The following is a 141977-nucleotide window of genomic DNA, read 5'->3' on the forward strand; positions in this document are numbered from 1 at the left end:
GGCTGGAGCATTCGGTAGGGTGCTCCAATGTGCTTAAGAAGTAGTACTTTCTTTACGCCGCATTATCAATGTTTAGCTATGAAGAATTTGTTCTTTATGTTGGTGCTAGTGAATTGCATTAGCAGCAACTATATTTTAAGTATTTGCTGCTGAGCAAAGGCAGTGTGCTATACTCTTTACTGCTTGAAAAGTTAACTGATGTGATAGATTTGGTATGGCATGTAAGGCTTAATATCCTGAGGTGACACATGGACTATAAGGAATGCTATAGTGGAGAGCCCCAGATTAATTTAGACCACCTGGGGTACTTTAAAGAACATTCCTACTCTGGGCAACACTGGCATTTTTTTTTACCCCCAAGGAGTTTACTTAAACTTTCACTGTAAGTTCTCCACAGTCTTCTGTTCTTTTCTGCTAAATATCATTGCCAGGGGGCATTTTGTTTCCACGTAAATTAATTTAAAATTTTGCCATTTTGTGGCCTCAGTTGGGGAATTTTCTACATGTAATCTTGCATGTGTGATGTCACCGCTGCATACCTCTCGATATTTGGTCTCTGTTTGCTGAAGGGCAAATTTTCAAGCTTGTTTTTGGTCATTTTAGACAAATAATGATCTAAGCTGTCACTTACAGTTGCTGGTTTAGCCAGTCAATGCATACACGATAGGTTTCGTGAAAGTATCTGTGATGTCATAGTTTGGTTTTTCGAGACATCATACTTTGGTTGAAACCCTTTCAGTTTCCTGGTTTTTGCTGTTTTAAAACATTTCTGCTGAGTGTTTTGAACGTTTTTTTTTGCACCAGGAGGAGTGAACTGATGAGGGAAGGAAGGTGATGTGGTTGTCAGCTCAGTATGTTAAAAAAAAAGCCCTGGAGCTGCCCTCTAATGTGAACTAACATCACATAGCAAAACAAGGGTTTTTACTTTTCACATCTATCGAAATGTGGCCACTGCGGCTAGGATTTGCTCCCATGACCTTGGGATCAGTAGCCAAGTGCCACAGCCACTGAGCCATCATGGTGGGTGATGGGAAAGATGTGATGGCATGGAGCATGAATTTAACTTTTGATTGGCACTTTCTGAAAACTCAGATCTCGGGTTCAGATACCCATAACAAATGCGGTTCACTGTGGCCATATTATGTTGCACTTGTTCAGTGTGGTAGTCGCACAGTCTCATCCACTCACATGGAAGACAAAAAAACGTGTGGCTGTGTGTTCCTACACTGACTGCAGCATTGCCTCATAAACAACATGAACTTCTGTGCAGGAGTTGCATTTTTTGCTTGGAGAGTCCATGATAGTAAGAAAAACTGTGAATGTTTTCCAGAAACTGCCATTGGTTCTCTCAATAATGGCATCCTTCTCATTTTATGCTATTTGAAAATACAATTTGGTGAATGTTTTCTGCTTTCAAATCTACTAGCAGCACTACTTTAGCTGCTACTAATACACAGTTTTTATGCACAGCCTTCATAGCTAGGTTATGAAAAAACATTTGACTCATTTGAAAATTATCAGTCACGCAGGCTTTTTACTGGAGCATGGAGGAAGTCTATGTAAATATTCAAAATAATATCTACAGGATCTGCACAGTGACCATGGTCCTCCACAGGAAGGCTGAGAGCAAACCAGTCAGAAACTGTGTCAGGTGAGGTGACACAATCTATTGGGCCCTATTCACTGCATAGTTATGAGGGGTATTCAGACGGTTGGACTTGGGAGCTGGGAGAACTTGGTACCAAGAACACTTAAGTAACTGTTCATTTGCTGACGATACTGCCCTGCTAGGTAACTGGAGGGAGGAACTGCAGCAAATGCTTGAACCCCTAAATGGGCAATGCTAGCTTACGAAAGTCAGCTTGAAATGGGTACACTTAAAAATTAATATGAAAAGGAATAAAGTGGTTTTTTAATGGTTTGGGAAATGTAAATGAAAATGTTTCATGAAGAAAGGAAAGGTACAATAACTGTTGCTGTCTGAATTGCACTGCAGGGAAATGGGTGATGGAGGGAGTGAAAGAAGGCAGAGAATAAAGAGAGGCTTTAGTAAAGGGACCGGATTGTTAGTAAAACTTGAGATAGTTGGTTCATTTTCGATGCATTGTTTCTGCTGCACAAAAGGAATGTGGATGTAGAAGGAACACTGCGCTTGTATGTGTCATAAGTGTTCCTTCTCTCTCCTTGCTCCTTCCACGCAGCAGAAGCATTGCCCTGATTAGCTTTGATCTCCTGAGGTTCGAGAACATGTCTCAGATAGTGAGGTATCGCAGGCATTGGAGGTATTTGTGATAGTTAGCGAAGTATTGTTAGTAGGAAGGGAGTACGCCAATTAAGGCCTTGTGATACTAATTCTAACCGTGGCAAACAGGTTGCCGGGCCAAAAAGAAAAACAAGAATGGGTTGGAGGGCGTTTGGCTGGTACTCCTGAGTCATGAACGGCAGCTTACTGATATCCCTCAAAAGAAAAGCATATAGCAGTTGTATCCTGTGAGTACTCAGCTGTTAAGCTGAAACTTGGAAGGTAAAAAAAGGTTTGAAATTAGATTGTGGGCAGAGAGCAACCTGTGGAAAGAAAACAATATGGATACCATTAAGAAACAGAGATAACAGCATAGATTAGAGTAGAGAACATTATATCCTAGCGGCAGTCAAGCGGAGAAAATAGACCTAGGAGAAACACGTAATGCGGAGGACAGATCACTGGTGGGCTGTTGAATAAACAGAATGGATTCCAAGAGAATAAAAATGTATGCGGGGTAGGCAGAGTGTCATGTAAGAGATGTGACTGGTTAATTTTCTGTGTGCTAGGCTGGCAGCAGCTGGTGCAGGAAAGGGCTAATTGGAGGTGAGAGGCCTTTGTCCTGCTGTTAACGTGACCTGGCTAATGATGATGCTAACTGTTTCGGTTTTTGCCATTGTTGAACGCTTTTAATGCGAAAGCATGACTTAACGCAGTCCCAACCAAGAATTTTGTGTGAAGACTCGGAGTGACTTGGGTAAGTTTGGGTTTGTTCGAAGGAGCGCCACGCAAGCTGCAGCCAGTGGGAGGGTGACCTTTGGGGTGACCTTGGCCAAACCTAGCATAGAAACTGCCCATGCAGAAAAAAAATAAATGTTGCCCCGACTGGGTTTGAAACCTGCAGCAGTGTGAACAGATTAGCTTTGCTGGCCCCTGCATGAGAGCACTATGCTATTGCGGCAGCCAATCATACCTCGTGTTAAACTGCAACACACTCTCATGCTGTGCATTGCACATCGTCTTCTTCACCAGCTTCCACCTACGGCACGGAACAGATCAGATTAGCTTAACCTTAGTCAGAGCTTAACCCGAGTCTGATATCGTCTGCAGGTGTGCCGACGACCCATCAAAGCAAAATCATGAGCCAACCAGGCTAAACTCATGCTTTCACACATCCGCTCAGTTTGACTACGTTAAAACCCTACCACTTTTTTACAGCCTGATTGGCAGTACTACATGAGATAGGCATAATTGGCATTCACGATCATTTTGAAAATGCCTTGTTCTGAAAGTGTGCACAATGTCAGCGCCATCACATTGGCAGTATGTGTATGTCTGATGTTAATATAACATAAGCATTTGACTTGCATGCAATTTGTATATGTGACATTCTTATAATATGCGCTTATGTGCCCTGGCCAAAAATTAGTGACATTTGTCATACTTTGGAAACACTCCGACAATGTTATGTGTTACTTGGACAGTTTGTGAGCTAAATGAGCATAAAAAAAGAAAGAGTTGTTCCTTTTATTCTGGCATGCTTCCTTCTTTTTTAGTGCGAAAGCACTTCGAGCTGCACTCCCCAGGTTTTAGCTGTGTGTTTCTGTGTGAAGCCTCTGAGTAGCAGGTGTAACTGGCTCACTGTGTCAGTTGACACCTCAATCGCACTGCGAGTAGGCGGTGGCATCCATCTATAAATTGAGGCAGTTATGCGCCTTTTCTTTTCTCAAAACTAGCGGAAGGTTTAGACTGTTGATTTTGAGCAAAGGAAAGGCACGTAACTGGCTCCCTCGGTCAGTGGGCACCTCAGTCGTGCTTTGAGGTATGTGGTGTTGGTGTTCACTGGCAAAAAGCCATGCTTTCACGCAATATTTCGTCCTTAGCAGTGCTAAACCACCAGCCATTTTTTTTTACTGTTTCTAATGTTCCAGTAAATAAAAGGCCTTGGTACTATACAATTTATAGGTCTTGGACTCCAACCTTCTGTCATTAAAAACGAGTGGAAAAGGAACTTTTTGCAAACGATGTTGCACATTCCAAGAAAATAACGGTTTTGTCATCACCAAAATGCTTTAAAGCAGTATCTTGCTTTAGACATATTGTCAACTCACAGATTCATGTCTAAGCATTCGGACATGACAAGCAGTGTTTGCAGTAGAGCACTGCACGGGCCTCAATCTGAGGCCCGAGCCCGGCCCGAGACCAGAAGCCCGAGCCCGGCCCAGGCCCGCGGCTTCAAGCCCGGGCCCGGCCCAGCCCCGCTAAATTATCGCTCTAGCAAGCCCGGCCCGGCCCGTGAAACCTTGAGTGAAGCCCAGCCCGGGCCCGGCCCGGCCCGCGTCACAGTTACGCTTGAGATATACTGCTCACTCTGAGCAAGTAGACTGCTACTAGACCGATAAGAAACTGGCCAACAAAGGTTCTGAAAACAGTTTAGCTTGCAGAAAGTTGGTTCTTTTTAACCCAGAAGGAAGTGATTAAGAGTGGTGCTCGCCATGCCCGTCTTTTGGACAGTGATCTCGTGTTGGTGCGCTAAGATAAACTAGGAAGTTCCGAGAGCCAAATAAAAAGGGCCGCATACGCGCGTAATAGACTACTTTGCATTCCCCCATGATTTTAATCAGTTATATTTTGCCGCCCGGAAGTATAAACATTAAAGCTGCCTAGCAAGCAGTGGGATGACAATTTTAGTGAACGCGATCTCACAGGTTGAACTCATAGCCGAACTGGTCGCCTTCCAGCACAAACGAAATGCTAAAAGGCTTGAGTATTTCACGGTGTGTATTTTGAAGACTATAAGCGTCGTAAACTAATATGTTCTTCCCGAATGCATTTCTAATAGTGTATAGGTATGTTTTGGGGTGACGAACGATCATTGTGTAATTAAGACCGGTTGAATTTTACTCTTACTGGTGGAGCAGAAGATAGCGCACGAACCACGTGATAACTTACAGGGCAAAACACTAGTCATGACAACCAGGCTGAAGAAGCGAGGAGGGATAGATGTGGTTATGAGATGAGATTTACAAACTGTCGCGAGCTTTTGTGGCTATTTCATTTACGAGACGTTCCGGTCAGCTGATCAAAATGAAAACCAAATGCGCTTTACTTTGTGAATTTTCTCACACGAGAAAAATATAGCTATAACATAAACGCTATGTCTTTGGGGCTTAAGGGCCCAACGTGAGTCAGGCTGTGAGAGAAACCGAAGCAGAGGGCTCCGGATCATTTCAACCACATGGGTTTTTTCAACGAGTAGTGATACTGCAAAGTATGGGCTGTCATGCTGGCTGCCTAGACAGAAAGACGGCCGCCGAGGCTAGGAGCAAACCCTGGTTCCCCGGCTCACTAATCAAGCGCCTTGACCACTAAGCCACCACGGCGTTGAAATAAGGAAATAAATAAGTCAAGTAGTAAAGCTTAGTTTTTTTTTCTCTCAGCGCGTACTATAACCCATAGCTCATCCGTGTCGCTGCTCCAATGCCGCAGTTGTGTACTTCGCTCTGCAATAGTGAATTAATAGTCGGACACCAGCCGTTTCTGTACGGACCCAAGCCCTACTCGGGTCCGCCGCTTAAAGCCCGAGCCCGGCCCGGGCCCGCAACTTCAGGCCCGGGCCCGGCCCAGGCCCGGCAAAACAAATCATATCCTGGCCCGGCCCAGCCCACGGGCCGGGCCGGGCCCGGGCTTTCGGGCCGGCCCGAGCCCGTGCAGTGCACTAGTTTGCAGGTACTTCACAGGATCTACCTGCACGTGCTTTACAGTTTACAGGGTGCACGTTCTCTGAAAAATTATTGTAGCACTGTCTCCCGACCCAGCCACCTGGTAATGTTACCAGCTGATGAAGCATGCATGTTCTCGCACACCTTCAGATATTTCAGGCAATTGGCATGCAAGACTGCGTTTTAATAAAAATTGCCTGCACACCTGCAGCCCACAAATTTTTGTGTCCAATAGTAGTACCTACTCAAAATTTGGCATGGTCCTCTCTTATTTGCACATACATCAAACTTGTTTGTTAATGCAGAGGTGCAGTCATAAGTGCTTGTGGGCCACACGTTCATCATGAAAGAAAAACTAGACAGATGCCATTTCTCTTCTGTGCTCCACGATCTGCCTGGTATAGTTGTTGCTGTTGAAGGACGGAGAAGAGGTTGTGCTAGAGAAGCTATCCACCCTGTACACGCAATGCCTTATGACCTTGAGCACACCAGAAACTTGGAGGAATGCTAACATTATCTTAATCCATAAGAAAAAAATACATTAAGGACTTAAAAATTTAGACCGAGCAGCTTACTGTCTGTTGCCTATAAGGTATTTACTAAGGTAATCGCTAATAGAGTCAGGACAACCTTAGACTTTTATCAACCAAATGATCAGGCAGGCTTTTATAAAGGGTTCTCAGCAATAGACCATATTCACACTATCAGTCAGGTGATAAAGAAATGTGCAGAGCATAACTAACCCCTATATATAGCCTTTATAGATTGAGAAATCTTTTGACTCAGTCGAAACTTCAGCAGTCATGCAGGCATTCCGGAATCGGGGTGTAGAAGATCCTTATGTAAAAATACTTGAAGATATAGCAGGTGCACAACTACCATCTAGTCCTCCATGAAGTCTGCAATGAAATTCCAAAGAGAAAGGGTGTCAGCCAGGGAGACACGATCTCGCCAATGCTATTCACCGCCTGTTTGCAGGGGGTATTCAGAGGCCTGAAGTGGGAACAGTTGGAGATAATTAAAAGTTTATGAGAATATCTTCGTCATCTGGTATTCGCTGATGACACTGCCTTGCAGAGTCACTTAGAAGATGAACTGCAATGCATGATCAATGAGTTAGAAAGGCAGAGCAGTACTGTGGGTCTAAACATTAGTACACAGAAATCCAAAGTAATATTCACACTCTCTGGAGTTAACCGCAGTTGATATTAGGTAGTGAGGTAATGGAAGTGGTAAGGGATTATGTCTACTTAGGGCAGGTAGTGACCACAGATCTGGGTCACGAGAGTGAAAGAACAAGAATAAGGATGGAGTGGGGCGCATTTGGCAGGTTGACTCGGATGAAAAATGGCAGTTGACTAATATCCCTCAAGAGAAAAGTATATATCAGGTGTATTTTAGCGGTGCTCACCTATGGGGCAGAAACGTGGAGGCTAACATAAAAGGTTCAGCTTAAGTTAAGGACAGTGCAGTGAGTATTGAAAGAGAGATGATAAATGTAACATTTAGAGACAGGAAAAGGGCAGAGTAGGTCAGCGATCAGTCGTGCGTTAATGACGTCCTAGTCAAAATCAAGAGTAAGAAATGAGCTTGGGCAGGGCATGTAATACGAAGGCAAGATAACCGATGGTCCTTAAAGGTAGCAGACTGGATTTCAGAGGAAGGAAAGCGTAGCAGGGGGCGACAGAAAGTTAGGTTGGCGTTTGTGGGGATGGGGTTAATTGGAGAGATATGGGTGAGGCCTTTGTGGTGTAGTGGGTGTAGTCAGGCTAATGATGATGCTGTCAAGTAGCAACTCCAAGTACTCACAACACTTTTACGTTCTAGTTTTTTCAAATGATTTGCTTTTAACATCGCCTTAATTAACTAGTCGGTAGCAGTAAAAAGTAAAAAGCACTGTTGCAATTGCTGTCATGAGGTGGGGTGATGGCTTGACTGTCAGCTGCAGACAAGTGGACAGTACTTATATCTCCCCCAATTCAAACCCCCTCATTTGGCGTCTGTGGGGCCTGGAGCATTGGACGACTCTGGACATGACAAGTGTTAGGCCTAGCGGGAACACTGATCGTTAGGACCGGCGTCATGCTTTCTTGAGTGCGAGGGAAATTTCGCTGTAGCATGTTTGAAGTCTTTGACGTGCTGAGCACATTTTCTTTTTAAGCATTGTGGGGAGAGATTCTTCTGCTAGAGAACTATGTGGTCCGATTCGGGAACGAGAATCTAAGTGCCGGAGGACTTGCCAAGCCCGAAGCGAGTGAGTATGGAAGCCACCTGGGCAGTCTGAGTTTTTCTGCACATATTATCTGTCTCTTTGACTCTGGGAATCGCGGCTCAGGGACTGGGTGGCCACGGTCCTCGGATGCCACAACGAGCTCACTGGTAGGGCAGCTCTGCGCTGAGCGCTTGACACCGTCTGCTACGGTGGACGCCGACCGCTTGGAAGCTGCTCATTGCAGTGAACGGAGTAAGACCATTGTACGGAAATGATGTCTCCTCACAGCTGCATGTATATGCTCCTTCAGAGCTTTTTTTCTTCATCAGGCGTTGTGAATGCGTCTGTGAGGTCTAAGTATTTTCGGAGCTGCCTGTTCAAACTCAGAAAATCGAGACACGACCAGCAGGACCGTGGCGTAGAGGGGGCGTACATTGCTATGCGAGAGCATAATAGGAAGGCCATGAAGACATTAACTGTCCGGCGGTGTCGGCGTCTGTGTGAAGCCTCCATCTGCTAGTTGACGTTTGGGGTATTTGCCTTTCTCTAGCTGCGCCACCTGTCAACCATCCCCTCCTACCATCCCCCTCTTCACTTCGCCGGACGAAGAATGACTCAACGAAAGCGAAAATGACTAAGGAAAGTGATTTGGACAACAGCAGGCCTACGGGCAAAATATACAGCCTCCCGAAGAACTATGTGCGCAAAAAGGAGGCTTGCGGAAGCCATTCCTTCTCACATTGCTTGGCAAGAACAACCTGGGTCTCACAATTAAGCACCACCCAATGGCTGTGTGACTGTGTTTGAAACAGGCGCCACCTGCCAGTGCAGTGGCGCAACGGTGAACAACTGCGTCACTGCGCCGGTAGTACGTGGTGTGAGGACTCGCCGCGATCTAACAATGTGACACATTTTGCGTAGTTAAAATCGGAATATGATCAGCATTATTGGAGTAGACTGGGGAGTGAAAGGACTCGGAGTAGATTGGCGAGTGAAAGCAAAATGCTTTCGCGTTTAATCCGTATCAATCCATTTAATCGCCCCTAACTTTTTTTGTAACGTCACACGAACTGAGCAGTCTTTTTCAGCACAAGACGGAGCAGTCTTCACGCGAACATGGAATCTGCACAGCCGCCCGACACTTATTTGCTGGGGAGTTCGGCGTTTCCCCATGCGGCTGATGATGGCTATAGGTACAGTCTTTGTCAAAAGTTTAGAGCCCAGGGGGTTTGCTTCTAAGCCTCGCAGTGGGACTCCTGTAACATTCGTGGCAGCCCTACCCATTGGAGGAGGCAGGACCAGAAATCTTTTTACCTTCAGGAAATTTGGAGCGCTGGAGATGCATTACGAACCACACAGTGTGGCTCAGAAGCAAACCGCCTGGGCTCCAAACTTTTGACAAAGGCTGTACCTGTCCCATGGCCTACATTAAAGGCACGCAGAGAGCGATCAGCAGTTATAAAGATTCATTGAAGTCACCAGCCTTGCTGATACGTGCACCTCGTCTTGTTGCTGCATGCTGCGGCGGAGCTGCTTGTCAGACGCATCCATTCGGGGCAGCCGTCGCCAGACTAGCAGTGGTCACCTCCGGCTGCTGCTATCTTGGCGGTAAAGCGCAATGGTTGCGGCTATACTTACGCGCAGCTGCCGCGCAGAGTCCTGCCCTGCTTCTTTCAACCGGGCCTCTCATCGTTGGGCCTGCGAGCACTCCCAGGTGGAAATTTTGCAAGTGGGACCACTTGAGTGGGTTATTGGACAGGGACTTGGAAAAGTGGGACCACTGAGCAAGTGGGACGACTTTACAAATGGGACCATTTGGAACTTCCCGGTTAAAAAAAAAAAAAATTGGGACATCGCAATTAGGACCATGGAATTGGATATTTCAGATGGTTCCAAGTGGGTTTTGAAATTTATTCCATTTGTGTCTTTAATCAACTTACATATTGCTGAGGTGCAAAAGGAAAACTGATTAGTGCTCATTAGCTGAGCCTGGTGCCAACATTTTCACAGGAGAATTGAAACTGTGAGAATTGCATATGCTGTCATGGAAATCAAGACGCACACACATACAAGCATACATCACACACATGAAACACGTGTGTGATGTGTGAAACAAACTTCTGATACCAGAATCCAGAGCCGCTCCTGGGCGCGGCCATTTTCCGCCGACTGGTGCGCCGCGGTGCGGGCGTTTCTTTGGGGACTGCGGCAGCTCCGCGGCCGCGCCTGCATATAGCCGCGCTCCGGGCGCTAAAGAAACATTGCCGAGCATACTTCCACAGCGTGGCTGTGTTGCAGGAAGTATTCACGTTATCAAAGGGAGCACATTGATGCGTTTTAATGACATTTAGTTTGACATTCACGTGAATAGGGGACCGCAGCTTCGCAGGGGGGCGCTGCGGACGCCAGTGAAAAGCGCCCTCTCCGACCGACTCCGTATTTTTGTCCGGGCAAACCGGTCACCCCTCCCATTGAGTAGCTGCGCGAGGAGCGCGCTTTCCCCTTAAAAAAAGCCAGTTCTGCACGTACTTTGCACGTGTTGGCCAGCGTGCAAATCTCTTTGTGCAGTCCCGAGCTTTTTCCCTCGTGCTTGAACGCTGGCGAGCTTCAGAGGATTAGCAAAATGTACAGGGGCGCTAGAAAAAAATGCGAACAGCACGGCGCCCACGCGCTGCGCAGTCGGAATTTATCTTCAATGCGTTTTTATCTCGGTAGTAACAAAAAGACGCTAGAGTGGTACATTATTGTATCACGGATGTCTCTAGCGTATTTGTGTTGCGAGCCAAGTATAAGCGTGACGAAAATAAATTCCAACAGCGGAGAGCCTAGGCACTCCGCTGTTCGCACTTCTTTCGGTCGCGGCAGTACGCTCTGAGATGTAGGTTAAAAGAAATAGTGGACAGTGATTTTTTTTTTTTTCGCTGCGAACTTGAAAAAAGAACTGCTAGTGGATCAGGCCCACTACGTGAAGCAGATTGTTGACGAAAAAGCCGGTACCGTAACGGCGAAATGTGTATCGCAAGTAAATGACGAGATCATTTAAGACGTGGAATTCGAGGTAAATACCATTTTTTTTTTTTTGGCACGGCCATCTTCGCAAGATGCTTAATTTTGTTGGGTGACTGAGCACTTCGGTGCATGCAGGTTTGTTGGCCAAATAATAATGATTTTGTTACGTGTTTCGATGAATAATGATGGAAATAATTTTTATTTTAACTTAAAATAAAGTGGCCTTAAGGCGACACGCGAGGCTGAGGAGAAAAACGAAAACACGCACGAAATGCGCCTACCAGCTGCTTGCTATATACGGCTAAGAGAAAAAATGCTCTAGTTTGTCAATCGCTACAACGGAGATAAGCGGTTCGTATATTTATTTTAATTCCGATTACAGCGCACGCGCATTCCCAAAACAATAGAGAGTTTTAGTATAGCGTATGAGCGCTTACGTACGCTATACGCAAGCATTTAGCGGGAGGTTACTGTGGAAGTCGCAAGAACACTTTTAGTTTACGGTAGAACCGCACGAACGCAACGATAGCTAAGGCCGCGGTGGCACCATCTGGTGTGATACTGTGAAAACATTTTGTGTCGTATTTTTCGCGGTTAGCCAATGCATTGGCCAAGCTGATCCAAGTCGTATCACGTAGATAGCCGGTTGCATGGCGTCCCCGATGAGTCGCGCACTGCGCAGTCGAGGCAGGGCCTAGCTTTTTTTTAAATTTTTTCGGTAATCGAACCGAGCAAGGTTTTTTTAAGAGCGTCATGGTATGTACTACTATTCTCTCCGACCCCCATTGCCCTACAGCCGAAACGGCCGAAACGGCTACTTTTGGCAAGGCTAAGACTATCTTGGCATAAAAATCCAAATCAAGCCAATCCACAGTCGGCGGTGTTTTGATAGGGTTAGTAACGACGGAATCGTTACACAGAATCCAAAATAGGGCAAGTTTATCACTTATTCGTTCTGCTGTCGGCGAGAGGAGGCAAAGCGAATATCACACGTTCCATTCAACGGCAACGAATGTGCCTAAAAACCCAATAACATGACATCTTCTCTCCGAAGCGGGCGACGTGGGTGCCGCCATGTTGACAACGCTATTTTTCTTAGCGTACGCAAGAGCACGCACGCTAAATTCGAAAAATAGCGTACGTAACGCGAACGTACGTAAGCCATCGGTTTGAAATAGCGTTTGGCGCATGCGCAGTACGACTGACGCTATTTTATAGCGTACGCTATGCCTTTGCGTATGTCTACGTACGCTATACTAAAACTCTCTAATTATTTGCAGAGCCATCGCTCATATGCAAACGCTCATTCATGTGCAAGCAAACATTTTGATTATTTTTATTTTTTGAAATTTTTTACATGTAAAGCAACTTCGAAAATTGAGCCCGGCGTCACAAGTCGGAACATTCAGGCGATCACTGACCTTGCCTCACACGCGTCTGCATAATGCCGCTAGCTGCAGTCAGTCTCCAAAATAAAAAACGGTAAAAAAAAATGAGTTTCGTTAGCGCGAGCTTTACTAAACACTGCATGCTTAGTGAATTACAGCAAAAACTGCGCAGAAATAATATTACGCGTGCGACATACCAAACCTGTTTAGTAACAGGAAAAAGCTTACTTCACCCTGCCCATAGCAGTTATCGAGGCCTGCCGTTTCTCGTTCTGATCCATTTCATACGCAACAATTCCGGACAAAAACATTTTTGAATAGTAAAAAATGTATGACCTCATTTTTTTTTCATATACTGGAAGATTTGACTATAGCAATCTCCCATCTATAGGCTTGCATTTTTTTTTTTCATATTAACGTTTTTCCTATCGTCAACTGCTCGATACGAGCGATGAAAAATATTTAAGATTTTGCTGCATATAGAAAGGGTGGACCATTACCTTCAATATTTCCGTTACTGTACGTTACAATTTTCCAATATTAAATTTTTTTTCCCAAGAATGTAGGACATCACCAGGAAATCTGTAGATTTACACGGGCATTCCTTGGCCGTTGATGTTCAGAGAACTATTGTGACAGCCGCACACACAACCAGTTTCTCCACTCTTAGAACGTCGCGGAATTCACAGCGAGCGGCAACACCACTTTTGTGCGCCCGCGAGCAGGACGGCACGTGCTCACAATGAAAGAGAGAGTGCCAGCTGCGCGAGCAGCACGCGCGTACCAGCCGACAGGCTGCTGGCTCAATGCGCTCCGCCGGCGACGTGCCCGGACAGCAACGCCAAAATGACCGCCAGGGGAGAAGTGGCGCTGGTGCAGTGGAAGCAAACTTCAGGTGCGCTTCCCTATTGTGTTGAAGCTTAGAACGCGCTCGTGCTTATATCGCTACCGTCTTGGTGCTCCGCTGCAAAAAAAAAACAAAAAAAAACTTTGTTCAATATCAGGTATTAGGTGTGCGGCTAGCATGCAGTTCCAATTCCCATGCACTCTTAATTCTTCCGCCATAAAGTACCACCCACAAACAGGGCTTTCTTGTCGCATGCGTGATGCGCCAGTTTATCAACAAATTACCGCTGTGAGCTTAACTGAGTCGCAGCGCCAACAAAAAACAAAATTTGTCATGGTTTATGCAACCTGGTGCATAAAAACGTACTTTTGCTCAAATTATCAAAGCTTGAGTAGATATTAGCAGCGAATCCACTGAGGTCCGAAGTCGCGTTCATTTTATTCTGTACTCTCGCCGCGTGTGACAGCGCTGCGCAGGCGTTTGGCTAAGTGTGAATGAATGTATTAAAATCGCGCATATTTTCCTATGATTAAGGTAGATAGCAAAAGCAGAAAGACACTACGGTAAATCCTTTACCACCCCCCCCCCCCCCCCCTTGATCCCTATGACATGCGTGCGGAAAAAGCAACTGAAATCGGTAGCGGTCGTGCTTACAATCCTATGCATGAAATGTGTTTAATGGAAACTGGAGCAAGCTCAGCGCAAGGAGGTGATCGAAAACACGCGCTTCGTCGGGACAACCTTCAGTCTGCAGCTCGCCTATCCATTTACTACACCACTGATTCAAGTCAATAAATCCACATTCCTGCGCCTAAAATTATCATAGATGATAGCGCACGTAAAAGACGGCAACAAACGACACGCCTGCGCAGAAATCTGCTTAGAAGTGCCAGTTTCCAGTCCGTACGCTACCTGGCCGACTACTCCGCGGGAAAAATCCTTGTCGTTTGCAATAGACGATATGCGAAATGCGCAGCGCCATCTCTCGGCGCTCCGGGAACTAAGTCCTCCATGTTGGCACGGTACAGAAAACGAAACCGCTGCCCAGCGTTGGGTTAAAACGGCTGCGCTTCGTTTGAAAAGTAAAATGCCGATGCAGTGTTGCGCTACCCTCTCCACTGTGAAAAGACACTACGATGCGTGCCAGAACTAGGTGCGTTCAAGCTTTTCGCTTTTCTATTTTTTTACTCCGTCCCAACGTTTTAGTAACACAAAACGCTATGCGAGGTATCATGTGTCAGCACGCGGATCAGTGCTCAGCTTTCGCTTTCTGCGCTGATTTTTGACAAATCTCTCGAGGTGATTTGCGTTTAAATTAAGATAAAGACCACAGCCTTTGTTGTCTCTGATCAAAATTAGAAGCCGATTTCGTGCATTTATCAACTCTCCGGTCGGGCGTGAATATATATAGACGCACACTTGAACAACGTAATAGAGAAGGTAATTTTTTTGAGCGGGCCAATCGCTTGTGCCGTGGCGAAATAAGTTCACTCGAAGAACCATATGCCGATTACTGCTTAGTTTGCTACGTGTTCAGTTAAGTTTTTCCCGTGTTCAATTAGTTTTAGAAGGGCGAGCAAACTCTCTGGACCATATACGCATATGTTATGCGCGTTAAGGAGTCTTTGTGAAGCAATACACCCTACGTATAAAAACTGAGGTGCGAATGGTTTATTTCTTGAGGATTCCTATACCTTCGATATCTGCGGCGACTAAAATCTAAAAAAAAAAAAAAGAAGCCAATAATATAGCTACTTTGTTATGAAGGAGGGACGCATGTCTAAGCTAGAAAGTACGTGCAACAGTGTTCTGAAAACGCTTCAGGCCATCAGATTTTATTATCGTTGTGGCAAGCTCCAACAGCTTGCTTCGCAACAAAGCCATTTGTCCAAGTTTGGGAGTAAGCTAATTAAGTTTCGGAAGCAACCGAACATGCTAATTTCGCCCCTGCACACACAGCTTGACCAGCGTATCGAGTCCGTGCATGCACCTACAGCTGTAACATCTTTCTCTAATCACGCCGCCGCGGTGGCTCAGTGCTTATCTGAAAAAAAAAAAAAAGCTGCGTCTTTGCTTACAATATTTTGAATTATATGTGCATGCCTACTTTCCTCTTGTTAATGTCGACTGACTGCGTCTTAAGCAGGACGCGGTTTCAACGAATTGTGGCGAAAATCAACCGACGCCGAGCTCTGAAACGGTGACGTTGAAAACCGCGGATGCGCATTACACATTACAGTAAAGGAATCGAATTACGCAGCTGGTCGAGGGTCTTGTGTGATTATACTGCAATGCACGAAGCTCCTGGAGTCGGCGCGAACGAAAGTTCGCACTGTCACAGAAGTTTGTCAACACACGTGCGCACTCACCGCAAAATAACCGCTCGCTGCCCTACCAGATGAATTCGCGTCCATCTGGGAATAAATAGCCATGATAATGCGTGATGCTTGAACTGGTGCTTTAATGCGAGCATTAAAACGACAACAGCACACGGTCACGGTTCGACTTGCCAACCCACTTTCGAGGGCGGATTATTGCGATCATCAGCGCCAGACTTCAAGCGAAGCTGAGGACACGGTAGGAGTAAGCTGGCGCTTATTGAAAGCACCTACATTTGGTCGAAGATCAGCTGTGAAAACAACGCAGCAGCTGAAGCTTGCCTGTTGAAATTTCACACGCAAGATTCATGACAGCTATACCGATATCAAGAATGTACGCATAGCAAACGATGCACCAGCTCGACGTGCTCGACCATGGAGGAAGTTTTTCCTTCCTCCATGAGCTCGACCGAGCCAAGATGGAAACCGGAAGTTGTGGGCGCGGTGTTGCCAGACCGCCAAGCAATTTCGCATATCGTCTATACTATTCCAGAATTTCCCTGAGCAGCGCCGCCGCACCAGCAGCTCGGTGGAGCAGCGTCGCCGCTGCGGTGCCAGCGTTTAGAATCCTGAGCCAGCAGAATATCATCATTGAAAAACGTAGCGCGAAAAACGAGACACAGAAAAGGTGAAGACAGGACAAAAGCGCTAATGATCAATATCAATATCATCATGGTGGGCACAAACAACGCGACAGGCGCGCACTGCCTCGCCGCACTTTCTCACATCCAAATGAACGAAAAAAAAAAACTCGGACATGTCACGCTAACGGCTAACTACGCGCAAGATAACCGCAGTACTGTCTGGTAGAGGGAAAATGTGAGTAGTGACGCACAGCACACACCCTCACACGTTATGACGAAGCACTACAACGACAGAAGCGAACACGTAAACATGCATTCTACGCGCGGCGCCGGCGCGACCCGCAGTCCATCGGTCCGCGCGCGCCGATAGATGGCGACTGGTGTCGAGAGTAGGGGCGCGCCAGCAGCCTGCGTGTGAGGATAAAAGACTCATACTGGGGTAAGTGCACTTGCCTATTGGGCACAGTTATTTCCTATAATTTCGACTGCAGTGATTGAGCAAATGATGAATATATTTTAGTAAGTTAAGCTGCTGACAGCTCTTACTTTAAGAATTGTATTATAGTTCTGCCTTGTTTGTTGAATATGCAAATATTCACATGGGTATGGTTCCACTTGATGCCCAGCTGTGGCCACTTGCAGTCTAGTGATCTCACTTTGCAAACCACTTAAAAGCTAGTGGGACCACTTGTGAAAACCGCTCAAAAAGCAAGTGGGACCATTTGTAAAAACCACTTGCTTTTTAAATGGTGCCATATGAAAGCAAGTGGGATTATTCGCAAAACCACCTGCTTCGAAGTGGCAAGTGGGACCATTTGTAAAACCGCTTGCTTTGAAGTGGCACCACTTGAAAACAGGTGGGATCATTTGGAATCCCACTTCATATTTTCACCTGGGCGCCGTTCGCGGATCATGCCCGTGAGGCCTGCGGTGACCAGGACGCCACGGAGGTCGGCTCAGTCAACGCCGGCGCAATGGACCATTTCCGCCGCAAGCCCTGCCCCAAATTCAAGGCGAAGACCTGCAGAACCTCTCTAGCGTGTTCTCAGAGGCCCCGGCCGAAATGATTTGAGGTTGGGTCAATGTGCGGCCTCCTCAAAAAATTTATGGAGGGATCAAACGCAAGAATAATAACTGCATTCCCATTGACAAATGCCATTGTGTGTTAGATAAAGCTACTCACTGTCTTTACAAGTGAAATATGTACTTTTTAAAATAAAAGAATGTATAATCGCATGTTAAAAATCTTGGCAGACTTAACTGCAATGCTTCCATGTTTTTGCGTATTTGCTAAGTAAAGAAAATATCACACGAAGTCTACAACTATATCAGTCCTAAACCAACAAAGCAGTGCATGCCACTGATATGAAAAACGTAAAGGCAATGTAATGAGCAAGTCGTTCAAGAACCTTCACATTTTTGTACATATGCAACCGCCAGGGAAAAATCTCACTGACGCTGTCCTTCGTTCCAGTGTACTGCGCAGCAGCAGCTGTCACCGGTCATGTATTGCGAGTAATTGCACCGAAATTTTATTTGCAACAGTGAGCACATGAACAAACGAGGAGTTCGGCGAAACATGCATTAGAAGTGCGAAGATAAAATTGAGTATTAGAATTGCGAAGATACAACTTGAAAGTTTGAATAAAACCACCTTGGGGCAACTATAATTTCACAAGGTCAAAAAAGGCGAGGAAATTGTGAAGTTATTTGCGCCAAGGTGGTTTTATTCCAAATTTCAAGATGCTAAACCAACTAGCCCGGCAACATGCCTGACTGAACAACTTGACAAAGGACAAAAAAGTGTGGCTGGAAACAAAGTCACTTTATGTGTACACATGCAAAACCTCGCAACAAGATATTTAAATACCCGTATGCCTCCATTACAAACGAGGCAAATAAACATCTTGCGCAATCACAGATTGTAAATTTTATACACGGAAAGACAGACGATCCAGGCAAGAACAAAGCTATGATAGCAGAAGTCGTGTTGTGTACTTGGGCCATGCTGCGGTCGGTGACAGTTCGAAAAAATTTCGGGGGGTGGGGGGGGCTGAAGCCCCATAAGCACCCCCCCACCCCCTGGCTACGCCCCTGCTTCCACGGTTACTTCGAATAAGGCAGAAGTGGTGCACGGACATTCCCGAGCGCAAGCTGCCGAGGTCGATTCCTGGGGCCGCCGAAGCAATACATGTATAAGCTTCTTCGCAGGCTTCACACGGCGGAGACAGCTTCGGGCTGCAAGGCGTTCAGATCGCCACTCATGTCTGTCTTGAGCGCAGTGAAAGTGACGAGTGCTCGGTCGTGCTTCAGTTTTCATTGTTTCCTTCACGTCGTCTTATCTTTGTAATGGCCCATGCTATAGGAAGGAAGAAGGAAGGGCTCCTAAAGCGACTCAGGCTATTAGGGACGCCGTAGTGAAGGGCTCCGGAAATTTCGACCACCTGGGGTTCTTTAACGTCCACAGACATCGCACAGTACACGGACCTTTAGAATTTCGCCTCCATCGAAATTCCACCGCCGCGGCCGGGATCAAACCCGCGTCTTTCAAGTCAGCAGCCGAGCGCCATAACCACTGAGCCACCGCGGCGGCTACGTAATTTAAAAGTAATTCTGTTGATGTTCACACTGTAATGTAATGTTGCTTTTTGTGATCAGTAATTGGTAATGTACTTAGAATATGCTATCGCGCTATTTTTAGAATCGTAATTATTAAAGTAATTTAATTACTTTTGCAAAGTAATCTTTCTATACATGAGTGGGACAGTGTGTATAAGCGCAAAGCGGCTCAGCGAGTTTTAGTGCGAAAAGCACTACTTCTAGCAAAAACCCGGGGTATATGGGTGAAGCATCAACCTCTGGCTTCTGACGGAGCGCCACCGGCGGAGGTCTTGTGAGCGGCTCCATCAATGTGCTTTACGCGCTCGATATTAATAAAAGAAAAAATGACGTAATCCGAGCGGCGATATGGAGCAGTTCTCCGAATCCGCGAAGGAGCTAGATATCTGTCGCGGTCCAGCGCATAACTCAGGGCCTGGATCGAAATCGCCCACTGAAACACGCTGTTCAGTTTCGGGAAACAAGAAAACATGCTCCGAATCCCCGACTGGAATATGCCATAAGTAAGCCAAGGGTAGATTTTTTTTTTTGGCGAACGTCAATAACAAAGGCATAGACAGCGGAGACATCTTTATTTCGCGGTTTTTGGGGCGCTCCTAACGCAACTTTCACCAGATCATGTTTGTGATGACGGCCGGTATTACCGATCGCGCAAACTGGGAGTTGTAAAGACTCGAGAGGGATTGGGGGAAGGAGCAATCAGTCAGCCATTCTTCCTAGGAGGGACGAAATCCAACGGGTTTCGGCGTGGAGGAGCTTGGGAGTGGTGTAGGATAGGAGCAGTACCTCAGAACATAATGTCTGCCGCCGCAGTGGTTCAGTGGTTATGGTGCTCGGTTGCTGACTCGAAAGACGCGGGTTCGGACCCGGCCGTGGCGGTCGGATTTCCATGGAAGCAAAATGCTAGAGGGCCTTGTACTGTGCGATGTCAGTGCAGATTTAAAAAATTGGAGGGGACTCTTCAGCTCCGCCCATATATGCAGAATTTGTTATTCTCTATACTTGACATTCATAGGTATACCTGGGAGTCCTCATACCCCTCCTGGCGCAGTGGTGCAGCGGTTAAGCAATGTGCCACTGCCCTGCGATGGCAGGTGCTGCCACTGGTGGTATTTGTGCGATCCAGGTTGCTCTTCCCCAGCAAGCTCTCGGGACCAATCATTAATTTAACAGCCACCTGCCACGGTACTCAGTTTGCTCACAATCCGGTTTGCTCACAATCCTGTTTGCAACCTGTTCGCTTCCCCGGGGATGTTTCGTGGATTTTTCGCTCCCGGTCAACGACGCAGACGACGGCACCGGATTTTCTGCAACACGAGCTCCTTAGCGCTATCGCGTTAAAACCCTGTGGATGGTCGAAATTATCCGCAGCCCTCCACAACGGCGTCCCTCATAGCCTTCGTCGCTTTGGGAGGTTATACCGCATAAACGCATAAACCAGAACATATGTCTGGGGTCGCAGAGCAGGTACAAGTCAAGTTCGTTCCCCCAGTGCGCGGTGGGAGGCGATAGAAGAGCGTGTCTTCGCCGCTCACAAACCTCAGCTCGAAACCGTTCTATTTCGTGGGAGAGTAGGCTCACTCCACCGCCACAACATATCCACACATTCCATGGTATGCGCGAAGAAGCTGGAGTGATCCGCACATACCATATGGTGTTGGTGTTTTTGTATTTGTAAAAAATAGAACTTCTAATGCTTGTAACAGCTCCTGCCTTGGCGGCCAAAAAGTTGCCGGGAGTATTGAATAAATAAATGATACAAATAAAAAATAAATTAATTAAAAAATATATGGGCGGATCAGAGTTTTATGCAGCAAACTCTTATTAAGCACATTTGAGCTACGTCGGATTTTTAACACTGGACTTCGTGCTATATCTCCGTGCCTTCTTCTTCCTCTCTCTCTGTCTCTCTTGGTGCTACATTACAGACGTTTACTGCAGGTTCATTTCTTGGCGAGTATGGGCGCAGGATTGTGGGAATAGACTAGCATGTAAAGAAAGACAAAGACACGGGGATTTCCGCATTTAAAAAAGATCTTCCAGCAATTTTCATGAATTCAATTCTCTAATCTTCTCTCCCGTTTATTGTTTATTATTATGCAAAACCATTAGCATGGCACCAATTTACCGTCTTCTTTTGCCTCTCCTCGCTGAACCTTGGCCTAACCCCCGTCGTGGGTATACGTGCAATGCCACTGAGGCAACAACAACTGGACGAGCGCTAATTTCGCAGGATGTGTTTGCTATGACGAAGATTTTCTATCGAGCAGGGTTAACGAAAACAGCGGAACTTGTTTTCAAAGGTTAATGCAAGCCTGTGCTACTACGTGTCTAATTCACGCAAGAACAGCAATTATGCTCTAATAGTAGGACGGCTATTTGCCCCCTTGGGCCAATTAGTTCTGTCTTTAGGTATATATATGGCATTGTGCCTTCTTTCAGAGACTGTGTTTCGGTTTTCACTTGAGTGTGATCGGTGTATACTAAGTAAACAGGAAAACGAAAATGGGGCTGAAGCTGGGAAATAAGATGCCTCTGGTAAGGCTGTTAGCGGCACAAGCACAGTAACCCTCTTGCTGCTGGGCTCAACGGACCAAGTCGACCACCTTAGCAAATCGGAGCATTGCTATAGGCTATAGCGCATCGCATCTTTGATTGTTCTAGATGAAGGCGCCTCGCTCAAATCAGCGTACGTGAAGCAGAAGCGTGCAGCCGTCCTGCATCGTGTAGTGCCTAGGAGCTCAGTGCACTTTTTATTGCATCATGCGCAGTGAGCTTCCCGTGAAAACAGTTCCCACAGCGCTATCTGTCAAACCAGCCCGTAACTTCTGCCCCTCTCTCCGTTGTGCACTGGCATACGGGAGCAGGGAAAATGCTGCTTTGTTGCTGTGGCGAGGCCGGAGGACCCCAGGGCATATAGTTTACGCGTTCCTTTCATCGCGCGGCGTGTTTAAATTAAAGAGAGCTTGTACCGTCTATGTAGGGCAAAAATACTCACAAAGGAAAAAGGTGGCGACGGGCGCTACCACTAAGCCGCCCGAACGGCAACGCTGGGTGCGCACGTGCGACTTGAGGGCTACGTGGCTGCGCGGCTGTTCGCATGCCTCCGCTTCGATGATGGGCGCGCGTTAAGGAGCCCGAAAGGCGCAAACACTTGGGCGCCCAGGTCGCGGGAGAGGGGCGCGCACCCGTGGTTTGACTTCCGGGAGCTTCTGTAGCTCCCAGTTGGATGTTTATTTTGAGATCCTTCTGAGAAGCGCCCATTTCTAAACTTGGCTAAAAGGACCCGGCGCGTGTCTGGCGTTCTTCGCTTCGCCGGCGCTTCCGGCTCGGCTGCGACGCCAGCGTTCGTGACGCCGCGTGGCTCTGTCGCCGACCCACAGCTCCTCAGGCTGCCGGTGCCAGTGCTGTCGGTGCTGTCGTGGCCCGCTGTGTCTGACCCTTCCCAACGACTGCGCGGGTGTCGCCCGGCGGTGCGCTGTGCCGTCCGGAGAGCGTCTCAAACTGCTGGACCGGGAATTTCGAATGCAAGAGGCTGTTGTTGCGTCAGGAGGTACCCAGTATAAGAAAAGGGAAGCATGGACAAAGGTCGGCCCGTGGTGACGAGAACCACAACCACCACGAGCTATCGTAGCCCGACGGCAGCAGGCAGAGGCGACAGCGGCGAGCTCTTCTGCGGTTGCCTGAACTTGGCGGTTTTCAACACGAGGACAGGCGTCTACAAGATCCTAGAAACGGTAAGGTACACGTATACCTATAGGTGAGGTGAGTGTCTGTATGATTTGGTTTGGTTTGGTTTATGGGGTTTAACGTCCCAAAGCGACTAAGGCTATGAGAGACGCCGTAGTGGAGGGCTCCGGAAATTTCGACCACCTGGGGTTCTTTAACGTGCACTGACATCGCACAGTACACGGGCCTCGAATTTCTCCTCCAAAGAAATTCAGCCGCCGCGGCCGGGATCGAACCCGCGTCTTTCGGGCCAGCAGCCGAGCACCATAGCCACTGAGCCACCGCGGCGGCGAGTGTCTGTATGAGGACGCGTGGGCGGGGCCCCTGCATCTGGTACATATACGTGGCGAAATTATCTGTTCTTGCGCTGTCCTACAGCCGGCGACAGAAAGAGCTATCGAATTCAAGATGCTGTATTTGGCAGGCACCTCAGAAGGCAAGAGGTAGGGTACCGTAGGGAAGCTAGCTCCCTTTTGGAGAATGGGGACAGGCCGCGTGTTTTAACTCAAATGCAAACAAAACATGCAGACTGGTTAACGTGCCTTGAACATGCAATCATTTCTTGCGATAGCAGCTCGGTTCTGTCGTGTAGGGCTCTCATTTCCGCGCGAATACGTTCTGTAAAAGGGCCTGGCATCAACAAGCCGTGTAACCGTTGCAGAGGCTGAAGGCCTAAAAGCGCTCTGTGCTGAGTTTCAGGCGGAGGATGCGATTCCTGGCCATGGGCGCAAAGGGATTGCCGTACATGCTAAGGTCTGTACGTCACTTCATCGCCTCGAATAAGGGCGAAAACTTTAGGGTTTTTTTCCCGTGAAGTTTACGTTCTGCTATGCATCTGACCCTGAAAACAACTTCGGACTTTCTTGGAAAGATGGTGCAATAACTTACTTTTCTGTGCACATATTGCGCGCTGGCACACTTATTCACATAATTTGTGAGGCATTCCTATACTCACCTGCCTGTCCCCGAACCTGGGACAATATAATTTTTCAATTTTTTTCAATTCAGTTCACTTTTATTTTCATCATTTCACAATGCTGACGGTCTCCCAGGCAAAAAGCTGTAGCAACAGCTTGACGAGGTCTTGACGTAGCGAGATTGCCAAAAAAAAAAAGCCTACAAACCCGCGCTAGTTGAGCCTTTGTAGAGTGCGTCGTTGTTTTTTAAAGCTTCGCACTATTTATTTGAAACAGCCTGTATATTCGCAGAACGGTGCAGCTAAACTAACACAGATGTACGAGGTCTGTTAGAAAAGTATCCGACCTTTGGCCGTAGAAAAAAAACTTGCATAACTGGAGCGTTCCAAACCTAGTCACCTTCAAAGTAGTCTACTTGGGACTCCACACACTTCTCCCAGCGGTGCTGCCATTTTGGGAAGTATTCCGAAAAGGCCCCTTTCGGAATGGAGTTTAGCTCAGCTGTCGTTGCAGCCATAATGTTCTTCCTTGTCTGAAATCGCGCTCCTTTCAATGGCCTTTTCATTTTGGGAACCAGCCAGAAATCGCAGCGGCCATATCAGGAGAGTAAGGAGTGTGTTGAACTACAGGAGTCTGGTTTTTCGCCAAAAAAGTCTGAATCAAGTGCGAGGAATGTGCGGGAGCATTGTCGTGATGGATGCGCCACTTTCCTGTTGACCTCAACTCCGGGTTCTTGGGCCGCACAGCATCACGTAGGCAACAAAGGACATTCCTGTAGCACTCTTTGGTCATTGTTTGACCCTGTGGAGTGCGTACTCGTGGTCTGCCACACAGAGGGTGCCAAAGAAAGCAGTCAGCATCACTTTCACATTGCTGCGCACTTGGCGGGCCTTCTGAAGTCTTGGTGACGTGGAATGCTTCCACTGTGACGACTGGGATCTGGTTTCCGGGTCGTACCTGTACACCCAAGACTCGTCACCAGTTATTATGATGTTGATTAAGTCGGGGTCACTGTTTGCGGAATCCAGCATGTCCTGTGAGACTTCAACACGAAGCTGCTTTTGCTCCACCGTGAGCAGCTTCGGCACGAATTTCGCCGCAACTCTTTCCATGGCCAAATCTTCGATGATAATGGAATGTGCGGAAAAATTGCTCATGTCCACCTCTTCCTCAATTTCTCGGATAGTCACGCGACGGTCCCGCATCACCACAGCGTTCAGTTCGGCAATGACCTGGTCATTTCGGCATGTTGATGGCCGACCGGAGTGTGGCTCGCTCTCCACCGATGTGCGGCCATCTTTAAATAAATTGTACCACTGCTTAATCTGTGTGCTACTCATAGCATCTTCACCGAAAGCCGTCTGAATATTCCGAATCGTTTCCACTTGGCTGTCGCTCAGTTCATGGCAAAATTCGATGGAGTAGTGCTGCTCCTGTCACTCCGCCATTTTCCTTGCAATAAAAAACCGACGAGAGCACTGCGCACCGCCTCACTCAAACGCTGCTTCCCAGCGACTGACGCTATCGGCAGGCGGGAAAAAATTCGTGCATGCGCACGAAGGTTCAAGGTCACGTGATGCAAGCGCGCTTGTTTCATATACATCAGGTGTTCGCAAAAAAAAAAATAAAGTCGGATACTTTTCTCGTATGTGCAGACCTCGTATGTGCAGTAGACACCAAACTTTTCTGCGGATGCGCGGAAAATAAATTATCCAGTTTGTTTTTACCGATTCGATTGATCGCGTCGCGTATGGCAGCATGACCTACTGTTACTTACGGCGAAAAGTGCGGAGCCCACGCGTGCAGCTGCTTCGTCCCATCATTAATTTCACTGGATGACCTAACGAGCGATTTACCGTCATTGCGGAGAGATCGAGGACAAGCGCTATTAACACTTCCGAATGACATCCATTGAAGGAAGCGTCTCGTTCTATTTTTTTTTTTTTTTCATTCGCAAGGCAGTTTGTCCCAGATTAATAAGAGCACGCAGAGAAAGGGCCTGCTTTTACACCCGGAAAATGACGACGATATACGACCCACACCTGACAGCTGTTGACTACGTAGGACTTAACAGCCTGCGCGCCCCTCTCGCAGCGACTACATCGAGCTTGGAATATGTGGTCGGGGATTTCGCGTACGTACTTCTAGAACGGGAAAAGATCAGTAAGCGCTGGAGACTAGCCGGCGACTCTAAATATCGGCGGCTTGAACACATCGTGACGCCCTAGTTTCGTGCTCGATGAAACAAACAAAAAAAATTGAGGGGTTCGTCTATAGCACGGCAGTCTCGAATCGAGCAGTCAATTTTTCAGTTTATTCCGGCATCTGTTTACCGATACTCCGTGGCGGATCAAGGAAATTATTGGCGACTGTTATCATAGCAGCTGAGACTGCCGAAACTTCACCTCCCCTTGCGTCATTCCTAGGGGTATATCATCTTCTTCATTACATGGCCATGTCGCATGCAAGCATGGCGAGCGCTCTCATCTTGAACCGTTTGCATCACGGTTGACTGTACATGCCGGCAACGAAACCAGTGCTGACTTTTTCTTTCTGGTAGTCTTTGGCACGTGAAAGTCCGTTAAAATAACTACTGTAACCCATTGTTTACTATGTGCTACCACCGTGCACGCGCTGTAAAAGCATCATTCAATGTTTTGTGTCGCGTGCATCTCTTCGACAGCGACATAACCATCCACCAAAACTCTCTGGCCAAGCCCTTAGACCAACAATCGAGTATGGATTTTTTAGTGCTGAAAAAAAAAAAGATGGAATAACATACGTCGAGTAAGCTGTCACCAAAAACCACGAAGAAAATGCAGCTGCTGTCCGTTTGCTGCTGACTTTCCCCGATTCCGCGTCAACTTTTTCTGTTCACTAAAAGGGCGCCGTACTGGCAGCTACCTCACACGGAGGTCTGCGTGGTATTTCTTTGGCGGACGCCGCAGGGTGTAGTAATGAACAACGAAAGTTCTTCCGATTGCCATTTCATGTGGTCTGGTCGGGTAGCACGGGGGGTACGAGATTTAAAACAACCGACCCCAGCAAGTTCTCCCTCGAAGCCATACGGCCAACGGAATCGGGGATGCTGTACTGGCGTTTCAGATGCCGTCGAGTCAAATGTCATTCGACTCAACTGCAGGTCTTGTGCTGCTGGACGACATTTATCAACGGCATTCGAAGGCTGTGTACTGCGTTGGTGCTTTCGGCGGTTGCTAAATCCTACAGTTCACGTTTTCCGTCCTGCATTGCACTGCCTTACAGGCGCTGTCCAGCATCTCGCTGTGCCTGATCCTGTGGTACGGGACGCCCGTGTGGCTCCTGCTGGGGCCCGCCTACCCGTTCTACCTGACCGCGGTCACCTGCTCGCTCATGGGCTCGGCCACATTCCTCCTGGCGTACGTCGTCTCCAGGAACACATTCCTCGTCACCAGGGGCACCGTGCTGGTACGGACACGCTTCCCGCATACTTTTTTTTTCTTTCTAAACTGTTCCCGATGAGTCCCGCCCCTAATAAGTGGCTCTGACTCCGCATTAACTACTTTTACTTTGTTCACTATTTTGTTTTATTTTCATTTTCGGCTATGCGATATTTTTTGCTGAGCTACCCCCCTTTTTCTTTCAATTTTTTACCGGCTTAAGCTTGTTATACCTAAGTGAAACGCTGCGGGACGCTCTATTTTTGTATTCTCTTTAATAAGCCCCACCATGCTAAAACAAACAAACATAGTACGTCCTCGGGCCGGGATTCACTGAAGGTGGCCCGTGTGGGACAATTCGTCTCTACCCAACCGCCGCGGTGGCCAAAAAGCTCCGCTGTTTTGATATTGAACAAAAGTTCAGCTGTCACTGTCATCTATTTACGTCGCTGAGGGAGGGGGCAATTTTGGGTGGGTTCTTCTCCTTCTTAAAATATAAATAAGTTAACTTTTTAAAACGTACGTAAAATGCAGTGAGGAAGTATACGGGTATATGAGTCGCTTGTTAAAATGCAGTATTTAAAATTTTATATGAAGGGTCTTTTGCAGCGCCACTCTTCCAACTCATAAGGGCATCTTTGGCTACTTGAAGTCTCGTTTGGCAGCCCTGAGGACGGCACTTGGAAAACTCGTGATGAAGGCGCAGTCCGCTCGCAGAGCTTACACGTTGCTTGATGGCCAATCTAATTAGAGTAGACGCTGGCGGCCGTTCTTGGAACCGGCGTTCTGCTCGGACTCCTTCGGCGTGCACGCGCTCATTGATGTCTCTTGTGCAGAAAACAGCCACCCACTGCCGCCCGCGCGCTGCGGGCTGATTAGGCCCAGTTGAGCGCCTCATTGCTCCCTCGTAGCCAGCTGGTTGGGCGACACGCGCGGCGCAAATCGGTGCTGCGGCGTCCACACGCTCGTTGCATCTGTAATTGTCCATTGCGTGTTTCCGGACTGGCATTGCTCACACGAAAGAATAGATTGGAAACGAAAGAAGGATCGAGGATATACGGCTTGTGAAATGAACAAACTATGTGAGGTCCGGATTGGAGGAGATATTTTCGCGCTTGAACGTTGGCGCTTATGATTGACCCATGTCTTGACTATCGTGATCGTCTAGCCTAAGTACGGCGGACAGTCAAGAACTGATTTCAGGTTTGTTCTAGCATAGTAATCGTGTGTCATTTTTTTTTTCGCGCGCACTCAGTCACCGAGGCACTGCTGAAAAGAGCGGTACATCCACTTCCTGTTGCAATATGATGTATAGAATTTTTCTTTATCGCTTAAATTTCATCACACGAACTTCTCTTCTGTCGTCGTTCTTTGTCCGTCTTTCGCGCTGTTTTTTACGCTGTCTCGATGCTTCATAACTGAAATCCACCGGAAAATACTCTGTAAAGAAATCGTTCGCGAAACACGGCGGTGAATTGCGGGGAAACGCTCGAACAATGGCCGTTTTTCTCCGTTAAGGTTTTCTGAATGAGTGCTAACCTTGCGAAGCAGATTTCTTCAAGGCTGTTTTATCTACTTTAACCTCCTCGTTTGTTTTGTTGCACTCCTAGAACCGTAGGGCAGATCAAGACATTCTTTGTTTTTCGAATTTTTTAATTTTAGATTTCTTGTATTAAATTTTCTTCTTACTCTAGATATGTCGACGGACACTGCATTATCTTACCGTGAGCAGAAGTTCAAAACCAAAATTGGTGTCTAGCGGAAAAAAAAAGCATTCTAAGAATGTCTTAACCTGTAGCACACTAATACTAACACAATGAACGTAGAACCTGCCTTCTGCCACATTTTCTTAACTCTTAAGCTTTCCACATGATTCAAAGGGAAAACATATATTAGGAAACACTTTTCTGGAGATATAACACTGAAATTTTCTAAGAGTAGTCATAAAAAAATATTTCTAATATGCTCAAAGAATTCCACGCAAATACATCAAGAAATAACAACAAAAAAATTGCTGAAAGGCGCGTCCCCCTGAAGTTTCCTCTATCCCTTTTTCGCAAGAAGCCGTCAGCAAGCTGAAACGAAAATGAATAACAATTGATTGAAAAGGTAGAAAGAAAATTAAGGACTTAAGTAAATTAAAAGGGCATTCAAAAGTTATTCGGGCGTACGCAAAAATTTCACATCAAGAAAATGCGCGAATATATATTGTGAATAGTGGGATGTAACATTAAAAGACAGCAGCAATCAGACAGGGGTCTGGTTACTCCACTAGCCAGTAATAACAGTTCAGGAAATCAATATTTTAATTTTTCGCTTTATTAAACTGGTCAAAAAGATACCTAACGATTCTTATGCTTACAATTTCATCATACACTGTATGATTAACTTTTCGTTTAGTAATTTGTTTAGGTAACAAGAAGAGGTTTTCTTGTTGCCTAAACAGAGAGGGAGAGAGAGAACTTCTGTACGGCACTGCATGCACTCAGCTTTGTCAGTAGCTTGTAAATACAAGCCATCCTTTGCGGCTTTAAGCCTTCAACGTTATAGAGGACCACCTCGCGTACCTTAGGAAGAATATCGTGGCTATGACCTCAGTCTTTAGCATATTGCTAAACAGCGCGAATATCGGTCTGATTATGCTTTGTACGGTACAAATATGTAACTTTCGAAATGTTTATTTTAAAATAAGCCTGTATTTGCCAAAGCGCGGGTACTGATTGATACCTCGCAAGCAGCGCGCTTTAATGTGAGAGTTGCGCGCTGCTGACTGTTCTCGTTATACCCCAAAGACAAACACGCATGTAACAAAGTCCGTGTGCTAACTGCATGGTACTGCGTTTGCAGCCGTTTGCGTGCTCATCCGTACGTCGTTAGAGTGGTTTCGAAAGGAGCAAAAGTGTGTGTTTTTGCCTCACAGTGCTTTCTCTCTCATCCACGCTTTATTGGCGTCCAAGAAACGCCACATTAGTAGATTGAGTCATGTTTGCTCAGTAGAAGGTGTGCGTTGGAAGGTCCACTCTTGAAATGATGTGCGTCGTTCTCCTGCTGCACGCCAGGCTTTCGGGGACAGAGAAGCGTACACCCTTGCAGGCATGCAGTTACTTGTGCTTCGCAAGAAAGAGCCAAGACTAGTGCTAGTTAGAGAGTGCAGTGAAGAGAATAAAAAGCGTATAGACGCTATGGTGCTCCTACTCCGTTGGGAACTGAGGCTGCGGGCGCCTATCGGCCGGCGTGACGAGCGCAGGCTCTGGCTACCTTCGCAGGAGACGATCCAGAACGGCGTCTCGTTTCTGCTCCTGGGCGGATCCTCGGCGTTCTTGCTGGCGCAGACGTCCTTCTTCCTGTGGCCCATGTACCTGCTGATCCCCTTCTTCCAGGCCTACCCCGCCATGATGGCGGCCGGGGTGCGTGCGCACTACCTCACTTGCAGGCCGTTTTGCGGCAGCTGCGTGTTGTCGACGCTTCCGCTTTGCCGCTCCCCATTCCAGGCTTTTCCCCCTCCCTTGAGCGAGCGCCGAGGCTCAAAGTGCTTTTACGAAGCGCCCCATAAAAGCGCCGACACACTCGACGCGCGTATAGCTTCGGCTCCCGTCCGCGGCGCAAACGCTGGAAACAAGTGCGGCGGCATCGGCACTGATGATGCCGGTGCAGAAATCAATCGACGGAACAGAAATCAGCCAGAGTGCTTCCTCGACAGCTGCCATCAGCTCCCCTCATACATAGCAACACACCCGCACACTGGCTTTCTGCACGGCATTGTTGTAGGACCGTACATCACGTCTGGACGTGCCCATCGCACGCGACATCCGAACACGTGGGCACTTATATGCCAGCTAACAGCGTGATATTTACGCTTTGTTTTGTCAGCAGAACTCATTATGGCATGTGGTGGCTTCTGCAGAGAAGTTGTGGACGCGCACAAAGAAAATCAGAATGCTTGAATGTCACTGTTGAAGCGATGCATGAATATCTGCAAGTGATTAGGTGGCGTCTCACGCTTCAGTTTTTGATGGCAGCGCATTTACAGGAAAGGAAAATACTAACAACTCAGTTATTTGTGAACATGAGCACCCAGCAGAGATTAACAATTCCGATCCAAACTCTTACCGGTCGGATGAGCAAGCATAAATAACAATGGTGTCCTTATTTAGTCGTTTACTGGAAATCGGATCTCGTTTATTGCACCAGCGTACCGTTTCTTTAGAAAGATCGATCGTCATAGCTGGGTCTGCATTGTAAAAACGGCAAAGACGCCGAGGGTAGGGCCAGTGGAACCTTGGGGTCACTTTGTCTTTTGTCTGTGGAGCTGCAATATGTGTGTTTTAGGGTCATTCAACAGCTAAACAGCTCCGTGTTTCTTGTCGTATAGCGTGACTGACCCCTATAATCGCGAACAGGAAACGAGGGCCGCCGCTGCGGGGGAAATAAAAATGCTTGCTCATTATCGAACGCTGCTACCGAACGCTCAATGCATGGCATTCTGTGCCTGCTTCCTACCACCGTTGCACGAAATAGGTCAGCAGTGATTGCATGCGCACAGCAGAGTGGACCAAGCTTGGTAAAAAAAAAAAAAGAAATCAAGAGCACTCACTTTAGCTTATACTTTTCCCCTTTGCTCTCGTTTATGCAAACAACAACGTAATCATTTCACACATATTGAATCTGTGCAATTTTCCTGTGTTTTTCTAATGTGTCGAGTAGTGGTTTCGGTTCCAAGGTGTACTTACTCGTGGGCGTAAATCCCATCATTTTTTCGTCACCGCGCTTTGCGCTGTTAAGTTCGGCAGAACATTTTCGCGGTTGGCCTGTTATTCATTCGCTGAAAACGCCGCTTAATTCTGCAGTCTTCGTTGTCATGGTAAGTTTGTACGTGCTTGTTCGTGTAATCGTCATGAAACTTGGCTCGATTCCAGTGAACTTCTACAGCCTGATCGACTCAGCGTGTGAGAAAACACGTGCGTGTTGAGTGAAAGAGCATCTGAAACAAGTGGAGTAAGCGTTATAATAGCAATTACCGGCATTCCTCGCGTATCCTCCCAATTATCGTTCTGCTAGATTTGGTAAAATGCAGTGTACGGACATAGCGTGCATGAGGGACGGAGCATCGAAAAGCACCCCTCGCCTATGAAGTAAACCAGCTGGAAAGACTGAAACATACCCTCACGGGCAGGCATGTACGGCAGTAGCTATAGGGTACCCGACCTGCAATCATGGTTCTTGTGAATCTAAAGGCATCGCCCCGGAATTAAAAGTCATCTCCGTCACGCCAATACCGAGAAGCATGCATATCCGGTATTCCACGAGGGAAGACGGAAAGCAAGGACAACATCCTTTCACCATATCTGTGGTAACAGTAGAAACTTTCAGCTTAGCGGAGACGTACTACGTACGCAGACGTATACCAGTTTCCCGGACGCCGGCTGCGAAAGCGCAGTGGCCTCGCCTGGCAGCGCCCCAACCACTGCGCATGCGCAACCGGCGTCCGGGAAACCGGTATATTTCTACGCTAATACGTCTGCGCTACGCTTGAGGGCTCTAATGAAAGAAACTCTATATACGGACGCCGCAAACACACCTTACGGCAATGGTGGCGACGGCGGCGGTGGCTGACTGCAAGGGTGACACGGTCACCACAGCCACAGTGCTCTCCGGAAATAGCACAGAGGCGGAAGAATGTGCCGTAGCCTTGGCAGTACGCACAAGGCCACCGGATCAATCAATAATTATCATCACTGACTCACAAACTGCCTGTCGCAACTAAGCACAGGCACGCATCTCTCCTATCGCGCACAGACAGCATTCTACATCGCACATATCATATCGGGAAAACCGGCCTCGTCTGGACACCTGGACATGTGTCTCTCCCTGGCACTGAGCGCGTTCATGTGGCAGCCCGATAACTTATCCTCCGGGCGCCAGCGGAAGGCCATCCCGATCCAGGGGAGGCAGAGTTTACCCCACATACTCTAACATTGCCGAATCTCCCGCGGGCCGCAGAACATACTCACCGACAAACCCCGCCGCGGTGGCTCAGTGGTTATGGCGCTCGGCTGCTGGTCCGAAAGACGCGGGTTCGATCCCGGCCGCGGCGGCTGAATTTCGATGGAGGCGGAATTCCAGAGTCCCGTGTACTGTGCGATGTCAGTGCACCTTAAAGAACTCCAGGTGGTCGAAATTTCCGGAGCCCTTCACTACGGCGTCCCTCATAGCCTGAGTCGCTTTGGGACGTTAAACTCCCATAAACCAAATAAACCATACTCACCGACAAGAGAAGGCGGCCTCCTGGCGCCAAATCCAGACTTACACTTTCCCCCATCTTGAGCTAAGGCACACATTTTACCTCACATGCTACCCCGCAAATTGCCCTTTTTTGGAGCACATTCAACCACTACCATGCCACATTTACCCCATCCGTCCCTGTCCCAGTGGGAAGCCGTCCTGTCTAGCACAGCCCTGGACGACCAGCGTGATCTGATCGCCCGAGTCACCCTGATAGCTACGGCAAATGAGGCCCTGGACTCAGAGCTCCACCCTCTGGTGGTCTCCTTCCAAACTCTGCTTAAATAAAAGTTTTCTTTCCCTCTGTCTCGTTTTAGGGTAGAAGAGAGACAGAAGCGCTCGCGAGCCACGTAGAAACCTATAAAGGTCGTGTTCCGATGACGTCAGTCGGAGGCACGTGATATCAGTTGTAATCAAAGCGAAGAAATGAGATGCTATGAAACACGAGCACAAAACACACATGACGAGACGGGCTGCGACACCTACTTAAACTGTTACACTCCGACCCGTCTTGTGTGTTTTGTGCTCGTCTTGCATAGCGCCTTCTTTTTTCGCTTTCGAACAGCGGTAAAGCGGCCTGGCAATGTGTGTTTTACAATCAGCTGTAATGCTTGTCTCGCTCTTACGACTTCCCATTCTTTCTTTTTCATCACGGTAACCTACCTTGATTGTCTTGTAAAATTGACGCTTCATCGATGCACATGCCAGGTCTCGTGGATCTCGTAAACACGCTTCAGTTATCTCTGTGTCCCTTGTCCTCTGTGTTTGTTTATCTTTGGCTTCGCCGTCGAAGTATGGTGTTATCACATTTGCTACGGCCTAGAAAGCTTTCGATACAAAGCGTGTATCATTCCCTCGAAGTCTGCAAAATTCGCTCATTGTACTAGGATGTTCGTCCGGCAGTTCTGAACACTGTTATTGATTCTTAAAGACATAAAAAATTGGCTCGCGGTTTAGCTTTGCTAAGCACATAATATTGCACAGTTTTTTTGCAGGTAGACACCACCGCCACGTATCTGAAAGCGCGATTGAGGTGTCCACTGACCCAGGGAGCCAGTTCACTCCACTTCACTTGATTACCTTAAAGACCCTCAATTAGGGGGTATTACATAAGGGGTGGGTACAGATAGAATCCAACTTTATGCACAAAGATGTTATTCGTTAAATATGGCAGTTATACAATTCAAAAATGAGGATGGATAGGTGGTTGCAGCGACGTCATGTGGAAGGCCGTTCCAGTCTTCGGCTGAGCGAGGAAAGAATGATGCAGCAAACGTTGTGGTATGAGTCTGTGGACGGGAAACTTGCATGGTATGGCCAAGGCGAAGTTAAATGCGTGCTGGAGGGCTTATGTAGGGTGGAATCTCTCTCTTTTAAACTCTCTTGCTCATGATGTATACTTGCTTTCTACCAGAAATAAAGTGAATTTGAATTTGAATGCGCAATGAGCTGTAAAAAAACTCATGAAATAATCAGATTTCTTTTATGCGCACAGAAAGATGACACAATAAGACAAGGTAGACAAGGTAGGTTGCGCTCCGTCCTGTCTACCTTGTCTTATTGTGTCGTCTTTCTGTGCGCATAAAAGAAATCTGAGTATGAACAAACTAGCCCCACAACGTATATTACTCATGAAATAAGCACATATTGGCGATACGACGACGACAGGCAAGGTTTGTCAGGCTCAACTCTGCTTTTAAAGATGATATGCTGATATCATATGAATAACATGAATGAATTAATCTAGTGGCTCGGTTCTGTAGTGATTCTAGTGATGTTAACAAACAGATTTCGCGTCTTCAGCTTTTTCATCGTCAGTGCCAACTTACCCAATGTACGCCGGCGGCCTGTGCTCTAGTGCCGCTTCTGCAGCTATTGGTTTATTAGGGTTTAACGTCCCGAAGCAACTCAGGCTGTGAGGGACGCCGTAGTGAAGGGCTCCGGAAATTTCGACCACCTGGGGTTCTTTAACGTGCACTGACATCGCACAGTACACGGGCCTCTAGAATTTCGCCTTCATCGAAATTCCACCGCCGCGGCCGGGATCGAACCCGCGTCTTTCGGGTCAGCAGCCGAGCGCCGTAACCACGGAGCCACCGCGGCGGGACAAAGTAAGAGAGTTTCTGCAGCAATGTTGTGAAGGACAACGCGTATTGCTCTAGTGCCGTCTTTCTGCCAGAGCATTGTCCACGCCAACGCATGCAGTGCACAACTCTCTGTCACTACCGCCACGTAGCTCAAAGCACGAATATTAGTTTGCCAGTAGTATTCGTTGATGAAGAAGACGATGTGCACCCAAGGTCACCCTCAAGGTCAAGCTTCACCCAAACCGGTGAACCGGTTTGACCTCGTGAAGTAGTGCTTTCGAGCTAAAAAAGACACGCATGGAACGAGAACTAGCCACTGACATGCATTACTATTGAAGCTCTTTGTGCTTTAGTAAAATGCATCAACTAGCAACAGTCTTAGTCCAGAGCCTCTTTTGTGGTCTGTAGTAGACAAGTGCCTAGAAAAAAATCGGCAGCGTTAGAACCAGATAAAACAGAACGCGGCTGGTCGTCACGGTGCCCTCTGTTCTCTCTTGATAGCTATCGGTGTTATCATTGAGGTTGTATACGCCTGGCAGGCGTAATGATCCATATGCGCGTCTATCTTTTCCGCTATAATTTGCTAAATCAGAAAGCAAGTAACATCTACAATTTTTTTATTGTTTTTGATTCTGGTTTGCAGTGCATATGCAAACCAAAAAGGAGCAGGCAAAATTCGGGAAAACACCTAAAGGCCTGCCCTCCTATACGAACACACTAAAAAATTTTCAAACCATAAGACAGCTGCCGATTTATAACACAAAATTCAAAATGACAATACGCAAATGACAACAGTATTTACAAAATAGCTAACAATAATTTTAAAAATGTTTTGCTATACATTGCGGTACAATGCAACCACTAGAACATACAAATATCATCGCATGTCAGTAAATAGCATATCACGTACGACTCTTATCTGGTCAGTCCAGCTTTCCATTGCCACGGAGAGTAGCTGGGAGTAAGCACATAGAGCTCACGGTGTCGCACACGTCAACTTCTGGTGGCCATAATTCGTACGGGACTTTTAAACTTGGAAGTTAGCTCTTTGAAAGTTGTAAATTCTAGAGGAGGTAGAGAAATGTGTTTTCAAACATTTGTTTTTTTTTTTTGCATGCTATGTGGTTCAGATTTGTTTCATCATGCATTTTTTATTGTTAGTAACTCTTGTTTTGTAAAAGCTTCTCGTGTGTCTTCTCTGAGTGAAAGGTTGAATATAGCACGAATCGCTCTTTTTTATATACAGAAATTAATTTTGCTGTATTAGTCAGTGTTGTGCTGCACACAAGTAGTTCGTAGTGCACAGTGGAATGGACTGAGTGGACTATAGAGCAGCATGAGCTGCAGTTAGCATCTCACCGGTAAAAATGTTCTAGTCTGTTTAATATGCACACTGACCGCGACACATTACTACTCAAACAGTCTGAATGGTCATTCCACAAAATAGGTGTTACTTGAAAAGTTACTCCCATAAATTTATTGAGTTCGCACGAACTGGGGATGAATTCACAAATCTTTGCTTAAAGTCATAAGCGATGGGCTTGTTTTTAAGAATTTGAAAGAGCGAGTAACGATATGTGTGATATGTGATACAATTCTGACAGAAAAGTTGGAATGTTGGATGGTGTGCGCAAGATTGGCCCCACGAATGCTCACTGCAGACCACCAACGGCAACGCGTTTACTCCTCCTGCGAATTTCTTGGGCGCTACGCAGACGAAAGGGGAAACTGTTTGGATTCACTTGTTACGGGTGACGAAACTAGGGTATCCCACTTCACACCTAAGACCAAACAGGGATGTCCTGAATGACGGCATTCCTCTTCGCCAAAGACGTGAAAATTCAAGCGAGAACAGCCTCCTGCCAAAATCATGGCAGCTGTGTTTTGTATTGTAAGCCGGCTTTATGGCTCCTGGGACCACGATAAGCGCTGACTGGCATTGTGAGACACTTAAACAAGTCAGGCGGGCAATTCAGAATCGGAGAGGAGGGATGTTGCGAGCAAGGACGTAAGTCTTCTTCACGACAACGCTCGCCCCCACGTCGTCCGTCAAACTGTCGCTTTCCTGCAACAGTTTAGATGGGACACCATCTCCCACCCACCCTATAGTCCGGACTTAGCACCTCGTGACTGTCACTAGTTTATAAAATTAAAAGAACACCTGTCTGGAATGCGAATCACCGACGATGACAAAATGAAAGATGGGGTCAAACGCATCCTCAATGGCACTGCGGCGAGCTGCTTTGAAATGAGCATACAAAACCCGCCCCAGCGCCAACAAAAATGCAGTGACCGGATGGCGATTATGTGGAAAAATAGAGAAATGATCAGCCTTTCGAATGATATATCAATTATTGAAAATATCTGTTTCTTTGTATTTCGAAAAAAAAATGAATTCCTGCATTAAACGAATAGAAAGCAGGAAGAAATTGCCGGCCGCCGTAACCACCTCGCTATGGAGCGGCACCTGAACAGCGGCCTGCGTAGAGGACAGTATTAAGTTACAGAGGATAAATGGGAGATGACAGATAGAATGAAGGAGATACGAAAGCAAAGAGGTAGAAAGGAGAAGGTATAAATTTACAACACAGAAAACATGAAAAAGAATTGGTTTACTTGTTTACGACTTATGCACGTGGCTCCAGGCCTCCTGTTGGCTGTTACCACTGCCTGGTTTGAAACTTCTTGGACGCCGGCTACGCGGTGCTGGTCTTGGCTCTACCAGGTGAAACGGTGCGCTGGGACCACGCCGGGGTCGGGTTGAAATAGCTACTGTGGCTCTAGCCGCTCGCAATATCGGTGTCCTTGCATGCTTTAGCTGGTCTACGACCTCGCGACGCCATGGCCAAACATTTTTTGTAAGTGTAAGCGGCAATAGGCGTCATGCGAGCGACGGTGGCCAGTGTGTGTGTCTGAGCAAACTGCCGTCACCCAAAAGCTTTGTGAGGAGGCTCCAGACTTCATTTACCTGAGAAGATATCTGTGTTAGCGCCTTCGGGCTACAGCTGGCACTGTGAAGGCAGCACTGTTGTTGCCTTTGAGGATGCACTCAAGAACAGAAGCTAGCGCTTGCCCGGGTTTGTCGCAATCCTGCTACAGTAGCCGCGTTCTCTCCGGAAACAGCCTAGCGACTTTACGATGGCATGCCATATGCGTACTAGTCTCGGTACAAGGGATGCCAAAATGAGGAAATTGGTCATTCGTGGAGTCATACTTGGATCGACTTAATTGCTGTTGCGTTTGGTACGCTGCGTACGAACCTGCAAGCACTAGTCGCTTGCGCGCATGAAATGTTGCTTCTTCCACAATATCTCGTCGGAGGGCAAGACGGCAAAGTTGAAAGGAAGCCTTAGCATATCGTTACCGCACGCCGCCACTGCCAGTTGCCAACAGTGCATGCGTTGCTGGCGGACGCGGTCGGCGATGACGGTAGGCGGTAGACGCCACGCTAAAACAACTTGTCCAAATCCTTCCCGCTACGTTTGGACAGTGTGTTCTCCTCCTCCTACATTTTAATTAGAGGCAAAGCTTCGAAATATTTTTGAAGAGTGATTAGTATCAGTCAAGGTCTATCTTCAATGTTTCTGCTTATTTTCCAGGTACTGGGAGCAACGGCAGCAGCAGTTCACTTCATGGACTCCGTACTGGCATGCCGAAATCTACGACAGTAACTATATGTGCAGTGAATCCTTGTTTTATTGTAATTAAATTATTCTAACAGTTTTTTTGCCTTTTTTGTTATATAAAAGAAACAAAGTACGAGCATGATGAACACTTGAATACAACACGTTCAACCCAACACGCATCAGGGATGCTTAAGGCCGATTCACACGACGGACCGTTCGCCCGCGGCCCGCGCACTACGTGTGCATACGTCAGCACTTTGAGGGGCGCGCTGTCGGCCGCCATCCATCCATGCATCCAGCGCGCCTCTCAAAGTGCTGACGTATGCACACGTAGTGCGCGGGCCGCGGGCGAACGGTCCGTCGTGTGAATCGGCCTTTATCTGGCGGCTAGGTCTCGTGTCATCTGTTTAAGCTCTAAAATCAACTCGCCATGCGGCCTTTTTCTGAAACTGCGGAATGGTGATCTGTCTCCTCGGCGCACGTACGCCACCGCAGGGCTTAGATTCGTGGAAATGTGCGTGGGAAAGCCAAATATTTTTACAGATCCATCACGTGCGAATCAAAGAACGTCCGAAAAAACAAACATACCCGGCTACCCAGAAAAAAAAAAAAATGGCTGAAACAGTCATCAAATGGGTTGCAACAGTCAGCAAGGCATTGAGCATGTCGAGTGTGTTTCACAGCGCAGTGCTTTCTTGATGTTGCGTCTTTCTTTTGGGAGCATTGTTCATTATATTAGTCACAATGAACAGCATCAATAGCGGCTAAATTGCAGGTGGCCTGAGATGAACGAAAGCAGTGCATTACTGCATTAAAAAAAATGGTAGGGTTTTAACGTAGTTAAACTGAGTAGGGCGTGCGAAAGCACTTGAGTCGACACCGCCTCAAAGACAACCGCAGGAAAGATCAAGGTCAAAGTTAAAGGTCAAGGCCATAGATCGAAGGCTGAGGCTTTGCACATAACCCGGATTTTTCAGCTTTGCTATTGAAGTAGTGCTTTCGCACCAAAAAATCAAAAGGGGGGGGGGGGGGGGGGGGTCGTAAACTAATGCGAAAAGTGCATGGGGAAATACAGAGCGTATATATTTTGTGGGGGGCGTTTGCAGCCAAAAAACAAAAGAGCCGTTTGTCATCACTGCCACCTTAGCATGTCGCTCTTGTTTAGTACTCTTGCCATCCCCAACTTCAGTCCTTTCATAAAAAACGAAAGCTTGGCTGTGCGATCCCATTGCAGTTGGGGCACTGCGATGTAGATAGCGCACGAACTCAGCGTTGAATTTTCGTTTATCACGTGCATGGAATGCGCACAGTAGCTTAAAAACCGCAAATATTTCTAGACAAGTGGCATCGGTTCACACGAACATGGCGCCTCTCTTATCTGCTGCTAACGGAAAACACATTTCTATCGCTAATCTATGCTCCCCTATCGACCTCTAACAATTCTTTAGCTGCCTTTTTCAGCATATGCACTGCCACGTACCCCATACATGATCAATGTATACTACGCAGCAAAAATAGCCGCCTTATTGACTTAACAGCAGCGCGCACCAAACAAAATTCATCGCCGCGCGGGAACACGTTCCAAAAAATAAACGCACATTAAATTATGGTTTCTCAGCGTGGCAGAAGTCTTAGCATCATCCGTCCTCCATGTCTTAGTACTGTCACTTATTAAGGCGGAAACTTGTGCTAGTTGGAAAGCGTTTGGAACCATATTTGCTAGCGCTTAGTGAACACACGGGACAAGAACACAGCGTCTAGCGTCTGTCCTGTGTATTTGTGTTCTTGTCCCGTGTGTTCACTAAGCGCTAGCAAATATGGTTCCAAACGCTTAGTACTGTCGGAGCGCCACCTGTATTGGAACGAGCGAAGGCTTTTGCTTAATAATTTGCCCGCTATTCCGACGAGTTGGATCTAATTACGGTATGACAGTGAAGAATTACGCTGTCAAAGGTTGTGAGGCAAACGGGGCGGGGTAGGAGAAGGTCAGGGCGCCACAGAAACGCCCACGACAGCACCAAATATATGCACGCTGGTCGTGCCGTCCGCCTCTACCCCTCTTACCTTGAACGCCCTTGGTCACTCTTTGCCGTATATACGTACTATCGGGGACAAAAGTGGTAACTCCACGCGGCGGGAGCCGGAGCAACGGAAAACTAAAGTTAATGTATATGCTACCAAATATGCTACCAAAGGTAGCATATACAGTAAGTCTACGAAAAACTGCTTTGCAACGCCATCTACAGGCGGCATCTGGGATCGAGACAGCCAGTGCGTAATTTTTATAAGCAGCAGGCATGTCGCTTGGCTCGTTTCAATGTTTCATGGTTTAGCTCGCCGAAATGCCGCAGTTCAAAAAGTGGTATACTCCACGCGGCGGGAGCCGTAGCAACGGAAAACTGCGGCATTTTGGCGAGCTTAAGTACAAAACATTGAAACGAGCCAAGCGACATGCTTTGGCTGTCGCATTTTGGTCACGCATTGGCTGTCTCGATCCCAGATGCCGCCTGTAGATGGCGTTGCAAAACAGTTTTCCGTAGTGTTCCTGTATATAATAGTGATTATGGAATGCTGCGGAGACGCGCTCCTGTATATGCTCCCGCAGGGAGCAGAGTTGCGCGTCTGTTTTCCCTTGCCGCTCCGAACGCCATTCGCTGAGAGGCGATCACATGATTTTCGTGACGTCAAGTGTTGAACACTCCGCGGAGAAGCTGACTTCACATGCGCAGTGCCGAGCGAATCCTTGTCAGCTCGATGCCTCATGTGAGCCCGCGTTTTCGGCTATATTTCATACATTTTCCGTGCACACCTGTGGCGTCAGGTTTGGTGTTCTGCAGTGGCAGTGACGGACGCAGTCGTCAGCTATGCCTGGGTGCAGCGTGCCAATCTGCAGCAACTGCACTGGAAACGGCAAAGCGTTTTACGCAGTGCCATGTGGAAGGTCGGCGGCTGAAGTGCGTCGGCGACTTGATAGTGAGGATAGGATGGGCAAAAATCGCATGTAAACAAGTTTCGCAAATCTTGATGCCGCGAATAATTTCAGCGAGAAGACAGCGCATCAGCCTATAACTTCTGCTCCAAAAAAGCCAGGAGTCGCGAAATCTTTCGATACTGCGACCTAATTAAGCCGAATCTATGAAGAAGGAGTACAAGAAAGCAAAGTGGAACGTAAAATTATTTTTTTTTTTCGAACAATAAGGATGAAGCAGGCAGGAAAACCTACTACAGTAATCAACAACTATTATAATTTAATAACTAAGGTGGAAAGAGAATGCTTTTTAATAAAAATGAGGAAAGCTAACAATATGAGCGTGTAAGAGTACTTTCAAGGTCCTTTAAAGATTCGTCATTTCACTGCATTTTGCAACGAGGTACATTTTGTGAAATGTTGTTGGGCAAGCAATTGAGTTTTAAATTTTTCCGTTATGTCAGACTCGCCTGTTAATGCATTGGCGTTGCTTTAGTCTGCTTGCCTGCAACAAGCTGCAGAATTGTTTTAATGTGGTTCTAGAGTGATGCGTTTTCGTATTTTCAGCGCATAACTCGCACATAGCACCCGGCGGTGCTAGTTGTTAAAAAAGTAATTCATCGCTATACTCTTTTTGTTCTTAAGACGAGTACGCAGGAAGACAGGACGGGGCAGACGCTGTCTCATCCGGAACGGGTCTGCTTGTTCATATGAAATTACTTCTTCCAGAAAGAAAAAAAAAACACTCGCAAGCCGTTTCCAGTCTTTTTTCGTCAGTTTGTCATGATTACGATTTCCTCTTAACCTTTGGCGATTTTTTTTTTTTTTTCGTGCTGTATGCACACCCTCGGCAAATCACAGATTAGTTTTCAGCGTTACGTTTAGAAACTTAACATCGAGTGCAATTTGCACGCAATTAAACGCAAAAAAAAGCCCAAGCGTTCTACGCAGCGAGCTCATGAACGCAGCCCCTGTACGCACGAGAAGCGGCTTCCCGCACAGCTTGGAACATGATGGCGGACCTTTGCGCAACTAGTTTTTCGTTGCTCCGGCTCCCGCCGCGTGTAGTATACTATTTTTGTCCCCGATAGTACTTACATACTTACTATCGCGTTGAAAAGAAACACGAACAGCGGAAAGCGTGGCTTTCCGCGCAGTCAGCGCAATCTAGCGTCGGCTCGCGAGGATCCGCTTCCATCTCCGATATGCCCTGGCTGTCGCCAGGCGAATCGGCGCTTTCATTCGGCATTGCCGCATAGCGCTAGAATCTCGTTCCGGCCGGCGCTATCTCATCGCGTGTTTGTTCCGCGTGTCGAGCATGACCGGCGGATGATAAGCTCTCCTTGTCGCAATGCACGGCAAGTAAAATACGGCACACTTTCGTGCTGTCGCGATGACTGCGTGCTGAAGAGAACTGAAGCGTGAATGTCTTCCAGACCATAGCAGATTTATTGGTGTAAGAAATGTATGAACAGCAATTCAAACAAAAGTTAAAGCTGGTTTGGTTTGGTTTATGGGGTTTAACGTCCCAAAGAGACTGAGGCTATGAGAGACGCCGTAGTGGAGGGCTCCGGAAATTTCGACCACCTGGGGTTCTTTAACGTGCACTGACATCGCACAGTACACGGGCCTCTAGAATTTCTCCTCCAAATAAATTCTAGCCGCCGCGGCCGGGATCGAACCCGCGTCTTTCGGGTCAGCAGCCGAGCACCATAACCACTGAACCACCGCGGCGGCAAGTTAAAGCTGGCACAAAATTTGAACGTATCACAATGCAGACTGCTCGACAAAAAAATACTTTGCATTAATTAATATTTGGTAAAGTCTCCGTCGGCATGAATCACGGATTCCATGCGCCTTAACATAGAGGCGAACAGTTCTGTGGCTAGCTCAGTGCCGCGAAGCCTGTGCCACTCGGCGTGAACAGCAGCCCAAAGGGAGTCCTTGCTCATTTAATGGAGGTACAGTCGTGACAAGCGTCATTTCATAATTCCCCAAACATTTTCAATTCAATTTATGCCTGCTCCTTTTCCTGGCCTCGAAAGTTTACAGATGGCAAGGCTCTCTAACAAGGCTGCCACGGAAAGTGAAATATGGATTGGAGAAAGATCATGGTGATAATAAAATAGCCCATCCTTTAAGTCAAGTTTATTGAACAACAATAATACAAGCAAAATTATTATTTGAAGTTAGTACTCAATGAGGTCCCAAGGTTGCAAAAACGTCAGGAGGACTCACACAAAATAGGTAGTTTAAACGGTCCATCCAAAGCATAGGGGAGGACAGCCTGTTCGATTACATTACAGTATTCTGCGGCATATAGCCGCTCATATAGCCGTGTAAGGGGACCCAATCCATCAGCTGTGAAGGCTCCCTACACATTCAAGGAGCAGCGCCAGCTGAGGCTTGTTCGCTTGAAGCAGGTGGGATCGAAGCTGCATACGGACAAAAAAAAAAAAAAAAGTCAAGGTTATATTTGTTTACGCGCTTCAAAGTGGTGTAATACGCTTAGCCCAATCGCTGCTGTACCTAAACCCTTTTCTCGCCCCGCCGCGGTGGCCAGTGGTTACGGCGCTCGGCTGCTGACCCGAAAGGCGCGGGTTCGATCCCGGCCGCGGCAGCCGAATTTCGATGAAGGCGAAATTTTAGAGGCCCGTGTACTGTGCGATGTCAGTGCACGTTAAAGAACCCCAGGTGGTCGAAATTTCCGGAGCCCTCCACTACGGCTTCTCTCATAGTCTCAGTTGCTTTGGGACGTTAAACCCCATAAACCAAACCAAACCTAAACCCTTTTCTCGCATATTTTAGCTACGTAGGCACCTGGCACTACATCTGGGACCGCGCTGTTATTGTAGCATGTTTTTTTATTCGTTCGCTTAGAATGAACCTCGACCCATTAGTTCATGTCATCCAGCAAACGAAAACTAGCCAAGCTAACAGGAGAACACGATTTTAAAACCCTGAAATGATCTATTATATCCCATAAACACTCCGAAGTCGCGCTCTCATTTAACAATCGTCGATGGGTTATAAGTTAAAATTTGATATTACTCTTACCACAGTAGCACTAACTGAACGAATTCAGGACCGCACCTTTATGAAGCATCGCAGTTCAAGAACATTACGGTGCAATGGCTTACCGATGATTGTCTTGACGCCACACTTCAAGTTTTTCGTGACCTTTCGTGGTAAATGCGCTCTCATCTGTGAACATGACCTGGCCCCAATCCTCCACAGTCCAGTTCTTACGCCATTGTGAGAATTGTAGACGAGCGGCTTTGTGGTGATCCGAAAGCAAAGGCTTTCTTGCGGCTGTCCTGCTTTGAAAGCCCGCTTCGTGGAGGCGCTGTCGAACCACTTGAACATCAACGTTTAGCCCGAGCTCGTTTTTGATCTGCTCGGCTGTTAAAAAAGGGGCTGTCTACGGCGGCTGCAATAATCAGTAGGTCTTCTTCCGCCGTCGTGAAACGTGCGAAAAGTCCACCGTATTCCGGTAAAACCCGATTTTACCCGATTCTCGCACCCCGCTTTGTGGCAAGCCTGGTGTAGTAGTAGTAGTAAGAGGATGGAAGAAATGGAAAGGAAATTAGCACGGGCCTGTGACTGGCGAGATGTCGCCACCACCACTGCCGGCGTGCCCAACGTTTATAGAGGCGGCCCACCTGCCCACTGGGTTGTGGGCAGCCTGCCAGGTGTGTACAGCTGGCAGGCAATCACGTGGGTGAAGGGTAAGCCTGGGTGAAGGCCATCAAGGTATATGCTTCAGGGTAAAGGCGTTTAGATCAAAGGCATTTAGGGAGAAGGCCTTCATCGGAAATGTCTTCTGGGTGAAGGATTTTAGTTCTAAGGCCTTTGGCTCAAAGACCTTTATGTTAAAGGCCTTTAGTTCAAATGAAGTTAGCACGTAAGGACCTCAAGTACCCACCTTAGCTAGTGCTACCACGTGATATTCCGCGCTCAGCCATGTTGAGCCGTCTCCTATTTTGGTTGTTGTTGAGCTACGGCCAATAAAGATGCTGCCATCTTCAGTCTCCAGTCTAGTGCATCGGGCTCGTATCACGTGACGTTTCCCCATCATCATCACCAGCCTGACTACGTCCAATTCAGGGCAAATGCCTCTTTCATATCTCCCCGATTATCCCTGTCCTGTGCCATTTCCCCTTTACTACACCCCTATTTTAGAGGAAAAAGATTTTATCACCTCAATTCCACAGCGGGATTTGGTTGACAGCTCCACCACATGCGTTGATGGTAAGTGAAATGCGAGCAACAAGATGAACAAGAACATCAATATCAACCAGCCAAGCCCCGTTCTAGAACGGTATAGGGGTTAGTCCTGTGGCTACTGACAGCATTGCCACAGCTATTAGTCCCTCGAAGACCAGCCACCACGTGGTCTTTTATAGACAGGCTAAGCGGAGGTTAATGCGTGAGGCTTTTTATCTCCAGTGAGTGTAACCGTGCCGTTGATATGACACGCGCTAGCAGACAGGCATTTCTTAGGCGTTAAAAACTATAGTAAAATGGCAGTTTGGGCGAGTTGGTTAAGCATCTGTCACGTTTTTTTTTTTTTTTTTTTTTTACAAACGATTAGTAGTACGCTAAAGCCGTTCTTTGGCTCTTAAATGACGCGGACAGGCGAACACAAGGTGAAAGTACAATTGTCGCCACCAACCCTCTAATTAACTGAAGTCAAATAATGAACTTTCAGGCACCAGAGTTAGCGTGTAAGTTTATATTGGAAACTTAGAGGCGAATTCTTACAGTACGCCTGCATTCCGAGATATCCGCCTCCAAATTTCCAACTCGGCCCGCGTAATGACTCATGCGCAAATCCCCCCCCCCCCCCCCCCCCTCTGGTGTGACGCAGCTGCAGCGTATGGACTATAGAATAAGCAGCTACGGAAACAAACTGAAAAGAGGGAAAAAGTGCAGAAGTATGGGAGCAAGCCCGCACGGGCACCGGCTTGCGCAGTTACCGTCAGAACAAAGAACTGGGCTCTTGGCGGTCATCGATAACAACTGTCGGGCTCTAGAAAAGGCGCAGAAACCAAGCATGAATTTTCAAATGCGGAAACCTCGGTCTATTCTCAGCGTCCGCAGGTGAGTACAACGCGAAATTGGATCACATTAGTTTTGTTCCAGAAATATCAACGTGACCGTTACCTTTCTCCAATTGTTTCTTAACTTTCGCACTAGCTTATTACTCGCTGATGAGGGATTTTGTTCGCTGTTAAACTGTATACCGTGTCCTCGTTAGTCAGCGCCATGGTAAATCTCTTACTTCGACTACCCTGTACGTTGATTGTGGCACCAAGCAAGGGTTGAAAAAGAAGTTCCGAAGTCGCGGGACCAACTCGGTGTCTTGGTAATGGGCGACTAAACGGTCAACACGCTACAGTCAGCAGACCACGCTTCGTCCCTGTGCTCACGTGGCGGAGGCCATTCACTTAGGCGGAGGGCAGAGAACCAAGACATATGTTCATGTTTCCTTTTGAGTGCCATGATTAGAGAGGAAGCCTTTTAGGCAGATTAAGCTCTACGCATAGTGCGCTCGCTCGCTCGAAGGCGATTCTGTGGTCGAAATTTTCCCAGTGTTCTGCCAGGGCACTCCGCTCGGTGCCCACCTTCCGGACGTCGTTTCTCTGTTGTTTCCGCCTCTCGCCCAAGTTATCTGCGTCGTCGAAGATCTGTCTGCACGAGCGCGTACTAAAGAAAAGAAAAGAAAAAAAAGCACTTCGCAGTGAGAACGGCTGAAGTGAGAACGAAACCGCTTCACACGCAGCGTAGCAAGAACACACAGCGCGAATGCCGTTGAGAGCTTGCGGTTCTGAACTTGTTGCGTACAACTGATACACGCAGCCTAAGTGCACAGAAAGTTAGACGAAAGATTCAGCGCTCGTGTTTGTGACTAACCTATCCCTCCGTCGTATGTTGTGAGCCGTTTTAATTGCGTCACTCTTCGCATTCTTTGCTGTGCTCACCGCGCTGCTTTCTTCGTAATGTATTCTAATTGCCTGTCGGCGAATTAGCGCTCGTTCATTAATACGCCACTCGTCACCACTGCACGAATCTTCAGGCGGCGGCGCCACGTGTACCTCGCTTTTACTAAATTTTCTGGCTTATAAAAGCGTCGTTTTCGGCAAAAATGGCATACTTGCTACCAGGTGATGCTAATTTAGCAGTGAAAGTCTGATTTTGTACTTCCTTTCTTTTTAGTCGGCAAATAAATCTGCCTAAATGGCATGCACCTTGATGCAAACGTTTCAACCACTGTTCTTCAAGATGATCTACAACTTCCGCTGACGCTTTGTACCTGAATCCAACAATTAAAAAGTTAACTAACTCGTATTTACTACATAATTAAATTTTTAAATCTAAAAATACTGCACACTAGGCCACACACGACTCTTAATAGCCGTCTGTTGGTTTGACTCGGCTGGGACACACCGTATTTTTTTAAAAGCTTCATTACGTTCAGCTGAGACACCTGGTATATGGAAAGTTAGCGTTCTGCCATCGTTGCTCTTCAGCGCCTCCATGGGCGACTTGCTATAAGCATTAAAGGAACTGTGACGTTTAATCAAGTTGTCTGTCTACGCCGACTACATCAGCGCAAGCCTCCTCGGATTTCAACTGAAGCATGCTGAGATGCCGTGGCGTAATGAGTGATTTCGGTCACGCTGCCGCTGTCAGCGAGGCAACTCATCTCGGCGTTTCCTTGAGTGCGGACAGAAGGTGCAGAGTGAGCGTTTCATCACAATCTCTTCCTGACAGGCTACGCTAGTCCAAGACCCCGGGGACAGGTCGCATGACATACGGAAACGAGCTCTGGAAGCAGCAGCCCATATTCGGTACCGAGATATAAAATGTAGCAAATCTTCAAGCTGGGCTTGTTGGTTCATAGTGCTTCGCGGGAGCTTTTGCAGCGCAGCAGGAAGACACACATATAAAAAGCAATGAACAGCGATACTCACACACCGTGCCATAGCTCACCGCAGCGATTACTGCTTCATTTTTGAGCTATATATATACTGGGTGTCAATAGAGAGTGCAAGGTCTCGTGTGCCAAGTTACAACGCCTTGGAATTATTTTCTTATTTTTTTTTATGGGCTAACCTTACGCATTGCTCGTATTTGATGGTAAATTTCATCTAATAGAGTATAATGCACGTAGTTGTGGTGGAACCTGTATATTGAAATTCAACCCCTCCCGCACCTCTGAAAAAAAAAGAACGATATAGTATGTTTATATACCAGCTAAGGCAACAAGCATAGTGAAGCTCTTTACAGATTCAATAATAAGAGATGCGAGACGAAACGGCATACCCCACAGATTGCTCTGCATTTGCGTTGTGGCTAGCTTCAAAGAAATGCGGGCATGTAATAATGGTATCACTACGCATTCTATATAGCTACCGCTTTGGAAACGGGCTAGTTCTCTCTGCCTTCTTAATTACGGTTTCTTACCCAGACAAGAACGTTTCTACGCAGAAACGCCCTAGAAAGATGGAATGTCTCAGGTCCCAATAGGCCAATCATTTTTAGTTCGTAGAGGCAGGTTTACAAACACAAGCAAAAAGGTATTGCTCCCATTAAGACCGACCCAGGAAACGTTCTTTCCGGGGGTGGGGGGGGGGGGGGGGGGAGGGAGGGGGTTGTTTATTAAAACACCAACATAAACGCAACAGCCCATCTTAGCCCCAGAACGGAAACTCTGGAGCCCATTATTTACCGCAAGAAATAGAAGACGAATGCCTGGCGCTGTAGAATCCGTGGGGCGAGAAGGTTTCCATCTCGTGTTCGTCCTTTTGAAGAATGAGGACCTGTTGCTGTAGTTGTCAGCACGCTTAACTTTTAACTAATTGCAGATATGGTTTTATTACGGCTAAAGTAAAAATGAGTTTCATATAACCTGCTGAAAAGCTGCATAATGAGAGCATTGTTTGTATTTAAGGATTTTACGTTCTTATTGCAGGCGATCAAAATCTAAAAACGTTCTATGTGGCCCACGTTAAGTTTGTGGTGTGATATAAAATGACGCCTACTGGAGTTGACGGCCAACAATAATGCGTCAACTGTTAATTTATTTGTGAGCGCGCACGCGTTTTGCGCCTCAGTTCAAGCGCGGTGACCGTTTTTCCTGCCCTCCATTTGAAAGTTTTCGCCCCTGCAAGCGTTTCTTGTAGGCCCTACAAGAAGCACTGCGTTAAATGTTTGCCGAATGATGGCAGTCATTCAACCTGTGGCTCGTGCTGCTCGTCGGTGCCCGAGCGGAACAAAGGAAGCAGATGAATTAGTGTTCCCGAATTACTCTAAAGCCCGTATAAAATGTCAGAAACTGCGTGCGCAATTTATGCAAAGCATCGTTTCCGCATATTTAGTGATTGGATTGTAATGTTTCACTCACCACTTCCATTGGGAATGGCTAGCATGTCATCATGCGCTAAAAACATAGAACGGAAGGATGTGTAGGAGTGAAGTTCGCGGCGCTATGCGTTGTTTGCCGTGTTTGGGTTCCCGAAAGGGGAATGCCCCTTCAGTTTTTTTTTTTTTTAATGCTCTCCGCACAACGGCAGAGATGGGGGCGGACGAGTCACATTCCCTACGGGGCGCGGTAGGGGGAGCCGGACAGCGGATGATTTCGAGAATACAGGAAAGGTCAAACCCCTCCAGGAGTGTGTTCGTCGGGTCGCATCCCATTGTGCACGTTCTTGCGGCGAGGCGGGCGCACGCGGGCGGCGACGAGCCATCGTAATCCCCATCGCGTCGCGTGACTTTTGACCCATGTCGGCGGTGCCACTGCTCAAAGCGTAGCCGGATGGCGGCGCTCGTTGACAGATAGAGGCGTGGTCAACAATACACTGCCCCGCTAGCTGCAGAATGAAAAATGACCGCTCATTACCACGGGTCAATCTCAGCTCACATGCAGAGGGAAGGGACACGCGAGAGACGTGCTTTGTAAGAGAGTTTGTGTCCGTCCGTCTTCTGTGCATGTTTGTGAGGGACGGCACCAAATAGATGGGCCCTGAATATTGCCTTTCTTGGAAGCTGGGTTTGCCAGAGGTGGAAATAACCCGCACCCGTGGGAAAGTGAGAAGGATCGTGAAGCTCGCGGGAGGAAAGGAGAATCCTCCGAAATCTCGACAGTGGAGAGTGTACATACTTGTACAGTGTTGGTTGAGATGACTTGTCTTCTTTCCCCAATCATCGATTTGCTGTGTTTTCCTTTCCCCAATCGTTCATTGGTTATGTTTTCCTTTCCCCAATGATTTATTGGGTGGATGTTTGCGAACCTACCTAATTGGTTTTTGTCCCGTCCGAGGGCTGGGACATGCGGTTTAACACCAGCTGTTTCGGTGGGACCGAGGGCTGGTTTCGTCAAGTAAAACTACGAGTCAGTCAAATGTAAACAAGTTTTCTCCTTGCTTGTATCTTTCTTTGTTTTATTATTGGTCAATAAAAAGTTAACCTCTCCAGAAGTGTCCTCGAGCAACGTGACAGCAATATTGAATCTGCAAGACGTCAAGCATCCTTTTATCCATCGTCATCACCCATATATTTCCCTCTATAAGACTGAGAAGGAAAATCAACTGTAGGGCTCGCAGTTGTTGCGTTTTACGGCATATACTAGCATAAGGAGTGCAATTTTTCTTACCAAAAAATCACTGAAAATGCGCGAGCGCGTTCACTACGCGAGGCAAAATATTTAGAAAAAATTTGAAGCGGTAAAAACGAGACCAAAAGTTGGCTGGTAGAAGAAATACTTTATGCGGTACTATTAATCTGAATAACGCAAAACGCTCACTTCACCTCGGTTTCCGGGCTCGCGAGAGCATAGTTAACGCCTTTTACCTCAAGCCCGTAAACACGTGTAGCCCATAATGCTGTACAAGGAGAGGACAACTAGGGTTCACTCTACAGCACAACTCACAGCATTCAGCGCGTAGTCCAACCGCAACAAATTGCTAAACTCCTGAATATAGCAAATGGAACGGAAAAAAAATCCTTTGTGACCAGGCGTTGTTTCTGTTAGTTCTCGGATTCCTAGCGGAACTTTCTTATTGTTTTTTTTTTCTGAGAGACAAAACCACATTTCTAAGATGCAAAAGCACGAAGCAATCTAATTGCTTTATTGCATAAATAGCATTCTGCACATATGCCTGGTGATTGTTTATTTTTATTGTGCATATCTTGGTTATAATGCACATTAATATTAAAAAATAGGCTTTCTGAGGTAAAAATTACCTTTTCTTCCCGGTCATGAAGGCGCGGCAATGGCGGACGTCATAAATATGACTGCATGCGTTAATTTGTCGGGTGATTCTCTCAAATCGCCCCGGTAACTAATGGGGCTGCTTCTTTGCGCATCGTTATCAAGTTGTAGCGGGACATTGATGCATCCAAAGTCACTTATCAGATGTAGACAAATATAAATGACGTCAGCACAACGGCGCCAGGAATTTTGTCTCTCCGGACTGATGAATGCCCGTGTACACGACCTCGCACTTTCCCCTACCGTGAGCGCCTGTTTCATGCATCCAGAGAGCGCAATTCGAAGGGCCGAGAGCAGCTGCTTTTTTGCTCATCTAATAATTTATATCCAATGAATCAATATCCTCTATCATTGGCTAAATAAATGTCGATTACCTAACCGCTGAGCTAGACATTGCGCAAACTCTAATTATTCACCTACCAGTTCACACAACACATTCGTTATAATGTCTGTTAGTGTCCCCACTAATGCTCGCGAAGAAGCCATAACATAGAATTTTTCTATGTGAATTTTTGTTTTGAAAATTGGTCTTGCCGTCATACCGTGTATTGTGCTCCGCTTGTTGGATGTACAGTTTCCTTTCCCATTATTCAATCCGCCTCATCAGCTTGCTTTTGCTGCCGTTCATTTGTTGAAAAAAAGTTATGAACCAAACCAGCTAAGAGCGAACTGGGAAATTCGGTTAACTCCAACCGTTATATCTGAAAAATATGCCGACTCTGTGTGCATGTACGACTTCAGTGACAAAAATTGTACCATGTCCAACATTCTGGGACAAAAGTTTTTGAATTTGGAAATTGTAAGACACTGTTGGTGAAATATTGAAGATAATGGTCCATTCTTCTGATATGTCGCAAAATCTTTCTTTCAAAGCGTTTCTGTCGATAGCATCGAACAGTTAAGACTGCCGCATAAACCCAATGGGGAACGCGCTTCTGACGATATAAAAAACGTTAATAGAAAAAAAATACAAGACACCCAACGGGTGATCTGCAGATATATTGATTGTTGTAGTTAAATCTTTCAATACATGAAAATATTGCGTTCATAAACGGTTTCCCGCTCAAGAATGCTTCTGTCCAGAATTCTTCGGTATGAGACAAAAAAAAGCTCCTCCTCCTAGCAAACTTCAAAAGCAGTGAAAGAAACGGCCGCATCTCTTCGCATGCATAACGGTGACAAACAGAGCTTACATGAAGCTCTGACCGCTGCACGATGATATTATAAAAAAAACTGTCAAGTGCCACTGTTAGAAAGCTCGCGGGCGAAAGCTGACCCTTTTCATGTTGTATGAACATCGTTGAAGTCACTTCTACCATGTTCAGTCTGTCAAAACTTGATTTTGTTGTCAAGGGCATGATGCAGGTTGATTGCAGTGACTGGTCTAAATGTTTCAAACGCAGGAAAGACGCAGGAGCCAGTCTAAGTGCGTTTTCAGCGAACGAACTACTGAATAAAGCGGTCCCTTATAATTTCACGCTAAAAGCAATGCACCGAATTTTATGAAAGCAGTTATATATCCCTATGTTAAATTGGTGTTGGTAAAAGCACATGCTTGCTTGGCACAAGTGTTGCTTGTGAGGATTCATGGTTGCAAGCAGCCAACTTTCCCTCAGCCATTTTCTCAATTATTAAGTGAATATCACAAAGGTTCGAAGCTGGCGCAGAGAAAGGTGACCTCGTTTCTTTAAGAGGGAGCCTACAAAATAAACACTCAGTGTGTAAGTATGAGGTTTCTGTTGCTTTTCTTGCTGTAGAACCATTGGCCTGTTTCCTCTAATTAATCTTGGAAAGAATGAAGCTCCCACGTGGGACGAATATCGCAATGAGTGGTGTTGGCTTCGTGTCAGGTCCTGGTAAAGAGAAGAGGGAGAAGCTGGCTTGTGCAATAAGACGTGCGAACGTGCCTCTCTGATATGTCTGACTGTCGCGTGATTCTCGAATCGCGCCCCCGCCCGGCACACAAGGGATTATCGAACTGTGCGGCACCAGCGCTAATCCCTTTAGACTCCGGCGACGACTCGCCACTGTGCACATGCTCCGCCACCACGTGCAGATGGCTTGTCACTGCCCCAACTGCCCCGCACGCTGCTGCTGCTGCTTCGCTCGCAAGAGCGCGTCTCGCCGCCCCTCCCTCTGCTGACCGGCCGTTCCTGAGGTTCTTCCATTGTAAGCGGCTCATTTCCGGTCCTCGGGCGACTTTGCGGCAGGCATCAGGCGTAACAGCCTGGATAAAGGAAAAACAAATATTTTGGGATTTAAAACACTTCGCCAAAAATGTTGGCTTCATGGCTCATTTTGGACGGTCATTGTAGCCACACACAAAAACTTCTGATGCAAGAGTGTATATATAACGTAACGGAATAACTATGCTCTCCTGCTCTACCCCCGCACACGGGCGCGCGCGCACGCACACACGCATGCACGTCATAAAATTCAGCCATTCAGACTTTTTATGTCACTTTCATCAGGCCATTAAGATCAGCATAGAACAATGCTTACCGCGAGAGGATGATGGGTCACCCTGAACCACCCACAGATTACAATGCAAATCACGGAAGAACTTGTAAACTAAGCTATCGAGAAGTCCGCTCGCACAGCGAATGTTACTCTCAGATTATGAAAATGTGATGTGAGAGGTAACCAATCAGGTGAGAGGTAACCGATTATCCTGAGTTTGACGACGGTGACGTAGCACACATTATTAGAATAGGAGACGAACAGCAAAAGGAAAACGCACCGCCCTGTTAGAACCAGCTGTCGAAAGCTTGGAGTTACGGCACTGACGTTTTGCGATGTCTACTCTGCACCTGCACTCGAAGCTGCATAACCCAACCCGCTTTTAATTTGTTCTTTTGAGTTTCCGTGAATAAATGGTTGCAATCGCAGACAACGTAGCCTCAAATAAAGCCCACGGAAATAAAAATACGCGTCGACTATTTGCTTTCGCGATACCATTGGCGATACTCAACCTTATCGCTCTTCAATGGCCCGAAATAATTTTTATTACTCTTTTTGGACGCGACGTAAGTTATAGTTTGATAAAACCACTACACACTAGCGTTTTAGAGAACGTATCAACTAAATAACAGCCCCGAAGCAAACGAAATATGGTTTCTCCTCGTTTGCTACCGCACCGTCGGGTGATGCGCCCGACCACCTGCTCCGGCTGTACTAAGAACGAAAACCACGCAAAGGACGATACACAGGGAAGAAGTAGACAGGACGAGCGCGCTCGTCCTGTCTACTTCTTCCATGTGTATCGTCCTTTGCGTGGTTTTCGTTCTTAGTTCATGGATTACCAACTAGCCCCCCATCGTACACTCCTTCAGTCCGGCTGTACATAGTCCGACCAGCATGGAGGAAGGAACTACATGATGACCAGCATCGCGCACATTTTCGAAGATCCTTCCGCGTAATACACAGCCAACGGCAGAGCGGCAAGCCGCCACGCGAAAGGCTGAAAGGCATTCCGCGCGTGCTTTTCTTCATGGCAACTTGTTGGTTGGCTCCTACTCTGTGCGGTCAGTTAAAAAAAAAATGGCGTGAGCTGCGACGTTTAATCCGATTTAATAGTAAAATCGGCCACACCAGATAATAATTTGAACTTTCAAAGAATGCTTGGAGCCTGTGGATAGAGTCCCCGCCGTGTAAAGACGAACTCGGAATCATCTTTAGTGCATCTTTTAGAAAGCGGCAGTGCAGACCTCACCGCTTCAAAAAGCAAGATTGCCACCATCAAAACAGACGCCCTTTGGAGGACCGTCGCTTCTCAAAAAAAAAAAAAGAGAAAATAAACAGGATACAAAAAGCGTGAAAACAACCGAGACGTTTCAGTAGCAAGGCAGGAAAGCCGAAGTGCTAGCGCCAGCAAGCGACATACATGGAAAAGTAACGGCAGTGTTTATTGTGCAACGGATTGCGGAACAAAACGACGCCGCTTTCTTCCTGGGCCGGCCTTGCGGAAACTGGCGGCATGAAGACTGCGCTGACGCTCATGGAGCCAACTTCTTCAGTCCCTGAGGCAAAGATTCAGCAGTTTTTAATTTTACAGGGACATCTAATTTCACAAGGACATCTCGTGGTGCAATACGCTACATTTTCAACTTTTAAATAACGTAATTAGTGCAGGAATGCATTTAATGGCTGGAGTTTACCTCGTTTTGTACGCGGAGTTTTGTCCGTCCGTCCGTCTGTTCACAATACGAGAAAACTCGATAAAGTGAAAAGACGCGGTAGTTACACCGACGCGAGCAGACGGCGCTGCTGCTTTCCCCTGGCATTCAGGTCGTAGAAGCAGTGCACTTGCTGACGTAATATTCAGCTTGCAGTCAGTGCAGCAATAGCACCAACAGCGTTGCTAAAAACTGGCGCTAGCAATTGCCGCGGCCGGCAACACTCTTTTGCTTCACTTTTTATTTATTTATTTATTTATCTTTTTTAAATAAACCACTACCACCACCACCCAAGCGCAGCGATACGGCTACAGAGGAAAGCTTTCTTTGTAGCCGTATGGCTGCGCTGGGGTGGATGCTAATGAGTAATCACTCCCTTATTACAAATCTACTCCACATTGGCGGATTCCATATGAACAACGCTGTTCCCATTTCGAGTTATTGATCAATTCGCTCTCGCCCTACCATAAGCTTGCCGTCCCGGTAAGCTTAGATAGAGCGACTGCTCCGGTGAAGCGGTGGTCCCGGGTTCGAACCCCGCAACAGGGCGAATTTTTCTTCAATTGCAAAGTTTCTGGGAAAGCTGTATAGCTGTCCTTTGCAGCCGTGTGGCGGCGCTTTGGTGGATATGCCAATGAGTAATTACTCCCTTATTACAAATATACTCCATAGTGGAGGACTCCCCTGAAACGTTTGACCAAATTTTATCCGCTTATGAATGCACAGTATCCTCACGAGATGACCTCAAAGGGACTCACTCAAAACGTGGCAGCTTTTTATCCTTTTGGAACATGCAGGCAGACTGTCTTTCTTTGTGACGCGTTCGCTGTTGCTTTCAAGCAAGCGTTCGTAGCCTCCCTCGCACGTGCTCCTGTCCCCGCTCGCACCTGCTTGCAGTGTCCGCGTTTGCTCGCTTCGTGCGTGATACGAGTTGTGCGTCTGGTTGGCTGGCCCAGTTCAGAGAATGTTTATAGACCTCCTTCACCCCGCGACGTCACGGAGATGCGGTGGCGCTGATGTCAGTAGCGACTTTCGCGTGGTAGACAAAACAGGTTCCGCCTGGCCGTGCCTACCGCAGCTGCTGCAGCTACCGGCGGCTGCATATCGTGGCTGCGCACTGCAGAAGCAGCATGTACTGACCAGCTGCGTCGCTGTTGGATCCGCGTAGTATCATAAAACGAAAAATTAGATTAGCTTTAATAGGTTTCTCGGAAATAAATGCCGCATTAGGAAATGAGCCGCGGTAGTAAAAGCGCGAAGTCTGGGTGTAGACCGGCGCTGCCAGTCAACGTACTTCATAGCAGGGAAATTGCCGCGCTCATTCACCTGAACAACCGCATGGTACGCTTAAAATTGCGCAAGGAAAAGAAAAAACATGTATGCAGCTGCGAACGTATTTATCGCCCTGAGCTGGTGTGCACGGGCACCGGCAGGGTCACTCTCCACCGAGGAGTGCGTTATTTTGTTATAGCACAGCATGTTTTAACGTGTGCAGAAGTTATACGAACGTGTAATGACGCATTTTAGGGCATTTAATATATACTTCTTAAATATTTCTTAACATGAACGACATAATTATTTGATTGCAGTAAAAAAGTCTGGTAAGTTGTGACAATCTTGCGCGGTCGCGTTGGCATGCTTCGAACAGCGTACTTTCATTGCATCATGCATGTGTCATAAGCTTCTTCATGAAGTAGTACATGATCGCGAAGGCTGTTTGGAAAGAAGCAACCGCAGGCGGGCTACCAGCAAAGGCACGTAGCGATATTGACAGGGATGAGGCAATGAAAAGTGTTTTCTTTATTGATGCTTGAGATATGTAACCAAATTTGGTGCAAATATGAAATTGCTCTGCTAATTTCAGCAATGCGTTTTATTTTCAGCTATACCTGGTAAAGTTGTTGGATAATTATAGTTAACACCCTCGTCAAGTCACCACGGGTCTTGAATAATTAAGTAGAAAATGCGGAAATTTTTTATGCCAGCACGTTGCCAACGCCCTATCCTCTATGATGGCGGTATTACTTAATTTTTTTTTTATTCGCAGTACCTTTCTTATCAAAAATGACTACCATACTACTGCTCCTGTAGCAAAAAAAAGTCGAGAGATTTATTGCACTCCTCAATGTGATATGTGAATCATTCTATTTACATTCGTTACAAATTTACGAAGGGGTGAGTGATGCCAATCAGAAAATGTGGTAGATCACAAAACAAACCTTTAAGTTTTTTTCCCTCGCTTATGGCCTCTTCGCTTTCGCTTTGGTCAAAGAAATGCCGCACTGAAATCAACGAAACCTCTGATCCCTCTTCTGCGTAGTGATACTACCATTGTGGTGCTCCGTCGTCGGAAACCCGCAGGATTCGCGACGTGCCAGGACCATCAGAAACGCCATTACCTCACAATTTTTGACGACCACAGATCTAAAAACCGTAATTTTATGAATTTCTACTGAATATTTTGCTATAATTTCTAGTAATCAAACAGAAGACCCAGGGCTGGAAGAAATATAATTTCAGGAATCCAAACTTTTCACCAAATCGACCAGTTTAAGAAGGGGAGAAGTCAGCCTGGTGGTGCCTGATCTGACGGCTAAAAAGAGCGGCTACGCGAGACAGATGAGATCGGGACACGATCGACGCTGTCCCCACTTTTCGCACTGTGCGACACGTGTGTCAAGAGACGGTGAGCGCACGTCGGCTCTGCCGAAAAAACGCCAGTGCTTCCCTCAGCACTGTCCCGAGGTAAAATCATTCTTGCTAGTTCAGTGTCAAAAACTTATATCATTTTATTGAATGCCTGGGGTAGAAACCAACTGCAGCGCTTTCTAGCCATAATTCAATACACATCGTGTCGAAATACGCCGTACATGGCCAACGCGAGCCCGTGTACTTCGAGGAATACTAAGTTGAAAGCATCAACCATTGTTATGATTCTCAGAAACTCAAAACGCGCATACAAGCCTTGGAAACCGGCGCTGCACCACCTCAACTCGACGCCACTCCCTGGCCTCTTGCCTACCGCGAGCCCGTTCGCGACTGCAGCGCCACCTCGCTTGTTTGCAAACATGGAGGAGGTCTTATATATGCTTGTGCCAACGCAAGCGTCCTGGTTCCTTGCATCCGCCAGATCGACCCTGACCTGGAACACGTGACACTATTCGAAAGTAAAAGAAATTAAAAACAAATGATCGAGCCGAGACACCGCTAACAGACTCTAAGCAGACGAGTCGTACACGCTACGTCATCGCTGCTGCCACGTGAGTGCTTATCATGTCCAATATTCGTGGAGAAAAAATTTCGAAAATTGAAAACCAGTACGATACTGGTATAGAAATATTGAATATAATGGTTCATTATTTTGACATGTAGCGGAATCTTTCTTTTATAGTTTTTCTATCGCTCGCACCGAGCAGTTAAGATTGCCATAGAAAACCAATGGGGAACACTTTCGGCGATAGCGAAAACGTTAATAGCAAAAAAATGTAAGCCTGCCGACGGGAGACCTGCGGATATGTTGATTGTTATAGTGAAAGGTTGCGCTATATAAAAAAATTGCGCTCATAAACTTTTTCCCGTTCAAAAATGCTTTTGTCCACAGTTTTCGGGTATATGTGGCGCAAAGAAGAGAGTGCATGAAGGTTTCTTAAGTGACAACCTTTCTTGTGTTGTTTCTTGTGTGTGGATGAGATCCAAACACGTGCGTTTTGACAGTGCGGTAATCTATGCGTAGCACGGATTATACCTCGAGTTTTTTTCTCGTCTTTCGGAGATTAAAAAAAAAAAACTCTGATTTCCAAACTTCTGACCCTTTTTGCTGCTCTCTTTTTTTTATAAGCGTTGAATGCCCACATTTCTGCACAGGAAATAATGCACTAAGGTGATGGGGAAAGTAATCTACGGTGATACGTGAGGCTTCATCAACGTTTAGAAACACATTGCCTGGGTGTAAGGGCATATTGTCACGTTGTAGTGACGGCAGTCCAGTGGTCAGGAAGACACCAGCCAGTCTTGGAAATGAAGCTGTTTATTTGGGCTGACTTGCGCCCGCAAAATAACTGAATCACTCGGCGGCGGCGTAAGCAACAAACGTGCTCGTCGGTCGTCGAACTACGAATGTCCGCTGCTCGCGGCATCGCTCAATTTAAAGCCGGCAAGGAAACTTCCAGACAGCAGGACAAGATCATCTACAGTAATCTGGAAAAACCTAGATGCAGCCTCTCATGGCTGCGATCAATCGAGATTAGACTGGTCGCTTCTCGCGTCACGAACAAAAATGATAACAGCCCTTTCCTGCAGCATTGAGCGTGAACGAACAAACACTACAATGATACGTGGCAATATTAGAAGAGACCGGAATGCATAGGACATTAATGTAAGTCATAATAAGTAAAGAGTCGTGTGCAGCACCTTACGGCACACCGGAAACAGCGAGTGTTAGAGAGGAATAGCTTTTTGCATTACGAACTGCTGACAGTTAAGGATCAAAGAATTATCAATTTTATGATTTCAGAGCAGCCGCCGCGGTGGCCCAGTGGTTATGGTGCTTGGCTGCTGACCCAAAAGACGCGGGTTCGATCCTGGCCGCGGCGGTCCAGTTTCGATGGAGGCGAAATTCAAGAGGCCCGTGTCCTGTGCGATGTCACTGCACGTTAAAGAACCCCCGGTGGTCGAAATTTCCGGAGCCCTTCACACGACGTCTCTCATAGCCTGAGTCGCTTCGGGACGTTAAACCCCATAAAACAACCAACCGTGATTTCAGAGCGAACAACATGCTCATGCTCACCAAATAACCTTAACTAAATAAATAACATTTGACGACAAGGGAAGAACTGTTACATGAAGATTGTGAGCATTTTTTATTTTTTTGTTACGGCAGTTGCATTCCCATTTTCCCAGTCCTGCGGCACCGATGATTGTGATTGTTGAAATACAGGTATGTGTGATAGAATTATAGTACCAGATATTTAGATGTCTTCTCCAGCAGTTCGGAATTTGCGCCATCGACGCCAGCTGATGATATATATATATATATATATATATATATATATATATATATATATATATATATATATATATATATATATATATATATATATATATATATATATATATATATAAGATAAAGTCACCACAAATTGAAAAACAACGATTTAATTGACGACGTTTCGGCTGGAGGACCAGCCTTTTTCGAGTGTATTACAGTATTTGAAACAAGCAGCTTTTATAGCATCCGCGAGGTACAGAAGAAAGTGTAAAACACAAATGCAACCAATGGTGAGGAAAGAGTTTAAAAAAAAAAGTTGGTTACAACTTGAAAGGCGGCAGGTGTTCGGAAGGAGGTAACGACAGAGGTATATCATAAAAAGTTTCAAGAAAACACGTTTTATTTCTTCGAAGAGCTGCAGAGGTGTCGCTAACACAGGTGCTGCCTTTCTGTTTAATAAAATATGAGACACCATTCTCCAGTGGTACTTGGTATCAGTCACTGTTGCCATCCTTCAAATATACGTCACAACGAGCGCCTAATTTCCCTTCCTTTGTCTACTCTCTCTCTGTCTATATATAGACAGGTTGGCAGGATGCCGTGCGTTAAAATGAAATGTCATGGTAGACATTATCCGGTAATGTAAAGTATGAAAAAACTGAAAGGTTATCATCAAGTTCATTAGTAAATACGAATGAACATGCGAACAGCAAACTTTAGTGCTAGAAGAGCGCCATGATCAGGAACAGCATTTTTTGTGATCATCGAGCAAAAATGGTTATCATAATGGAAGGGGTTTGTAATTTTCTAATATAGCCTAGGGTTGGGGCGGAGCAGATTAGGGAGTGTTGATGAAAAGAAGGCGCGCGAGACCTTGGTAGTCATTGATGCAAACGTTCTGACTACAGTACCGGCCGTGACAGTGCAGTGCTTTTCCCAAGCATTTAGCCAATCGATACTCTCTACTTCCTTTCGTTTCCTCGTTTTATAAGGAGATGATAATAGCATGGTTAGGATGTTAGTGGAAACGCACGCCAGATAAGTGCGTCCATTTTAAAGGAGTATAGACGCATTACTTTTGGGTGCGTGTTTTCTTCTTTGCAACGATGCGTACGGTATTATTATACACGGATTACCGCTTAGTATTCTCCTAAGACAGCTAAATAATTTATAATCGAATTACCTTCTCGTGCTGTTTCGGTTTCAACAGCCGAACAATGACTGTGACGTCAGAGTGTGGTTATAGGTAACGTGAGGAATGAAAAACTGCAATAGAATCGGTGCTTCTAGTTTCGTTGCCATTCAGGCTCTTGAGGAAGGCTGGCTTCAGCACTGTATTGAATTAAAACGATGAAGCATCGATTATATCGCAGTTTTTCCATGCACGTGACATATAACCACACTTTGCCGTGTCCAGCCATCGTTCGGCTGTTAAAACCACAACCGAAACAGCATGTCAGAAAAATTCGATTATAAATTATTTAGCGGTCGTAGGCAAATACCACGCGGTGATTCATGCATAGCAGTGTCTTCCGCATCATTGTATAGAAGAAAACATATGCCACCAAAATTAGGTGTCTATACTCCTTTAATTTAGAAAATAGACCTGTTAGTGTCAATCAAATGTTTTTTTCGTAATCTGTGGAAGCCATATATTGGTTGTATTCTGCAGATTTCTCTGCAGATCGACTGCCGACACGAATGTGGTCTGTCGCCAAGTGGGCCTACCAGTGAGCTGCATGCTAGCTCTCTGCGCTGGAAGAAGTCTGGCGTTGCATTGATTCTAATAGCAATAACCACGCGAAGTTACTTGTTCACAACAACGCAAAGCACCCATAAGCATTCAGGTCTCTGATATCGAGTTTCTGACGGATGAGTACTTTAGCGTTCCTTCGGGCTGTGGTAAATTTTAGGCTGTTGAGCATTGTCTTTGTAGGGTAGCAAGATTTTCGATTTCCGTACCTCCTCTTCCTTTCAGGAGGTCTACACACTTAATCTTCACCACAGCCACCTTTACCTTATTCATTGATCTTGAGGGCCGCCTTCTTTCTTCGGCCACAATTGAAATTTCTGTATATTCTGCGCTGTTTATAGGAATAGCTCTCTGGTCGGTTTGAATTATGTAAAGTTCAGGAAGGAATTCTTCCTCAATAACTACATTGTCTCTGTTGTTAATGGATATATGTCATATTTATGTTACTTAGAAGGACGTGGTCGGAGGCCAGTTGGTAGGACATCGTGAGGTTTGCTCCTGCGGGTTTTGCTCCTCACGATGTCATAGGCCTTGCGCTGCCTCACCTGGTTTCTGGCAGCTGCTGTGCTGCAAATGTCACTAAGCTAGCGCAGCTGTTGTCGCTAGCAGTTGCGCAGCTGATGGTCATGGGCCGGGGTATTACGACAGAAGTGAATCTGAAGAACGCAAGCAAAGAATAGAAGGTCGCTGGGTCAACGCCTGTCTAAGAGCAGCATGCGCCATCCATTGCCAAGAATTCGGAACAGCGCCGCCAAACCTAGCGGGCTGTCACGTTTTGTTCTGCAGCCGCTCTGTCATTCCCTTTCTTTTCTTACGTCGCGGCCGATGTAAACACCCTATTTTTTAATTATGTAAGCTATGCGCCATGTGGTGGCAGCCAAGGTAACTAGAACCGCTTGTCCCTAATCCTTGATTTTCTACAAAGACACCGAACCAGTGCTTGAAACGTAGCAGGCTCTCTGCATGCGTACTCTTATCAAACCGGCAACGTAAGGCTCTTCTGGCTCGAGAAGGCCTTTTCCACGGGGCCATTTACTTATAACTGCAGGGCAGGTGTCCGAAAGCACGCTGGCTGCGTAGTGAAAGCAGGATTGGCTACTGAGCGAAACGCAAGTAGTGAGAGCTTTGCTTAGCTCGGGCAGCCCTTTCGAGCGCGGCTCTGCATTGTTTAGTGGTGCGGATAAACGAGCAGTCTGCTGATCTTCACACTTCCGCGCTGTCTTTCAATACGTGACAGTGTTTATGCGTGAGCAGCAAATAATTGAATTTCACACAGCTGATAGCGTGGTGAAATGCTCTATTTTGCAGATACGTGTTGTCGTTGCAAGTGATAAACGGATAAGCATTGTGTCGTGTTTTCCCACAGCAGATACATATTTTTTGAACTCAACTCGTTTTGTGTGATGAAGAATCACAATAGCGTTTGTTTTTGTTTTGTTATCGCGGAAGCACTAAAATTTCAGTAACCTTGGCGCCCATATTACAGCGAAGTTTTATTTTTGCAAAAAGAGACGGAGGAAAAAAAGCAAAAAAAAAGGCAAAAAAGCAGGTTTCAGACAATTACAGATAATCTTGCTGCCACTGCTAACCCAATTTGAAATATTTCATCGCGTATACACGGAAGTGGGACCTTCAACCTGCGACGGGAGCAGTGTGGCTTGGGAGAGCACGGGTACAGAATGCTTTGTCGACGATCGCTTGTGATCGACATGTGTACCGGGCTGGTGTAATAGGATAATGGAGAGCCGCTCACGTTTACGTAAGCTCTCGCGACCGTATGCATGCAGCGATCTCCTATCTTTCTTCTGACAGGGACGCGTACGACGCATTTCTTGTCAAGCATTAGACCACCGTTGCCGCTTTACCACTGGGCGTCATTAAAACGATTTGGGCGCGCCATCAGTAGCGAAGAAATGGAGAAGCTGCCACGAAGCATTCGGGAGCTGGTGCCCATACAACAGCGTTGCATATATTTTAACTAGCGTAAAAAATGACACGCACACTAGAGAAGCGACAGTATAAACGCGCTTCTCTACGGTGCGTGTCGTTTTTTTGCGCTAGTTAAAATGTCTGGAACCAGTAACCAACGAGCTCAACTGAGAGTCTTTGCTGCAGCAGCGTCGTGTAACCGCTTTTGAAACACCCCAGATCCAACGGTCGTTCAGATCAGTAAAACGGGATGAAAGGACGCGAAGAAAAACAAGGAGCATTCCATCCCTATCCAGGAAAACTCGAGCTTTCGTGCTTGAGAGCGCAGCTGGTGGGCAGCTGCAATCTGACACGACTCAAATCGATGCAGGCCACTGCCATCGAGGCCTTCATTTTCGCTCCTTGTTTTCTTTCTAAATCTGTCGTGTACGACCCGCCCGCGAGCGCTGACACCCGTGTCTCCCCAGTCGTGTGCCGCGCTTCTGCCGACGTTTTGTAACACACGGGTGCACCGTCGAAAGTGCCAGTCGGTGCGTGCCAACGTTACTAGTCTAGTAACGTTGGTGCGTGCCGCGTTGCTGCGCGGTCGCCGATCGAGCGCTTACGGCTGCGAACTACCCGCGAACTGTGCCGCTCGCGATGCGGGTGCATAGGGGGCGTCCGCGCGTCGCCTCCCGTAAGCCTCCTGTCGATAGGAGGGACGGCTCTTTTAAGGGCGCCCCGGGCCCACGTGACTGCGCTGACCACGCGACGAACCAGCACGAGCAAGCCGTCGCCACCGCGGTCTCCCCGCGCTAGCTCCCTTCCGCCAGTCGGGAAGAATGCTGGCGCCGTCCGCGCATGCATTGTACCCGTCTCGAACTGACCGCAACGATGGATGCGCCCCGCGTAAGCGCAAGCCGACGGCCGAGCGAGAGCTCAGCACACGCCCTGCGAAACATTCGAGAGCAGCATCCTTGGAAACGACGCCCGACCGCTACTGCTTCGTCTCGGTGTACCTCTTCACATCGACTGCCTTGAAATGTGAGTGCCCTTCCTCCCGCGCAGAGTCCGTTCATTGTTTACAAACAGCGTCTGAACGCGGTCACTCCTCGGTTGCGAGGTGATTACGGTGCTGCCTACCACGAGCGCCATTCTTATTGATATTTGCGTGCCTCATGCGGTTATTTAGCCGCGCGAAGTCGTGCTCCAGTTCGAACTGTAGGGTGCGGACAACTGCGTCGTCTGCTAGTGAACGGCTGCTGTAGTCGCTGTCGGGCCTGGACCACGTTGGCCTGGGCCGCGTGCCTGAGTTTCGCCGTGTTGTTTTGTGGGGAAGAGCTGTGTAAAGTTCAGCGTCCGAAAAAAAAAAAACGAAAAGAAAACTCGGAAAAGCAAATCATGCAGGCAAGACATATCTCGTGCGCTGTGCAGCTCCTTGCAATGCTCTCACGTCTGCTTTCTTCGGTGCTTCCATGAGGGCCGAGCTTAACGATGCCCGAATTTAGGATACCATTTTAAAAGAATAGCGATGGGAAAAGCAGCGAGTGATATTCAGATGGCACTTGTGACGTTGTTTTATTTTTGGCGGACAATTTGGGTGCGCACCAACGTAGCGTGGCTCCCTGCCGCTCTCTACTAACGCACTGCTCCAGCCCCATGCTTTGTTGCACCATGGTATGGTTGTAGTTGACTGTAGTCTGTAGCACTCGTGATCGGTCGCGACGACAGAAAGGTATCGCCACCTGTCCTTCATACCTGCAACTACTGCGAGATAGTAACGCGCGCCGCGAGCAGTCTACGCATGAGCATCCGTTTCGTTGTTTCCGCAGCTCACCTGCCGACGCGATTGCTGCTAAAAGCGGCATGCGTGATTTTTCTGTCGAGATTTAATTTCACTTAACTGTGCTGCTTAACTGCACATTTATCTTCCAGTTTATCAAATGGGGCCTTGTAGCTCCTAGGTGTTTTCTGTGACGAAAGCCATGGGGCATAGGGGACTTTTATTTTAAATTGTTGTATTCATCAACGGGAAATGAATGGGATAATTATTTTAAAGATAATTGATTAGAAAGCAGAAGAAAACACAACCACATGCCGCCGGTGGGATCCGTACCACGACCTCCGGATCCCACCGGCGGTGGTTGGATTCGTACCCACGACCTCCGGATCCCACCGGCGGCCTGTGGTGGTTTTTTCTTCTGCTTTCTAATCAGTTATCTTGAAAATAATTACCCCATTAATTTACCGTTGATGAACTCCACAAATTAAATTTAGCAAATCCCCTGTGCTCCTTCATTTCGGTGACTGTTGGCTTCCGTCATTTATCTCATGCCCTCTCTTCCCTTCCCTTCTCTGCTAGGTGTTCTCTATTATTTCGGTGCCGTCAGGAACCCGTTCTATTTTGCGGGGTGGAGTATAGCAAAAGTACTAGCACAGCAGTGGAAGCTCCTCGTGCGCAATTTACCTGCAGCCAGAAAAACTCATTCCCTGCGCTCCCCGTGAAGTTTGGGTGTGACCTACTTGACTGATATCAACTCGGGCTACGTTTGATACCTACTGCGCGTTTGATACCTACGCACGCACGCAAACGCACGCACGCACACACACGCACACACACACACGCACACACACACACACACGCGCGCGCGCGCGCACGCACGCACACACACAAAATCTTTGCGTTGCTTGTACTAGGAACTTTCATGCCTGCCATCAGCTCGAACAAACTGGTCGTTCAGCTGCATGATATATACAGCTTCGTTTCAATGTTTCCTTTACTCGGTTCATAGCTGTCTCTAAAGCGATCGCTAACAAATAAGCACATGACAGCACATATCGCTAACAGGAATTTACTCCTGTCAACGCGTAGTTTTGAGTTTGGGAAGGCTCAATCGGATGCTTTATTTTTTTTTATTCGAGTCAAGGGAACAGTTCGAATAACCAGGTCGCATACGAGCGCACGATACCTGGCAGCCTGTTAACACTCCAAAGTGGCGTTGTCCTCAAAGGACAACCTCCAGTGTTTAATGGACTAGCTGACACCACTGGCGAGCGCGTCTCGTTGAACGGCCATGGGGGGTGTGGTTAAGTGGTCAACGTGAGTTTTGGTGTCGAAGGAAATATGCATCACGCAACGGTACGGTTAACAGGAAGATAATTGATGATGCTGATACAAGCGCTGTCTCTGAAGGCGGACGCATTGGCCCCTGATAGAATGCAGAACTCAGCCACAGAGTGCGCCATCTATCGAGCATCCGTCGCGTTGCGCTTCCGCGCTGCGCGGCGCATTCTTTCCTCGCGGTGCCGCTGCTGACTTGCACCATGAGCACCATGAGAAGGGACAAAGACGGCTGGGAGGGAGAGGGTATTGAGAGAGGCATGCCGTGGCGCTCGCCAGGGGGCGAAGAAAAGTTTTTCTCGGGACAGTAGGATAGCGCTGGCGTGGTATCGTGCAGCTCCGTGCTTCTGTTGCGCGCCGATTCGAGGGCGAGTTGTTCGTCGTCCGCTTCCGAGCCTGGGCTAGTGGTGGAGGGTATGAGGGTCTTCCCTGTCCACTCAACGCCGCGAAAAGTTCGCCGAGACACCGAACCAGCTGGCGCACCGGACGGTTCCTGCTGGCATTTGATGAACGCGGCGGGCCGCTGGCTTCCTCTGCGGGCCGACGGGTAAGTGCGGCTTCTTTCGGCCAGGTGAACGCACTGCTCGACCGCGCGAACTCGCATCAAGCGACCCGGAACGCGCATGCATTCTAGGCGCGCCTGTTCACCATGATGTGACGGCCTGTAAACATTTGGTGGTCTTAATTCCGGTACCCGTGAAGAAGGAAGCGTGAGACTTCTTTTTTGGGCTATCACGTCTGTCAGTCACGCATATTCAATATCTCGCCAGCTGTCAGTTAAAAGTCGCTGAGCAATTTTAGACCTGCCGCAGGCACAAACACGGAATCGCCTGCAGCTGGATTGATTTTTTCTAAACGGAACAGTGTTATTCGTTGCTGAGTTCGATGAAACTCGCCTAATGCCGAGCTAATCGGTGATCTTGACATGGCTGGCGCCGCGCTTCCCCTAGTGCCTGCGTTAAATCGCGCGCTTTTTTATAACGGTTCCTGTACTCCCGCAGGCGGCTGTTTAGGACGGATTGTTTTCACAAGCGCTTCGTCCTGAACCGCGCTCAGCGGTAGCACATCGTCGAGACCATTTTTCGCAGGGAATTGCTGTAGTAAGCAATCAGATGGCCGTGAACGATCATCTAGACTCCATCCAGCCGCACAAACGCCTGTTGTCGCGATCTCGGAAGCTCGGTGCGAAATGGCAGAAGCTGTGCTGCCTCACTCAGCACTGCCAGCACCTTGCTGACGAGTGCGGCGGTGTGGTATACGTTTGTCGACGCAACCTCTGACGCCGTCGTCTGCGGCCGGACTGTGGGTAGATGTAAGCACTCGCTGACGCTGACTCGTGGTCAGTTAGTCGTCACGACCATCTCATCAATGCTCACGGTGTGCTTGCTTGCGGTGTAAATTTCACTCACTAGTACTCCGACAGCTCGAAATTATCCCGAGCCCTCCACTACGGTGTCCTTCATAGCTTGAGTCGCTTTGGGACGTTAAACCCTATAAAACCTCGTAAGGTCACTGAGGATTTTGCTAACAAGGAACACAATGGATCTTGCCTTTCTAAAATTTGTTTTAAAGCCAATTCAAGGAATGCGTCGTATATTATCCCGAGACTAGGCTAAAGAAAATTTGCAGTATACGGGGAAACGAAATGGCAGGTGCGGCAGCCAGCTTGAGTGCCGTAAAGAAACCTTCTCAGATGATAGGGTCTGTGATGTTGGTTTGTTGTTCAGATACTTTTAGGGCCTGTGCACGCATTTGAGCGAAGAGCGAGCTCTAATTTTCCTCTGTCCTTCGGAAATTTCATATTTTTCTCTATATTTGACATTTCCTAGCACACGGCCTAAAGTTCGAAACCCGGCGAAAGATATTTCAATCATGTTCCGGAACCCAGGTGATTACATGGTGGCACAATTTTTCAGTCCGGGTCTCGGGAGTCCGGGTCTTTCGGAGCCCAACCCCACCGAAAGTCGCCATAAACGCGCACCTGCTTGTCCACATCAGTCGAAACCATGGAAGTGGAGGCGAGTGAGTGGGTCGGAATAAAAGGTGATAAAAGTTGCAGATGCATGAGGACCTTACGAAACCAACACCCAGTTGGAAACACGCCGGAGTCCAGACACGCCTGTGCGAGATACGACGTGATTTTCCGCACTGGAATCCCTATCGAGGAAAGCGCTGTGACGCATTTGGTGTTCCCACTCTCGCTCACTCTTGCAGCCACTAGGATTTACTTATCTGCGGCTTGCCTCTGTCGCCGAAGATTTACCGCTGCCTGACGGCCTAACACGCCTGCTGCGCAGCTGTAATCGGCTGCGCGAAAATCGCAGCGCTATATTGCGGTGACATGGTGAAAGTAATGCATACGACAGAGGCAGCGTTTGGGCTAGTCGCCTAGACATGTTTTGATCGCAAAAGCGCTCAAGAAGACAGGGTCACAGAAAGAGACGGACACACAGTGCGCACTGTGTGTCCGTCTCTTTCTGTGTCTCTGGCGTGATCGCTTTTACGATTAAAAAAAAATGTGTACGATCCAGTCCGTATATACTTGCGGAAGCTACTATGTGGGCTGCGGTGCACGCCGTGGCAGAGGATTGTGGGTAAATCCTAGTTACTTGGGTTCTTTGACGTGCACCGAAATCTCAGTACGCGGCTGTTCTTGCGTGGGGCCTCACCGTCGAAATGCGCGCCGTGGCGGATAAGGAAGCGGTGAACTCGTGCTCAGCAGCCGGACACCGTAGCAGATCCACTGAACTTCCGTGGCGGGTAGCAGAGAGGGGTGTAGTATACTAAACATATTTTTTGTTCTGTCCGGAACAGCTTGCAACTGCGTTTAATGCTGGTTTGTAAAGCACCGGTGCATCAAACGCGGCTTGTTTAATACTTGTGCGTAATATACGTCGCGCAGGCGCTTTCGCTGTGGTGACAGCATTCAGCGATCAGAGGCTGCAGCGCGACGCTGCAGTGCTTGTGAAAAGCCTGTTGACTGTGCAGCGTGGTCTCGTGCAACGCGCTGGAACGCGGGTGTAAGACCGTATTGGCATGAGCAAGACAAGTCGGACGAAGCGAGCTTGATGCGTCTTTCTTATTGCGTGTTTCATCTCTGTTTCGCTAGTTTGCTGAATTATGCCGGCTATAGCTACCCAGAGGGGCAGAATTTATCATACCGCATTTCGTGAAATAGTTTGAAAGTTAAACGCAAATAGTGAGAGCAGGACTCAAAACGTTTCGAACAAAGATTTTGAAAAGTCATCCTGTGAAATGTTCGTTTTGGTTCTTCGAACGCCGTTTGACATATTTTGTAGACAAGCCTTAGGCTCGAGCTGCGAAGTTCGGAGCTTTCTGCCCTGCTGTAATTTGCTGCTAATAGGCGGAAAAATGCGTCCAGCAACTCGTTCGCGTGTCGCGGCGGTGAAAATGAGCGAATTCCATGAACGGGTATTTGCACCGCCGCCACACGGCTTATCTAATTGCCCTAGTCATTGACCGTGTCATCTGCCGCACAGAGATGCACGCCTGGGCGAAGCATCGGCATGCGCTGCCTCTGACTCGCGATCGATGATGGCTTGGCCAGGATTACATTTGCCCGAATTAAATAATAATAATCCTACAACGAAACGCGCGGCTCTCAAGACCCAAATGCCAGCTTCGGTAACTTTTCGCAGTTGCTTGCGAGCGCTGTGCGCTGTTTTCAGGGCACTGATGTTTGAACCAGGAACACAACAAGGCACTCACCGCGAAGGAACGCGTGTAAAGCCAATGTTAACAGCGCCAATATGAGTTGGCCTTTCGTGTAAATGAACAAGATTTGAGATACGGATAACCTTCAGCAAATGTCATGGCTCTCTCTCTCTCTGTGTGCGTGTGTGTGCGTGTGTGTGCGTGCGCGCGCGCGCGCGCGCGCGCGTGTGTGTGTGTGTGTGTGTGTGTGTGTGTGTGTGTGTGTGTGTGTGTGTGTGTGTGTGTGTGTGTGTGTGTGTGTGTGTGTGAGAGAGAGAGAGAGATTTTTAGGTTTTGTGGCACGTACGGTCGACTGCCAGCCATTTTCTTTCCCACACCCGAGGTATGTGGGCGCGTGCGCATGATTGTGCATGTGTGCGCGCGCGCGTGTTTCACCTTGCTCTTAGCGTACTAGACATGCCCGCTCGACTATACTGCATCGAGTCACAGGCGTTCTGCATGAGAGCTGCTCTAGCAGTGTTGACCGACACAGCAACCACCGCAGTTATCACCCGAGCTGATAGGCGGACTCATTTTTGGACCCTCGCGGGTGGCATTTACTTGATACGGTCGAAGACAACAAGCTAGCTCACTCTATCACGAAGAGGCTAAAGGGCGTGGGAGTTGAAGAACGCGCAGGAAAAAGAGGTGCAGCCCTTTGCCTTCTTCTAGTCCCACGTGCTTTAGTGTTGCTCCTTTTAAGGTGAACCAGTAACGAAGATCGGGTTTCTGGCGGCAGCTCGTACACAGTAAAAAAAAACCCTTAAGCTTCGCCTTTAAGAGTGGAACGCGACAGTGTGCTGCAGCGCTGACAAGGTATTACTAATGCACGCATCAGTACACAAAGACACTTCATGAAGTGAAAGACCACAACTCATTCACTAGGTCCACTTTTATTCATTTCGAACCAGCCAGAAGCCATTTCAGTCGAATGATGCTTCAACTCAGGGAGGTCTATGATGAAAGAGACTTTCTACTGTACTGGTTTCCGCTGTTGATGCGGTGTGCATATTCAAGAAAACTTTGCGCAGAATGACACAAGACGGAGGGAGAAACACGTACACACACACGAGCGCGGTGTGCATCTTTGCTGCCCTTTTAGTTGGGATGTTTTCTGTCAAGTTAGTGCAGTCACTAGCTGCGTGCTTTGTAAATAATCTGTATATATCCTCTTTCTGTACATGCATAACCTCGTGTAGTTAATACCCTGTTGGGAAAAAAAAAGTTCTTAGCGTGGTCTGCGCATGTTCGCCTCGCAATCTGAGGGACCTGGGTTCGATTCCTCGTGTCTATACAAGTTTCGGTCCAACCGCCTCTTTTCCAAGTGTGTCGCATAACATTTTGTGATTAAGTCGCATAGACAACTAAACAAGCGTACGTGCCGTGGCCCCAGAGCCGAAGAAGCGCCCCCAGTCCCTGCCGAAACCCACGTTCTGCTTAAGCCTGAATGTTTACATTCATACGTGACGTAACTTCAGCCCTCACAATAATAACCCTCAGGTTAGCCAAATGCTTCTAGTTGGTAGCCGCAAGTCACGACATGGCGTTTGCATTGGTGTTTGTTTCTCCCTTTTTGTGCTGGACAGTAATGTTGAACCTCTGCAGGGCGAGCGCCCAGCTTTGTGAGCTTGGCGCTGTGCCGGCTGCTAAGAGTCAGTTGCTTCAGCGGGTTGTCGTTCGTTATGATTCGAACTACTGCGCCAAACAGCAGACCTCAAGCCGACATAATTCCCAAATGATGGCATGCGCCTCCTTTTCTGTAGTCGCCCATCGAGTCGGGGCAGGAATAAGCTTCTTGCTCAAGAACGCGATTGGTTACTATCGCGCTAAGCTAGGCAGGCCCCCACCGCGTAGTCCTAGCCATCGGTTGTGAGCACGAACCCCCGACTTGGGTCAGGTGCCTAAGACGAAGATGCGTTTTGAAAGCAAACTTTGACCTCACAGAACATTTTCTGCGCCTTGTCATCCAGTTGGTGCTGCTCCGGTGTCTGTCCGTCAGTTAGTTAAGCTTGTCACAGTACGGCGTGAGAATAGTCGGGGGTGTATTGCCGGTAATAGTTTGATAAGTCCAGAAAACTTCTGAGCGCTTCCTTCGTCTGGGGTCTTGGCGTCTCATCTGTTGTCCTGACCTTTTCTTGATTAGCTCTGTGCTTCCACGATAACAGCTCGGACGGTAGGCGCGTCGAAAACGCGTCCTGCTCTGTTATCGCGTTCAGCTTCCGATGATCGCAGCACAGGCGCAGCCCTCTATCCTTTTTAGCAACACAAACCACTTGCCGAACCTGTGGGCTCTCAGCGGGGTGTATACACTATAGAAGCTCAGCTATCTGCCTCCCCACATCCTTGCGATACGCTATATTAGAACCTTGTTGGCATGGCTCGCCTGGCTCAGCATCTTCCTTTAGTATGGTTTCGTGCGCTCCCATAGTGCATTTACCGGGCCTATCGCAGAAGTCCGAGGAGTTGTGCTCTATCAGTGCCTCTAGCTACCGGTGCCGTGTTTCGTTCAAATGTTCGGGAGCTTCCGGCGGCAGTGCATCTCCCGGTTCTAAACGCATGGGAAACGGCATGGAATGCTTGTTAGCGTGGACAGTCCGAATGGGCTGCCGTCGAGTTCAGTCACGCTCTACGCACTGCCTTCCGCACTATAATTTCACAGGCCCCATCCATTTTGACATCAGATTTCCTTCTCCTTACTTCTCAAGCAGCACCTGCTGTCCATCTATGAATTGTTTGTCGACAATGCGCGCTTTGTAATGCCCAATGTACCTGCGCTGCGCTACCGGGCTATTGTCACCCGTCATTGCGTTTAACATCATCATCATCAGCCTGACTGCACCCACTGCAGGGCAAAGGCCTCTCCCATGTCTCTCCAATTAACCCTGTCCTTTGTCAGTTGCCGCCACTGTATCCCCGCAAACTTCTTAATCTCATCCGCCCACCTAACTTTCTGCCGTCCCCTGCTACGTTTGCTTTCTCTTGGAATCCACTCCGTTACCCTTAAGGACCAGCGGTTATCTTGCCTTCGCATTACATGCCCTGCCCAAGCCCATTTCTTCCTCTTGATTTCAGCTAAGATGTCATTAACCCGCGTTTGTTCCCTCACCCACTCCGCCCTCTTCCGATCTCTTAACGTTACACCTATCATTTTCCTTTCCATAGCTCGCTGCGTTGTTCTTAACTTAAGCTGAACCCTCTTTGTTAGCCTCCACGTTTCTGCCCCATAGGTGAGTACCGGTAGGATACAGCTGCTCTTCAGCGTTTAACATATCAGCCAGTTTCTCGCGCAAAGCTTGCCAGTACTCTGCCGCCGGTGTTGCCAATGGATCTTGCACCGTCCGGTCCCCGATTCCTCACCCCCCCCCCCCCCCCTCTCCGATCCTTTATTTCCAGTCCCCGATCCTTTATTTTGTAATTATACTAGTAATTTCAGGGACACGGGGGCTATGATGGATGCTGTATTAACGTAACGTAAACCAGCTGGGGTTTTTTCAGCATGCGTTGAAATCGCACAGCACACGCGCGTTTTTGCATTTCGTTGCCATCGAAATGCGGCTCCCGCAGCCGGAATCGAACCCGCGACCTTGGCTCAGCTGTTTTAGAGCGAAAGCTCTACTCCTCCCGTTCAAGGTCATGTCGTTGTGCGAAGCGACCTTTGTTGGAGGCAGCGGTGCGCGAAATAAAAATGAGAAAAATTAAAATATGAAATCATATAATGAAATAAATTAAAAACATAAAAATCACAATAAGTGAGAACAAAAACGAAAATAAAAAAAGCAAGATAACCTAAAAATGAGAAGATAAAAACAAAAATAGTAAAGATTTAACGAAAAAAAAATTAAGACAAATCTAAAGAATTGCAGAAAGCAATGTGTTAAGAATTGCAAAAAAGAATTCCAGAAAGAAATGTGTAAACAGTTGTGGAAAGAGATGCGTAAACAATTGCAGAAAAGCAGATTTCACTCTGCATTAATGTTGGCAGATTTGCGACGAACCTGCGTCAGTTTATTTTCCTCTTTTTTGCGCCGCTCAGCCATCATGAGGGGTTTGTTTAGCACCTGCTGTATGACAACGAATGCCTCCAAAAGTTGTTGCACTACCCGCCGCGGTGGCTCAGTAGTGAGCGCGTACGGCTCCTTGATGGCGTGACCCTTTTTGCTTGCCATCTGCTAGCCATCGATGGGATTTTCTGTACCATCTGCGAGCACACACACACACACACGCGCGCGCACGCACGCACGCACGCCGCCGCCAGCTTTCCTCGCAATGGGACTAGTAATGCTTTCGCATTCAAACTTCAAAAGCAGGTTAATCACCACGCGCCTCTCATTTTGTGGACCCCCGGGGAACAAAACGCGAACGATGGCACAGCCCACCTCCTCAGGCTTCGCGGGAATGTCCAACACTCATCAGAAAACGTGGGCACCTAGGAGAACATGATTTTTTAATGGAAGAATTGCAGGTGCCCTCGTTTCTCGGACGAAGTGTGTAACGTCTTGAGCAAGCACCGTTTTTGCCAAAAGTAACCGAGCAGGCTCGCAGCCGAGTCGAGGCACTGCGGCCTCTGGCTCTGGCCGCTGCACCCCGACTGCGCGTGTGAACTGGCTGACGTAAGCCTGCGCCTTCGCTCATTATGACAGTGCTCAGAAGGCGCGAAATCGCTCGCCGCACAAGCTGCCCGCTTACTTATCCTCCAAGAAAGGAGAGCGAGGGCAAAGGTGTGCGTTTACCCTCGCGGCCGGGGAGCTGGGGCTACAGTGCCGTGGACCGCAGCGCCACTGCTCGGCCGCTCGGTTACTTTTGGCAAAGACGGTACGTTTGAGTCGCCCGGAACCCGCACTTGACTGAAGCGTCTCGCCTGGCCTATGTACGCTGCGATTTCAGAACACTGCGCAACCGTCGGGCGTATCATGCAGGCAGCGCTTTGTCTCACACGCTATCGTTCGCGCCGCTCATTATGGCACGGACAATGCGGTATTTGTGCGGTCGGCTTCGAGCCTCGCCGGCACGGCTGTAGCGTCGTATCGGGGCGCTCCAGAGGAGGTCGGAACGAACGTGGGTGAGTCGATAACGAGGCTTTCGATAATAATCTGCTGCAACTATGAGTTTTCTTTGGTTCTTATTTTTCGCAGCTATAAATTTTCATGTGCCGTTCTGCGTTTTGAGGCAAGGTTCACTCTTCAGGCTGGGCGTTGTGAAAAAAAGTGTATGTGCAGTCGTGATCAGCGTGCCTTGTGAGCCAGCACCATGCACACTGCGGGGGCAGCCCGTTCATACCTGATATCCAGAATGGCACTCGAAATACCGCCGCCGCCGTTCGTAGCGGGGTACGACGACTGTGTAGGTTAGCTAGTCTGTAGAGAACGGCCGTTCGCTTCGAAACGCACATTTGGGGGCGCGAAATAGAGCCTTTGGACTTGCACCGGAGCAGCAATACACTGTACAAATGTGGCTTTTCTGCTTGTTTACCTGATTGGATGCGAAAGCCCTGTATGAGAGTGCTGGGGTATGATTAAGTGGTCAGCGCGCGAGCGCTGCTCATTCACAACGCAGTAAGCGAGGCGAAAGCCAAATCGCGTAAAGCCAATGAGTACGGCGCGGGACAGTTGCGAAACACACGCAAGAGAAGCCGATCGAGTCTAGCCTCCATTGCGCTTACTGATGGCCGCGTCCTCCGGCCGCTGCACCGGTGACGTGTTATCGCTGGCTGACTCGGCTCAATGGATGCTGTCTTAGTTAAGTACCTGGGCAGTCACGAAATAATCTCTCAGCCGTTGCATTTTTCTCACGCAGATAAGTCCGTTCAAAAGCTGATGCAGCTCGGGGCGCATCTCGGGGCATGTATTCCCACTGCATTGTCTGATTAGCGGCGTTCGACGACAGCGTTTGTTCCCCCTGGGTCCAGAGAACGAACTGTCATATATATGAGACGGTACGAAGTGTGCGTGATGTGTGCGGAACCACTGGATAGCCGTACTGTTCCACAGCGTCTGGCCCTATATACTCCACAGTGTGTCTTCATTGTGCGGCTGCCGGGAAAAGTGCGGCTGCCGAAAGCAGGAGTGGAAGAGGTGCCATTGCATGCATGAGCAGGATATTTGACTCCGAGCATCGTGTTTCGAAGTTGGGTTGAACGGTTGAGAAAATGGAAAAAGAAATGTTGGCTGAGTGGGATAGCCGGTAAGACTTTCGCGATTAAGGCCCAAAGGAAAGCGCAGCGAGGTTAATGTATAAGGAAAAAGACGCTGCTGCCCACTGCGCCATCCGCGCTGACACCAAGCCACACCCCGGTTAGCCAAGGAACCGGGGCTGCACTAAACTGGGTTGTCCGTCTGGGCAACACCAGAGCATCGGAGTGGTCTAAACGGTATGCCATTTGAACAAATTGGTACCTGTATATGAGATCAGCTGTTAGCTAAGCACCCGAAGTCTTGCGTATAGCGTCTGTCAGTGCGTGTTCGACGAGTGCTTCATGACTTCTTTGCGCCTCACGCCCCAACCCTCGCCTGCTCTCTCCAGCAACGATATATTGACGTTTCGGATTGTCCGTAGTCCCACCGAGGAGCGCGAGCGACGAGCTTCCCGAACGTTAACGGCGACAGCGACAAGATACGGTGGAACGTGCTGTCGCTGTTTCACGGTTCTGTGAAACGGCGAAGAAGCGTACCGTCGTGTCGTAAGCGACCACGTAGCTTCCCTTCAGCGACCACAAAGCATTGATGGCTGTCACGGAACAGGCGGTGTGAAATAAATATCAGACACGCACGCACACATCCGCATCGTTTCTTCTATACTACGGCAGCGGTCATGCAGCGCGAATATCGTCAGCTGTCAGCTGAGCGTTTCTCCTGTTGGCGACATGCGCTACGCGGCGAGAGGCGCCGCGTGTGCGCTGCCCCAGCCTCATTGGCCACGCTCACTCCAAGATCGCAGCGACGATTGCGTGGTGATATCTACACCTGTCGCTGTCATGCATATTCGCCAGAGCCCAACCAGAGACCTGAGCGGGATTACGTAAAATCTAGCGTTGTTTTTTATTTCTGCTCGTTTCGTACGTGACGTCATGCCCGGAGCTGTTTCAGCGGCATCAGGGAAAACCTTATGCACGTACACCTTCGGTCGATGCGAAATGTCTTTGAAGCAGCAGGGTCTCCTATACAGACTGACAACTATAGATAAAATGTGTTATGAGGCCTGGGTACATAGCGGAAACGATTCTTGCCGTGTATTGTGGCAATCTGGCACTCTGATTGTTTAAACGACGAATTGTAAGTTATGTTTGCACACACACACACAAAAAATGCGTTAAACTCGAAAAATGCAACTTTCTGCGGTTCCACGTTAACAGAGTATCGCTACAACTGTATGCCGGTTACATAACTTAGCTGTTAGGTGCGCAGTCTTTTTCGTTCAGAAAGTATTCGGCGTATCAGATTAGCTGTCGTGCCGGTTTCAGGCCGTTTCCTTGATGTAAGGCAGGTGTGTGCTGAGAAGCAGCACTGCTTCGCATCGATGAACAGAGCGGTGAAATATGGCGGCGCATATTGGTGCTTCAATACGCGTACGTCCACGAAAAGATCACAAGCACGTATACCTATATTAGAACAGAAGAAATGCAGATGTTCTTAACGTTACCCCTATCATTTTTCTCTCCGCCGCCGGATGGCTCAGTGGTTATGGCGCTCGGCTGGTGACCCGAAAGACGTGGGTTCGATCCCGGTCGCGGCGGTCGAATTTCGATTGAGGCGAAATTCTAGAGTTCCGTGTGCTGTGCTAGGTCAGTGCGCGTTAAAGAACCCCAGGTGGTCAAAATTTCCGGAGCCCTTCACTACGGCGTCCCTCATAGCCTGAGTCGCTTTGGGGCGTTAAACCCCCTTAAACCTAAACCATTTTTCTCTCCATAGCTCGCTTCGATTTCCTAACTTAACTTCAATCAATGCATATTTGAGTGCTGGCAAGATTAAAGTATTTCATATTCAAAACAGCAAACCAAGTACCTTTTAAAAACCAATTGTTAGCCTATCTGTGGCACGCTGAAAGCGTCGCTGTTGAGTTTTCCCCAGCTTGCGTCTCCAGCATCGCCGTTAGCGGCCCGCCTCGGACATATCAGAACACTGTCCTTAAAGCGAGTCTACCCTCACATTTTTCTTCATCTGACCTAATGTCGTCACTAAGAGCCGAGGGATTGCGTCGAGGGGAAAGTTTCTCGCCGAGGGGGGCGGAGTCGGAGCAGCGAAGGAGGTCACGTGGTTTAGCGGCGAGCGAGAGGGAACGATTGTGTGACATCTCGCGTGCGGTTTGCAGCACTTGCTGTGTCCGCTTCGTGCCAGGAAGGAGTGTTGCGTTTGCATCCGCTTTACTAAATGAAAAGTTTTCGAAAATGCCACCAGTGCGTGTCCTCACGTGCACCCAAGAAGAATTGGAAGAACGCAGTTGTTCGGGCGCCGAGTGCGATCAAGGTAGCGGTGAAGCGACTTCAAGGTAACGGCACTTCTTAGTTCCACGTGTAGTCGCCACGCTTTGGAGCGCTACGCGCGCGATGAAATCTCCCTTTACCTGTTTCTCCGCCTCTCACAGATCGGCACATGCGAATACAGCGAAGACGAGGGTAAAGACTTGTCATCTGCACCCCTTTAATTATGCGATAGAGAACCGTAAAGACAAGAGAGTATGGTCAAACTATATGGTGTATGCGTACTCTGTTAGTCCTCGCGTGTATGCATATGCATGCAAAGTAAGATTCCCCGGAGCGCACCAGGCTAGGACTGAAGTACACGTTGGAATGCTAGATAATAAGCAGCTTTTGCGCGGTTGTTTTCACGCCACCGCTCGTCATCAAACTTCCGACTGATTTCTGATCTGACGCCGGCCGTTTGTATCCAGACATCTTGTCCACAAGTGCGGAATGCAGCCCTGGCTTATTGCGTATGAATCCTGCCGACATGTTGTGAAGGAGACGTTGGGGGCGTGCAATGACGAGGTCGCTCTGACTTGCAGCGGCGTTATTGCAGCCGTTTTCACGTACGTTGCGGCAATTTTGTGCGATGTTTGGTCGGCAACTCCTGCTCTATAGCTTCATTATCGGGATGTAGTTCACGGCATAAGGCCGACAGAAAGGACGAGCAGTTTTGCTGCTTTATCGCTGCGTAGTTTGCAGTCTGTGTGTTCCCCGACGTTAGCACTCCAATCAACGGCATGTGCATCGACAGCGTATACTCATAAAAACGTTCCCGTAGAAGCGTGTTAAATTTGGGCAATTGGTGTAGCATACTTTACACGATACAGTGCAGAAGACAGTGCGAATGAGGCGAAAGTTCGTTTTTTTTTCTATTCCATTTTGCGCCTTACGTGCTGCCACAAATTTTGATTGGCTTCCTGCTTTATAGACCGGGAAGAGTTTAGCCGTCGCTTCAAAAAAAAAAAAAAAACAGCGTCCAGGCAGTTTGAAAGCTGGCCGAAAGCTTACCCCCTATACCTCCATACTCTAGCGCGAGCATCTGCACTCTGCCGAAGCCACACGTAGCATGCATCTCCGTCTAGCAGTCGTAATGCTGTCTGGGCAGTGCATCAGCTGCTGCAGAAATTGCTGATGGTGACTCGGCTCTCAACTTGGCTGTCCGTTCGCGCACAGGGACTGACTGACTGACTGAAAAACTTTATATTTGAAATATGTACAGGGAGCGAGTGGAGCGGTCCTTAAAGGGCCACTGACCAGGGTCCGGACATTTTTGAAAAACAAGCCCACTGCATAGATGAGGCATCGAAGATAACCTCTGCAAAATACTAGAGCCATGCGCGCCCCGAAAAGCTGCGAAAATTCAAATCAAAGCCCGTTCGTTCTTTCCTTCCTTCAAAAACGGGCCCCGCCCACTACTCTGCACCCCGCTGACGTCAAGGGTGGCTACTTTCGCTAAAGGCACTCCATTGGTGCATCGTTCTGACTGACGGGAGAAGGTTGGGCGTAGCCTTGGCGTCGCGTCGTCTGCACAAGGCTTTCCGCAGCGCCTTCTGTTCTGGCTCATGCCTCCAAACCCGCATGAAGGAAAAAAAAAAAAAAACTGCTGAGGGAGCGTGCGGCGACAGCCTTGAACCCTTGCCATAAAAAGTAAAAAATAGTAAAACTGAGGGAGTTGGTTCGCCCCCCCCCCCTCCCCCCCCGCCGTGATCACGTCACGAGAAGCTCTGCGTGCGCGCTCCCTTCTCAGTTTCTTTTCTTCTATGCGAGCCCCCCAAAACAAGGTTTTAATTAGTAGTGCAGCAGAGCCTTTCCCTCGCTCGTCCACTTGAGCGCTCCGCATAGACACCGCTTATCCTCCATGCATCTTGCGTACGCCCTGACTCCAATGAACGACATGGTATTCGGAGCGGAGAAAAGACACAAACACACAGAACACAAACACACATGAAGAAAAGCAAACGGGCGGTTGCCGGGTCCGCACTTCGCCGTGTGTTTCGAACAGAAACGACTTCCGCCCATCCGCTCGTGAAACGGTGGGGAGGCCTAAAAAAAAAATGAAAAGGTGGCTCGCTAACTGGGAATGACAAACAGATGTATGAAAGGGTGCGCTCGCTAACAAGTCTAGGTGGTCGAGCCGATCGCGCCTCTCGATCGTTCAGTGTGCGGAGAAAATGCGACGACGCTGTTTCAGCCCCAGCAGCAAAAACCAAGAAAAGAATTCTATTGAAGGCGGGGCCATGACGTACCCTGTGACGCACTCCACAGACACCACGCCTCCGGCTTACGTCGGAGAAGGAAGGGGTGATTTTGCCTTGCCGAGCCTACTCGACGAGGAGCGGGAGAGAAGAATTTCGAGGAGGGAATGGAAGGAGAGGAGGCTCGCTGAAAGAGAGGTAGAGAGTGTCTGCTGAGCTGGGGTGGTCCGTGGCCCTTTAAGGGGCCGCCCCTTACAAACTAGGTGGGCTGCTCATTACAGGAGCCCATTGGCTGTAGCTGCTGCTCGGGCGCGCCCGACCAGGGCCTTCTGGAAAAGTCTTCGGACCTTTACCACATGGTGTGGGCATGCCAATCAACTTCGCACCTTCCCCTATCCCCAACCCTACCCGGGAGATCTGGGAGGCGGCCCTGCTCGGCTGCTCTGACCTGGCGCGCACAGGGTGCAACCGTCCTGGGGTTAAGAAGGCGATTATACGTGACGCCGCTTGAGTTTGTGCGCGTGCGTGCGTGCGTGCGTGCGTGCACGCGCGCTGTTGTCTTTACGCTGAGCATGTTCTTTCAGACCGTCATTGCAAAAGGACAAAACGATGCACCCGCCCGATTGTGTTTGTGTTGTTATTCAAGTTGAATGGCTGCTTTCGACAGTGAGACAAGAAGGCTTCTTCCATTTAGCGGGCCTCACGCTTGAGATTATGTAAGAGCTGCTATAGCCAAGGAACAAGGGCTACCGTGGCCCAGGGGTAGTAGTAGTAGAGCATTTTAGCCAGGCGTTTCTTGTACGGCTTCCTCCGGCCAGCAAGAGCATGCACAGGTGGCCGGTCAGCCAGATAATGGTAACGCAATGCTAAAACGTTCTCGCGCTACGCAAACCTCTGTACAGATGTTGGTACATACAGGTGTACCAGCCGTGCGAAAAAAAAAAGTGCATGCGGAAGGGGAATGTTCAACGGTAAGGATGAAATACTGCTACGCTGGGGAACTCCATGACGAAGCTTGTCAACTGAACTTCGACATTCCTGAATGTTGGTCTAGGACGCAAAAATCCCTTAAGGAGACGAAGAAGGGAAGCGACTCGCTGTCGTTGAAGGCAGAGGGAAGCCGATTGTGTGACATGAAGTTATAAAGAGTGGATGTTCCGAGATTATCAGCGAAACTTGATTCTCGATTTTTGAAACATATCTATTACGGGGGTTTTGAATTTTCGATGTAACCCGATAAAATACTGATAAAAAGCCGGTGAATTAATTTCTTGAAATTCGATTTTAACCGAAAAAAGCAGGTATTCCTGACACGCATGTCACAACTAGCTTGCTATTCAGTAGCAGTTTCAGTAGGTTATAGGAGAAAATTCAAGTTCAGGAACCAGGAACGCGGTGGGACAACGGTACCTTTGGAATTGAGTACCGTAGTTGGAAGGTTTGAGGCGTTGAACCGCGAACTCGGACACGCCGTCGCAGATCGAGAGGCTTCATCTCCTCGACAAGCGCTGTCAGCTATAGCGTATCACCGTCTTCTGAAACTTATCACCGGCTTAAGACTGACGCTGAGTTAAGTAGGTTTTTTTCACTGCGCATAAGGATTCTGACAACTTCTGGAACCGTAACAAGCAACCGACAATTCGAAATCGTGCATAAACGGCACGAAATTGTCATGTTCCGGCTTTCGCGACGGCTAAGCGGCAGTTCCATCGCTGCCGTCATCACGCGATCGTGATGCGCTGTCCTCTTGTTCGACGCAGAGCTCAAAATGCTTTTAAAGCTAAATTTTTACTAACGCTGTTGGCTCACGGCCCGGTCCTTGAACTTTAGAATTTTTCTTTCTTTTTGTTATGACTGCAGGAAGGGTAGCGGATCGTGCTAGTTGGTGCAGTTTTGACATTTTTCGAAGCGCTAAAAGAACATGGACGCAGAGGGAACAGACAGGGACGAGCGCTACTTCCAACTGTTTATTTCATAAAACCGCAAGTGCTTTAAACAGTTCTCGAACGCTTTTATGACACGGCAGTAAACTGCACGTGCGCGATTACACAGTATAGCTGCCGAGACTAACAGAACCAAGAAGATAAGTGCACGATTACGTTGATACCCTGAGGAAGGCGAGTTCTTTTTTTGACAATGAAATAGACGGTGAGCTTACACAAGTGCTACCCAAGCACTTGCGGTTTTACGAAATAAACAGTTGGAAGTAGCGCTCGTCCCTGTCTGTTCCCTCTGCGTCCTTGTTGTTTTAGCGCTTAGAAAAATGTCAAGACTGCACGACTTCCGTCTGCAAAAGTTGCTCGTAATACTTCCATTCGTCTCTGATTTTACATGATCTGCTGTTACAAATAAAATGCCAAGAAAAAGTGCTTCACTTTTGACCGCAAAGCCACATCGTATACAGTCGAGCCCACTTATAACGAAACTGACAGTCATGCGGATTGCGTTCGTTGTATCCGAAGTTCGTAGTAAGTGGATTTGCCCTGTTACAGGGCAAATACTAAGTCAGACAAAACCGGCGTTTCTTCCTTTAAAAGGTCATTTGTGGACGTCTGTTTCTCCAAAGCGGACCCTATCAAACCGCTTTCTAAGCTGTCCAGCGCGGTCATGTGCTCCTGGCCGAGACATATGCTACGGACTAGCCGCTTTAATGACGCGATAATACCAATAGCGATCAGGCGTTCACGGCAACTGGTAGCGTAGGCTGGCACCCTCGTCTTCGATACTCGACAAGAATATAACAGCTAAGCTACCGCAACGCATGTGCGTCAAGGACGTATAGTATGCGGCACACTCTTGAAAGGCTCTCAAGTAGCGTATTGGGCTCCAAATAAGGCGACACCTCGCCTCAGCAGCTAAGCTGTGGAAGCAACATTTGCGCGGGAGAAGAACCGCATAGACCTACGGATCAGGTGGGAACTAGTACTCAAACCGAGAACCATTGGATACTCTCAGCTCAATTTTCATTGATTGGGGCGCACTGCTCGCCCGCTCTAAACAAGGGTGACGCAGACTGCTGTCTGCGCGCTGCGTGTACGTACGCGGCAGTTGCTCAGAAGGTGTGGAGATCCGACTGGGCAGGTGGTACACGCCACGTGACCGGGTGGGCCAGCAGTCCTCGCCGCTTGCACCGGTGCCTCTCTCTCGCGCTTACCACGCTTCTGCTTTTACTCAGACGCTTTTGCCCAGCCGCCACGCACACACGCGCACCGTTTGACGTTGTAACTTGCCAGGGCGCACTTGGCCCGCGGTTAACTGCAGTTTCAATGCTACCTTTTCATGCGACGGCATTACTAGCAACTAGCCCCATTACGAAAAATGCCGGCGGCTCTGTGTGTGTGTGTGTGCGTGTGCGTGTGTGTGTGTGTGTGTGTGTGCGTGCGTGCGTGCGTGCGTGCGTGCGGTACTCGCAGATGGTATAGAAAATCCCAGCGATGGCAAGAAAAATTGGGTGATGTCATCAGGCGGCCGTATGACGCACACAGCCAAGCACCGCCACTTCAGACAACCCTCTACAAATCGTTCGTCTGTATACACTCGCCACTGGCCGACCTCCATGTGGCGCCAGTTGTCCCACAACACTCGTACCAAAATTGTGACGCGAACGTTTGCCGTGCAGCGTTCCGGATGGTGTCATACGATTTATCATTGCCTATAGCTTACGTGTGCTACGTTGGAGGCTAGCTTGCGGCAGGGATTCGAACTGACGATATATGCACTCTTATACGGTTTATGGTACTCGCAGACGCTAGCATTTCAAGATGTCGCACTGCGCATTCACGCACCTAGTAGGTATATGCTGAGTTCGCAGCCAGTTTCCCCGTTTTCCGCCTCACTTCAGCACACACGCCGTCGCATCTGGCTGCCTATAGACAAGCAAAATACAAAGAATCATGGTCTGGGTGCGAAAAGAATACAAAGTAGCAGTGGGCGGTCTGCAGTGCCCATTTTCAGCCCCGCTGATTTTATTGGAGAACCACGGGTAGGCAACGATTTTGACTGCCGTAACTCGTGAAGAAATTTAAAATTGTGTAGTTTAATAGTGGTCCTGGTCCTGCAAATGGACCATGAGGTACGCCGTAGTGGAGGGCTCCGGGTTAATTTAGACCGCCTGGGGTTCTTTAACGTGCATTGGCATGCGCGCATCACACGGGCGTCTTCTGCGTTTCACTTCCATCGAAACTCAGGCACAGCGGCCTCATTGAACCCCGGGTACTCCGGCTCACTATCCCGACGGCCTAACCACTTACCACCGTGGCGAGTTTGTGAACAAGCCCTGACGGAATTAGTTTCAGCACCAGTCGCTTGCCAAGCGAGACAGTTCCTGCTTTAAAGAGAAGCTGTAGCTCCTACTTCCTCAGTGTCACAATGTTACTTCCACGTCTTCCTAAAGATTAGTACACACTCCGAAACTAAGTGCACTTCCGGCCTCTAATGGTTGCACGCATTGCATAATTTAATCATGCAGGAAACAGATGTTTTTCATATCTTGCAAAGCACGTGTGCGGTGGTCGCTGCTGAAGAATTTTGCATTGAAGAGTAGTTCACAGTTCACGTCACTAAAGATCACCGCTCACTAGTGGTGCTGTAGAATAAATCGTTAGGGCAGAAATGCGCTCTGAAAACTGTCATATAGTCTTGTCCACAGGCTTCCCGATGCCAACTTTGATAAAGCTGATAATTTAAAGCGGCGCTAAAAACGAGGATGATGGCGAAGCACAGACACAAGGGAAGCTAGAGCATTGTTATTATTTGTTTTTCTTCGTCGTCCCCGTTTTCATACCCAACAATTCCTTACAAAAGCATTTTTGAGCAGGAAACCGTTTAAGAACTCAATTTTTCATTTAATGTAAGATATCACATAACAATCAATATATCCGCAGATCACCCGAGGGCAGACTTCCAATTTTTTTTTTCTATTAACGTTTTTGCTATCAGCAAAACTGTTCCGTGTGGTTTTCTATGACATTCTTAACTTTTCGACGCGATCGAGGGAAACACTTTAAAGGAAAGATTTTGCTACATTTCGGAATAATGAACCACTGCCTTCAGTATTTCGGTAACAATATCTTACAATTTTCTAATTTTCAAATTTTTTGTCCGGAAATGTTGGACATGATCGCGCTGCTTTATATTTTCATGATGCGTAACTGGCTTGTCCTCGCCGAGATCTTGATTAACTTGATTATTCACTCTTTGAGCTTAGAATCAAGAAGAAATGTATGCAGATCCCCTTTGACCGCACAGTTCGAGCCCTGCGGTAGACAGAAAATGTGAGTTCTTTGAAGCTATCTGCCCATATTGTGTGCTTTACTCGTGCACATGAATATTACATTATCATGTAGCTGTACCGTTCTGCGAAGGGCATCGCGAAACGCAAGAATACGCTAACAGCACTGTGCGGCGTAACTAAGAGTACAAACATTTGGCCGGAGACACCGGATTAATCAGGACGCGGACCGCAGGTATCACCGCTAGGGCGGTTCTAGGGCCGACCGCGTGTCAGAGACACCGTACGTGAAAGTTGCGAGTTAATATACTGACTTCGTGTTGCCTACCTCCTAGATGAGCTTTAGCTATATGTTGGACTTTTCGGTTTTTTTTTTTTTAATGTGGCGAACTTTCTTCGGTGCTTACTTCAGAACGCCGTTGGGTTTTTTTTTTTTTTTCGGCGAATGTTATTTTCGACGAATGAATTACCGAATTTTTTCGGTGAATAAATGTGGCAGTCCTATGTGCTCAAAACCTATTTAGCCTGTCTAGGCGGTTTCTTTTTTCAACATGAACGGTTTATTTACGAGTAATTAACGTGCAAATGGTAGTACTTGGAGCTGTGCTTGGAGACGAAATTGCTATCGTCATTAAAAAAGTAACACAAATTAAATGAGGTAACCGGCAGACCAATACGCAGGTGGAACTATACTTCTAATAATTAGGTTGACATGTTATCCTTGGTTTGTCACGCTGGGTTCAGTTAAAGGGCGGGTCATCACGTGGTCTGCGTGCGTACGCCAGCGATGGAACTGCCGCTCAGTCGTCGCGTAGCCAGTGTCGTACATGCAGTTGATGAACCTATTTAGCCGAATAACTGCTCTAAGCGGGTGATGATAATCAACAAACTGTGCTTAGTTAGCAGGCGGCGAGGAGATGGTGCTTCCAGGTCGGTAGAGACGTGTAAGCTAGCGCAGCATTAGCTCAAATCGCATAACAGCGCTGCTTATCCAACAATATCACCGCCGCATCACGCTTTTGTTTCCCACTTAGATAATTTCCAGCTTTGATTGAGTGTAACTCATACTCAACAGCCAGCTACAGCTACGCCTTGCATGCCAAGAATACTGACCATTTTCAGTTTACACCGAAAAACCCAACCCCCCAAATATAGCTGTATATAGCACCGTTCCTCAGCGCAGCCGCTAGCGTTTAGCGGTTTTGCACGATTATTCGGTCTGTGGGGATATTCGCACAAGTAAGAATATTGATTCGTATTTTCGAATTTGATTCGGTTGTAAAGCCGCTCTATTAGTATACGATTCTGTTTTGAAGATACTATTCACACACCGCTACTGAGACAACACACTGGACACAGATTAATACAGTCGTATTAATTTGCAAAAAGCAGCGGTGCGCGGTTGGGCCCAACTGGCCTCATCGGCAGATCCGAACAGGTGACACGCTATTGCTAGCGCGCAGCGTTCTCCGTCGACGTGTTGTTGATCTGATAACATCGCGCATCCACACTGTGTCATTCCTTCCGCGCTGAAATGTTGGCTGGCTTCCTGTAGGAGCAGCGAGACCACACGCGTCCAACAGCTGCCTCAGTTCGGGCCCAAGCTAAATTTTCTTTTCCGTTCCTCCCGCGTAGTTGCCCGCTCCAATGGGACGTTCTATTCTCGGCGCCCAGGCGCACGCGTTTCAATGTGTGCGCGCGAGTAGTTTTGCTCATCGTTGTTTATCGTTTGTCTCTGCACCACGCCTTAGGAGAGGCGGGCACGCCACCTGCTGTGAACATGAGCACCCGCGGTCAGAAGTGTTCGATGCACGGCATCGGCAAGGATATTCATCTTCTCGCCGCCCTTGCACACGGCCTTGGAAGTGTTATGTGCGCTCTATATACACGGCGACCTACGCGGTGTGCTGTTAGTTTTCAGGCGATGCGCCTCGGAACGCTGCTGTCAATTTTGACTGCGGGCGTAGTTTCGGCTTGGCTCTGACGTACCGTCTTTATCAAAAGTAACCAGGCTGCATGGTTTGCTTCTAGCTTATATAGTGGAACCCTTGTGGCTTCCCTAAAGATCAAAAGGTGTTGGAAGGTAAAAATACCCCCAGTCCTTACCTTTAACGACCATTTCAGCTTCAGGGAAACTGTAAGGGCTCCACTGTGCGAGCTAGAAGCAAACCCTGCAGCCTGGTTACTTTTGACAAAGACTGTACATCTTAGAAAAAATGCGCAAAACGACGACGGACGATGGTGGTGCCTGTTCTTTCTGCGTCACTGTCGTCTTTTTGCGATGCTTTTTTCTAAGATGCTGTAGCAACTTGCTCAAATGTCAGTATTACTCCAGGCGTACTGGTAGAAACAGGTGGAACTAGACTGGCGAAACGCTTTGCATATTGATGTCCTTCGTTAAGTAGTCTACTGCGAAAATTTGCGGACCTTGTGAGCGCCTGCGTGTGCCTATACTAGGGGTTCTCAAACTGCGTTACGGGGAACCCTTGCGTTCTTTGGAGTGCTGTTCCCAGAGCACCTAATCCATGCCTGCCTCTGCCACAGCATTTCTTTAACCACTTTATTTTTGGGGTCTGATCAGCCTGCTATTGCTTATTTCAGATTGTTTCACTATACAGCCAGCAATTATTGATTAAATTTTGGCCTTTTTTGAGGGGCCATGCGTCTGCATTTCTTTTGAGTGTATGTTTGTCAGGAAGGAACGGAAGCCAAGGCACGCGGGGCTCCTCAGCACCTTTTAAAAGCCGCACGGGTTCTCCAAGGCTAAAAAGATTGACAACTCATGGCCTAGACGGAAGGCACAGAGCCGCCTTCCGTCAGTCAGGAACGGCGTTCGTGGTGGCGTTTTTTTTTTTTTGTCCCCTGGCGTGCCAGCCCACTGTCTACCGCCCGACGTCCGTCGCCCTCTACCCCGGCTGACGCACCCCGAGAGGCAGGCTATAAAAGGGAGTCGGGGGGATGAGAAGAGGAAACGCGCAGGGATAAGGTGGCCATGGCTGGCTCTTGACATGGGTCATGTTCCGCGTTGGACATAACCCGGCTAACGATGATGATGGTTGTGGTTGCGTCGACAACGAGTTACACTCGTCGCAGCCTTGAAATTTGCTGTGGAAGTCGCGCTTCCAAAGTCGATAGTCTTTTGTGAAACTGTCCGAATAAATATTGATTGTAGCGTAGGCAAACTCCTGTCGGTGGCAATCAGAGCTGTAAATTGGCGTTTAAAGTCCCGATGCGATGCATGGGCTGGGAGGAACGCCGCAGTGGAGGGCTTCGGATTAATTTGTATCACCAGGAGTTCTTTATCAGCTCCTATATGTATACTGTACCTTTGCGATATTAGGCTACCTTTCGCATTAACTGCATTCTTGATTGTGCGTGCGTGTCCCGTGATGCGGTGCAGGCACGCAGTCGTGAAGGGGTGTCGTCACCGCTCTTAGATCCCCGACGCATTATCGCGGGCTGTACTTCCGGCGCTCTGTGCATGACGCCGAGTTTCGGAATCTGGTGGGACAAAGCGGGGAATTGATTGATTGATATCTACAGAAATATCACATTTTGGCTGGATCTTTTAGCTGGATGAGTCTGTTGCGACTGCAACATGCAGGAAAACGTCACTTAAAATCACGAAAATGCGGTGCTGCGCGAAAACGGCGCTTTATTATTCCCGAAAGTGTTGTGGCTGTGGTTCCGTGGCAGGTAATGCTGGTCAGATCGCTCTATAACTCAACCTGTCAAGTCGCTATAGTCGTGGGCGTATTACCTCGCGAGCATCTTGGCAGCTCGCGCGCTTTTCACCCGCCGCGTGCGCGCAACTTTGAAACGCGTACTTCGGACTGTTGCTAACACAAGCACAACAGCACTTGCCCCGCCGCGGTGGCTCAGTGGTTACGGCGCTCGGCTGCTGACCCGAAAGACGCGGGTTCGATCCCGGCCGCGGCGGCTGAATTTCTTGAAGGCGAAATTCTAGAGGTCCGTGTGCTGTGCGATGTCTGTGACGTTAAAGAACCCCAGGTGATCGAAATTTCCGGAGTCCTTCACTACGGCGTCTCTCATAGCCTCAGTCGCTTTGGGACGTTAAACCCCAATAAACCAACCAACAAGCACAGCACTTGCACTACCGCCTGCTGCGTGCTTACCGCCCGCGCGCTCCACACAAGTCCAGCGAGCAGCATGCATGGTGACGAGCACGCACTCTCACGTGCATAGCGTGCAAGCAACTGAAGAAGCCTTACTTGCGATTTAGAGCACGTCACAGCACGCACATCAGTATTTTCTCGCGTTCGCTGGAATTTTTTTCTTTTTCACTTTTCCTGCCATGCATACGTGGGGGTACCCAAAAGAAACCGGACTTATTTTTGTTTGAACTTATTTGTTCACATTTTAAGCACAGACCTTCAATCTCCTTCAAAGTATTCCCCACTTGCAATGATACGCTTGTCGAATCTTTCATTTCATTTTTCAAAACATTGTTTAAATTCATCTTTTGCGATGCTTGACAGTGCCTCCGTCGTTTTTTTCTTCACCTCAGCAACAGCAGCGAAACGCTTTCCATTCACCTATTTTTTCATTCTAGGAAACAAAGAAAGTAGCACGGGGCAAGGTCGGGAGAGTATGAGGGTTGAGGAATCGGGGTCATGCCATTTTTGGTCCCAAATTGTCGTAGAGACAGGGCTGTGTGAGCAGGGCCATGATGTGAGCCATGATGGAAAAACCAGTCACCCGACCGCCACAAATCAGGCCGCTTCCACAGCACACTGTTGCCCAATCTTTTCAAAACATCCAAGTAGAAAGCCTGGCTAACTGTCTGACCCTGCGGAACAAATTCTCAATGGATGACTCCTCTCACGTCGAAAAAACAAATCAGCATTGCTTTGAGGTTTTGTTTCACCTGACGAGCTTTCTTGAGGCGAGGTGAATTTGAAGTTTTCCATTGGCATGATTGTTGCTTTGATTCAGGATTCGATTCAGGAACACTTCACTTGTCCCCATAGCATCGTCCTTGTACGTCTTTCTTAATATTTCAAGAGTTTCCATTCCACTTTTTCCGAGCAAAAATCTGAATTTCACCGGCGCACGCTGTTCCCGAAAATCAGTCATTGCAAAAACGACATTCACACAAAACTGTCGTCACTCTAAAACTCTGCCTAAACTAGTGTGACCTCCTTCAACGACGGCACTCGGCTTACTGACTCTTGAATGTTCGTTCTATGCGCTCCTATTGGCAAAACGCGGTACCACAGAAGCTTTGCCGACCAAAAAATTTAGTCCGGTTTCTTTTGGGTACCCCCTCGCATTTTATTCACATTCACCGCGTAAGCACAAAGGTTCGCATCGACGCAGCGAATGTGGCTGCGTTGCGTGGCTTCGCACTGTTGCGTGGATACGAACTATGCTCTGAGCTGACTCAGGTTGGTTCTCTTATTTCTTCCTTAAGCTGCGAAACAGAGGCCCGTTTGCGCAAGCGATGTTTGTGTCGTGTTTCAGCGCCTCAGTGTTGTCTGCGCGAAATGATTGCCAGTGCGTTTGTACGAGCCAATATCGTCAGCGTAGCTGCGTGACGACATCGGCGCCGCGCTTGAGGTGCTTCTTGAGGTTTACAAACTGAGCAGCAGCTCCCTTGTGAAGGAATTTCAAGCGGTGATGCTTTCGATTCGCTTTTATGTAAAATACCTGCTGCCTTTTGGTGAAAACATATATCATACTAGCAACACTCCCGCCAGAACTAAATACGTTGGGCGTGTGCTCGTATGACATGAGTAACAGCAGAATATGAACTAAAGATATCGCAGCTAGTTTTCTTTTTTCACACATTTGTATACGGATAGAAAACGATTCTTTTTTACTTTATTTTTGCAGATCTATAGATGATGTGACCATGAATTGGCTTATTGCAGGAGAGATGGTATACAAAAGGCATGAGCATTAACAGATTTCAGTGCCTTTCGAAAATTGTTACAATACAACACGCGGTATATGCAAAGATTTCAGAAGTGAGGACATCAATACAAAAGTTCTGCCCGTGTGGCGAAGCTGTCCCCAAACAGTAAAGCTAGTACGATGAAACAAAAGCATGTCATCACAGCCACGTAGCTATGAAGACATGCAATCGCAAATCGTTCCTCGTGCCCGGAATAATGGAAGATCAGTGCTCTCCGACTCGATAATTGGCACACCTCGGCTAATCTGTCCAGTGTATAGCCGTCCGCCACAGGTCAGTGCGTGGGACCGAGTAGATTGTCCCGACTGCGCACAGCCTGCGCTACTGTGAAGCCTGCACTCCCTGGATTCTAAGGCAGAGCTGTTCATTTGGCAGGCTGACGGTATTCCGAAATGAGCGTCTAGCAGTGGATACCGTTGTGTTGTCTCCATAATGAACGCGGACAATGTGGTTGGCTGTCCAAGAAGTGCGATATTCACCGCGTTCTTTCGTATTCATAGCGCATTTAACGAAGCTTCGTCAGTTTTGGGCTGGCTGCTGACAGAATTCCTCCGGCGTTAGCTGTGACTTGGAGACAGGATTCTGGCGCGGCGTGTCGTGTAGGGGTTTAACGTCTCGGAACTACGTGCACGGGCTGTGGGGATGCTGTAGTGGAGTGCGACAGGATTTCATCACCCGGATACTTTATATGCAAGCTTTGGGATGTTGACTAATATGGTCAGATTCTTCCTCCTCACTTCCTCCCAGGAAATCTGAACAGCAGTATCAAACAAACACCTCTACCTTCCCTTTCCTCTTTTTTTTTAACGCGATAGCGCTAAGGAGCTCGTGTAGCAGAAAATCCGGTGCCGTCGTCTGCGTCGTTGACCGGGAGCGAAAAATCCACGAAACATCCCCGGGGAAGCAACCGTGGAAACAGTGTAGAAGAACTTCTTGCTGGGCGAGTTGGTGCATAGCTTTCTTGGGATGGTGGGCCACTTAGGTCACGTGAGCTTGTGACGTCATCACAGCCTGCCCACCGGATTATGAGCAAACTGCCCATCTTGGCAGGTGGCAGTAAATTAATGATTGGTCACTAGGGAAGAGCAGCCTGGGCCGCGCAAGGCCCACCGCTGGGAGCACCTGTCATCGCGGGGCAGTGGCGCATCGCTTATCCGCTGCACCACTGCGCCAGGAGGGGTGTGAGGACTCCCAGCGATCTATGAATGTAAAGTCGAGAATGGACAAGTGCGCATATATGGGAATTAACTCATGACGCTATCGCGTCGCACATACCCTTTGGCGGAGCTTAAGTATCTCCTCCAATTTTTGTTTTGACGAGCTCGATATTTATTTGTTTCATTCCGTGCAGAACTTTTATGGTAATTCGTGAATATATTTTTGCGAGATTGCCAGAGCGGGAGTAGAATGGGTTCAGGGCAAGAGCGAGTGAAGCGTACTGCCATTCCCTGCATTGAACGCTGAGTTGCACCAGCCAAAACGACGCGAAGCCGAGCTAAGCAGACGAAGTCAGGGGGTCGAGAACGACGTAACAGGTGGCGAAAGAAGCACCAAAAGCGCTCAAAATGTGGGTTTGGGGATTAACCGCAGCGTTATTGTATTTTTGTTAACAAATCTTAAGATAGGCAGTGCACTGTCATGACGGTAGAACCTTTGTATGAGTCGTAATTTTAGCCATTCGAGTAGCGATCAAAGCAAGCGTAATAATAATGCCTTTATTTTCCACCATAGTGATGGGGGAGGTAGGAAGAAAAAGCCGGGCTGTCGGCTTGACGAGGCTCAATTGTATTTGTATATCAGCGCATATCGTTCGCAGGACCGATTTTTTTAGAATTGCGGACCATTCGCGAAAATCGCGAAAATCATGTCCGCACGAAAAGTACGTTCTTGCAGCGCTTGTATGCTTGTGCGTTTTCCACATAATCATACCCAAAGTATAGTCACCTTAATGTAAAGCAGATATGAGGCAATGTTCTTTGTTCTAAATGAATTGCGTGGAAATCAACGCTGTTATCTTGGCGTGACGGCAGTGGTCTTTCTCGGTATGCTTTGTCCCGAGGGGCACAAATGCACCCACAGACCTCCAGCAAGGGAAAGGGCTCTTGCATCCGTTCATATCTTTGCGGTGTCCCTGTTGTGCGAACGGAAAAAAATTTAAGCCACGATGACCGCCAAGGACAACGACACTCCTAACAAGAGGCACCATTACTTTCCCTTCTGCTGATGGCCTCTTTATGACAGCAATCGGGATCTTGTGTAACCAGCGCGAGCGAGTGACAGGGCGCAGCTGTCCTCGCCGCGACGGCGGCTGCGGCAATCGATGGCAAGGCCGAAACGCTCGAGCCGTGGACAAGCGCTCTTGTACTGACTGGTGCACTCGGCGAGTTGGCGATGTCCGCTGTACAGTCCTGCCGGCAGGCATGCGTATGTGCTGCGGTAATCTGTTTATTGGTGCATTGCATGTTTTACAGAGTTTTTTGCTATCGTTGCATCAGGTGTGCGCCCTAATATGTAACCCGCACTGCATCGGCGAGATATGAGAGCCAACAAAGAGTACGTCGTTAAAAACTCGATGCGTCCCGACGGGTCGACAGCTGACTGGGTAACCGTCGAGTGCGTGTTGTGCCGAACTCAGTATATATTAGGTCGTTGGTGACTGTTTAAGCTTATATTTAATCTCCTCGACGAGCATCCTTTTGCAATCCCGCAGAGTTCTGAACGAACACCCGTCTATGTTTCGGGAATATAATATTTGAAAAATACGGAGTGCGTGATCTTTCTGGCTCGGGTGCTAGAAGGCAAATGTATAGGTGCACTTGAAATGTCTGTATTTAGGCGTTTACTGTGTCGAGTTTGTTCTCTGTTGTCGTCGCTGAAGCCTTCAAGTAATTGCTTCCTGGCGCATTCAAAGGTGAGGTCAGTTGTTCATTTGTAAAGCTTCTGTGAGCCTCGCGTATCTATTGCCTCGATGCACAGTGACGTCAGACGTCACCTCAGTGACCCATCTTCGGAGCTCGCATGTCTGAGTGAGGCTCCGCAGTGCTTAATGGACAACAGGACTACATTCGCGAGCACAGATGCCCAAGCCGAAAGGATGAAATAGATGACCGTTGTCAGTGCTGTACGTGTTCCTCATGGTAAAATCTCGGCACTCGACACAAGCGTGCGTACATTTCACCATGTGAAGTCTGCGCCAATTGCGCCAACCTGCGCCATTGCAGTAATCCTGTTAAATGACGCTACGAATTAGTATTTTTTTATGAAATTGCACCAAGGTTGGGCCTAAATACCATTCCAGCATCCAAGAGCTGCGGCCAATAGGTTGAGCCTACCGCCTAATGCGCACAGCTGCTACCGCCTAATATGCAGAGGAATGCCTCTGGTTTCCTCTCCTGTTATGCGACGAGAAAGATAACGGACGAATCCAACCCCTTCCATTTTCGCGGAGAATGCGCACACGCAATTTAAAAAATTGCTTTGAGGGCTCCAATTAATGTGCAGTTTGGGTCCTGATAGATTTATAGGGCTTTTACGCAGATATAGCTCGATTTCACGGACCTCATTCGCGCTCGCTAGCTGTAACAGCGCTGTCAACATTCGAGCTTCCGATTTGTTTACACAGTATACCGCGTTAATTCGAAACTTCATCGTAGAGAGTCGGTTCGTATAAATAGGAATTGTAGCGAAATTGACCCACTTCCAGTGATTGGGTGGCATTCTTAGAGAGATGGCATACGGTGGCCACTCTGTGCACGCGTGATATCGAGCTTGTGTCGTTTCCTGGCGTCTTCCGCCACACCAGCGTGAATTGTATGTTGCACAAGTAAGCTAAACTGGGCTAGTCGGAGCAATTGCATCTTCGAAAAACGTAGCGCGAAAAACAAGACACAGGTAAGGTGAAGACAGGACACGAGCGCTTTCTCACGACTGAATTTTTTATTAGGAAGGGTATCAGAATATATACCATAGATATGGAAGCGAAGAATAAAGAAGGAAAAACAAAATAACAACTCAAAAAAAGAACAAGACGAGGAGATAAAAGGCCGGCGATGGAAGCAGGTACATAGCATAGCAACATAAAACACGTGCACTGTTACTTGGCAACCGATTGGAGGTACACAATCTCACTTTTTGTTAAGGCGATGGATGCGTCACTAATACACTTTTCCCCCCCTTTCGCGATATAGAACGCTTCAATAATCTCTCTTGTACGTTGATAATATGCTCTGTCAAGTACTACAGTCTTATCGAAAAGGGGGCGACATTTACATTCTCTGCAATGCTTCGGTAAATTTTCAAGAGCTGTTGGCGTTAAAGAATTTCTGTGTTCGAACAGCCGGACATTTAGACAGCGCCCGGTCTGCCCTACATAGTATTTTTCACACGAAAGAGGAATCTTGTAAATCATCTCTTTTTTACATGGCACAAACCTAGATGGCACAAACCTCGTGTCCTGTCTTCACCTTACCTGTGTCTTGTTTTTCGCGCTACGTTTTTCGAAGATGAATTGTATGTTACGGTGCGAGGAAGACCGAACCCAGTCTCTTCGTCGCAAACACTTCAAAGAAAGCAGCGAAGCGCGTGGGAAGCATACTACGCCGAGCCCATCTGCGGAGGAAAATAGCTGTGCTCCTTGAGGAGAGGACTGCGCATGCGCACTGGAACGCTTCGTCGCGAGACGCGCGCCTTGTTGGACTCCGAGAAACCTGTCATGGCCTCATATGAACGTGTGCCTATGCAGTGACCTGCGTTGTGCCATGAAACGGCGATGGCGGGGCCTGGTCGAGTTCATGCTGCGGCATCATTGACTCAACGAAGCAAAGCGACCGCCCTCATCCCTCAACGATCGCTGAATATCGCGTGCTTTTTTTTTAAGCTTGAAAAAAAAGAAAAGAAACCGGACTAAAGTCATATATTAAGCAAAAAAAAAAACTGAAATGGACATTTGTCAAAATTCTTATAACTTTCTTACAGAAAAATTATCGCTAACGTTTACAGTACAAAATTGCGCTCATTCTAATTGGTTGCACGGTAAGTACATTTGGGCGCATTTCAAAAAATGCGCAGACCTGACTAAAATGGCTGCGTGCAACCCTTGCGCATTGGGATTTTTCAAACCCTGGCATTCTCGCAATATGGCACGTGCCTGCTGCAAAGCACAAGGAAGGTTCTCGAAATTGAATTTTCGCCTGCGCCGAAATGATGTACATTATAAAGTCTGCAGCGTTCGGAAACACGTATAACACGAAGGAGACACCATATGCGCTAACTTTCAACTGAATGTTTATTCAGTGCATGTGCATCTTTTTTGTAGAGGGTGCATGCACAATAATGAACAGCATAATGAACAGCCAACTTGCCCAATCAGCTACCCTTATCAAACGCTGTAGGCCATTCCCATCACCGAGTTTTGCACAGGTTCTTGCTCTTTTGAAATCGAGGTAGCAACTAGTGCAAGTTATGCATGCGATGGCAACACAAGAGCGCAAGTGTCACAAAGCATATTGACAAAATCGCATTGGACATTTCATGTTATTTTGGCCTATATTGCAAAATAAATCCTGTATAGCTGGTACATATATAGATAGTCCGCCAAGCGCAAAATTTCAACTTTTAAACAGGTATAGCCCGCGGGCTGAATATCTGATAGTACGGTATATATCCTTTTCAGACCTGAACAGAAGTTCGGTGTATCAGCGTCAATAAAAGTACATTTCTTAAAACTGAATGTTCCTACACACGCGAAGCCTACGCGAAAAAATTTTGCAGTCCTACCGATCCTTTTCTGTGACCTTCATGTGCTACGTGTTTTTATGCCTTCAGAAACGTGCGACAGCCCTTTGTGACGCGTATTTAGTTAAATACATGCGCGGCAGAATACGTATTTAAATTAAAATGACAATCTCGTGATAAATCGCGAGAGGCTCAGGAGTTAATTGGCCGTTGGGAGCTGGAAGCTGATTGTGACAAAGCAGCTATAGCTTCCAGTGATGCTCAGAGCGACCCTATACTGCTGCAGAATTCTTGAAAATGTGACTCTGTTGGAGCACAGTGAGGCAGTGGGACTTGGGCTGCAGTACACTGATGCAGTTTTTTTTAGGTGGGGCATAAAGGGCATATGCGCATTATTATAATCCGCGATGCCTCGCGATGAAAAGTGGTCGGACCGGGAACTCGCCAAAGAAAAGAACATGGCTGAGAGCGATAAGTTCCTTTAATCTCTGACATTGTGCCCAATATTGAAACCTAGTGGCTTGTGCTAGGAAAAAAAAAAAGCATGTTCGTCATGGACAGGCTTTTATTTTATTTTTTTATGTGGTGTTGTCAGTCTATTCAGTATAGAGGTTTTTATGAAGAAAAACACCTTACAGCTAAAAGTGCTGTGTGAACCGCTTTTCAGTCTGGGATATCTGGTTAGGTGGATATCTCCGTCAAGCATGTTTGTGGATGTCATCGGTTAACATGTTCTTTACAACTTTCTAAGGGTGATTAAAATACTCAAGTAACACTTGTTGCTGGGCTAGTTGGTGCATTATTCTTCGTACAAAAGCTAGCGCAAAACACGACACACACAAGAAAGGTAGACAGGACAACGCGCTTCCGTCAAAGCGCGTTGTCCTGTCTACCTTTCTTGTGTGTGTCGTGTTTTGCGCTAGCTTTTGTACGAAGAGTGATTAAAATGGATTGCCTTGCATTTCTCCGCCCTGGGGTATTCCCCTAAACATTTGGTCAGCCCTGTTCCCACGTCGAATTATTGATCAATTCGCTCTCACCCTACCATATGCTAGCCGTCCCGCTTGGCTCAGTTGGTAGAGCGACTGCTACGGTGAAGCGGTGGTTCCGGGTGCAAACCCCGGACCACGACGAATTTTACCGAAGTTTCTGTGGAAGCTGTGTAGCTTCCCTTTGTAGCGGTATGGCTGCGCTTGGGTGAATGCTAATGAGTAATTACTCCCTTATTACAAATCTACTCTACCTTGGGGGATTCCCCTAAACATTTGACTAATATGTTTTCACTGCATAGATACGTTCTTCTCTTTTAGCGGTCGATCTTCATTTTTCTGGACGACGAAGCCTATTCTTACGACTTTTTCATGTCCGCCGGTGCTGCCTTTTAATGGATGCATTGTTTCAGCTTTCTTCAGAGATGGTCAGGTTCAGGTACTTATTTCATCTCTTGTCGATTTTGTTAAGTCATTTCCCTATCAGCGTTTAGGCGAGCCGAACACAATCACTGCCACCGGTTCCGTTCAAATTCATTCACTTCTTAGCCCGCCAATAGAGCCGCATTCCGCGAGAGGTGGCAATATTTCGACCCTTAACCCGCTTCGTGCGTTGTTGCTTCTCGCAGGAGCCAGAGTGCCGTGCCGTTGCCTGTCCATCACCATGGCGGCGGTCACCAAAAGTGGCTTCCTCGTCATCGTCTCCCTGGTCCTGTTCTTGTGCCTGTTCATGGTGGCGCAGAACAGGCAGCCGCTCTGGCGAGTGTTTGACGCCTTCAGACTCAACGAGTGGTCGTACAGCCCCTTCTATTCGGCGGGCGCCAATGGGACGCGTCGACTGCCGCGGATCCTGATGTGGACCTCGTTCTACGGGAGCTGGCACGGCACGCTGAATAACGAACGCACCGTAGAGGAGATCACTAGTGGATGCCCCGCCAAGTGTTTCATCACCAACGACCGGCGCCGGCTGGCGTCGAGCGATGCCATCGTCTTCCATGTGCGCAACCTGGACATGAACGACCTTCCGATGAGACGCTCCGAGTCGCAGAAGTGGGTATTCTGGTCCATGGAGCCGCCGCCCTACTCCGTTTTCGCGGGTTTCAACTACATGCGTGACATGTTTAACTGGACCATGTCTTACCGGCAGGACTCCGACGTCTACGAGCCTTACGCGAAGCTCGTGCCTCGCAATGACACCGACGCCCCGAAGAAAGATCACAGAGCCCTGTGGAAGTCCAAGCAGAAACAAGCTGTCTGGATGGTCAGTCACTGCGAAACCGACAGCAAGCGTGAAGCGTTCGTCCAGGAGCTGAAGAAGCACCTCGAAGCGGACGTGTACGGCTCTTGTGGCGACCACGTGTGTCCGAAATCTCGGGGTAGTGCCTGCTACGACGATTTTGAGCGGACTTACTTCTACATGTTCGCCTTTGAGAACTCCATATGCAAGGACTATGTGACCGAGAAGTTTTTTTCCGCGCTTAAATACGACATGGTACCTGTAGTGTTCGGCGGCGCCAATTACAGCCAAATCGGGCCTGCTGGCTCTTATGTCGACGCGCTCGCCTTCAAGTCTCCCAAGGAGCTCGCCGAACACCTCATCGTCCTGTCAAGGAACTACACCGCATATAGTTCCTACTTTAAGTGGAAAGAGCGCCAACGGGTTGTGGCGTGGGGCGCTGACTTTTGCGAGCTCTGCTCCAAGCTGCATAGTGCCCACTTCCAGGAGACTTCGTCTTACAGTGACATGCGCGCGTGGTGGGAACACCAGGGGCGCTGCAGGACGTGGGCGCCCTAGGGAAACGATTCCCCGTGCGTGGTGCCTGAGCTGCGCGTTTCGTGGTTGTGCTCTCCAGTGGTGTGCGGCCACTACTTACGCAGGGTCAACATTTTTCTGTCGGGTGTATGCTCTACTCCATCGCAAGTGTCCATTTCACTGGTCTGTGCGAAAAGTTGAAAGCGAGCTTTCAGGCGTTGAGGCATGGCAACCTACTTATATTATCAGTGACGACGCTGGAGAAAGGGCTGAGAACGCATAACTTAATCCTGTGCGCTGGGTTGCCAAACTGCTGAAAACGTGTTAGTGTTGCACAGCTCATTATACATAGGCTGCACAAAGAATGGTTGTAAGGAAGGGCTTTTGTCCCTTTGCAGGCGTTCGCAGTGCTCGTGACGTCCGTACAATGTAGTCCGTCGTTGCGTCTAGAAACGACCGTTTACCGCACATCTGTTCGGTGTTGCACGCTATGCCTTATTGTGTATTTGTATATTGCCAGTCTCTCACAGTGGCTGCTAAACGTACCTATAGATTTAAGGTGCGAACAAAACAATTGCCTCTGGGAAGCTTTTTGCCGTGCGTCTTGCCGAGTGGCTTGTTGACTGTTAACGTGTAACTTATGTCGTTTACTGTGGAAAGGTAGCTGTGTGCCGCGTAGAAATTTACGCACCGAAGGCAACTGCTTTGTATTCAAGAGTACAAGGTGTTCTAAGCAGATGTTTTTGTATTCAAATGTATAACGGTTCTTAAATGTGCGCGCTCAACAGCCATGGTGTATCGCGTTGCTGTCAATGTGGCGCTGTGTAGTTGTGATATAAGAAAGGAAAAAAAAAAAACGAAAGAACAAAGGAAAGCAGCAGCCCTGTCACTTTCGTCCATCTGTGCTGGTTGAAAGGGACCCTGAAGTTACGAAAATTGTTTAGACGTCAAAAAAGTACTTTCCGGCAGGATTTTTACACCGAAAATTTTTTGAACCCTTTCATTATTGACGGAGTCATTCGGAGAATAAAAATTTGCCTCTTCAACACTCAACGTCTTCTCTTTCCTCACCCTTACTGGAGATAGGGGCAAGGCGAAAACCATCGCAACGGCGGAGTCAGACACACGCAGGCAGCGAAATTAAAGCGTTTTCGAAGCGGGGCGTGAGTGCATGGCCGAGGATTAAACGGGTATTCGGCCGTGGCGCCACACGGATACACACCAGAGGAAGCACACGTGATCTCGCGTCAGGACGCGCGATCAAAGTTTGACGGACTATGTAGCGCGAGTTTTGCGCGCCTTGAAGCAATACGCGTTTTCTAGCGCCTAAACAGGGCGTTTATCGGCCGACGACCCAACGAAGCGCATCGTAAGATGGCGTGACGGTGGTGCTGTGATATAAAGATGGCCGGCCCGGAAAACGGTCGAGGAAGAGTTCCGTCGGCACGCGGCGCTGAAGCCTGTCGTGTGAATTGGATGTATTCCCCCTCCGTTGGCAATTAGCAAATCTCGCGAGGGTCTGGTCCTCATGCGACGTTGTTTTTACTGCAGGGGTAACGTGCTGCAATACAGTTAAATGTCTTGGGCACCGTAGAAATGCGTTGTTTTTCTTATTTTTGTAATGAACGCAGAACGTCACGGCCTCGACACTTGAAGGCTAGCGATAGAGAGGATAGCGGGTGTGAACGCTGAACCTGTAATATCCTTACTTACGTCGATGGCTCAGCGGCTGAGGCATTCGGCTACTGGGCACGGATTCGTGAGTTCGATTTGACCGTGACGGCTGAATTGTGCGCCTCCTGGTCGTCGTCGCTATGTCGTTTTTTTTTTTTTTCCCCGTGCAGGAAATGGAAAGGCAGTGGCAGCGAAGCACATTGAGTAATTACTTCATTCCTTTAGAACGCAGGTTATTGGTGAGCACCAGCATGCCTCGGCCGCGAACAAGCGACAAGGTAAGAAGTACAGCGCTATACCCTTATCAAGTATCGCAAAGTCCTCGTGTAGATACGAGCGAAGAGACGTAATTGTTACACCCGTGTACTGAGGTATCGATGCGAGCAGAGAAGTTTCGGAGCATCCCACTGCAGCGAGCCCCGTAGTCCACAGCGTTATCTTTTAATTTCGCACTATCAGTATACCAGCAACGCAATACATTCGGATGTGCTAATGGTACGACGCATTCCATGTCGAAGGCCGAAAAAAGAGGCTGGGAGGAAGCTAGTGAACACGCAAACTGATGTCGATCCTTGCTGTACCTTGATGACTATTTCGTGCTTGCTTGTGCCAGATTCAATACACTTAGGTCATTAGAGCTGCCGCGGTGGCTCAGCGGTTATGGTGCTCGGCTGCTGACCCGAAAGACGCAGGTTCGATCCCGGCCGCGGCGGCTGGAATTTCTTTGGAGGAGAAATTCTAAAGGCCTGTGTACTGTGCGATGTCAATGCACGTTAAAGAACCCCAGGTGGTCGAAATTTCCGGAGCCCTCCACTACGGCGTCTCTCATAGCCTTAGTCGCTTTGGGACGTTAAACCCCATAAACCAAACCAAACCAAACTCTTTCCTCAGTTTAGCGGCCTTGTCGGATTCGCCCGCACAGCCCTCCAAACACTACAGGCCTCTTCCGAAGCGCCTCATGGGAGGGCGGGCCCCCATTGGATACGAGCTTGGCTACAAAGAACAATGACGCCGGCTAAATGATGGTTCGACCAAAGCTGTTGCGAAGGCTCGCTGACTTAAGAAACAGCCCTGAAGGAGCCGCCCTGTGATAGCGAAGGTGCCAATCTCGAGTGGTTAGTCGTTTCTTAGCTCGAAGGGCTTCTTGGAGCCTCTCGACACCGGACGGCTTATCGGCGCAGCGGCTGCATGCCGCGACTGCTCGCACAGCCACAGGTTGTAGCTTAGAGCCACGTCCACCCAGTGTGATACCAAGTTAAGGGGTGGGGCTGCATTGTGTTACATGCATAATCGTAACGCATACAATGTGCAGTAGTATCGGCTGACGCTGAAACTGGTATCACTTGAGTTGACGTCGCATTAATATTTTACCTCCTTTCCTCTGTCACAAAGTGAATACGATTTCTTCGAGCTGTTACGAGCTCGCTATCGCGCAGCGAAAGCCCCGTAGTGTTTGCCGAAATGATAGCGACGACGCTATAAAACAGCGTTCAAAAGCTCTACCGCGGTTCTTACGCCGGTGCACACTTAGCAGCATAAGTAGAAGAGAAGCACTGCGATAAAAAGTGCGCAAATTACACCGCTATAAGGGAGGCGTCATTAGAACGTATCTAGCCTGGACATACAGAGACGCAACCAAAACGTAACACCGGCTCGTAGTTGCAGTGGTCTCTAGTCGCCAAGATTTTGGAGTGAAAGCTCTATCACGACCAAAGCTGGATAAGCCGTTTCATCGCTGGAGCCTGACATTGAACTGACCTTTTGAGCCTAAATAGAGTAAATAAATACCTAAAATAAATATTGCCGTGAATGAGATTCAAACCTGTGGCGGCGCGAACACACCAGCTTCGCTGGCCTCTGCACGGGAGCACTATGCTCTTTTTTTTTTTCTTTATTGAGCACTATGCTCTCGCCGCAACCTATCAGGCCTCGTGTTAAACTGCAACGCACTCTCGCGCTGTGCATTGCACACCGTCGTCTTCATCAACTAGTACTACTATCGAACTAATATCATCGCGAGACGTGCCTACGACTCAGCAAAGTAAAACCATGAGCCAGCCAGCCTAAACACACGTGCCTAAACACACGTCTACTTGGTTTAACTACGTTAAAACCCTACCACTTCTTTTTTTCTCTTGACGCAGCATCGGCGCAGTGAGTCAGTGTGGCAGAGTCGCCTCAATGAACGCAAAGCTTTGCCACCAAGCTGCAAAGTCCTGTCCATCGTGTGAGCAAAATTACGTGCGGCATTGTAAAGGCGTTGTAAAACTATCGTTTTCAGCTGTTTAGTTTGGCTGTGTAATTATTTTCCTTATGACCGCAACGAACTGCATGATCCAGTTTATTTGTACGTAACACAAGTGTCTTCAGCGTATACCAGGCGTTTAAGATTAGGCGTCCGCGGCTGAAAAAAAAAAAATGGTGACGAGTAGTACTCAAAAGCCGTTTTTACACCCAAGTTGTGCGTCCAGGGGGGCAAAAATTGAGCATAGGTATCACGGTCAATTTCCTAATCAGTCATAAATCAATTAATAAACTTTTTGATGCCTTTGTTTACATAGCGGTTACCTTTTTCGATTTCGTCCAGCAAACATCACACACATATCAGCTGCGTCACGAGAAATCTATACCTATACTATAGGTATTCCAATATCAGGCCAATAGGCTTGCATCTTTTTGCTATTAACGTTTTTACTATCGTCAAAACCGTCTCCCATTGGTTTTCGACGGAAATCTTAACTAAAACTCGATGCGAGCGACAGACAACGTTTAAACGAAAAATTTTGAACGAAACGAAAAAGGTGCACGAGCACCTCAGCCGAAGACAACATAAGTGGCGTCGGATGGAAACGCCGCCGCGGCGGCCTCAATTTGATTGAGGCGAAATTCATAAACGCCCGTTGTACTGTGCGACGTTAGGGCACTTTAAAGAACCCCAGGGGGTCGAGATCAAAAGACAGTGAAAGGCGGTGGTCGTTTGAAAGACGGAGCTGTGAAGCGTCATGACTTGCAGTGTCATATCCGAAAGATAGTGATTGGATATATTGTTACAAGCAGGGGGTTTATGGAGATCATATAGCGGGAGAGTGATGCCAGCTGGCTCCGCTTGCCGAGTTCGAGCACGAGCCGCCTCTACGCTGTTGTGTTTGTCTTCTGCATGTTCGGCATATGGGTGTTCACACTTCCTCCTGCCCAGCCGAAGCCCGCACGGCTAGTTTGAACAGCGTCGCGTGAATTGTAGGGCTTCAAAGGGGCAACATGAGTCACTTAACGACGGCCGCTTGCTGTAAGATGCGCTATGCGGTAATTGAGCTCGCTGATTTGGTCAGTGATGACGTAGAATCTATCGTAGTGGCACAGCAGCTGCTTGCACAAAGCTCGTTTCCTGATAGGCCGCCACAGCAGGCCCAAGTCACCAGGACCGTAAGATACGTGACGGCGGTGCGCGTCATAGCGCACTGAGGAGCGATCTTGGGAGGCGAGAACGCCAAGGCGGGCAGAGCGGTGGGATTCTTCGACAAAACGGAGAGCATCGGCTATGGAGAAATCTTCATGAGGATCTGCAGAAAATGGAAGGATATGTTGCCCACGATACAACATATGGGGGCGACCGTAGAGGGAGAACAATGTACTGAAGCCAGTGGTCCGGTGACGCGCTGTATTGAAAGCGTAGGTGATGAACTGAAGGTCGCTGTCCCAGTTCTTGTGATTTGAATCAGCGTACATTGACAGCAAGTTGGTTATCGCTCGGTTCGTGTGTTCACCTTGACTGTTCGTTTGAGAATGGTAAGGCGATGAATGGCGAAAGTGTGAAGCGCAGGAAAGGAGTAGCTTCTCCATGACGTCGGCGGTGCACTGGCGACCAGGGTCGCTAATGATAACTTGTGGGAGCGCATGGCGGAGAACTATGGATCGGAGCGTAAAAGAGGACACACATGATACGTGGTAGCTGACGGTAGGGCTGCCGTCTCACAATACCGAGGAAAGTCAACGCAAAGGGCCCGAGGAGGTCAACGTCCTTTTACTCAAACGGGGCTCGCGGTGGCGCCGTAGCGTGAAGCTGACCCGACGGAACGCGTGTAGAACACTTATAACGTTGGCAGTGAGTGCAGCCGGCGACGTACCGCTCAGTTTCGGCCCGAATTTTCGGCCAATAGAAGCGTGCTTCGGCGCACATCCCAGATGTCCAGAAGTAGGGTCGTCGTGCATGGTCTGCAAGACGGAGGTGTGTAGACTCTTCGAAACAACCGGGAGGAAGATGTAGTCCGCATAAGATTAGGTTTTCTTTCTCAGCAGACCGTCACGCACAGAAAAGTGGTTTGCATGTGATGGGTCTTGAGCTGCTGTGCTGCACTGAGAGACTGCAGGGTCATTTCTCTTTGAAGTGGTGATGTCGGGAAAAGCCGGTGGCACTGACTTTGTCTTCTGCGTGTTCGGCATAACCTATTCACGGGCGTCACAGTATGTTGCGGTCGGTTCGAATGCCGAGCGCCGTCAGTTGCAATGCACATGGTTTATGCAAGTTACAGATGGCGAAACTTTTTTACATTCAGTACACAGATTGCACGTGACGTCACGGCAACGGGCTCACTGCTGCAGCGGTCATGATTATGAAACGCTTGGCTGCCGCGCGCGCTTCGAGACGCGAATAAAAAGGCGTGTTCCGCGCTGCGGTCGACACCTCTCAGCTTTTTGCGTAGAAATGCCTCCTCTTCTGAGTGCGCAGCCCTTCTGATAGTACTAAGCATAGCAGCTGATAGGACCAGCGCATGTTCGGTGCGAGGAAAATGTTCGGCAGTGCGAGAACGTCGACCCCTCAAGATGCGTCGGGAACAAAGACATTACAGGGTAACATTGTCTGCTAGTGTTTGACCTCGAATGAAAGCGTGCAACTCTGTAACCGCGAATTTACTTCGCTAGTGCGTGCCTGAACAGTTTGTCAAGAACCTAGCTCGAAGGAGACGCAGGGCTCCTACTTGGTTGGGTCATGGCCAAACTTTTTCTTTACTTTTAAGCTCTTTGATCTCGTTGCACTCCGCCCAGTACTGTGACCACTGCTCGTTGCCCATATCGTCCACGTGTTGGGCGATATGGGCTCCGACTCTCCCGACTTGAGACGGCGACCCGGACCAGGGTCAGAAAATAAATGTTTCTCTTTGAGCTGGTTGAACTCGAGGTGTTAACGTAACACCCCTCGTAAGTGTTGGTCCCTTTTCAGCTTTCTGGACGCTAAAACACGGTTCACAGAAACGTTAATTTCTCCAGTCAGCTGCGGCAGCGGGATAAGGTCAGCACACAGCCGGACCGCTGTCCCTGTCGCGTCGGCACGCAGCTTCCGGGCCCCAGCTCACCTGTTATCGCTCGTCATTTTTCACTGCGCGCTGGCGCCATACGGAATCTTCATGTTTGGCGCTGTACCCAAACAGAAACGACGGGGCCCATTCGGGATTCGTCACCCCGAGTTGTTTTGTAAAAAGACGAAGCGCAAAAAAGGCAGCACATAACGAAGAGAGACGAGACACGCTCCTATAGCGGGTATTACTATAGGCACCCAGAGGTGGTCTCCATTTCAACGTAATCAGGTCACTCAGTGAAGGTTTCCTTTTTCCGCCTTTGTCACGCTGTCGACAGTCGTAATTGCGGATTTACCTGTTATTTAGTGCGCGTCACAGACTCGAAAGCTGCGGTTCTCGCGGTCGAAGTCGGCACGTTTAATGCGCGCCACACGCAAGCTCCGTATCTGTGTTGAGCGTGCCTTCGTTCGCTCGCACTGACACGGCCGCTCGATCGTGGCACTGGTCCTCTATGAACTGCCTTGCAGAAAGAAGTGTGCTCGTAGCAAGTTTCCTTCGGCGGCTATCGCTGCGCTTGGAGAGACCAAATATCGCGCACACAGCCATACCGAAACGTCGCGGCATGCAAGTTGCAGGAGATGGCAGTTCATAAACGTGGCGGAAGCATATCTCAGGATTCCTCTCAATGACGGCAGTGCAAGCTATGTATGTACAGCTGCAGCGGAAAAAGATTCGCGCTGGTGACGGACGAGCAGCTGGGCGGGAAAAAAAGACTTATCTGCGAGCGGTAGCTTTCTGCTGAACCTTCCGCAAGATAGAGGATTGGGGAAGGTATGCCATTCTTGTTCCTGGCGTTTCCGTGAACCGCAGCGCTGAATCGCAGCGTGAACCGCGGTGCCGCGCTGAGAGAGAGCCTGCGGGATCTTCCAATGCTTCGCTGGGCGAAAGCCGCCTGCACCATTGCTTCTGCAGTACAGAAGTTAGGAGCGAAATGCATATATCTCCTCGCCCGTTCCCACGGTCCGACTCAGGCAACGAACGACTCCGCCTGCTGGAACGTTGCTATGCCACTCTGTGCATTATTTCGTCTGCTGAAGAGCTGTGCTGTTGTGATCGGCTCCCGTCCTGCAGGGATGTACTCGGTGTTTGATTGGCCACAGCCCTGAGGGATGGGCTGGGTCGGACGGCATAAGGTGTCCGACGGCATAATGATGGCTCCAAGCTGACGACCGCTGCGGAGGTCCAGGGCGTGTTCCTAATGTGATACTAATCACGACCTCCACCATATATTACGGGGGTTAGCTCAGCAACAGATGCGACTGGCCGCAGTCAGAAGGCACACGAAAACCAAGACACCCCAAGCACTAACTGTAGTGTCCTCGTCGTCCATTTACCTTTCGTGACGTTCGCGTACAATTCCACACGCCATGATACCACCGGATACTCCCCCTTCTACCTGCTCTTTGGCCTTCTACCGGCAGTTACTCTTGTGACGCCATTGCCCGTGCTGACGCCGTCCCCCAAATCGCTTGAGATATTCTCGACGCTTCTCAGCTCGCTCAAAAAATCTCTGCCTCTCCCGTAACCGAGAGTAGAGTAAGCATGAAATGTTTACGGGCATAACAGCGGCCGCATAATCATGGCGTTGTCGGCAGGGGCGAGGAGTCTTCTGCTGTGGCGTATCACTCGCAAAGCGATCGCTTTCCGCAAGACGCTTCCTACCTCTCCTTTCATCAGGCTCCATTGCTCGGCTTAAGCCGCTGTGACGGTGGCGGCATTGAAATGCAGGACGATGCAGAAGCGTACGCGGACACGACGAGACGCAGGCCTGATAAGAATATATATGCAGCGCGTTCGAATACTACGCGAGCGTGTATACATCTGCCTGCCAAAGAGGGAAACGTCATGAGCTGAAGGCCCAGCGGCCGGTCTTTTACATGCGTGAGTGTGGGACCGCAGCGCCATCCTTGGGGACGGCGCGGAAGCAGTTTTTCCGCCCAAAGGCCTTCTCGCCCTGGAGCTCCCCTCTTGCTCTAAGCGGCCCTCTCTCAAAGCCCCTAGCAGATCACGTATGATAACGAAGTGTATCGTGGCATGTATGTGCTTTTTGCACGCGTTATTATAGAAGTCGCAAATTATAATTCGGCGCATTATCAAATGCACAGCTCGAGTGATATCTCGATGAACATTGAGAAGACATTGGAAGCAGTCATTTGTTTGTAACTCGTTTGGAGAGCTACCGGCGCTTGTAGGCCGGTCCTGTAGGAGGGCTTAAGAGAGTCTCGTTAAATCGCGTACGGTGCCCGGATGCTCTCGTTTCAGCTCCCGGGTGTGTGGAATTCAGTGCCCGGATGTTGGGTCTCGGCGTGACGTCACCACACTGCCGACAACGGGAGCTAAAAGCATTTCATGCCTAAAACATCGTTGCGACCTTCATCACCGTGACGCTATCAAAAGTCGTGTGGCAGCATCCCACCGCTGCCACCAGTTATCATAAGTCGTGGTAGCAGCATCCCACCGCTGCCACCAGTTGTTACGGCGCACAGGCAAGCTCGAACCCGGGCTCCGTTTGGTAGCGTGTTGAGTCGTCGGGCTGAGGAAAGTCAGAAGCTTCGGAGATTGGGAAACGAAAAACAAGCGGGTTTAATTGCGCTTTTAAAAAACTTATTTACATACTGTACAAAAGAGCAAACGGTCAAGAATTAAGTTCATAACGACGAGCGTCTGGATGAGCCTTTTCGGCAAGGCCCGGAGCGTTCGTTCTCACTTAGGGCGCCGGTTAACACCCTAAGGCTCCGCCCCTTCATCAGGTGGTGGCCAATTCGCCACGACGGCACAGTTCGGCACAGCACAGCAAGCGGAGGCACTCGTTGCAGAGTCCACGTGGGGGAACTGGCGAGGAGGAAACGCAAGTCCGCAGATTTTTCGCACTGTGGTGCAACATACGTGTCTTTCGAACAAACACAGGTGAGGCGCGCTGGCGCCGCGGGCCGCCACTGCGGCTGGCTCTCTCCGTTTCGAGCCGGCTCCTCTCCGACACGGTTAATCCCTTCTTCCCATGTCGTCTGTCCATCGTCGGTCGCTTCTCGTGGAGAACCAAAGGGAAGGTCGTTCGCACCGAGCCGAGCGTGGGAAGAACTCCGCAGGCTACTTCCCAGCCAGTCATCCTTTTTTTGGTGGGGTCATCGTGGAGTCAAACGACCTGTCGAAATTGCCGCTACTGCTGCCGCCACCGTGATCATCGCGAGTCGCAAGCTGAGTCATGACAACGCCCAATACCCTTCCGGCTCCCTCGTGCTCCTCTGGCTCCCTGCGCGCCGTGTTGGCCTGTGTGAGAAGCTACTGTCTCGTTACGTGGCTGCTTACCGCGTCTTGAGGCAACTGAGCAATGTGACCTACGAAATCATACCCCTGCACCCCCACACAGCTCGTGCACGTCGCCCGTCTTAGGCCCTACCATTCGAACCCACCACCTTAGGACGTCCAGGGACTGCTTCCTTCCGCGGGGCGGAGGGGGGTAGTGTAACGGTGCACAGTCGCGAGGCGAAGAGGACGCTGTTTTGACGCTGGGCAGTTGACGACGACGAGGACGCTGCAGTTAGTGCTTGGGGTGACTGTTTTCGCGTGCCTCCTGACTGCGGCCTGTCGCGCCTGCTGCTGAGCTAACCCTGACTTTGCTGAGCAAAGAATAAAAACAAAAAAAAGGTTGCGAGAAAACCAAACGTTCAGAGTGTGGAAAGGCTGATTGAGCGTTTTGCGTTGTCACTATTTATTTATTTATTTCAAAATACTGCAGGCCTATGTGGCCCAGGCAGGAACAAGGACGAAAAGGTGGCGGTAAGGATATTTACTCCAAGTATCGTGATTACGATTGTGTAGAACGAAATCGAATTCACCTGTTCGCCACTTTTTGTTCGCGCATGGCGCCACGGCTGCCTATAGTGTGCACGTCTGACACCAGAGTGTAGTGCTCCTTCGACAGAGCTTTGCTGCTTCGACTTCACCATTTCTGTTGAGGAAGCAAGCAAGGCCGCATGTACTATCGGCAGCAAAAGTTTACGGAACGCGGGTGTGTGGAAAACGATTTATTTCGGCGTAATGGCGAAAGGCAATCTACTGGTGCGTCCGCTGGTCCAGATGAGTGGGTCGCCAGGCGGCGCTATACACGAATTCTTTTTTTTTTTTTTTGTAAACACGCACCCCGTAAACTTTTGCTGCCAAGCGAGCACAAGCAAGACGGGAACAGGTTCATATAGGCATGTTTTTCTGATGCATAAATAGCGAACGCTTTGTTGTCGTTTTTTGGTTTGTCCTGCTCGTTTTTTTTTTTATTAGAGTTTAACGTCCCGAAGCAACTCAGGCTATGAGGGACGCCGTACTGAAGGGCTGGAGAAATTTCGACCACCTGGGGTTTTTTAACGTGCACTGACATCGCACAGCACACGGGCGTCTAGAATTTCGCCTCCATCGAAATTCGGCCGCCGCGGCCGGGATCGAACCCGCGTCTTTCGGGCCAGCAGCCGAGCGCCGCAACCACTGAGCCACCGCGGCGGGGGTTTCTCCTGCTTGTCCCGAAACGGGCGGGTTTCGATCGAAGTGCCGGCGGGAGATCCGACAGCATGGATGCCCCTAACGCTCACGTTAACATGAATATTGCATGTCCAGCAGCTGCTTGCCACTGGACGATATCGGTACCCGCATGCGCAATGACGTCGCTTGCAATCATTATCTTCGTTCTGTCTCTCTTTACTGTCATTGATGAATGCATTAAGACGGCTTGCATACATTAAGAACTGTATCCATTAACGGCGGAGCCCCCGAGAGCAAGCTGTATTTTCAAATTCTCTTGCGATCTACAAGGAATATGTCCTGTACTCATGTGCACACAAATATACGAGTGTATACCGTCAAATACCGCGAAAGGTTTCCCCTCTCAGCCACGGTTCTCTCAGCTAGCTTTCGAGAGTAAACAACGAAAGCCCGAAGTCAGCGATGACGGAGTCGCAGTGACAGATGCCGCTAACAAGCAGCTGAAGGCATACATGCGTGCTTCGCATTCGATGTCTTGCTTTAGCGAAAACAAGACAAGGGTTTCTCCGAAACGAGGCGGCCTGTCCTCTCTCTGCCCGTGAAAACAGCGCAGCAGCGACATGCGTTGCGTGGCGCTGCTTCTGGAGCTCTCGAGCACGTTTCATTCCAGAAGAACCTAGAGCCAGCGACTTCGGTTCAGGTAGTTCAGGTGCGGCGGCTGTAAGGCTACTTTAGGGTGCATATATATATTTGTATGCAGCATGCTTAAAAACTAGTGTTTTGCGAATAGTATAGTTTTCAAAACGGAATTTAACACGAGTATTATAGCTTTGCTACCGAATCTAATGCGCATCGAATATTTTTTACGAGTATTGTCTACTTGTGCGAATACTCGTGCAAAATATTTCATCATGTGGAACAATGAACCGCTAGCGGCGGCGCTGCAGTACAGCGTTGTAAGTTATAACTTATGGCGTATGGAATCGTAGCTATAACGGTCAAAATGCACAACACTAACCTCCACTAAGGGTACGTCAGTGGGTATATTAACTATATGAACCTCATGTCCGTAAGTACAGGAAAACTACGGTTTGCTATCGATGACGGAAGCGAATAAACTAGGGCCACATCTTAGTAGATGAGAGGGGCAAGAGCTACGTATAAGCAATGGCCTCCGAGATCGCGCATCAAGGCACAGTTTATTGAAACTGACTGAGCCCTGCCGCGTCGCCTATTAGGTGGTCATGTGTGAGTATTATATGAACGCCACCACTCAAGTGCATGGCGGCGTCGCGGCTCTGAATCTTCTATTCGCATGTACCGATCGCTGGCAGTCTGCTGTAAGGCGTCAGAGTGGGTCCTCTTACTCGAATAGGAGAATTTTCGATTCGCTATTCGATAATTTCAAATATATTCATTCACCTTTACTTAAAATCAGTCGTACGACCGTACCTATAGTTCCGGGTCTGCAAGCGAGCACCCTGTTGTAATATACGCGTATTGTGAAACAACGAAAGGACGTCTGGTTTGCTGAGATCCTGTTTGTGAGTTGTGACGACCCCACATAATGTGCAGGTCCACACGGGACGGAGAGGCAAGAAGACACCGTATGGCTCAGTTTAAACAAAATGATGTATTCAATAATTATACATTGTACATCAGAGGCTGGGGCGTCCGAGCTTACGTGGCGACGCCTTCATGGGGGCGATGGAGGGGCTCCGGAGTTGCGCTCCGTCGGTGGCTGGCAGAAGCTGCGCGCCGTCGGGCTTCGGCGCTGAAGGACCCTTTTCGTGAACGATGTCGTCCAGAGCGTCTTTTTCGTCCGCACTGGCCAGCTATATGTGCTCCGCCGGCCACGCCCGATCTCCTCTCTTCCAGGCTGGATTGTTTCCTTCTTCCTCCTTTCCACGGTGGCGCCTGCGGCACCCCCGACCTCCCTCGTTGGAATGTCGTTTGTCTCCCGCCGGCAGCTTTCTTCTCTTGTCGGGTTGTCAGCCTCCCCTGCCGACCTGCCTCGTTGGGATGTCGTTTGTCTCCCGTCGGCAGCTTTCTTCTCTTGTCGGGTTGTCAGCCTCTCCTGTGTCCTTGTACGGCCAGGCAGCCTAATTGGGCTGGCTTTCCCTCCCGCCGGCCTCTTTGTACCATTGTATCCCTTCAGTGGCGTTGCCGCCGCTGGGGGCTCCGTCAACGCGGCGCCGTCGAACGCGGACCGTTTAAGGGGAGACAAGGGAGTAGGACGGAACGAGCTGCGTCCTTTGCCGGGGTGCCTCCGGGGTTCAGCACAGGGAAGATTCCGCCGAAGATATGGGCCCCCGTAGCGCACGCTCGGAACGTCACAGAGTTATGGCTGAGCGGAATCTGACGCACTTCTCGCTGCTCACCACAAGTTACACCCACATGTGTTGTTTCGGGGAGCGTATTTCCACGCGCTTGTTTCTCGTGAATAATGGATTGACCTGAATAGTACGCCTGTGTTCCTCTCTTTGAGGCTGCGGGCTTATGAAAGCCCAATCCTGCGAAATAATATTGTACCGAATTATTAGTATGCAGCTGTGCTTTTGCCAGCGCAGTTTCCGTACTCACTTCCGCCGCCTTGTGCCATTTATAGCGCCGGCCGCCGCGTACATATATGTCTATAGGACACCATCCTTAATTATGTTCATGCATCACACACACGCGCGCATCAGAAGAAAAAACTTTGGTGCAATGGTTCCAACTTCCTGTGAGCAAAATACAGAAGGTGTAGGTTCGTACATGGTTCGCGTAGCTTTGACAAGAGCATTTATACTGGCGGACAGCTAATGGTGAGTCACAGTGCATTATTTTCTCACAGTTTGATTTTTGCTCGACTGTGCACTGTCAGCTTCGGGTAGAGGAGAACAAATGCTTTCATAGCTGGACTTTTGTGGAAAATTTCAATCTTCGAAGTGACTTCCGACACCTGCTGAAATAAACACAAACTCGTGTTTCTTTTTTTTTTTTTCAGAATGGCGGCACATGCGTTCGGACACCGGGGCTGCACGTGACCAGTACAGCTGTCTGCAGGCATTGTAGAACGTTGTTTTTTATACAGTTAACGCAATTTAATTACTGAGGCCTTATGACACGCTAACTTCAGATGTTCGCAGTCATGTAACGAACACTACATGAAGATAGTTTTTTTTTTTTCCTGCTTGGCTTGAAGCAGGAAGACCTCAGGTTAGTCATCTTTTAGCGCATCCATCACTGATTTCGATACCACAGATCAAACTCAATACTGGTATTGCATTCACTTCGTTGTTGACTACCAACTTTCGAAAGCAGTACATTGGTGCTGTCTCTCTTCTCTTTCGTAAAGCGATATTGCTCGAAGAAAAACTGTCTCCAGTTTCTGTGGCGTCAGTCGGCATAGTGTGTCGTAATCGAACACTGCCGCCTTCACGGCATAGCCGACAAGGATGTGTTCCAGCTGAGCCTAGGGGTAGGCGCTTTGTTGGAGAAGATGGGGCGGATGCAGTACAGATAACGCTGTTAGGGCTTCGGGCCAGGAGAAAGCGAAGTCTGATATTTTTTCTTTATTTTTTTTGCGCACGTTTGAGCGTAAACACAAGCGAGCGTTGCTTTACGCGCCTGATAACAGCATTGAGCGGACTGCCACGATTACCCGCCACGGTGGCTCAATGGCTATGGCGTTCCGCTGCAGCGCACGAACGTCGGTCCGATTCCTGGCCAAGGTGGTCGCATTTCGATGCAGGTGAACTTTAAAACATCCCTGCTCTGAGATTTCAGTGCGCGCTAAGGATCCCCAGGTGGTCTAAATCACTCCGGAATCGTCCACAATGCGGCATGCCTCGTACCAGCTCTGCAATGTTTGTTCGGCTCGTAAAACCCCGCAAATCAATCACACAACCACCACGGTAGCGGGGCACATGATGCGCTTTTCATATACGCGACTACTTTCGCCCAAACATCGCACGCAGTCGCACGGTCGCAGCGGCTGCGGAGCGGGCTGCACCTAGTTGAAATTCACTCCTAGCCGCCCAGCGCAGCCGCTTCCCTCCGGCTATATAGGCAAGCAGTTCGCATTAACGTCCCCGCAGAGTGTCATTGCATGCGTCCAAGCGACGAGCCAGTGGAGGACCGGGAACGCGCGCTGCGCTCCGCTTGACGACCTTGTGGGCCGCAGCGACCGGAATGTCACGATGATCGGCGCGTGCTCTGAAAGCAGCCGCTGTGGGCGGCTTCGCCGCGTCAGCTCTTCTGGCAACGGTGTTTCCAGCGCGTTTGCTAACACGTCACGCTTGACTTGGTAGTCGAAGTAGCACTCCGCACTCTCTCCCGCGTGCTCGCCCAGGTGCGCGCTGAGCGTTGCAAGCGCCGTCAACACCGTGATTGTTTGTTCGGCGTTGTGAGCGAGTCCCGAGAACACAACAAACAAGAGCAAACAAACAACAAAGATGGGGATCTTGTGCCTCTGCCGGGGGGGGGGGGGGGGGGGGGGGGGTAAGGATGCAGGAAATTGAATTGAACGGTACACATGCAATCACGATATGTTTTGGGTTGTTTTCGTTTTTTTTTTTTTTTTGCGAACGACGCAGCTTGCGAACTGGGCCATTGCGTCGGGTCTCACTCACGCACTAAATACAGAAGTCGCATGGAAGGAGTAAACTGGCTTCTTTACTCTCTCCAGTAGCTCTCTACTCCTTTATTGCGGCGGTTTCCTATGTCCAGACTGACAGGAGTAAAATCCCTAGTTCACTCCTGCTTCGGCATGGGAGTGAAGCAGCCCGCGCACAACCCTCACTGAAAAAAAAAAAAAATCGAGATGAAGGATGGTTATACTCCCCGAAATTGTATAATTCTTCATTGCTGTGGTCTCTTGTCACCTGCATCTCTCGCAGAATTGTTTCATCGCTGAATCTGCTGAGTGTGAATGAGACCTTCTGCTGAACAGCCGGAAGAAAGTGATGTACAGTCTTTGTCAAAAGTTTAGAGCCCAGGGGGTTTGCTTCTAAGCCTCTGCAATGGTACTCCTCTAATATTCGGGGTAGTCCTACCCATTGGAGGAGGCAGGACCAGAAATCTTACCTTCACCAGATTTGGAGTGCTGGAGATGCATTACGAATCAGACAGTGTGCTTCAGAAGCAAACCCCCTGGGCTCCAAACTTTTGACAAAGGCTGTACCTCAGCAAACGCTCTCGATAAGGACCATTCAACGAAAGCATGCGCTTGCCTACATAAGTTTGAACACAGATTTTTTGCTTGTTGTTCCGCAATTGTATCTATATCACTAAGTGAAAAGACTGAACCCCCTTCGGGAGTGTCATTCATATTTGCGTACATCTGTTTCGAAACAACCTCCTTGAAAGGCAAAAAGCTTTACACAAACGGCCTTGTGTTTCGGCACAAGCGAAACACTCCCCCTGAATGCTGTAAATATTCACGATTTGCAACGAGATGTCGCTACCAATACTTCACAAAGTAGTGATGTTAAGACGTGAATGCGCTACGTGGCCACAAGTGAAGCTGTACTAGCATTTTTGCGGCGTGAATTATGCAACAGAATGGCAGTGCTTTCCGTTCACGAAAGGGCAAGCCAGAAATACATGCCATAAACTTGCTTCCAGACCAGTATTTTCTGCGGTGCGCAGCTCTTTTCTAGACTGTCTCATCATTTGTCGAGCTGCGCAAGCTCTGACGCGGCAGTGATCTGTGAATTACTGACCGCGGTTCGATCGCTGGGGTTACATGCAAGAACAAGCCACGGGAGTCAATCTGCGGCGCATAGTATACCTATTCAAAAGGAGAAGCTTACGAGACGCGACGTGCAGAGGTAGTGTGTTCGGCGTGGTTGTCTTGTCTTCCATGAAATTCTCTCCTATCTTAACGATTACGCAACGTATTCGCAGCCTGTGAAGTTTTCTGCGCTGTGTGCGTTTGTATTTGTGCCGAGTACATCCATTTTTCTTTTGGCTCCTCTTCGTTTGACAGAAGAGAGAAGGGATGAGTTGCAGCCGAAACTGAGGGCACGGGGCGTCAGGGGTCATGGCGGTGGCAGGGAACGCAATGGGGCGGAGGATCCCGCGAGATCGGGGTAGAGAAACCTTCCTACACGCACCTTGTATGACTGTAGCCGCACTGGAGTAACAACGAGCCGGTCCCCGCTTAAGGAGGGAGCGCGCCAAATAAAATTGCCAATTTGGCCAAAAATTTTCGGTTCATCTTTTTTTGTGTGTGTGATTATCGGTCTTCGGCTGTCTCGTGACGAAAAATTATCGCGAAATATGCAGCAAAGGTTTAGAAAAAGGCGTTTTTTTATGTGTGGTCGTCGAAAATTGTGAACGCAACGCGCTTCTAATGGCCCCAGCGCATAGCGGATTCTGCGGCTTTCTTACGACGGAGTTCCGCGATCTTGGTATCATCGTGAAGAGTATTGATGCAAGCTTCCGATGGCTGCGGTGCCGCGTTTCTCTGAACAGAAGCGAACCGATAAAAAAAAAAAAAACAGCAAACGTAGCGCTGGGATCGGCTGCTCTAATCGCATGGCAGCCAGACAGGGCCCTCACTGGCTCAGGCGCGGTGGCACCCTTTCACGTGGTCATTAACTTGCGGCGGGATGCGCACGTGTCGTCTGTTACGGCCCCTAGAAATGTATTTTTGCTTCGGCGGCGTGTTTGGCGTCTTCAACGTGCGGGGTTGGCAAAAGACAGCACGATTGCATCTCGAACGGCTTCTTTTTGCTTCGTTGCCTCTGTTTATTTTAAACTGGTTTAAACCCGTTGCGCCATAGGCGGTGCGGGTACGGCAATTTTATTTTTTCCTTGGGCTTCCCCCTACCCAACGAATGTGACGCTTGCTTGTTCCAGCGCAAGAGAGACCCACGCGGCCGTCGCCGCCCCAGAGGGTTTTGGTCATTTATAATAATAATAATAATAATAATAATAATAATAATAATAATAATAATAATAATAATAATAATAATAATAATAATAATAATAATGCTGTTGTTACAAGTGTGAGAGAGGCAGAGAGAAAAAGCTAGGACTGTGTAGCTTAACGAGCTCCCTCCTCCCTGAAGAAAAATACATGATTAATCGAAAAAAAAAACAAGTATTATCAACATACGAGCACAGATTAAACAGGCAACTGCAGGACAATGAAAGGAATATAGCAACGCTCAAAACAAAAGCAAGTTTTAACACAAATGCGCAACTTCGTAACAAAAATGATATACTTGAAGTCATGAAACATATTTCACGCTATTAGTTATATATATCTTCTCACATATAACTGGGACAAAATGGCGCAAATATGAGACTTTACTTGCCATAAATGTGGGAGAATAATCTTTGAGGTTGATTTTTTCAGCTTTCACTTTTTGTAGAGTTGCTATCATTCATCCATTCGGTATTTTATTTTGTAAAGAATGGCAGTAGAACGATTCTGTTTTCCGCGTGAGTCTTGAGACGTTGAAGAGTACAATAAAGTCCTCACTTTTTTCTATATTATGCGCGTAATATCTTTTGAAAGTTGTTTCTTGAGAAATATTTTCAAGTAAATATGCACGGTAAAGATTTGCTTTTATATCTAAGGAAAGAATTAAGAACTAAAGAACTAAGAACTTTACTGCACCGAACAGGGCTTTATGACCATGCTGACAGCAAAAACTTGCGCATTTTATCCTTAATTATTAATAACATGGGGATGATTTAACAAGGGTGTTAATTGTCATTACTCAGCGACTGTAACTAACATCTAGCTTCAGATTATGTTTTCTGAGATCTACATAAAAAGTTACATATCCGTACCAAATTTGGTTATATGTCACATATAAATTAAGAAAATAATACTAATTACCACGTTCCCCTTTGAAGGAGTATGATACCAAATTTTTGCTGGCGTGTTTTTTTTTTCTTTCAAATGATGCGTTAGAGATTAGTGTACATAGATCACCCCGTGGTATTCGCCTACGACCGCTAAATAATGTATAATTGAATTTCTTCTTGATGTTGTTTCTGTTTCATCAACCGAATTATGGCTGTGACGTGTAGTTGGCGTTTAGGCCATGTGAGGCATGAAGAAAACTGAGATTTAACTGTTGATTCGTCGTTTGTTGTAATTCCAGCTCTTGAAGCAGATTGGGTTAAGCGCTCGCTTCATACTCGCGGCCTTCAGCCGCTGCCACCGGCGACTTGCGATTGGTGGAAAGTATTAATCTGGAGCTCCAGTGGCAAAGCGAGAAAACGAACGCCAAATAAAACAGATGCAAAACTATAGCAAACCGGATGAGCGCGTCTATATCTGATGGTGGCAGGCTGACGGTGTAAGCTGGACCTTTCGCCGCGCTCCGCTGTTCGTATTTCATTTGATGCCGATAGTACATTATTGGTGCGAGCATACGAACTTGTCTTTGCGTCAAAGATTACTTCCAGACACGCTTGGTTACTTACGCTGCAGCGAGTTGAAAGTGACGTTATGCAGGAGCCGCTCGTCAGCGCTAATTTAAACCGAAACTGACTGTGAAAAACGGGTTGCAAGTAATCAGTCTCGGCGCAATCTTCCTTCCTGAGGTGATTTTGATGACTACTGTGTTCGTAAGAATCTTTCAGGATACCGGCACGCATGAGCTATGTGCCCTATTAAGCTGCCCGCCTCCCTTCCAGAAAGTTCGGGTTTTGCGAATTTCACTTCTGGCTGCAAAAGTGAGGGCGCACCAGCGGGCCCGTGACGGGTTCCATGCAGTGGTCTCAACAATGACCGATTCCGTTGCTGCGGGACGCCATACGGGTGGTGCGACCAGCGGCGGGATGGTGGGAAAATTGCTCCATCGCACTGTGACGAAAGCGAGTCGCCAGCCGCAGCCGTATAACAACACGGACAGCATCATCATGGCGATGTCGTCGCGTGCGCGCTCGTCCCTGAGGAACCGTGAATCTAACAGCGAGTTCCAACCGCTTTCAGTTCTTCGCCGATTTCGGCTCGAGCGGAGAAAAGAAGGCGGATCATCGCCGTCCGCGTGACGTGCCCCTCTTGTGCGTTGGCAAGGCCCTTATTCATGTTGAACCAACAGCAGCGGTGCGATGGGCCGGCAGGTGTACCTGGCAGCGGCGGTCGTCGACGATCGAGGCCAAAGAGGAGCCAGCGCGCGCACGTGCGGATCCGCTGCCCTTCTGCGAGCAGCGCCCTGTGCGCACCGCGCGTCCGGTGCCGACGAGCAGCGACGGCGGTCGCGCAGTGCGTGTTTACACGGAGGGAAGCCGTCACGCGCAGGTAGGCCGAGTTTGCGCAAGTGCCGCGCGTGCCTTGCTGAGCCGGGCTGCGTTTGCCATCGGCTAATCAAGCGTATGCTCGTGCTGCTGCGGGCGACGCACCGCCCTCCTATAGGAAGGCGCGTGTGCCGAGCCTTATGTGGGTTAAGCGTACTGTTAAGCAGATCCTGCCTCATGCTTGGCCCCTGTTGCTGTGGAATTCCGCTAGTTGTTCGACAGAGGCATTTTTTGTCGCGTTGAGCAACGCCCGTCCTTTGAGAGAGAAGGAGATGTACGGTTGGGCCGGATAGGAACGTGCTTCGTGTATTATTACTCGAGTCTGCGCTGTAACCTCGGTGTATAATCCGCTGGTGAACATGCAGTGGGGCTTGCCTTTCGCGTGGAAACATGAACCACACCATGTGCTCATTAGAGGCCAAAACAGCGCCAAGGTCATTTGGCAGAGCTACCAGCTTAAGATTTTTTCTAATGCAGTGCTCAAACCTCAAACGCTCCAAAATTCACAGAGCAATAAAGGTTTCTTCATTACTTCGCAAGTTGTGTTTATAAATTTGAAACTGGCGTAGCTCGCGGCACAACCTTCAAACTGCATAGGAGTTGAGGGCGGCTGAATGAAGGCGATGCTACTGGCTTTGCTTTTCCTTATAGTGTCCGGCCGGAATTACTACTAGTGGCCCTTCTCGTACTGCCTGCAATTCACAATGCCCAACAGCTCAACCATTTTTTTTTTACAAAGAGTAATCGAACTAAGTGCGCGCCTCGTTTACTCTACTGATCAGCCGAACTCAGCGTCTGCTGTGCCAACCGCCATAGGACACTATCCCCAGCGCCACTGTTAGACATATTCGCAGGCATGTGGACCCGATGGGAGGTTCGGAAAAACGTCACTGTGGAGCGCTCCATCCTATAGTCTCTATCTCCCCTCGCAGCCATATGTACGGAATGTACGGATAATGCTTTCATGAAAACTCCTCCACTACACAATAGGACCGAATGAAGAAACAGACACCTCGTACACGTACCGTCGTCTGTAGCCGCAGAGACGCAGTAAATCACACAGCTCAATCATCCTCCTGCAAACACCCTCCATCGACTTCATTACCATTCACACAGATCAATGCGCCCTCCTAGAATTCGCCAACGCCGTGGCACCACATATGCTAAACCTGAGCTTAGGTCTTCCATGGAAGCCCACCCCGATATTCCCCCACGGATTTCTCGAGTTGAACCCCAGACACCAAAACTTCGCAAGGAACGAAAGGACCTGATGAATTCTCGAGCTATCCTGAACCATCGCTCAGGGCTAAAAACCCTCAGAAATAATGCGCCGCTCTCTGAAAACGTCGCAATAAACGCCTGAAACACACCGCGCTGAACTGCCGCATCCTGCCGTCTCCCACTGCTGACCTCAGATGTCTAGAAGGAAGATACATTTCTCGAGCACAAGCACTGCCACTCCTTTGCGACCCAGTAAAGCACAGCTTTGCTAACCGAACAGGAATGTACAACTCCCCATGTCTCCCATGTACAGCTGCTACTGCGCCATCCCAGAATCCTTTGTGACATAACAGGACACTTCTTCGCAACCCGGACGTGGTTCCTGTACTGGAGTGCTTCACTCTCTCATTCTGCGCTGAAGCGTCATAATTCCCAGCACAATTTTGGAATCTCGTTGTCTTTATAAGTGCTATCAACGTTATGATATGAAGGAAGCCAACAGTCACTGAAACCATGGAAACCAGAAGGGCATTATTTTAGTGCGCTTTTAGCCGCGCTCCTCCCGTGTCAATGATTTCTACATATCCAACGGCATGCAGATGGTCACATCAGCAGTGTACCACCCCTCAACAAACGGGCAGGTTGAACGCTGTCGCAGAGCTGAAGAGGGCGCCTTTAATGAAACCGGCACGACACAACGGCGATTCGGTCGATTCACAATTCCACAGGGACAACAACCACGCAGGTTATGTTTGAGCGAGGTTACCTTGCCCGCTCGATCTTCTGAAGCCCGAGGCTGAGGCCACTGTCAGGGGACAGAGTAAAGCCCTGAAAGATAAATATGATGTTTTGTCAAAAGGGAGAGAGCGGTTATACGCCGGTTTACTACGAAGCCACATTGGATTGAAAGAGAAATTCAGCACAGTCTAGGATAGCATGTTTGTCTCATTAAGTGCGGAAATGCACTAGTCCGTCGTCACATCATGTACATTCGCAAGGCTACACGAGTGAGCAAAACACCAATACAAGCGACGCATTGCAGTTCGCCTGAGGAGTTTTTGAAGCCAAGATCGATTACTCTGACAGGGAAGCATGCAAGTTGTAACGCGAGCTGCAGCCGTGATCCGCTGCCGCTCGCAGCAACCACGCATGTCGCAGAGTAAGCGGAAACTGCTCCCTCTAGAGACGAGACGTCCGCCAGACCGATATGGAGCTTCCTCTGAGGGTGGAATGACTGTGGTGTCCGTCGTGGGGACGACGACGGAGACTGCGGCCGCGCACCAGCTTGTGCTCTGCACGCGTGCATGCTGCAGCTGCCACGGTTCTAAGAGAACGACGGCTACCGTCGACGTCTGAGTCTTCTGTACAGCTGACCGAGCGTGACGTATTTACATACGCTTTCCTACATTAACAAAGCCTCGCAATTCGCGGTTTCCTTCGACAGTGCTTCATTGGAAAGGCCTGTTTGGATCATGAAGCGTGTGTGGGAAAAAAAGCTCTACTGCTTATAGTATAAGATCCATGACTGAGAAATGTGTATCGGGCCCAACAGTGCCTTGCTTCTCATGCTGGCCACAGGAAGAAAATGGCCTTGAAAAATAGTTCGCATGCATCCGCAGCTGCTCGATCTCACAACTTGTCTGGAGAGAGAAAACTTTGCTTGCATGACCCTCCACAATTAGGCCTGGTTACGGGCTTTTGCGATCTAGAACGTCTCTGTCGCGTGTGTCTGAGCCTATACGTACAGCCTCCATTACACACCTGACCGCTCAAACACTTGCAGGCGCCGCTCGCCATTAGCGCAGAATTTTTTTTTTTTTTGAAAAATTAGTTTATGGATGTCTAAAGGAAGCTGTTTAACTCAATATTTTCCAATGAGAAACCTCAGCTATTTATTTTCTACAGGCATATAGTACATATTAAAGTATACAAAGCGCCTTGGTGATTGCAGGTTTGTGACAAGGGCGAGTATAACAGATTTATTAATGCGAAAGCATTACTGGTCCGATCACGAGAAAAGCCGGCGCGTGTGTGTGCTAGTGTGTGTACCCGCAGATGGTACTGAAAATCCCAGCGATGACAAGAAAAATAGGGTGATGTCATCAAGCTGCCGTAGGACGCACACAGCAAGCCGATCCCCGCCATTTCAGACTATCATATACATATATTTCGTCTATATACACTCGCCACTGGCCGACCTCCATGTGGTGCCAGTATTCCCGACAACATTCGTACCAAAACTGTGACGCAACCGTTCGTCGTATAGAGTTCCAGGTGGTATTTCTCGTTACATATAGCTTACATGTGTTAGTCAAGTTGTAGGCTGTAGCTTGCGGCCCGGATTTGTACCGACGACATACGCACCTTCAACTGTATGCCCCCAGACTTTTTTCCCCCCTTCCCTTAAGGCGCGGTTGAGGTGTCCACCGAGATGTGAATCAGTTACTGCGCCATTTTCTTCCCTCGAAAATCAATTTTCATATAAAATTGTGATGCAACCATTTGTCGTACAGCGTTCCGGGTTGTGTATTACGCGCGCGTGCGTGTGCGGATGGGTGTCAATGCACCCAGGGACAGTAATGCTTTCGAATTCCCACACATCTCGAACTAGCTGGTTCATCGATAATCGAAAACAGCGCATAACACACCAAGGGAAGACGACACACTAGCGCTTGACTGTCAGTTCAGCTCTTGTGTCTCGCCTTCCCTTCCTTTGTCGTCTGTGTGTTGTTTGCGCTGTTTTCGATCATCCATTCGTCCTCCATCATCACTGCCTGCGGCCACTGAATAACCCGGGTAATAACGATGGCACAGTGGAACTTGAGCCAATGACTAACCGCGAATAGGATCATTACAATAACATCCTTAACTATTCTGGCCATGCTTCTGACCAGGGAATTGGCCCGAAGCAGTCACTTGTTTCATCAAGCAGGCTAACCACTCCCTCCTAAAACGACCGAATTTCCTTTGGAGGTTGTAACATGCACGGCATGCAAGTTTACGGTTTGTAATTGGTATTATGACCAGGCTGCGGCACGCGTGGCTCTCCCTGTCGATGGAGTCGATACTATAATAGGATATAAAAAACAGCAGTTGGCAACAGTGGGCCATGTCGGTTGATAAAACGCCGCTAAAGCATAAACAAGGATTTGCTGATTCATTATTAGTTAATTAGTTGTGCAGAACTTGGAACACATACTGTCGCGTGACGCAGCAGCAGGCGGCGTGAGATGCAACAAGCAGATAACGGTTTCGGGCTGTTAATTTCTTATAGGGACTGTGCGTCGAGAAGTTTCGCCCCGACAGCATATATGAGCAATGCGGTTAGCGGCTGTAATTTCTCAACCTCGCAAGTACTGCACTTTGACCTCATGACGACATGTTTAGTTTCTTCTTCTTCCTCTATTCCATGCATCGACCGCCCTCCGTACCTCTCGTTCTCGCTGTTTGCGAACGTGGAGGAAGGCAGCGCTCTGGACAGTAATGTGTGTAGCATTGCATGCGCATGCTATACCTGACTGTTCGGTCACGACCCATGCTGCTGTCCCTTTGGGAATTTTCACGCGAGGCACACACTGACCGTCAAATGTGATCTCCATGCCCCCACTTCCCCTTTCCCATGAACAGGCCTTCGTGTCAGAGCCATTTTAAGGCGAAAGCCTTTAATGGCTCGTATACTGTCTTGACCAAGACGTGTTAGCAAATTTGTCCGCGTTTCAGATTGGTCGAAATGGTCGTGACGTCACTGCGCGCGAATTTTGACGGGTGTCCACCGGAATATGTGAGACAGTTACTGCGCAATTTCCTTTCCTCAAATACAATTTTCGACTGGTGTCCCACCGAGATATGTGAGACAGTTACTGCGTAATTTCCTTTACTCAAATACAATTTTCATTTTCTTCATTACGGCCCCTCTTTCTCTCTCTTCTTTCACTCCCACTTCCTCCCTTCCTGTACGGTGCGGTTCAGGTGTCCACCGAGATGACATAGAATTACAGCGCCATTTCCTTTCCTCAAAAAGCGTTGCGTTCAAAGGGCAACGCATCGCGCCGAACGGGTGGTGGCGTTCCGTGAACTCCCTGGCAGCGCTACAACACGCTGTCGCGTTCCACTCCTAAAGGCAAAGATTAAGCGTCATTAATCGGCAGTTAATTAATGCACCAATAGAATGTGAAGTGAACATTTGCGTAGCAGAATGCAGCACTCAGGCTTTCGCCTTTCACCACTTTAGCCGCCAAAGTTCCTCGTAATTTTTTTCGATAAAGAATCAATCAATCAATCAATCAATCAATCAATCAATCAATCAATCTAATGCACAGCGAAGGCCGGGGCAGCGTGACCACTGAGACGCTGCCTCGCTCCCTCCTTCCACATACTCTTTGTCGGAGTAGCGGAGGAGGCCTGTCCTCAGGGCCGGCTCTTTCCGACAACGAAGATGCACCCTGCTAGCCGCCTCCGTTTTTAAGCTCAGGAGAGCTCTGGTTGAACGAGGATAGGGAGAACCAACCACTTTCGGAACGACCGTCGCCCAAGTGTATGGCGAACAGCGCTCAACTGCGGCGGATTCCGCCTCGAGCGAGCGGTTAGCGAAGTGCGTCGCATCAAGTTTCCTCGAGTGCCCGACGGCAGCGTTGCTAATCTATCGCTCGCCTACAAGTTCTCAGATAGGTGTCGGAGAATAACATCAGGTCCCCGCATGTATACCTTTCTTCGGTGCTCACATTTGTCCCAGCGTGGCAAATTTTCTTCCAGGCGCAACCTCTTTGAAGTAAGCAATTCATCAGCTCCTGAACGGTGCCGCCACGTACAAGGCGATGTCTGAGTAAGTTGCACTGCGCAGACGCCTGCGCTCGCTCCATCGTCACGGTACTGAGACTGCCGCAGCTACGAAGCGTCAAGAGTAAGAGGTATTGCACTGTGGTGATTTCGAGAAAAATGTTACAGTGCAGTGATTCACTGAAGCAACAAACAGCACTGGTTAGTGATCGGTCATAATTTTAAAGGCCCCCTCAACCACCCTACATTTTTCTTTGTTTTTAAGGCTTTATTCCTTCTGTCAATATCGCCAGAGTGCTGGAAGCTCCGCCTTTTGTTGTTACTGGCAAATATTTATTACTGTCATTCGGAGGCCTTCTCCACAGTAGGACACCCAATATCAGACTGCGCCTTCACGTTTGACTGCATCTTCTGCAGAACGTGATTAGGCTGAGCTAGGAAACATGGTCTCCTTTCATCTCAGGTAAAGATGCTGACTAATAGTGATGTATTATTTATGTCGTGCTTGTGCCGGAACACTCCAGTTTAGTTAACGGCGAAAAAAAAAGTATGGTCTGGGTGAGGAGGAACTGGCGCTCTCCAATGAAAATTGTTAGCCTCAGGACGAGTGAGCATACTGCTCACCGTACGGAGCATGCCATCGGTAGTGTATTTGAAGCCAAAAATAATCAGTTGCAGAAAATTCGAAGGGTGAAATAGAGTGAACCTACGGGGAAATATACTACAGAGGTGTCCATCCGGAATTAAACACAAGGGTTTTTCATAAGGGAGTAATCACTCATTGACATCCACCCAAGCGCAGCCATACGGCTATAAAGGAAAGCTACACAGTTTTCTCAGAGACTTCGCAGTTAAAGAAAAATTCGCCCTGGTCCTGGGTTCGAACCCGGGACTACCGCTTCGCCAGAGCAGTCGCGCTACCAACTGAGCTAACCGAGACGGCAAGCGTATGGTTGGGCGAGAGCGAATTGATCAATGACTCGAAGTGGGAACGGTGTTGGACAAATGTTTAGGTGAATCTCCCAAGGTGGAGTAGATTTGTAATAAGGGAGTAATTACTCATTGACGTCCACCCAAGCGCAGCCAAGCGCAGCCTGAGAAAGCTGTATATCTTTCCTTTGTAGCCGTATGGCTGCGCTTGGGTGGATTTCAATGAGTAATTACTCCCTTATTACAAATCTACTCCACCTTGGGGGATTCCCCTAAACATTTGACCAACAAGGTTTTTTTTGTTTTTTTTTTTTTTTTGCTGTGGAACGAAGGAGAACTATATCATCTGTGGCACCCTTCATCTCAACCCTGAACGCCCTTTAGAACCTAACTTTATGGTTTGATTAGGGAACTCAACTGGTATGGTGATGGAATTAAATCATTATTATTATAACAGTAATCGCTGCGGTCTGCTACTGCTTAAGGCCGCGACTGCATTCTGTTGCATGGGCCTTTTTGATCAAATAGCTCGGTGAAAGGCACGCCTTCTCGTCATGAACTGCCTCGAGAATCATGAGTTGCACAAAAGATAAGAGCCTAAAGCTTCGGCAGGGCTCAGAAGCTCTAGTGGTGGCTGACAGGCAGATATATTTCCGAGGCATAAGCCCACTACTTACAATACTCATGACCTCAACATACCTCACATCAGTTCGCGCCATCTTTGTGGAAAGACAATACGTCAGCGGCGCCGACGCTACCATTAAATATCATAGCAGGATTTACAATGGTGTGATAAGCGCTCTGGACTCTTAATTCAGCGATCCTAGTTTGTCCAGCAAAGACGTGCGCTTCCTTTTAGTTTTTTCTTTTTTTACCGCATATGCTTCGCCCTCCTATTGCGCTCCTGCCTGCATCGCTCCACCGTGTTCCGGCGTGGTATAGTGGCTAGGATACCTGGCTTTCACCCAGAAGGCCCGGGTTCGATTGCCAGCGTCAGAAATTGAGGTCTCATGGTGTAATGATTAGCACTCTGGACCTTGAATCCAGCAATCCGAGTTCAAATCTCGGTGAGACCTGCGATTGTTTTCGCTCTTTTTTTTTCTTATAAGAAGGCACTCGGCCTACCCATGAAAGCATCTACAGAGCGTCTGCTAAAACTAGGGGTACACAATGCGGCTGATGAATTGATTAGCGCCCATCTTACAAGCCAGGTAATGCCACTGGCCACAACTACGACCGGCCGCAGGGTCTTAGAAGATTTAAATATTAGCTTTCCGCAGCAAATCGCTGGGAGACAAGATATACCTAAAGAGTGGAAGAACAAATTCCTTACGCTTCCGCTTCCCAAAAACATGCACCCGGAGCATCATCATGCTAGACGAGTGGCGAGGAGCAAGGAGATGAACGAGTGATATTCAAGAGAAGGAGGAGCCTTCTCTGTGGACGCTGCGGGTCCTGTACAAGGAATATCAACAATCTCAGTGGTGCACCAAATGCAGGTCGTGGACGGGCTTTCAGTTCGTAACGGGGATACACAGGCTATGGAGGAAGTAGCGATAGCCCTAGCCGCAACGCACTCCGCATCGAAATACATAGTTACAAATTCCCAGGCGGCTTATAGAAGCTATATGCGTGGCAGAATCACGCCGCTAGCTTGCAAAATTCTCAGTCAATGTAGGACTTCAGCTGAACGGAAGGAATTAATATGGGTACCAGGTCACCAGGGAGTTGAAGGAAACGAGCGCGCACACGCTTCGGCCCGAGCTTTTCTTCCCCGGAATCCTTCTACGTCCTCCCTTACTGATTCAGGCTACCCCTCTCCATTAACAACATATTCAGAAATATTACATTTGCCCCTTGAAAGGCAGACACTCCCGAGGCCCGCTAAGGGTCTTAGTAAATCAGAAGAATGTCACCTTCGCAGGCTACAAACTATGTCTTTCAATAATCCAGCTACGCTTCACGCCATTGAGCCCGAGTCCTTTTCGGCACAGTGCAAATTTTGTGGCCAGAAGGCAAACTTGTACCATATGGTATGGGCTTGTCAGAAAAATGACAGCATTGACATCATAAATCAGCCAACGTGGGAGGGCTGGGAGGCGGCCCTGTCCAGCTCGGAACAACGAGCCCTCGTCGCCAGAGCACGGGCAGCTGCTTTTACCAACGGCGTCCCGGACTAAGGACCCGATCAGCCTTTCCTTAAACTCAGTCATTGTGGCTTTAAACAAACGTTTTCATTATCATCATCTTGCCACATACAGGGTTTTTGTGCGAACACTTTCAAAAATACCTAAAGATAGTGAGTTCAAAACAAAAAGATAAATATTTTCAGAAACAAACTGTCAGCCGAGACAGAAGTCAGTTACTATGAAAATCATCATAATTAAGCAGTGAATTGACAAAAGTTCACTAATTAACTTTTCAACTAGTACAGTCTGGTGGTTAGCGCCAAATCTTAGTTTGAAGTCAGAGATAAGATCATGCCGCGTCAGTTATTGAATCAAAGAATAAGTCGTACTCTGAACTGCGCTGCAGCGCGATGAAATCCTGAACTTTTCTGCGCACAACGCCAAAACTAGGCATGCAGGAAACTTGCTACAAACGCAGCGTCCACTGATGACTTGTTTCAGTGCCTACGGCGCCCAAATGGAACTTCCTGCGCTATTGTGCCATGTTTTGGACATTATTTTGCTCACCGCTTGGTACAAGGTAAGTGATAGTCATCGCCGATTACGTGGTCGTTATTTTTGAGAGCGACGAAGCAAAAAAAACTGCCTGTTGTGGTACAATTCGCGCTGCAGGGCTTAGAGAACAATTTTTTCTTCGTTTCATAGAGTGATATGGCATCATCTTGGCACTGTGGCACTGTCCACCAGACTTTGTTTATTTAAAAGTTAATCAGAACATATTACTTACTTAAATAGCTGATTCGTATGATTCATTGAATAACTGACATCCGACGCTGCTAATAGTATGCTCCTTCAAGGATTTTCTTTCGATTTTTGCCCCGCTGATTTTAGGAATTTTTTAAAGTGCTGGCTGAATTAAACGCCTTTCCTGCCTCCTTTCGCTCCCGCTTTCAGTAGTCCGCGTGTTTCTGCAGGCTCTGTGTCACTGTTCGAATTATATCTTTCAGTGGGACACCTTGGAACGAACTCTGAAAAAAGATCTTCGTCGCATGGAATACATCTTCGTGTAGAAAACGAGGGGGAGGGGGGAAGGGGGTGGGAGGCGTTTGATGGTATGTTTATACTTCTGAGTGCATAACGTGAGGAAGGCTCGAATCGCTGTCCGGCACGCGGATGTCGATGTTCGGTCAACGCGAGACTCAGGAAGCATTGCTTTTATAGAGTTTTGTACAAGTATCAGAGAAAATGGCTTGCTTGGTATTGCGGTAATCGGCGGCGGCAGAGATGAAACTATGTAGCTGACGACGCACATCCCTTTCTTGTGCAGATTACTTCTCACTACTGATATTGCCACCGATAGCCGAGCCTGTCATCAATTCACCACGTGGACTCGGCTCCTGCAGTACGTCGCAGCCTGCGTCAACTGTCTACCACAACCGTCCGCCAAGTCCAGACTTAAAAACGACGCTACCAGCGAGCGTCTTCCCTTGGAAGCGGCGGCAGCGATGCATCCCTTCTTGCAGGTTGGCAGCCAAGCTTGATAACTTCACTCCTTTCCTAATCACGCCTACCGCTATTCGCTGTTGCCAGACTGTCTTGTATTGCTTTACATTGCTCACTGATATGGGATCTAAAGTAGTCAGGCTCTAGAAAGAAATGCGTACGTCCATGGAAAAAAGAATTTAGAGAAGAGCACAGAGAAGTCAAGTCTAACCTTGATTGTTTTTTTTTTTTTCATTTAATGTTTTCAAGAGATGGCCAATAAGGGCAAAGCCATTGTGAAAGAGAATGCCGAAGTAAAAGCAGGTACCTCGTTCCCCCTGACATTCGCCGACGCGGGATCTTATGTTCTGCGCATGCGCAACTGTGCAGTGAAGCAATTTCCCGTTTCTCCTGCCGGCTGATGACAAAGCTTTTTAAACGGAAAATTTTGATTCAAAATTATTCAAAAGGCAACGTAAAAGGTAAAGCACATCCGCAGAGGATTGAATGATTTGATGCAAAGTATTTCTAGGGGCATAAAAAAAGGGGGGGCGAAAAATACATTTTGAGAGATTGGTTTAAGCGGCGATTTTGGCTCAAAAGCACCTCATTATGCTACCTAAAAGGGAACTTACCCGCAGGTGTAAATGATAAGCAATTTTCGTGTTGTTAACTCTTGGTCAAAAAAAAAGAGAAGGAAAAAGTATAAGCAAAAACCAGACTCGAACCACTGTTGTGGGCGCACGAAAACGCAGTATTGCTCCACTGCGCCCCAGGAGCGACGGGAATGGTGGTTTTTTATTGTGGTTTTCAACATCAGCCTGACTACGCAATGTCCAGTATTCTCTGACAAACATTTCGAAAACTGTAAAATTGTAAGACACTGTAATGGAAATATTGAAGGTAACTGTCCATTCTTCTGATGTGTAGCAAAATCTTTCTTTTAAAGCGTTTCCACCGACCGCATCGAAGAGTTAAGAGTGCCATAGAAAACCAATGGGAAACGCTTTTGACGGTTGCAAAAACGTTAATAGAAAAAAAAATTCGAGACTGCCGTCGGGTGATCTGCTGATATATTGATTGTTATAGCAAAATCTTGGATCGTATGAAAAAATTCCGTACATAAATGGTTTCCCGGTCAAAAATGCTTTTGTCCAGAATAGTTAGGTATGCCGCTGCAGGGCAAAGACCTCTCCCATATCTCTCCAATTAACCCTGTCCTGTTCCAGCTGCGGCCACCCTATCCCCGCAAACTTCTTAGCCTCATCCGCCCACCTAACATTCAGCCGCCCTCTGCTACGCTTCCCTTCTTTTGGAATCTATTCCGTTACTCTTAAGGACCATCGGTTATCTTGCCTTCGTGTTACATGCCCTGCCCACACCCATTTCTTCCTCTGGATTTCGACTAGGATGTCATTAAGCCGCGTTCGTTATTTGACCCACCCTATCCTCTTTCTGTCTGTTAACGTTACACGTAACATTTTCCTTTCCATAGCTCGCTGCATGGTACTGAATTTAATTGTTGTCTTACCCGTTCGAAAGAATATTGCCGTATATTCGCGCATGCGGACAACAGCAGATCGCGCTTTGTCGAATGTCTGGTCCTCGTTCCTCGCTTCGAAATCTGCACGGCTGAAAACGAAAGTCTCAATAACGAGGATAAGGTAATCTAACCTGAGCAGTACCTAAGAAACAAAAACCATGTGACCTAAGAGATCCTTGCTTCTCGAAATTAAAACCACCATGCAGTCCTTGAGAATACTTGGGGCAGCTGTAGGCGAACCTATCGAAATCGGTGATATTCAGGTGGGTAATCGTGTCCCGAGGAAGAATTCAGAGCAGTCGCACAACATAATTCAGAGCTTTCACCCAAACCGCCCTCGTCTACATCAGAGAACAGTTGCACTCAGAGCTGAAGAATCTTTCGGGAATGACTTTCGCAAAGAAGGAAGACAACAGCTGGCGTTGTTTATAGACGACAGTTGGCATCTTTGCCAGCAAAACAGAATCCTAGAGGGCACCGCAAATAAAGAGGGTCGAGGAGTTAGACAAGATTAAGTAAGCTGATCTTGATCTTTCACCCAGTGATGAAACATTTGCTGAATCAACATAAATTACTTTGCACCATATGATGCTGATGCTTTATGCTAGAAAAATCTAAACAAAACTTTTTATACACATTAACGTCCAGCCAGCGCGTAATAAAGAACACACCAAACGAAACTGTGCCGACTTCTTGAAAGGAAATATATTTCTAGAAACCGATAGATCAACGTTACTAGGCTTTTTGTTACAAATACTGAAGGTCCGAATCTGCTGTCAGAAGAGATTAATGCACAGATCAACGACCGCCTTTCAATATTTCTCATAATTCACCTTTGCTCCGACGCCCCGAAAACCGCACATAACGATCCGATGACTATACGCAATGTAAATGCGGTAAGACTGGAATCCTTTCTTCATGAAATTTAGCTAACTGTAGCCCCGCCGTGGTGGCTCAGTGGTTACGGCGCTCGGCTACTGACCCGAAAGACGCGGGTTCGATCCCGGCCGCGGCGGCCGAATTTCGATGGAGGCGAAATTCTTGAGGCCCGTATACTGTGCGATGTCAGTGCACGTTAAAGAACCCCAGGTGGTCGAAATTTCCGGAGCCCTTCATTACGACGTCCCTCATAGCCTGAGTCGCTTTGGAACGTTAAACCCCAATAAACCAAACCAAACCTTAGCTAACTGTACTGAAGTCTTGTGTATAATAGGTACAAAAATAGCTTATGAATGCTTGAATGCTGCGCTTAATTTTTTTAGTCATAAATGTTTCGCACTCAAGACATTCAAACCTACTCGCTAAGCGAAAAAACGCCCACGTGTAAATGATGGATATTTAAAAGAAACTCATAAAAAGAACAAATTATACAAACAGTTTCTAATGTACAAACATGACAATGCTCTACGAAAATGTAAACAACAAAGAAACAAAGTTAACAGCCTTTACAGCAAGAAAAAAGGAGATATTTGCATGACCTGGTTCACGACACCGTAGTAAAGAAATCAACTTGCAAACGACTCAATTGCATATTGGGACATGACAAAAATGACTCATCTTGAATAAATGAGGTGTCTATGGCAGAAGAAATTGTTTCGAATACAAAACTAGTTTGCTGCTTCAATGACCACATTGTACCCTTAACTAATAGCAGCGATGATAAGAACTCTATGAGATACCGAAGCCAAGGAGCGAAGCCAGTAGTGCATTTTGTTCTACCACAGCTAATTAATCGCATTTTTGCATCTATAAAAAATAGTAACTGTTGTGATGCATGCGGATTCCAGATTGTAACAGTAAAATAGGTCTTCGAAACAACTGCCCTGTACTAGGACATGTGTTTAATCTAATTACCAGCAATGGAACCTTTCAAATCATGCTTAATGTTAGAAAGGTTACAGTCTTACACAATGGCAAAGATAGGCCTCCAGTTGAAGAAAATCAATTCTATCTCGTTATTCCTTATATTATCGAACGGCTGGAGAAATAATACACACTCGCATGATCTCTTCTGTGGTAAAACCTAACATTATTACTTCTGTTGAGTTCGATTTTACGAATAGAATTCATAATCGAACCCGATCCTTTTAGATTCAAAGAACGTCTAAAATGTCATCTTACACTATAAAATGTTGCAGCCACTTCCTTTCGTGAGAGTATCTTCCTCATTTTCAACTGTAACCTTCTAATAGAGTGATTTGTATTGATCGCAGCTTCCGTTTTTGCCATTTATTTTCGTGTTATGTGAGTTGCTCCCCTCCTCTTATATGCAAGGCCTTTAAAGGCAAGATAAATTATAATGATGATAAAAGGTGTATTGACTGAAATTGCTGTCCTAACTGAAAGGAAACTAGTACAGATTATTTCGAGCGGCAGTTATGCGCGTTAGGTATATATTATTCGAAGGCCGTTGACTATATTGATCACATTACTCTGCTGGAAAGTGTTAAGTCCGGCCTTCATACCCTTCAGCAGATGGTTGTCAATAATAAAAATTCTGACATGAAGCCAATTTGCGCAGGCGTAGAACAAGGGGGCATATTGAGGCCTTTGTTATTCCATCTTGGTATTAATGACCTCGTTAACCTAGCAATAATGTAAAGTTCGTCATCAATGCCGGCAACACAACTGTGCTTCTTACCGGCCAAGACCTACTTGACGTAATTAAGCAGCAGTTCTGACTAGTCCAGTTAGTGCAGATTCATAATAGGAAAAGACGGCGCGTGCATTGCCTTACTCTTTTGTGTCTGGTCCAGTTGGCGCTGTCTTCTGCCATTGCCAAGCCTAAACTGCTACTTTCCTAGTTAAATTCTTGTACAGTGGGCTCTTATTTTTATAACAAATTCAGTGCACATGCTGTCTTCCTGTTTCTTTTATGTCTCGTCCAGTTTACTCTTTTTTCGACCATTGTGAATCTGCACCAACTAAACTAAACTTCTGCTCTGCTGCAGTTAATTTCTTGTACAGTGGATTCTTGTTTTTGTATCAATTTCAGTGCACATGCTGTCTTCCTGGTTCTTTTATGTCTAGTCCAGTTTGCTGTGTTTTCTACCATTGTTAGTCTGCACTAACTAGACTAAACTTCTGCTTTTCTGCAGTTAATTTCTTGTACAGTGGGGTCTTCCTTATGTAACAGCGCCTGAGTTGTGTTCCTCTTTCTTTCGTGTCTCGTCCAGTTAATGTTATTTTCCATCACTGTAATGTAATTAAAAAGGCCAACCAAGCATTCAGAGTTATTTAACTATAAAAAAACCAAAGCCATTTTCTTCAGACCCAAGAACCGTAAACTTGACCAAGTACCCCACTTCAAAAATATACGATTCCATTGCTCATTTTTTTTTTTCTGCAGTTAAGTGCCTTGGTGTGTTCCTTAATGAGCACATGACATGTAACTGACATGTGGAATCAATGGCAGCAAAAGCTTCTCGTGCCTCTTGTATCCTTTCAAAATTACGATTCTATTTGCCAAAAAGCGTAAAGTTTCTAATATATAATTCATTCTTGTTGTCTAGTGTAGAATGCTGTCATTTAGTACCGGGCTTACTGCAGTTCAAATATTAAACATTTGACATTCTAGAAAATAAAGTCATTAGCGCGACCATGAATATGATTTGCACAAACACTTTTTACTGAAATGTAGCTACCTCTTTTTTCAGTAATGCACGAACCGCCTTGTTAACGGCAAAGGATGCCGATGTGAAAGGAAATATTAATAGATTAGTTCATATTGCTAATTTAAGGCTTAAATATATCCCTACTACCCGAAATGTCAAAACCACCCCGACGATGACCGCGGGTGCGGCCTTGACGCCCTGTGGAAAATCACAGAAATATTGAAGGAAAAGTTGAGCGTCCAGGTATGTAGCGCCAAGGGCTCCCATACCGGGATGATGTCGCTATACAACTGAAGGCGGGCCTGATGGTGGAAGGTATTCCGCATCAGCTGCGTGTAGCGGAATACAACGCCCTCGTGTACGTAGCAGACAATCTCCACCGCTCTGCTTCTCGTGCCATGGCACAGTACACCGCTGTGGATCTGTATAGGCGTTTCGTTCATGGCGAGTCCTGATGCGTGCGCAGTTACGCAAACGGGATTGGAGGCAACGATATTGAAACCATTCACCTTATGGACCATGCCAACGCGAGGAAGTTGCACAGGGTAATGTAGACCAGCCCAGCAGGGTGGAATAGGCACCTGAACAGCCTGACGACATGGAAGAAGACCTTGCATCTAACAACAACGAGGACAGACAGCATACGAGTCCCTTATCAAAAAACGGCACAGAGAACAAAACTGACACTGAAGGAGCCATCACGGCCTTAGACACCGCACCAAACGCAGGCAGGACCTTCAAGGGCGACAAGAAAACCCGCCTCTTTTAGGTCAGCAGCCACTGAGCCACCGCGCGCGGCCATTAAAAATCTCTCACGGTGTAATGGTGAGCAATTTGGACCCTGAATCCTGCAATCCGAGTTCAAATCTCGGTGAGACCTGCGCTTCTTTTTAGTTGTGTTGTTTCTTTTTTTTTTTGTCGCATGTAATGCGCTGGCCGTCCCTTGCACTTCCACATGCGCCGCTCCGCTGTGTTCCGGCGTGGTCTAGTGGCTAGGATATCTCGCTCTCGCACAGGAGGCCCTTGTTCGATTATTGGCGGCGTAAACCGGGGCTTCATGGTGTAATGTTTAGCACCCTGGACTTTGAATCCACTGATACGAATTCCAATCTCGGTGAGACCTGCGCTTCATTTGTTTTTTGTTTTACACTTCTGCTGTGGGCCGCCTGTTGTGCTCCTGCTTGCAGCGGTTCGCCGCCTTCCGCCGTGGTCTAGGGATTCCGCTTCCGGTTTTCGAGCGGGACATTCACGGAGCGCCGTGCTCCACAGGCGAGGTTTCAGCGAACCAGCCAGGCAGCGCTATCAGTTCAACAGAAACGCCCGAGCAGGATCACTAGCTTGTTTTTCCCCGCCTACCCTCAGGTACCCTCAGGAGCCAATGTAATCATGACGTTAATGAGAGAGGCAGTATGCACAGAAATCTGACATCCCGCCCGTAACAGAAGATGAAATAAAGAAAGCCTTAGAAGCAATGCAAAGAGAGAAAGCAGAAGATGGGGAGCAGGTAACAAACCTGTGGAAGGACGGTGGGGAGATTGTGGAAGAAAAACTTGCGACCCCGTATACTCAGTGCGTTATGATCTTGAGCGTACCGGAATCGTGGAAGAACGCTAACATTATCTTAATTAATAAGAAAGGAGACGTCAAGGACTTGAAAAATTACAGACCGATCAGTTTACTGCCCGTTGCTTGCACTATATTTACTAAGTAATCGATAATAGAATTAGGACAACCTCAGGCTTCAATCAACCATATGACCAGGCAGGCTTTCGTAAAGGATGCTTTTGGTGTCGCTGCGTCTGAAGGCAGGCCTCACAGTTCAAGACATCCCGCACCAGATACGGGTGGCTGAAGACAACAAACACACTCGTGCAAGTGCCGAGCAGATCTCCCGGAGAGTTCTGCCTCTGGTACCATCCTGCGGGCTTTGCCCCCGCTTCGACCACGCAGAGTCATCATGCGTGTGGACGTATATGCGAACATTGCCGGACCAGGGCGCAGTGACATTGCATCTGGGCACTGAATGGGTTAGGCGGTGCTGAAGAGACCGTTAAAGGGGGGCGGAGATCAGCCAAGTAATCAACATGCAGCCCACGACCCGGCTGACGACGAGGACAACGACAAAATAATTGAGGCCCAAACCTCAATTGTGTGCAAAAAAAACAGCCAGAGGCTCCCGACAGAAACATGGAGAGCGAAGCCGCCGACGGAGGTGTCGGTCAAAGCCGTGGCTTTTCAAACGCCATCAACGAAACGCGCAAGGAACATGCGAAAGATTCCTGTGCCACTGCAGCCTCCAGAGGCCGTGGGAAAAACTGAGCGACAGTGGAAGAGGCTTATAGGTGAGGAAAGGGCCGAGAAGCCTCCTTTGGAGGCGGGCCCCATACGCAGGTCCAGCATCAGGCCGAAGCTGAACATCTAGCCACAGGAGGTCAACTCGACAGAGCCCCGCCGTAGCTGGGGTATGGGTCGGCAACCGCGACCCCGTATATAAATACGGACAGGCGCGATGCTCTCGATGCCAGCCATGAGATTGCCCAAAACAGTCTCTGTCGCTTCTCCGTGTACGACAAAGCCACTGCGTACCCCTAGGGACAAAGTTTGCCTCCTTGTATCTCATCGCAGTTGCAGTGGGCAGGCTTCACTTATTACTTGAGTTGCAGAAAGTCTTCAACATAAGGTACTCCCTGGCACGAAAACTTCAAAGAAAAGTTGCCACCGCGGCGGCGTTCCCACTACTGTTTGGCTTTGCGATCACGCTGTTCACACAATAGCACACGGTTAGCAGACGGTGGCTCTGTCAACGGTCCGGCACGGCCAAGGGGTCTGCTGTCCCGAATATATGCTGCATTCATCAGGCGACATTGATCCGCTTGACCGCGAAGCTTGACGGCTTCGCCTTCCTCCTTACGTGCCGATTTGCCGTTGGCGAAACTTCTCATGCTCAAGAGCAATATTGCCCAATATCGGCTGCTGACTACGGCTGATCCGACGGTGCAGCGTCTGTCATGGTATAGGCGCTGTTTGCCCCGCGCGACCTGTGCTCTGAGTCGCAAACAAGACGAAGCGACCACGGCCGCGTGAGGTGCACCCGGCTTAGTCGATCACGCGATCCGCCAGCCCCGACGTTCAACCGGCAACGGCCGTTAATAGCCTAAGCCCCCAGCGACCTCCCCGCCGAGCCACAAAGAATAAGACGTAGCAGCCACGGGCGCGTGAGGAGCGCTCGTGCTGTGTTATAGCTGTGGCAGCTGTTACTTTTCTATGACCTACGCTGAA

The 141977-nt window shown here is 48.2% G+C and overlaps 2 protein-coding genes and 1 non-coding gene across 5 annotated transcripts; all 3 read left to right on the forward strand.

Moving 5' to 3' along the window:
• Positions 1–22050: 22050 nt before the first annotated feature.
• On the forward strand, positions 22051–39158 carry LOC149351277 (protein singles bar-like). Its single transcript, XM_089580559.1, has 4 exons — positions 22051–22738; positions 26912–27094; positions 30333–30473; positions 39035–39158. Exons 1-4 carry the CDS (start codon positions 22580–22582, stop codon positions 39104–39106), a joined length of 555 nt encoding a protein of 184 aa, XP_089436685.1. The 5' UTR covers positions 22051–22579; the 3' UTR covers positions 39107–39158.
• A 7927-nt stretch (positions 39159–47085) lies between these two features.
• Positions 47086–103307, forward strand: LOC149351278 (lewis-type alpha-(1,3)-fucosyltransferase-like). Of its 3 annotated transcripts, none has more exons than XM_089580567.1 (2): positions 47086–47132; positions 101136–103307. In XM_089580567.1, exon 2 carries the CDS (start codon positions 101171–101173, stop codon positions 102299–102301), a length of 1131 nt encoding a protein of 376 aa, XP_089436693.1. In that variant the 5' UTR covers positions 47086–47132; positions 101136–101170; the 3' UTR covers positions 102302–103307. The 3 variants fall into 3 exon arrangements, with proteins under 3 accessions (XP_089436693.1, XP_089436692.1, XP_089436691.1); XM_089580566.1 differs by lacking the exon at positions 47086–47132 and adding an exon at positions 65780–66172; XM_089580565.1 differs by lacking the exon at positions 47086–47132 and adding an exon at positions 68529–68796.
• Positions 103308–130934: 27627 nt separating this feature from the next.
• TRNAQ-UUG (transfer RNA glutamine (anticodon UUG)) lies at positions 130935–131006 on the forward strand. Its single transcript has one exon. It is a non-coding gene; the product is annotated as a tRNA-Gln (tRNA).
• The last annotated feature ends 10971 nt before the right edge of the window (positions 131007–141977 follow it).

Source organism: Amblyomma mixtum, chromosome 3 (assembly GCF_055824585.1).
Source record: "Amblyomma mixtum isolate Tamu chromosome 3, ASM5582458v1, whole genome shotgun sequence".
Classification (NCBI taxonomy): Eukaryota; Metazoa; Arthropoda; class Arachnida; order Ixodida; family Ixodidae; genus Amblyomma; species Amblyomma mixtum.

What these genes read in the sequence shown, in the direction of transcription:
- LOC149351277 (XM_089580559.1), top strand. Translation starts at nt 22,580, where the DNA reads ATGGACAAAGGTCGGCCCGTGGTGACGAGAACCACAACCACCACGAGC. An exon ending in TCTACAAGATCCTAGAAACG is followed by an intron (nt 22,739 to 26,911) that starts GTAAGGTACACG and finishes ACTGCCTTACAG; the next exon opens with GCGCTGTCCAGCATCTCGCT. An exon ending in TCACCAGGGGCACCGTGCTG is followed by an intron (nt 27,095 to 30,332) that starts GTACGGACACGC and finishes CTACCTTCGCAG; the next exon opens with GAGACGATCCAGAACGGCGT.
- LOC149351278 (XM_089580567.1), top strand. Translation starts at nt 101,171, where the DNA reads ATGGCGGCGGTCACCAAAAGTGGCTTCCTCGTCATCGTCTCCCTGGTC.